This window comes from Tamandua tetradactyla, chromosome 22 (genome assembly GCF_023851605.1).
Source record: "Tamandua tetradactyla isolate mTamTet1 chromosome 22, mTamTet1.pri, whole genome shotgun sequence".
NCBI lineage: Eukaryota > Metazoa > Chordata > Mammalia > Pilosa > Myrmecophagidae > Tamandua > Tamandua tetradactyla.
This window is the reverse complement of record NC_135348.1, coordinates 27,632,405-27,776,583: the sequence shown is the minus strand read 5'-3', so window position 1 is coordinate 27,776,583 and position 144,179 is coordinate 27,632,405. Positions and strand designations below refer to the sequence as shown.

The window sequence follows — 144,179 nt, the reverse complement described above, 5'->3', positions numbered from 1 at the left end:
CCACCTAGTCCTCAGATTCTTGATAGAAAGTGTGACCTAGTGTTAGCATCTTTGGAGTTCAGGGGACTCAGATCCATTTGACAGTAGGAGTTTTATTGCAAGAATGAACAGGAAAGTAAAAAAAAATGGAAGGAACCATCCCAGCAGCCACACAGCTACGCCTCACCCCTGGAAGTCATGCCCCATGTACAGGGGTGGGAGGGGTTGGCTTAGAGAGATGTGCTGGCAGCCTCTGACAACAGTCTCTCTAACCCCTGGGGCAGGGCTTGGGCACCAAGTTCCTGATTATTGAGCCTCTTCTATGCCCCCCAGATAGTCAGTTCTTCAGACCATACTCAGGGTACAGCGTCCTTAAATACAAGCTATTCCCTGGGATACCCCAGCTCACCTGGGCCAGGACCACCCTCTTCCCAAATCTCCCCACCTTTCATTCAGCCCTGGCCATGGGTCACTCCAAGGGCAGAGGGTGAGCCTGATCCAGGTGAACTCCCAGGGGTGCAAATCCCCCCAGCAGCATGGTCAGTGCCAGAGCAGTCATGGGGACAGAGAGCCTGGGACATGACTCCCTCTTAAAGTATCTGGTTCTTTGTCCCCAACAAATTGTTGAAAAGCAATTGTTATTCCCTCCCTTCAGGGAGCGAAATAACAAAAATGCAAATCCCTATTTTTCCACTGACTGTCAGTAGACATTTCCTTTCATAGAGGTCCATTCTGGGAAGCGACCTCTGAGAAATGATAAAAAGTAGTAGGCTATAGCTTAAATATTTTAAAAGGAAGGAGTATGGCTAGCAATATCTAATATTTATAATGTACTTCCATAGGAACTCACTGAGTACACATTTCCTAATCTAATCCTCCCAATAGCCTTTGAGATGGTGTTAATCTTACTACTATTTTATATTTTAATAATTGGCTGAAAGTCATATGACTAGGAAGTGGTAGTGTTGGGATTCAAGCTCATTTTTAACTTTAAATCTTGAATTCTTAACCAGGGCTTTGTAATGGTCACAAACTCTCAAACACACATTTCATCCTATCTCTTAATGAACTTTTCTGTGCCCAGTAAAAGTTTCCATTCCTAGGTCCAAGAAACAACCCACATCTAACCTCTTTAGGTAGATACTGGGTCCTTCTACCACAAGCCTGCAGTGATGCCATGCTGTCTGGTGAAATCAAAGTGTTTTCTATGTGCAAGTGATAAATCATAAGGGTGAACCTTCTCTTAGCATGCTCTCTGAACACTTTAACCCAGATTTGTAGAAGCTTCTACAAGAAGGCTCTTGTTTCACTTTTTCCCAACTTCAGGCCTTTTATTTTTCCCTTGGGGAGAGAAGTGCTATAATATGACTTATTAGATAAAAGGAAGAGACCCAATATGTGCAGAAGCTTTAAGATATCAGGTTTCTGTGGCCTTAGGTAGTGGTGAAACATTTCCACAAATAAAAAAAAACAAGTCCTACAACCGGGTCTCTGACTCGATTTCTCCATAATGGTCTTGGACAGAAGCTCTGGAAAACAATACATAATGTCATCTCCCAAATGCTTATTCCCAGCCACTTGATACTTCATTTGCAGAAACACTGGCAAAAAACACACAGCTCTGCTAGGATAATGTCAAGGACCTCTCATCAGTAAGCCAACCCAGGGGCCTCAGTCAACAGAACTGAATGGAAGAAGTGCAGTAATTCTCTCAATTGTTCACTTTGGGGACATTTTCATTCAGATGCTTATGTGTGTTTCACATGATGGTTCTTACAGCCTCGGTGGGGAGCCGGGTCAGAAGGAGGACAGTTTCCCAAGCCAATAATCTCTTCCCAAGAAAGAAATCCAGGGATTTTTCCTCCTCGTCACAGAATCACAAGCACACTTATCCTTTACTTGTCTGTAATGCAGACAAACAAAAACAGAATTCATTGCCAGCAGACTTACCCTACAAGAAATGGCAAAGGAAGTTGGTCAGGCAGGGGATTATGCTGTATACCAGCAAATTGGCATTTCTTGTGCCAAGGAATGAAGACAGTTAGATATGGAATAAATGAAGGGAATATAAATGGAATAAATGAAAGGTATATACATTTTTTTAAATGTAATTGCTTCAAAAGATAATTGACTCTTTAAAGCAATAGTATGAACAGTGTATTGTGTGTTTATAATATAAGTAAATGTGAAATGGGGGAAGGATTACTGAAAGTTGTCTGGGTAAGAAGCTCCAGGAATCAATCTCCCCACCAAAACAACTATCAAACTGGAAGGAACTGTGCAAATCAACTATTTTGAAATTCTCGTGTCCAGTAGACATTTTGTAGCATCTAGGGAGGTGTGAGATGAAGAGGCTGGTAAATTGGAATAACTACCAGTGAGTTTCACCCACCCCACAGGGGCTACACTCTCCCTTCCCCCTGCTTCATGGCAGGCAGCAGTGGGGACTGGAGCTGGGGCTCGTAATGTAACTTAGTTACATTATTAGGGAGGGACATAAAGACATACTCATCCAAACTCCAGGGGGTGTGGTCTGTAATCAGATTCTTCAGATTGCAGAGAATGACCATTATTCCAATTGCACCTTGAGCAAAGTCAGCAAAGGAATTTTAGTGGTAGTAACGTTCCTCAAATCCAGAGAAAGCAGTTAAAAGGCTACACTAACTAGGTAAGTGCTGAATCAAGAAAATGCAGCCTCAAATGCATTAGAAGAAACCCCTGATACTCTTTCTGGTCCTTCTTCCATCCCCTCTGTGATGTGGGGTGGAGGCAACTTGTACTCCAATGGTGGGTTCCCAGTAATGAACAGTCTAAAGAAGAAATCCAGAAAATAATCCATTTACAATAGTGTAGTAGTTAGATTAAGTTATCAACTTGGCCAGGTGAAAGCACCTAGTTCTGTTGCTGTGGACATGAGCCAGTGGTATGTGAACCTCATCTGTTGTTCAGTACATCTGCAGTCAGCTAGGAGGCATGCCTGCTGCAATGAATGATGTTTGATTTAATTGGTTGGTGCTTAAATGAGAGAGCTCAACATAGCACAGCCCAAGCAGCTCAGCATAGCTCATCTCAGCACTCGCAGCTCAGCCCAGGTCTTTGGAGGTGCAGAAAAGAATCACCCTGGGGAAAGTTGTTGGAACCCAGAGGCTTGAAGAGAAGGCCAGCAGAGATCACCCTGTGCCTTCCCACAAAAGAAAGAACTTCAGTTGAAAGTTAGCTGTCTTTCCTCTGAAGAACTAATGAAATAAATCCCCTTTTATTAAAAGCCAGTCCATCTCTGATATGTTGCATTCTGGCAGCTAGCAAACTAGAACAAATAGCAACTAAAATAATCAAATATCTAACAATAAATCTAACCAAGGATGTAAGGAACATTTGCACAGAAAACTGTAAGACATTGCTAAAGGAAACTTAAAGAAAACCTAAATAAATGGAAGTACATTCTGTGTTCATGGATTGGAAGACTAAATACTGTTAAGATATCAATTCTGCTCAAGGTGATTTACAGATTTAATGCAATACCAATAAAAATTCCAACTTTCTTCTTCCCAGAAATGGAAAAGTCAATTAGCAAATTTATATAGAAGGGTAATGGGCCCTTAATAGTCAATTCCATCTTGCAAAAAAAAGATTGATATTGGAAGACTCACATTTCCTTATTTTAAAACTTATTGCAAAGTCACAGTAATCAAATCAGTATAGTACTGAGATAAGGACAGACATGTAGACCAGTGGAATCAAATTGAGATTTCAGAAATAAACTTTCACATCTACAGTCAACTAATCTTTACAAGGGTGCCAAATGCACACAACTGGGAAAGAAATGGTGCTGGGAAAATTGGATGTCCATATTTAAAATAGTGAAGTGTCCATGTTTAAAATAATGAACAGCTCATTAGATATTTAGATATTACCTCTTACCATATCTAAAAATCAACTCAAAAATGGATCAAAGACTTAACTATAAGAGACAGAATTTTAAAAGTCCTAGAACAAAACGTAGGGAAACATTGTCAGGACCTTGTGTTAAGCAATGGTTTCTTAGACTGAAATCACAAGCAACAATCATAAAAATAAAAAAAAATCATACTTAATCAAAACTAAAAAGCTTTGAGATTAAAGAACTTTATCATGAAAGTAAAAAAAACAACCTACTCCCTTCCAAATGGGAGAAATATTTGGAAACCACATATCTGATAAGTATTTAATATCCAGAATATATAAAGAAATCCTACAACACAAAAACAAAAAACCCAATTTAAAACTGAGCAAAAGATTTGAATAGACATTTCTTCAAAGAATATATACAAGATGTGCATAGTGAGGTATGGAATTTAGTTTATCTTCCAGAACAGCTAGTAAATAGCCAGGAATGGTACAGAACAACTCCTGGGGCTACATCAGTGACCAGACACACAGCATACACTATCCTGAAAAGGGTGGAACAGCTGAGATCCCACACAGAACTGTAAGTCCCCCAAGCCAGGAGAGGCCAGTGCCCCTCTCACAGGGGCACAGCAGGCTGGTTCCCTGAGGGGAAAGGAAGCAAACTTTACTAGTAGCAAGGAATTAGCTCAACCAAGTTTCACTGCAGAATTCATTAACAAAATTCTGACTACTGAAAGCAAGCTCTGAGCACAGATAAACTTGGAATAAGCACAAAAGGAACTAGGAGTTTTCACCCCAGCAGAAAGGGGGCAGAGTGGGTGGAGGAAAAAAGAGATTTTTTAAGTTGGACAGCATAAAATACTGGAAAAGGGTTAGACCCCAAGAAAAAAGGGACACATAGAGCCTGGAGATTCATGGAGGCATGTACCAACTAAAGTTTTTGATTGGCAAACCCGAGAAGCAGGGTCCAACTCTGAAAAGGCTTTTTTATTTTTTATTTTTAAATTTCTTAACAGCTCATTAGATAGAATTGGAAACACTCTTAGGTTCCAGCAGTGCCCCAGGCAAGGGTGGAACTAAGACATGTCTGAGAGACAAAGTAACTAGTCAGGTAAAAGAGGTTAATTCCCTAATGGGCATATCTTCCCCAAGAAGAGGGGGGTGGGGTACTGTTCAAGTGGAAGCCCTCCTTCAAGGAATTCAGGTACCAGGGGCTGGAAAACAGAAGCAATAAAAATCCACCTACTACTTCCACTCTGTCTCAACCACACCCCTGGCAGGGAGAGTCTGATGAAATTAAAGGCACCATATCACTTCAAGCTGGTGGGAAGCTGTGGGCAGACAAGCAGCTCATGCTGGGCAAGATAGGAAAAGCACAGAGTTTAGAGACTTCATAGGAAAGTCTGACAACCTGTTGAGTCACACCCTCAGGGAAAACCGATGCTGACTACTCTTTCCTCCTGAGATGTAGGCCTGTCTGGTCTGGAAAAATCTGACTGGGTTCTGTAGTATCTGAAGAGACTCCCCTAAAAATAAAAAAGGTTCCATATTAGAAGAGCAAGAAACAGAAAAACAAGAACTGAAAAATTTTGATCAAACAGAACCTATGCTACAGGTCTAGAATAAGGTGAACTGAATGTCAAGGAACAGATAGAAAACAAAGCCATCCAGCAAGAAAACCCTAGATCAAAGAGTGAAAACAACCTTCAGAATAAACTAATTAAGGAAATCAAATGCCTAGATACCAGCAAAAAATCATGAGTTATACTAGGAAAATTGAAGATATGGCCCAGTCAAAGAAACAAACCAACACTTCAAATGAGATACAGGAGTTGAAACAACTAATTCAGGTCAAAAGGCAAATCAATGAGTTGAGGGAAGATATAAAGAAGACAATGGACAAACATAAAAAAGAACTGGAAAGTTTGAAAAACCAACTGCAGAAGTTATAGGAATGAGAGGCACAATAGAAAAGATGAAAAAAAAACAATGAAAATCATCTACAACAATAGATTGGAAGAGGCAGAAGAAAGGAGGAGCAGACATCTGAAATCCTACACATAAAAGAATAGATAAGGGGCGGGCCGCGGTGGCTCAGCGGGCAAAGTGCTTGCCTGCTATGCCGGAGGACCTCGGTTCGATTCCCGGCCCCAGCCCATGTAACAAAAACGGAGAAACAGAATACAATAAAACAAGAAAATGTTTAAAGATGTTTCCCTTTCTTCCTTCCTTCCTTCCTTCTATCCTTCCTTCCTTCTCTCTGTCTTTCCTTTAAAAAAAAAAAAAAAAAAAAAAAAAAAGGATAGATAAGGAAAAGAATGGTAAAATATGATCAGGATCTCAGGGAATTAACAACAGCATGAAGTGCATGAATATATGTGCTGTGGGTGTCCCAGAAGGAGAAGAGAAGGGAAAAAGGAGGAGAAAGATTAATGGAAGAAATAATCACTGAAAATTTCCAATCTCTTTTGAAAGACATAAAATTACAGATCCAAGAAGTGCAGCATACCCCAAACAGAATAGATCCAAATAGATATTCTCCAAGGCACTTATTAATCAGATTGTCATATGCCAAAGACAAGGAGAGAATTTTGAAAGCAGCAAGAGGAAAGCAATCCACCATATACAAGGGAAGCTCAATAAGACTGTGGATTTCTCAGCAGAAACCATGGAGGTGAGAAGGCAGTGGTATGATATATTTAAGATTCTGAAAGAGAAAAACTGTCAACCAAGAATTCTATACTTAGCAAAACTGTCCTTCAAAAAAATGAGAGGGAGACCCATGTAGACATACCAAAGTTTCATCATGAAGTTTGCTCCATGCTGTTCTGGTAGTGGGCTCACAGCCATGAACATGGCACAACTGCAACTTCAAGAAGATTATGGTAGTTCCATCCACAAGGATTTATTTACCTAACATTATCAAAGATTCAATGAAAGACTCCAAAAATCATTCATAAATATTACCAAATTCACCATATTAGACATTTTTACATGAGGAAAGTCAAATTCACGCAACAGGATTACCATGATGAACTCTCACAGATTTTATCAGATTTCCCCAAATTGGATGATATTCATCCATTTTATGCTGATTTGATGAATATTCTCTATGACAAGGATCATTACAAATTAGCTCTAGGACAAATAAATATTGCCAAAAATTTAGTGAACAATGTTACTAAAGATTATGTATGGCTTATGAAATATGGAGATTCTCTCTACCACTGCAAACAGCTGATATGGACTGCCCTTGGGCAAGTGTGTATTATTATCAAGACACAGAAACAGAGTTTGGAATATTTGGAACAAGTGCATTAACATTTATTCCATTTGCTAACCATTGGTCCAAATGCAAAGACTCTGCTTTAATGTGGGTACCCAAATGTCAGAAAATTCAACTTCATCAATAAGGTGATAAGAGCAGATGTAGATGTGCAGCTGTATGCCTTTACAACTAAACCTTTGCTTGCTGGGCACATGGATTACAAGTATCTGCATTAGCAGGCTGTAGCTACTCCAGGGATTTTGGGTCATCCTTTGGAGGATAGGAATGCCATTGAAATGCAAGTCATCACAGCACTGGCCCACCTTCATGTTGCAATTTTGTATGTAATGGATTTGTCCGAACAAAGTGGATATGGATTGAATGAGCAGCTAGAACTCTTCCTAAATATTAGACCTCTCTTTATCAATAAGCCTCTTACATTTTTAGCAAATAAATGTGATGTGAAGAGAGTAGCTGAACTTTCTGAAGATGATCAGAAAATATTTAGAGATTTGCAGACTGAAGGATTTCCTGTGATAGAAACCAGCACCCTGACAGATGAAGGCACTATTAAAGTTAAAACAGAGGCTTGTGATAGGCTTTTGGCTCATTGAGTTGAAATCAAAATGAAAGGAAATAAAGTGAATGAAGTGCTGAACAGATCGTATTTAGCCCTACCAAACGAAAGAGATGATAAAGAAAGACCACCTTTCATCCAAAAGGAGTAGTAGCCCATAAGAAGAAAACGGAAACTGAGGAGCCTAAAAAAGAGACAAGAAAGAGATATTGAGCTGGAAATGGGAGATGATTACATTTTAGATCTTCAGAAGTACTGGAATGTAATAGATTCATTTGAAAAATATGATAAGATACCAGAGACCTGGGAAGGCCATATAATACAGTTGATTATATTGATCCTGATATCATGAAGAAATTGGAAGAGTTAGAAAAAGAAGAAGAGCTAAGAACAGCCACTGGAGAGTATGACAGTGAATCTGAAAGTAAAGATAAGGAAATTGTGGATCCAACAGTTGTCAAGGCAAATTAGAGAAAAAAGAAACTAAAAACTCTGCAGTTCAAAGAAAAGAATACCCAGGGAACCAGAATGCCTTGAACTGCTAAAAAGGTTCAGCAAAAGTTTTGGAGGATGAGATGCATAGTTTTGGTGTTGACATGGACGATGAAGACGATGCTCACTATGCAGTCTGGTACACATTTTGGAGTGTTACCGGGAAAAGAAAATGGGAAGAACCTGTTCCACCTTCTTGTATAATTCAGAGTCGTAGTTGTTCTCAAACCCCACATGATGTTTCTGGCCTTAGGGATGTCAAGATGGTGAAGAAAGCTAAGACTATGAAGAAGAATGTTCAACACAAGATGAACCACTTGGGGAAGAAAGGGGAGGCTGGTAGATACGTGATTGACACGAAGCCCGAACACTTACTCTCTGGGAAGAAGAAAGCTGGCAAAAAGGATAGAAGATGGCGTCCTTTTGAATTGAAATTGGCTGAACTGATTTTTTTGTTGTTCTTTGTTTTTTGGTATTGTTTGCTTTGGTTTGGTATGGTTTCATAAAGTTGGAATACTGATCCATAAACTGAAAATGCAATGACAATAAGTAATGCACTTGTTGCTTTGCTGGAAATCATGGTTAACTTAACTATATACTCTTTGTAGACAAATCATACCTATGAAGTAGTTCTTGCAAGAACTTGTTTATATTTCTACTGTGAATCGGTGGGATATTAGATCTATACATCCTCTTTCAATCACGTTCACCCCTGATATGGTAATATTACTTATAGGCCCACTAGTGAACTGCCTTCACATCTATCTATTCCATTGCAATAAAGTTCAACTTCATTAGCTAATTGTTCACCCATCTCAAGCTTCCATTTATCTCTAGGTCCCCTATATTTTGTATTATAAGCCTCTGATTTTACCTTTACCATGGTGTTAAAAATAGAGTCATACAGTATCTATCCTTTTGTGTCTGGTTTATTTCACTCAGCATTATGTCCTCAAGGCTCATCCATCTTGTCATGTGTTTCAGGATGTCATTTCATTTTACTGCTGCATAATACTCCATTGTATGTATATAACACATTTTGTTAATCCACTTGTCTGTTGATGGGCATTTAGATTGTTTCCATCTTTTACTGATTGAGAATAATGCTGCTATAAACATTGGTGTGCAAATGTCTGTTTGTGTCACTGCTTTCAGCTCTTCAGGGTATACACCAAGTAGTGCTGTTGATGGGTCATAGGGCAACCCGATATTTAGTTTCCTAATGAACTACCAAACTGACTTCCACAGCAGCTGCACTATTTTACATTCTCACCAGCAGTGCATAAGTGTCCCAATTTCTCCACACCATCTTCAACATTTGTAGTTTCCTGTTTGTTTAATAGTAGCCATTTTTATAGGTGTGAGGTGGTATCTCATTGTAGTCTTGATCTGCATTTCCCTTATAGCTAATGAAAATGAACCCCTCTTTACGTGCTTTTGAATCATCTGTATTTGCTCATCAGAAAAATACCTGTTCATATCTTTAGCCCATTTTATAATTGGATTGTTTGTTCTTTTTGTTGTTGAGTTGTATGATTTCTTTAAGTACACAGGATATTAAACCTTTTTCTGATGTTTGATTTCCAAATATTTTCTCCCATTGAATTGGCTGCCTCTTCACCTTTTTGACAGTCTTTTGAGGTGCAGAAGCATTTGATTTTGGGGAGTTCCCGTATATCTATTTTTCTTTTGTTGCTTGTGCTTTGGGTATAAAGTTTAGAAAGCTACCTCCTATTACTAGGTCTTGAAGGTATTTTTCTATATTTTATTCTAGAAGCTTTATGGTGCTAGTTCTTATATTTAGGTGTTTGGTCCACTTTGAGTTAATTTTTATATAGGGTGTAAGGTAAGGATCCTCTTTCATTCTTTTGGCTATTGTTATCCAGTTCTCCATGCCCATTTATTGAAAAGAGTATTTTGTCCCAGCTCAGTGGATTTGGGGGGCCTTGTAAAAAATCAGTTGGCTATAGATTTGGTGGTCTATTTTTGCACTCTTGAGTCAATTCCATTGGTCAGTGCTTCCTTCTTTGTGCCAATACCATGCTGTTTTGACCACTGGGGCTTTATAATAAGTTCTGAAGTCAGGAAGTATTAATCCTCCCACTTTGTTCTTCTTCTTTAGGATTCTTTTAGCTATTCTGGGTCTCTTTTCCTTCCAGATGAAATTGATAACTAGCTTGTCCAAGTCTTCAAAGTAGGTTGTTGGAATTTTGATTGACAGTACATTGAATTTGTAGATCAATTTGGGTAGAATTGACATCTTAACTATATTTACCCTTCCTATCCATGAGCAAGGAATGTCTTTCCACCTATTTAGATCTTCTTTGATTTCTTTTAGCAATATTATGTAGTTTTCTGTGTACAAGTCCTTTACACCCCTGGTTAAATTGATTCCTAAGTACTTGATTCTTTTAATTGCTATTTTGAATGGAATTTTTTCTTAACTGGCTCCTCAGTTAGGTCATTGCTTGTGTATAGAAATGATACTGATTTTTGCACATTAATTTTATATCCTGCCACCTTGCTAAATTTGTTTATTAGCTCAAGTAATTTTGTTATGGGGATTTCTTAGGATTTTCTAAGTACAGTATCATGTCATCTTCAAATAATGAAAGTTTTATGTATTCCTTTACAATTTGGATGTGTTTTATGTTTTTTTTTTCCTGCCTGGTTTCTCTAGCTAGAACTTCTAATACAATATTGAATAATATTGTGGTGGCAGAGGGCATCATTGTCTCATTCCTGATCTTAGGGAGAAAGCTTTATGTCCCTCTCCATTGAGTAGGATGCTGGCTATCAGTTTTTCATATATGCCCTTTATCATATTGAGGAAGTTACCTTTGATTCCTATCTTTTGAAATAGTTTTATCAGAAAAGGATGTCTAATTTCGTCAGATGCTTTTTCAGCATCAACAGAGATGATCATGTGATTTTTCCCTTTTGATTTGTTAATGTGCTGCATTACATAAATTGATTTTCTGGTGTTGAACCATCCTGGCATTCCTGACATAAACCCCATTTGGTTGCAGTGTATAATTCTTTTAATGTGTTGCTGGATTCAGTTTGCTAGTATTTTGTTGAGAATTTTTGCATCTATGTTATTAGGGAAATTTTGGTCTGTAGTTTTCCTTTCTTATAGCATCTTTACCCAGTTTTGGTATTGTGTTAGTTAGATTCAGTTGTCAACTTGGCCAGGTGAGCATACCTAGTCTTGCTGCTGCAGACATAAGCCAATGGTGCGTGAACCTCATCTGTTGCCAATTACATCTGCAGTCAGCTAGGAGGTGTGTCTGCTGCAATGAGTGACGTTTGACTTAATTGGCTGGTGCTTAAATGGGAGATTGCAATATAGTACTGCTAAGCAGCTCAGCATTCCTTATCTCAGCACTAGCAGCTCAGCCCAGGCCTTTGGAGATGCAGTAAGAAGTCACCCCGGGGAAAGTTGCTGGAACCCAGGGGCCTGGAGAGAAGACCAGCAGAGACCATCTTGTGCCTTCCACGTAAGAAAGAACCTCAGTGGAAAGTTAGCTGCCTTTCCTCTGAAGAACCAACAAAATAAATCCCCTTTTATTAAAAGCCAATCCATCTCTGGTGTGTTGCATTCCGGCAGCTAGCAAACTAGAAGAGGTATTAAAATGATAATAGCTTCATAAATTGAGTTAGATAGTGTGACTTTTTCTTTAAATTTTTTTGGAAAGTTTTGAGCAGGAAGGAAGAGGATAAAGACTGAGACAGTATACTTAGGAATGCCTAGAGTGAACAGTGATGGTGATTAAATGTATAAATATAAAGATGTTTTTCCATGAGGGAGAACAAATGAATCTCAATATTGCAAGGTGTTGAAAATAGATGGTATACTCTAGGCATTTCTGCCCCTATGAAGCTTATTCCTACAAAATGTAACCTAAGCCTACTTATAATTATGTCTAAGAATCACCCCATGGAACCGCTTTTGCTGCTCAGTTGTGGCCTCTCTCTCTCTAAGCCAACTTGGAATGTGAACTCATTACTCTCCCTGCTACATGGGACATGACTCCAAGGGGTGTAAATCTCCCCGGCCACATGGGACCGGACTCCTGGAGATGAACCAGGACCCAGCATTATGGGATTGAGAAAGCCTTCTTGACCGAAAGGAGAAAGAGAGAAATGAGGCAAAATAAAGTCTCAGTGGCTGGGAGATTTCAAACGGAGTTGTGAGGTTAGCCTGGAGGTTATTCTTATGCATTATATAGATATCCCTTTTTAGTTTATTGTGTATTGGAGTGGCTAGAGGGAAGTACCTGAAACTGTTGAACTATATTCCAGTAGCCTTGATTCTTGAAGATGATTATATGAAGAGATAACTTTTACAGTGTGATTGTTGATTGTGAAAACTTTGTGTCTGATGCTGTTTTTATCCAGGGTATGGGCAGATGAGTTAAAAAAATAAGGATATAAATAAATAAATAATAGAAGGAAATAAAGAGTAAAAATTGGGTAGATTGAAATACTGGTTGTCAATGAGAGGGAAAGATAAGATATGGGATGTATGAGTTCCCTCTTTTTACATTTCTTTTTCTGGAGTGATGCAGATTTTCTAAAAATGATTGTGGTAAAGAATACACTAATAAGTGATGATATTGTGAGCCATTGATTGTATAAAATGGTTGGAGTTATGTGTGTGGAGATTTCCCAATAAAAATAATATATACAAGTGGCCCAAGAGCAATGAAAAGATGTTCAACATCATTAGCTATTAGGGAAATGCATATCAAAACCACAATGAGATACTATTTCACATACTAGAATGGCTACTATTAAAAAATGGAAATTTCCAAGTGTTTGAAAAGATGTGAACAATTAGAAACACTTGTTCATTGTTGGTAGACATGTAAAACGGTACAGCTACTGCAGAAGACAGTTTGGTGGTTCCTTAGGAAGCTAACTATAGAATTACCACATGACCTTGCAATCCCACTTCTAGGTATATGCCCAAAAGAATAAAAACAGGGACTTGAACAGACATTTGCACACCAATGTTCATAACAATATTATTTATAATTGCCAAAAGATGGTTGCATCTCTCAGCTACTGAATGGATATACAAAATGTGGTATATACATAAAATGGAATATTATTCACCCTAAAAAGGGATGGAGTTCTGATACATGTAATAACATGCATGAACCTTGACAATATCATGTTGCATAAAATAAGTCAGACACAAAAGACAATTATTGTATGATTTCATTGATATGAAATAATCAGGACAACAGAATTCATTGCATCAGAAACAAGAATGTAGGTTACCAGGGACTGGGGAAAGGATAGGGAATGAGAGTTAATGTTTAAATTGTACAGAGTTTCTATTTGGGGGTGATTGAAAATTTTGGTGATGGATGATGGTGATGGTAGCACAACATATAAATGTAATTAATAGCACAGAATTAACCACTTGAATGTGGTTAAAGGGGGAAATTCTAGGTTGCTTCTGTTACTAGAATAAAGAAAATAGCAACATAGGACTGTATAGCACATACTGTGAACTCTAAGTTAAATTGTGGACTTTAATCAATAGTACAATTATAAAATGTGTTATCATCAGTTGTAAAAACTGTACCACACAAATGCAAGATTTTAATAATAGGATGGTATATTGGAACTCTGGTTTTATGAGTAATTCTCTAATTTTAAAAAAGTGAAATGGATGTCAACAATGGCATCAGAGAAAAGGGAGAAATTGAGAACATAATGTTTTTATAAAGTTCTTGACCTATATGTTTGGCAACATAATATTATTTAGAAATAGACTCAGATATTTAAGAATAGCATATTGTAAACCTTAGGGCAATCATTAGAAAGTATAAAAAATATGGCGTTAAACCCAGGGCCAGAGAAAGATGTATAAATAAACAAATAACAAATCAAACAACTAGAAAACAATTAGTAAGGTGGCAACTTTAATCCAATCATAACAAGAATCACTTTGAGGTGAAAGGTCTAAACACACCAGTTAAAAGGCAAAAATTATCAGAGTTAATTATAAAAATAAGTCCAAATATATACTGCCTATGAGAAACCCATTTCAATTATGAAGGTATAGATAGGTTTTAAAAAAGCATAGGAACATGGATGAAAGAAAGGTGGATTATACATTGATTTTAGAGAGGCTGACTTCATAATAAGAAATATTATCTTGGATAAAGATTATTTTTTTCTTTACTTATGTAAAAAGGTCAATTCTCCAGGAAAACTTAATAATCTTAAATGTGTGTGTACCCAACAAAAGAGCTTCAAAATACTTGAACAAAATCTGGTAGATCTTAAAGTAGAAATGGGAGAGTCCGCAATCACAGATGGAAATACCAACATTCTTCTCTCAGAAATTACAAGTAGACAAAAATCAGTGAATATATAGATGACTTGTACAGTCCCATCAACCGACTTGACCTGACTAACATTCATAGAACACTGACTGCACTCAACAGAAGTAGCAGAACGCACATTCTTTTTTAATACATATGAAATAGTCTCGGCCATAAAAATATCCTTAACCATGTAAAAGAATATATTTCTTTTATATATACAATGTGTATTCTCAAGCCATAACAGAATTAAACTATAAATCAATAACAGAAAGATATCTGGTAGACACCAAAATATTTGAAAATTAAACGACACATTTATGAATAATCCATGGGCTAAAGAATAAGCTTCCAGGGAATTTTCTTTTTCTGGAAAGGTTTTGGTTGGGGTTTGGCAAGTTATAATGGGTAGCAATGTCTAACTGAAGCTTGCATAAGAGTGACCTCCAGAGTAGCCTCTCAATTCTATTCGAACTCTCTGCCACTGATACTTTTTTAGTTACATTTATTTTCACCCTTTTGGTCAGGATGCAATTGTTGATCCCACAGTTCCAGGGCCAGACTCATCCCTGGGAGTCATCTCCCGAGCCTCCAGGGAGACTTTCACCCCTGGATGTCATGTCCTACATAGGGGGGAGGGCAATGATTCCACTTGCAGAGTTGGACTTGGAGAGAGGGAGGCCGCATCTGAGTAACAAAAGAGGCCCTCCAGAAGTAACTCCTAGGCATACCTATAGGTAGGCTAAGCTTTTCCACCACCTACAGAAGTTTCACAAGAGTAAGCCTCAAGATCAAGGGCATGGCCTATTGATTTGAGTGTCCCTAAAGTTTGACACAGTATCAAGGGATTCTCTGATGGTAAAGTTTAATATTTTGAAGTAAATGAAAACAAAAACGCAGCAAATTAGAATTTGTACGATACACTTAAAGCAGTACTTAGAGGGAAATTTATATTATTTAATGCCTGTAATAGAAAAGATCTAAAGAAAGATCTAAATTCAGTAACTTAAACTTCCATCTTAAGAAAATAAAGATAAGCAAATTAAAACTAAAGCAAGCAGGTGGAAGGAAATGACAAAGAGTACAGCAGAATTCAATGAGGTTGAAAACAGAGAAACAATATATAATAAAATCAATGAAACCAAAAATTGATTCATTGATCCGTTCATAAAACTGATTAGCTTTTGGCCAAGCCAATCAAGAAAAAGAGAGAAGATACAGTTTACCAATATCAGGAATGAAAGAAGGGATATAACTATTGATTCTATAGACATAAAAGGATAATAAGGGAAATACTATGAACAACTCTATGTCTATAAATTTAACAAATGGGATTAAATAGACAAATTCCTTGAAAGATCCAGCCACCAAAATTCCCTTAAGAAAAAATAGCTTATCTAAATGGTCCTCTATTTATTAAATAAATTGAATTTGAAATTTAAAAACTTCCAAGGAGAACCTCCTTGGCCCAGATGGTTTCAATGGTGAATTCTACAAGACATTTACAGAAGAAGTAATACAAATTCTACACAATATTTTCCAGAATTCAGAAGAGAAACTTTCCGCTTCATTTTACGAAGCTAGCATTACCCTACCATCCAAATCAGACTGTCCATTGCAAGAAAAGAAAACTATAGACCAATATACCTCATATCTTAGCTTTCCAGGGCTGCTTTAACATGTAACACAGACTAGTTTGCTTAAAGCACAGAAATTTGTTGTGTCACAGTTCTGGAGGCTAGAGGAGTGAGATCAAGGTATTGGCAGGGCCATGCTTCCTCTGATGTCTCTGAGGTTCTGATGGGGGCTTGTCAGCAATACATGAAGTTCCTTGGCTGTGGCATAACTCAATTTTGGCCTCTGTCACGTAGTCACCTCTGTCTATCTCCTACCGATTGTGTCCAAATTTCTTGCTCTTATAAGATGTTAGTTATAATGGATTGGGACTCACCTAATACAGGTTAGCATCATCTTAACAAATAACATCTTCAGAGAAACTATTTCCAAATAGGATCACATTCTTAGGACTTGGGATTAGGACTGGAACATCCAATGAGGGACCACAATTAATCCATAACACTTCATGAGCATAAATGCAAAAATCATCAGCAAAATAAAAGCAAGTTGAGCCAGCAATTTATAAAGAGGATAATACATCATGACCAGATGGGGCACATCCCAGTTCCTGGGAATGCAAGGCTGGTTTAACATTCAAAAATCAGTCATTACAAAGCATCATATTAACGAACTAAAATTTTTTTTAAAGAGCACTAGAAGCAGAAAATGTATTCAACAAAATTCTGTCCATTTATGACAAAACCAGAAAACTAGGAATAAAAGGGAACTTCCTTAACCTTACAACTAATATCATACTTCAGGGTAATATACTGAATTCTCTGCCTCCTAAGATGAGGAATAAAGAAAGAATTTCGACTCTTATTATTTCTATTCAACATCATACTGGAAATCATAGCCAGCACAATAAGGCAAGAAAAAGAAACAAAAGACTTACATATTTTAATAGAAAAAAATAAAACTGTAACTTATTGAAGACAACATAATTGTCTTTGTACACAATTCTAAAGATCTGCAAAAAACAAACAACAACAACAACAACAAAAACTGCTAGTGAATTTGGAAAGGTCAATATGGAAAAGTCAATCAAATTTCTAAATACCAATAATGAATAATTGGAATGTAATATTAACAAATCATTACTATTTACAATTGCACCAATAAAGTTAAGTACTTAGGTGGAAATGTAAAAAAATATGTGCCGAATCTGTATACTGAAAACTATACCAGTGAAAGACAGTAAAGAAAAACTAAATATATTTAGAGCTATTCTGTGTTCATGGACTGGAGGCAGCAATATGTTATAAAGTGCAATTCTGCTCAATTTTACCCACAGTGTCAATGCAATCTCAATCAAAATCTCAGTAAGGTTTTTTGAAGAGGATGACGAGCCAATTTCAAAATTTATATGGAAAGGCAAAGGACTTAGAATAGTGAAAACAATTCTAAAAAGAAAAAGTTGGAGGACTTATACTCTAGAATTTCATGACAGTATAAAGTTACAGATATTTCGCTAAAGAAGTTATTGATGGCAAAGAAGCATATAAAAATATGCTCAACATTATTTGTCATTAATGAAATGCAAATGGAACATAATATAATATCATTGATACCTATTACAGTTTCTAAAATTTTTTTAAAAATTTAAAAACTGACAATACCTAATGCTGGTAAGGATCCAGAGTGACAGGAACTCTCATTCATTACTGTTGGGCATACTACATTTGAAGATAGTTTAGAAGTTTCTTATGAAGCTAAACATATACTTAGTATGACTCAGAATTCCTATTTCTCACCATTTATCCAAATGAATTGAAAATGTATGATCACACAAAAACTCGAGCTTATAACAACATTATTTTCAATCACCCCGAACTGGAAACAACCAAGATGTCCCTCAACAGGGTGATGGGTACAAAGGACTATTACTCAACAATAAAAATGAATGAGCTTTGCTTGCCGGAGTCTGCCCATGCAAATAAAAAAAAAAAAGAAAGAGCTCAGTATCTCACACAGTAACAAGGATAAATCTTAAATGCATTCTGTAAGTGAAAGATGCCCTACGAAAAAGGTACATACCATATAATTACATTTCTATGACATTATGGAAAAGGCAAATCTAGAGAGATGGAAAACAGGTTAGTGGTTTCCAGGGGTTGGAGGAAAGAGGGAAGGTTTTCTACAAAGAAACTTATGAGTAATTTTAGTGTGATGGAACTGTTCTCTACATTACCAGGCTGGTGCATACTAGTTTCTGTGCACTTATAAAACTCCAGAAAACTGGACAACACAGAGTGAACTGGGAAAGAAAATCAACCAGAATGTTGGAGGAATCCCAAAAGGGAATGCAGAAAAAAAAATTCTCTGGGGACAGCAATTTTAAAAGAAGGTCAAAGAGTAGAAAAAACAAACACCCATAAATGTAGTGTCATGACTTCAAAAATGTTCACGTGTAACTCTTCTCTGCTTTTGACCACTCAGTGATTTCTGAATGACTCTAAGCTCCTGGAAAGGAAGCCCTGCGTTTGTCTCCCTCTGTAGGCCAGTGGATTACAATACAGTTTTTTTCGAATTTAAGTAATACACAGACCCTCTTTTTGAGGAGAAAAACTTCTCGTGGACTTCCAATACTGATGTCTTTTATCATCTTGTCTTAAAATGTGTAAACACACACATGTATAAATTTTATGCTTACGATTCTTATAAGCTATAAGACCATAAACACGATTATAAATTAGACACAAAGAAAACTGTATTTAATAGCATTAAACGGGTGAAACGAAATCACTGCTCATAATGTTATCATTCTCCTGAATTCTGTAGTCGAGTCTTTTGAGGCTACTCTTGGGACACGATTCTCCTGCCACGGCTCTTTCTTCAAGCGATGACACAAACTCCAATTCTACAGCATATCTTGATGGCAAATGGGACAGCTTGGAGAAACTGAGAACCGTTAACTTCCTGCATTAGCACCATCGTAATTACTACCACACCTCATTCTAGTCCCATTTGCACCTTTCCCGTGATAAATAAAATGCAGTTTAAGTTAAGCATGGTCCTCGTTCTCGGAGGAGCACAAGTGTGAACAGATCACAATGGTGAAGATGGGCACGCTTTGTCTCTGTTCAAGGGGAAATATCTCTGCCGAGGATTCTGAAGGCTCAGCTGTATTTGTCCTGGGCCTTTGCCTGCTTTAGAGACTTCTGACAGGAGGAAGATGCAAACACCACCCTCAGGTGGGATTTCAAAATCTTGCACCACTACACTGATCTGTTTTGAACTATTTGGAACTCCCTGAGGCCACAGTGATGCTTTCTACTGTGCTATCAAGACTGAAAAAAAAATCACTTAGTGGGCAGTTCAACCAGCAATTTAAATAGAAACTTTAAGAAATATTTTTGACACTTGTCTTAGTGGTACCTGCTATAACAAGGTACCACAGACTGGGTGGCTTAAAACACAGAAATTCATTGTCTCTCAGTTCTGGGAGGCTAGAAGTCTTAAATTAAGGTGTCAGTGGGAGCATGGCCCCTCTGAAATCTGCAAGGGAGAATCCTTCCTTTCCTCTTCTAACTTCTGCTGCTTGCCAGCAATCCTTAGCATTCCTTGACTGCAGCTGCTGCACTCCAATTTCCACCTCATTTATTACATGGCATTCTCCTCTTTCTCTGTCACTTCTCTTCATATAAGGATGCAAGTCACATCGGAGAAGGGGCCAACCTTACTCCCAGTATGAACTCATCTTAATTTAGCTAATTCCACCTGTAATGACCTTATTTCCAATAGGGCCACATTCTGAGATATTCGGAGCTAGGACTTCAACATATCTTTTGGGGAGACACAATTCAACCCTTAAGAGCTGATTCTTGATTCTTTTTTGTTTGTTTGTTTAATATTCTCATTGATAAAACTCAACATACAAACATATAAATGTTCTTAACATACAAATACTCCATACACGGTATGCAATCAATGGCTCACAATATCATTACATAATTGTATATTCATCACCATGATAATTTTTAGAACATTTGCATCACTCCAAAAAGACAGAAAAAAGAAAAACGAAAAAACTCATACATACCATACCCCTTACCCCTCCCTCTCATTGCCTGTTAGTATTTTCATCTACCCAATATATTTTAACCTCTGTCTCCCTTATTATTTGTTTATTTTTTATTTGCTTGTTTTTTATCCATATTTTTTACTCATCTGTGCAATCCTAGATAACAGTAGCATCAGACACAAGGTTTTCACAATCACACAGTCACATTGTAAAAGCTATATCATTATACAACCATCTTCAAGAATTAAAGCTACTGGAACACAGCTCTAAAGTTTCAGGTACTTCCTTCCAGCCACTCCAATGTACCATAAACTAAAAAAGGGATATCTATTTAATACATAAGAATAACCTCCAGGATAACCTCTTGACTGTTTGAAATCTCTCAGCTACTGATACTTTATTTTTTCTCATTTCTCTCTTCCCCCTTTTGGTCAAGAAGATTTTCTTAATCCCTTGATGCTGGGTCCCAGCTCATCCTGTCCCACATTGCCAGAGAGATTTACTCCCCTGAGAGTCATGTCCCACGTAGGGTCGGTGGGGAGGCAGTGAGCTCACTTGAGGTGTTGCTTAGAGGGAGAGAAAGGCCACATCTGAGCAACAAAAGTGGTTCTCTGGTGATGACTCTTAGGCCTAATTTTAAATAAGCTTGGCCTATCCTTTGCATTCCTGATTCTTTAGATTGCTTGTGATTTTGGAGAAATTTATGCCATAACTAGGAATAGTCAGTTAAGTGTTAATTCTGAATTATTGTAACACTTTACTATATTTCCTGTGGAAATAAAACTTGCCTTTGAGTTTTTACAATGCTGCAACCAGCTTTTGCAAGTTGGGGGCTGACCTCTGACTGTGTCAGAGAAAGATGGTGACTGGCATATTTGCTTCTGAGTGCTGGTTGCTTCTGGTTGGGGGACTCAAAAAGTCAAGAGATGCAAAGCTCTCCCTGCTCCCTCAGTGCCCTGCACATGGCCCCAGCACCACGCTTGAGGAATAAGACACAGAGGCCAAATCCTGGCTGCCCCACTTACCAGATGAATTGTCCTTGAGAAAATCACCAGCCTCTCTATCCTTACATTTTGGGGCCAATAAAGTAAATCTAACAGCATGAGGTTCAAAAATGAGGAGATTCAGCTAATGTGCTCAGAGAAAAGCCTGGCACAGAAAACAGACTCTGCAAATGTTAGCTGCTACCATTTCCACACTTAACACACTGCATTGGAAATACCCATTTCCTACTTTTACTTTAAACTTCACTGGCCTATGAGTTCGGGGACAGAGACCACAGCTTACTCCTCTCTGTATTCACCGTCCTGAGTACACAACACTCAACTGATGTATCTGGAACTGAAGAGAGGAACAAAATTGGAAAAGTGTTCAAATTAGAGCAAGGAGACACAACCAAGTGAGGGGATGAAGTGAGTAATTTTCACTTTGGGATGGAGGATAATGTCCGTGATGGCCTTAGAGTCAGACTCTGTACCGTAGTATTTTCATCCCAATGCATTTAACAAATTATTTCATAATGCTCCTTTGGATAACCTACTGGCAGTAATTCTGTAACTACGGGTTGTTTTCTCTGCTGTAAACAGACCTGAGTGCTAATAAGCAAACCAATTAAAGAAAAAATCTTCCCTGAGGCACCAGAAAGGTTTTTGATCTGAGTATTGGATATAACTCAATCCATAGCTACAGCTTTAGGTATGTACGATTTGAATACTTTAACATATGTATTTGTTACAGCTCAATACAAATTTTTTTTAAAAGTCCCGTGACCACCAATTCCATCTGGCATATGTTCGAAAGACCACCACTGCTAGCCTGCTTGGTATCTCCCAGCCTACTGCTCCCAAAGGCGTCCTCTACACATATAGCACAGAATCGCAGGAAACCTCCGTTCATATTTGAATGGGAAAGCCCTCAAGTGGTCTCTTTTATCGGAGTTGCAATGAACCCTAATGTGAAACCTTTTGTTAAAGGGTGCCCAAAATCAGCGTTCACACAATCCATCCACCAGAGGGAGCCAATCCAGTCGGGATAATAGGAGCAAACAGATTCAGCGGACCACCAATCAAGCCTTTTAGAGAAAGACATTAGCAAGTATCAATTTTCTGGTTCCCAGGAAGGCATGCGAACTTTTATGGGAGCCAGATTTAATTCAAGCCTTTATTTTCCCCCGCAGCAGTAGACATGTTGCAATAATAAGAGGCAAATTCTAATTAATGCTTGTAAGGATAGGGACATGAAATAAGGATAGCTCACATTTGAAAAATACAGACTATAAAGAATTTTCAGGTGGAGAGGCGAGTGCTGGCACTTTTTCTCCTTAGTATAAGAAATTCATTTAATGTCATTTAATCCATGCCTGTTGGAGAGAGAAAAAGTAGGTAGCATCGTATGGATGCTGGGCTACCACTAGCATATGTACAAATTATAAAAAGCCATGCTGCTGGGGTCTGGGGTAGGGCTTCACCAGCAGAGTGTGGGATGAACTTCGGGCCCCACTTTTCCCTAGAGAAGGCAGCTCTGTGCTGGGACAACTGCACACCCATTGTCCCTGCACATCTGTGTCAGCCCCGGATCTGGGCAGTGGTGGTTCCAAGGGGACGTTTGAGGATGTTTTTAATTCTCCCTCTCCTCAATTCTTTGATGAGAGCAAGGATATTTTCTCCTGTAAAATGGAGCTCCAAGACAAGTTGCCCCATACCAAAGAGAATGCCAGCCTTAAGTTCTTTCTACAGAGAAATTCCAGACCCACCACTGAAACTATGGAAATTAGCATTTTCCATCCTGTTTCTCTACTTCCAGTCTACCCTGATGGAAAAGTATTGTTCATATATTCCATGTTATCTTTTTCTTTGTAATTTCCCTCTTCTGATCGCTCCCTAGGCACTTTATTTTTGTGAAACTATCTTGGTAGATAGAAAAATGTTTTTCTCATTGGTTAAACATTTTTGTAGCGGGAAACTGAAACCAGGCATTTATTTAAACAACTTAAATGTGATCATTTCTCAGTCCTTACCTTATTTGAGTGGATACCACCACTTAACCCTGTTAATCACTCTGTCTTTTGGAAACAATTTCTTCACTTGGCTTCCAGAACACAGCTCTTTTGCTTCTCCTCCTTCCATGCTAGCTGCTCCATCTCAATTTTCTGCACTGATACCTCCTCTTTCTTGATACTCCCAAGCCATCCTCTGCTCTGCTTTATCTACAGCACTGCCTAGGCCATCTCACCTGGTCCATTGCTTCATGCACCATCTGTCACTCACAACTCCTAAGTTTATGTCTCCCCTTTTTTCCTGAACTCCAGACACATATTCAACTGACTACTCTTTATCTCCATTTGGATGTTGAAAAGCCATCTCAAACTTGACATGCCCCAAGTTAAACTCTTTTAATTTCCCCCCTGATCTGGTCTTTCCACCGTCTTCTCCACTTGAGCAAATGCTACATTCTTTTATCAGCTGCTCACGCTATAAACCTCGAAATCACGCTTGACTATCTGATTCTCTTGCTCCTTACCTCTGCAAGTGCTCTTGGCTCCAGATGTGAAGTATGCCCAGAATTTGACTACTTCATACTGTCTACAATTATTTACAGCTATCACTGGGGTCTAAGTCAGCATCATCTTTTGCCCAGATGATTATTCTGGTTTTCTAATTCACTTCTCTGATTCTGCTGTCCCTTTAGTCCTCCTCCACATTTCAAGGAGAGTCGATTTTCTCCCCAACAGCCAGAGTGCTCCTGTTAAAACCTCTCACACCACCTCTCCCAACTGAAACTCAAGGAAACTTTTGAGTCTGCAAGGTTTTACTTGATCTGCCCCGATATACAACTAGTAACACTCGAGCTTCACTGTCCCACTTGCTGTTCTCTGAGCATGCCACACGTGCTCCCACCATATGGTCTTTCTTCTTGCTAGTCTCTCTGTCTGCTGATGTCCTCCAGATGTCCTTGTGCTTGATCCCTCAACGTCCTTTTGTCTCTGTTCAAATGCCATCTCATTAGATAAGCCTTCCCTAACACATCACATTAAATAACACCCACACTCCTATCACTTTTCTTTCCCTTATTCCATATTATTACTCCTCATGGCACTTATCATTTGCATGTGTGTATATTCACATACATATATATTTGTGTATAAATATATAGCAAAAAACCTCTATTTGTGGATGTATATATATATGTATATTTGTATATGTATGTATATTTGTTTATTGCCTGTTTCCCTCACCAAGAATGTAAATTCTGTGATAGAAAGTATTTTGTTTCATTTACTGTTCACATCGCCAGTGCCTAGAACAATGTCTAACACATGTGTGACCAACAAATAGATTTGTTGAATGAATATTGAATGGATCTCAGCAGTTCCTGTATTGGCTAACCAATATGTAAAATAAAATGTGTTAAACTTCTATTTAAATTTTCCTGTGTTGTCCAAGCAGAATTCAGCACCTTGAAAGGTAGTTAAAGAAATACAATGTTTACCCTTGGAGCACAATGAAGACTATGAATGGTCGATGATGAAAGGTGGAAAGAAATCTGCCATCTTGCACTCGTGAGTAGATGGACTAAGGTAGTTGGGCAAAGGAGGACACTACAAAAATCACATCACTTAAGGCTTTGCTGACCTTGTGTTGAAGTACAACATTATATTTAGTATATGTATCTACTGATTGCTATCAAAGTCTTTTACATGGGATTTGTACACATATTATAGGCTTACCTAAATGAAAATAGTATGAACGTCATGGTTCACTGTTGCTGACACCAAAAAATCTAAGCTCATGTTGTATGAAGGAATATCCAATGGTGAAATCAGGAATATGTTTCTATTTATAACCTTATTTCCAAAGTTAATTGTTTATGCAAAGATCCCTGCCTTGATCTGAGCTATTAGCATATTACAATATATTTATTGAAATTGAATCCATGATTTAAATGACATATAATTTAAATATACTTGTAAAAACCAAAAAGTAAATTCATTGTAAAAAGGCTATACTTAAGGGCAAATTTTTACTTAAAAAAAAAAAGCACACTAATAGCTAACATGGGTGACAGTAGCCTAAGGAAGAATACAAATCTAAAATTTTTTTTTTATTAATTAAGAAAAATTAACTAGCACAACATTTAGAAATCATTCCATTCTACATATGCAATCAGTAATTCTTAATATCATCACATAGATATATGATCATCATTTCTTAGTACATTTGCATCTATTTAGAAAAAGAAATAGCAAGACAACAGAAAAACAAATAAAATAATAGAGAGAAAAAATAAAAATAAAAATTACAAAAAATATATAAAAAAACAAAAAAAAACTATAGCTCAGATGCAGCTTCATTCAGTGTTTTAACATAATTACATTACAATTAGGTAGTATTGTGCTGTCCATTTTTGAGTTTTTGTATCCAGTCCTGTTGCACAGTCTGTATCCCTTCAGCTCCAATTACCCATTATCTTACCCTGTTTCTAACTCCTGCTGGTCTCTGTTACCATCAAGAGTTATTCTCTAATGTCGGTTCACATCAGTGGGACCATACAGTATTTGTCCTTTAGTTTTTGGCTAGTTTCACTCAGCATAATGTTCTCTAGGTCCATCCATGTTATTACATGCTTCATAAGTTTATTCTGTCTTAAAGCTGCATAATATTCCATCGTATGTATATACCACAGTTTGTTTAGCCACTCGTCTGTTGATGGACATTTTGGCTGTTTCCATCTCTTTGCAACTGTAAATAATGCTGCTATAAACATTGGTGTGCAATGTTGCTAGGTATCTACTCAAAGGACTTAAGGGCAAAGACACAAATGGACATTTGCACACAAATCTAAAATTTCCCAATATATCTTTCCTTACATAGTTTAGTGTTTGATCTTGATCTTTAAAATGCACATGTACAGGTTAAAAATACAATCTGCATATCAATCCAATGGAATATTTTAATGTCTCTATATGTGGAGGTCATACACCTAGAGTGTGGACTTTGGGACAGGATTTCCTGGGTATGAATCCCAGCTCAGCCATTCCTAGCTGCGGGCTTCGGCCAAAGTACTGTGTCCAACTGTTTCTTGGTTTCCTTATAAAGTTGTGAGGAATAATGAGATGGTTCAGGTCAAGTACTTAGAGTAGTTTTGGACGCTGAGTAACCACTCAATAAATGTTAGCTATTGCTGCTGGCTATGCATAATGAAAATAAAGTTCCTCCATCCCATTCTCCCTTCGTAGCTAATGGGCTGAATCAATCTAATTTGAACTAGTTTGTCAAAAATATCCCAATAGTTTCATGTGAAATTACTCAACAGAAGAGGAGTGCTTAGCACCTTCTTTAGAGATGCCATTTTATCTCCAGGAATCCACTGATTACACACACTTCAGATGTCATAATTGGTGCTCAGAGCCCTTAGGGACGTTTCCTGGTTCGTTGCTCTGATGAATCTCTGTAGAAAACCCATAGCAAACACTGGCATCCAATGTGCTTCATTACTAATATTGATATTTTGAGATCATGACAAAGGGAGAATGCTGATTAATTTACTAATTCTCTTCATTTTATATTTTCTTCAGCTCTGTTCCCACTACACCCATTAACACACAGATGCACACACACACACACACATACACATACACTTATGTCTCACACATACACACACGCACACACACACATGCACTTATGTCTCACAGTCCCCTTTTAAAAAGTAGATGACTTATCCTATAACCATATCGACTCAGAGTTTATGCTTTTGGATACTGTTTTAGGGAAAGCTTTATTATAACAAAGATTTTTATCCTTACTTTAACCTCTTTTAGGTAGGCCCATTCTAACTCTATATAATTCTATGTTACATGGGAAAATAGTCTTATGCTGAATATGACATTGTAGAGTGTGTTAAGATTTAGGGTACTCATACACAATTCATTCAATCATATTATGGGGAGATAGGACAACCATGGATAATTTAAATCCATGGAAAATTCTCAACTCCAGTTGAAAGCAAATCATTTCTCCATTATAACTTTTTTTCAAAGGAATTAAGCATGCTAGTCATGACTTTACTGAGTTTTATCTCTTTTCATTGCCATGTCCATTAGGATAGGTACTTCCTGAGAAATGTCCTTGAAGGTAATCAAAAAGGAGGCCAAAGATTGAAGAACTAGGCTTACCCTAAGAAAAACTATAATTGCTCTTGAGAAATCAAAATAAAACCCAAATACACAATTCAGATCAAAAGGAGCCTTTGGTTTATAAACTCATTTATTAGGGATAACTAATAGAGGGATTAAGAGCACGGACCCCGCAGAAAGAGGGCCTGGAGTCCAATTCCAGCTCTACCACTTATGTTCTATCATTTGTTGAACCTCTCTCTATGCTGAAATTCCCTCATTTAAAAAATGGAAATGATATCAGTGTCTACCTTATAAGATTGTTGCCTGGCACATAGTAAACACTTTTTAGGTATGCGCTAGTCTTTCTAGGACTGAGAGAGGATGGATCAGGCAAAAGAGGGCATTTCTATACTTCCTGAACTGCTGGTGCATTAATTATATAGAGAGTTGCTGGAGAAGCAGCTTGGTTTACATGGTGGCCTTAAACTTGTGCCCTGAGGACCTCCAACTACAGGGAGCATAATTGCCTGAGGGTCTCAGTTGCTGCAGTTTGAAATCCTTTGCTAGGTCTGCACCAGGGCGTCACTTCCTACCAGCTACTCCCAGCCAGGCCATTCCTGGGGAGACACAGGACTCCTTTAATGATGGCTTTTGTCTTGAATATTCCTGGATGGCCTTGCCATATATTCTTTAGTCTTAATGGCAATCTAAGACCTTCCTTCCTGCCTTGTCTTCACTCAGTGTCAGACTTACATCATGGTCTGATGGCTCTCCTAGCCTTCCCCTGCTCCCTTCCTATCTTCTCTCACCTTTTCAATCCAGTTGTGGTGTCTGATTCTTGAAAGACGTGGACTAACACAAACAGACATTTATAGATTTCTTAGATACAACCTTAACTTGTACTGCAGCCTTGGCTCCCACCGTTTATCTACATGTACCTTCTATTCTCAGTTCCCAAATATGCCTCACGCTACCCCTCTCTGAGCTTCCCATCATGTCCTTCACTGCAAAAGCAATCATCATTTTTGCTATTGGATCTCACTTGTCATTGACTGTGCATCTCATATATTACCTTCTCTAAGCCTTGAAAGATCCTGTTAGCCAGATATACTCTCCTTTCTCTAAATCTGCAGCATCCTTACCTCTTAGCTCCTTTTTTAAGCTTATTAACAGCAATACCTATCTCATACTTTGAACCCTCCAAAGGGCTCAGCTAGTATAGAATAGGCACTCGATATTTGTCAAATGTAATTGGAAAATTAGGGTGGATGATTCCAGTCTGGTGAATTTAATTTTTAACATTCAGAAATTAGCAATTCAATTTTTATATCTGCTTCATCAAATTTGGCTAATATTTTTCCCCCAATGATTGACAATTTTAAATTCTAAAATAATTTTGGGTCTGTCTGTGTATATGAACATGGACTAGAGGTCGAGGGAAAAAGAATTCTTCCTCCTATAACAAAGCGTCCTTGATCTAAGCACTGTTTAGGTCAACATTCCGCCCTTGGGCTCTCTCCAGAAAAAGAGGAGTTCCTGTCACTCTAATGAACTTTCCTGCAGCGAGGTGGCTGCAAAGTGCCGTGCGAGAGCACCAACGAGCTCAGCATGCGGGGACTCTTGCTTTTCACACGTGCCCAATTGTTTGTGGTGGTGGTTGCTGCAGTTGACGTTTATCCAGCGGGTGTTATGGGCCAGGAGGTGCTTTTCCTGGACCATCTCGCTTAATCCTCACAACAGACTTATCCCCACATAACAGACAGGAAATCGAGGCTCAGCGAGGTTAGGTGACTCATCTCCAGGGCACGCCTGCCTGGTCAGTGACCAGATCCTTGACAGCTTTATCAGAGGCGTCCAAAATATCTGTGAAGTATATGAAATCAATTTCTTCCCCCAGCCTCATCCCAATGCTTTTTGAAGACTGAAGGCAGGCCCAGAGTTCAGTAGTTGTGCCAGCTCAGCAGCCTCAAGTAAAGGGTTGTGACTTTTTAACTTGGGTCTCTAACCATTTCCTGTTAGGGAAGCAGTACTCAGGTAAAACTTCCCAGGTGGAAAGCAGGAAGAGAACAGCTGTGGCAGGGATCAGAGCACACCTGCTTGTGTGGCTGCTCATTTATTAATAATTTAACAAGGACGATCACGTGGGCCAAACGCCACTCTTCCCTGCTCTCACTTCTCTCACTAACAGGCATGAAAATTGAACAAGCTGGACATGTCCAGCAAAGAGGGGGAGGAGAATTGCAGCACGTTCACTGGCATTTCTCTGGCAGATGACATAGGTAAGGAAGGGGCTGATGAATTTTAAACCGTGACATTCAGCAACTGCTCAGCAGTTTTAGAAAACCATAACTTTTATTGTTTTTATTATAATGGTAAAACATACTCATTGTGTACATCTTGAAAAGATATAGCTACCAAACCATTTTTAAGAGCTATTTTTTTTCCTTTTAAATTAAGCAAATATTTTATAGTTTCCTGTGGTTATAAGTGCTTTTAAAAATAAAGCAAGAGCATGTGAGGTATAGGTTTTTTTTTCTCTCTATTATCGTTTTAATTCTTATTCTGTTGTCTTTTTATTTCTTTTTCTAAATCGATGCAAATGTACTAAGAAATGATGAATATGCAACTATGTGATGATGTTAAGAATTACTGATTGTACATGTAGAATGGAATGATTTCTAAATGTCTTGTTAATTTTTTTAATTAATAAAAAAATGGTAAATAAATAAATAAATAAATAAAGCAAGAAATAAAATATATAAAATGCTTATTTCCCAAAAGTTCTGGAAACATGACTTCGAAATTGTTACTAAAACAATCTACAATGTTATTAGCATGTTTTGTTAGTTTATAGTCATTTTTTTCTTTATTTTGTGACATAATTTTATCATTTCTGAAAAATTAACTACAATATGCTGCAATTAGCTTTAAGGATTATTTCATAAAATGTCTGGTTTTTATGCAAGGACAAAGTTGGCTGACTTCTACATGAGAGAAGGGAAAAAAGGAGTGGAGTGGCTGTCAAATGTTGCTGGAAGGGACAACTGTTGCGGTCTATTCAACATCTCTGAGAAATTGACAGTGCTGAGTTCCTCTTATTGGGACCCACTTGAAACTTATAAGCACCCAGGTCTTGCTTTTTGTTTTTGGTGGTGGTGATGGTTTTGTATTCAAGTTCCCTTAGCACAGCTGTAGTAAGAAACCAGCAAGGCTGCTGCTAAGCTATGAGGGTTACTGAGTTTGAGAGCATGAATATTTAACAGCAATTGCTCTTTCACACAGCCACGCTTCTCCACTTTCTCTCTAAATGCTCAGATTCAAAAAGCCTCTTTCTAAAGTGCGGCCAGACAATTAGCACAAACCACCAGCCAGAGCTAAGCGTCCCCTCCTGGCACTGCGTAAACATGCTGAGGCTTTGGAAATCAAAGAGGAACATTTTCAGCCTGTATAGGGGAAGAAAGGTACAAGGTAGTGGGGCTATTAAAGAAATGGGTACCGCTGGCTTAGCATGCTCCCCCTAGGGTGTTTTAGAGAAGGACAGAGCTCCAGGAGGCAGCAAAGGGAACAAAGAGAAAGGCAAACCTACGTTTTTGAACTTCTAGAAGGGCCTGATGAGCCACGAGTGTGAGGGTGGGCAGTCTTATATGCTGCGGGCGGGCACGATTCATACAGAGTGCTTGTCTGCTCTGAATTTGACTCAGCACAGAATTTTTTCTCCATTGCAATGTGGGCTGTGCCTGAATTCAGAGATTATTAGTGCCTCTAGATAAAATGAGTCTTTCTGGAACCACCCTTTCTCCTCCATTCCATTGAGCCCCCTCAAATTTCCCCTCTACATCTCATCTGCTTGTGAAGGAAAAGCAGAATATGACCAAGAGAGCAGGAAATTTAAATTCAGTCTCCTGTTGGCAGTAGTTTTGAGGGCGGCTCTATCAGAGTTGGTTGCTTACCAAGTCTGACCACGTGGGCATAAATGCTGAGTAAGATGGGGGGCCAGGAAGATTAAGCCATAGTCCCTGATTTGTAGTGAGAGTGATGGCATCTGACTCAGGGGATCATTATTTCCAACAGCGACCTTCCTGTCCTTGGTTAGACTGAATCACAGAATCTTAGTGGACAGGGGGCCTCAAAGGATGGCCTACCACGGCCACCAGTGTGAGCTGAGACAATTACACATTTTGTGCCATTTCAGTATTTCAAAATGCCAAATGGAAACTGTTAACATGCTTTTGTCAAAACATACATTTCTTGGCTCTGGGAGAGAATTGTATCAATCTGATAAGCTAGCACTGCTTAGCTCCTGTTAATAACAGTCTCTTGGTCTTTGAAAAGTAAAAATAGAACAAATTATGAAACACATGCAGCTTGTTTAGTAAGCATCATGCATTCAAATCACGGGGTCCATCCGAGACGAAAGCATTAAAAGCAAGAAGAACGTATTTAAAAAGTATAGTTGATATTATGAAAAAGTTGAGTCCAATTTCTTACTTTTCCTCGTGTGTGTGTGTGTGTGTGTGTGTGTGTGTGTGTGTGTGAGAGTGAGTGTGTGTATGAAAAGGAGGCCCAGAGAGGTTTAGTGACTCATGTTAGTTCACTGAGTCAGTTAACAGGTAGAGCCAAACCGGGCAGGAAGGAAGCATTTCTTGAAATACTACCGTATTCTAGACACAGTGCTAGGTTATTTTTATATCTTATTTAACCTTCACAACATCATTATCCCCGTTTTACAGATGATAAAAGTGAGGCTCAGAAGATCTGAGTGACGTACTCAAGGACACTCCCCACAGAGCTGCAATTCAAATCTAAATCTTATATGGTTGCAGACACTTAACTGAGCACCCTTCTCATCTTACTATTTCACCTTGCTTAGGGAGTCTTAGAGAAAAACTATACGAATATTGAATCATAATGGTCTGTTGGTTCATACTTAGCTTTTCAATAGTTTATTGGAGCTGGGTACCAGAAAAAGTCTTGTTATCTTTATCAGCTCAAAAAAGTGTAAGTCCCTAATAGGTTTGCCTTGGTGATTACCAAAGAACACTGGGTTCTAGATGGTAGCCAAGTGTGGTATTTGTAGCAGCTAGAGATGGAGGCTCTTCATGCAAGGACAACTTTAGTTTTACTTCTGAATATATAATCAGGCCTTAAGTATTTGGGTAGTGATTCCAGTGTAACTGCGCCAGACATAGTCATGTCTCCTTTCATCCTGCCCCCACCTGCGCATGTTCCTTTTTTTTATTCAAAGGACACAAGGGAAAGGAGAAGAATTTGCTAACTCTGAGACAAGGTTTGTTTGGGGAGAGGACTGAAGGCATCAGTTAAACTGAAGCACTACAGTTTATCTTTGGGTTTCATTTATTTAGGTAATCTTGTTACTCATAAGTGTGGGACCATGAGAGCTGGCAGGACCAGTAGTTATTCAACTCACGAACCAGTTGTGTTCCATAAATTCATCTCAAATGGCCCCATAGAACACAGGTATAAATGATAATTAGGATCCCAGACCAGTCCTTGCTGTCTAACCCCATGGTTCCCAAACTCTCACAGGGACACCAGCAGGTGCCTCAACCTCTATCGGACACTGTGAGAATTACTAGCTAGAGATTGGTCACAGTTTCATATTAGATGATGCTACATTCCTTTCAATGACATCTTATTTTTTCCAAGGTGGGCTCTCTGGGGTTGTAAGTTCTTTGTGAAAATCAATATAACAGGAAATTAGGGCAACAGTTTCAGAAGGTGAAGAAGGTATGTGGTGCTCAACAGGCACACCCATCCCATAAGCCGTTGTGTTTAAGAGTGAAATAGGAGGATTACAGGGAAGAAGATGGAGTAGGGAACTCCAAGACTCAGTCCTTCCACCAAAACAATTATTGAACAGGCGGGAACTTTCTGGAACCACAGTTTTTGAGACACCAGAGGCCAAAAGAACACTGTAAAGCATCCAGGGAAGACTGGGGAGGAAGAGCCTGGTAAATTAAGGTCAAGAACTGTAAGTTGCTCTCTCCATCTGGTGGCTATTGGCACCCATCCTCCACCCTCGGGGCAGATCCCCACATGGGTCCCCTGGCTAGCTCTCTGGTGACAGAAAAGGACATAAGAATCCTCTTCCCCAAGAATAGGGGTAAGCATGGTCGATCACTGATTGGACTTTTGATTAGCAAATTTGGGTTGCTGGGTCCTAGCTCTGAGGGCAGCTACTGTTTTAACCTACCCCGGACAAGGGCTAGGCCTTCAAGAAGACACCCCATGTATGGTTAGGAAGTGGCAGCCATTGCTTCAACCCTGCCTGGACAGGGGCAGAGGCAGTGGAGATTTAAAGACACAGCGCTTCCTCAGGGCTGTGGGGAACAGTTAGCTGAAAGGTTGCATTTGCTGGGCAGGCCAGGGAAGCTCAGCTTTGGGAAGCCATTGGAGAACTTTTGGCACTCCTTTTGCTGCCCTCCCCACGGAACTTTGCAGTTGATCTGCGCCACCTACATGAATCCCTGGCCCTGTTTGGGCTGGGAAAGACCAATTAGGAGGTTCCCAATTCTGCTGGGTTTGATCATTTTGATCTCTCCTTTTTCCTGCCCCCCTAGCTTTGAAGCCACCACACTTTTCAGGTTCCTCTTTGTCTTTTCATCATTCCCATGTTCCTTTGGAAATCCTCAAATTTTTCCCAAAATTCCATCCTTGGCCTGCTTTTCTTCTTTCTCTCAGCACACTCTCTGGATGATATCATCCATCCCCCCCCCAATTCCATTTTTACAGTCCATGCTATATGCCGATGTCTCTAAAACAGAGGTTGCTAGTCCAAACACCTTCAAGAAGACACGCCATGTATGGTGAGGAAGAGGCAATAGCGTATGACCCTTCATTTCATCCAGTTTTCAAAAACAAACCTTATTGAAATTTCAATCCTTTTAAAGTTTACTGAATTTTTCATCACACATCTTTTTAACATACCAGATATTGCTCTTAATATGGTTTATTTCATGATGACATCTCAAGTTTAATTCTTTCAACAAGGACACATTTTTCCTACATGTGAAATAGATGGTGTTTTACTTTGCTAAGGCTGCCAGAATACAACACACCACAGATGGATCAGCTTTTCATAAGGGGATTTATACAGTTACAAATTTACAGTTCTTTGGAGGAAAAACAGCTGGTTTCCTCTGGCTTTCTCTGTCACATGGGAAGGTACAGGGTGACGTCTGCTGGCCTTTGCTCATGGCTTCTGGGTTCAAACGGCTTTCCCAGGGGCATTTCTTTTCTGCATCTCCAAATGCCTGGGTCTGAGCTCCTCTCTTCAGACTCCTCCTGTTAAATCTCACTCATTGCGGAAGGCACTCACTCTCCATAGTTGACCACAGGTGTAATCAGCCATAGATGAAAATCACATGGTGATTATTTAAGCCCACAGCAAGAGAACTAGGCACCGTCACCTGGCCAAGTGGACATCTGAGCCTAATTACTACAGATGGGAACAGTTTTCACTTCTCACCGCTACTTTTCTTGAAACACCCCGTCCTCTTGGGCTATGTTTCATTTTCTACTTTTAATAGAGATAACTGAATAAGAGTTAGTTTACTTTCCTCAACTCTCCTGTAAGAAAAACAGCAGGGCAATTGTGATGATAAAAGGTCAACCAACGCTGACTTCAGGACCAGGGATATAGTCAGGGTGGTGAGGGCGGTAGATCAGTGAATTCACATGTCCTGCTCGGAGGGCAGACCTGCTTCCCTGTTCCAGCCGAATGTTGCCACGGAGGAACAGAAACTCAAATAATCTAAGTTTTCAGGAGACACTGGAAATTTATAATCTTTGTGCAATTTCCTGACTTTTCCATGTTGAAAAACAAACAAGATGGATCCAAACAAAATACAAATGTGGGACAGATGTGACTGCAGAAGAAACTATTTTTGGACTTCTGCTTTGAATCTTTACCTCTTTTTATCTTGCTTTTGAGTTTCAGATTTGTAATCAAACTGTCCACTACACACCTAGCTATACCCCAGGTAGCTCAAACTCGTCATCTTTCCCGCTCACCCCAATTCATAATTTTAATGAGTGGCCTCATCATCCTCACAGGTACTGTTCTAGTTTGCTAGCTGCCGGAATGCAACACACCAGAGATGGATTGGCTTTTAATAAAAGGGGATTTATTTCATTAGTTCTTCAGAGGAAAGGCAGCTAACTTTCCACTGAGGTTCTTTCTTACATGGGAAGGCACAGGGTGGTCTCTGCTGGCCTTCTCTCCAGGCCTCTGCGTTTCAACAACTTTGCCCAGGATGATTCCTTTCTGCACCTCCAAAGACCTGGCTGAGCTGCGAGTGCTGAGATGAGCTATGCTGAGCTGCTTGGGCTGTGCTATGTTGAGCTCTCTCATTTAAGTACCAGCCACTTAAGTCAAAGGTCATTCATTGCAGCAGGCACACCTCCTAGCCGACTGCAGATGTAATCAGCAACAGATGAGGTTCACGTACCATTAGCTCATGTCCACAGCAACAGAACTAGGTACCTTCACCTGGCCAAGTTGACAACTGAAGCTAACTACCACAGGTACTTAAGCTAGAAATCCATGTGTCATTCTCTCATTGCCTCATCCTTCACTATCTACTCTAACACTGATTACTGTTGACCTTGAAAATGTTTTTGCAAATGAATCTGGCCTTATCCACCTTGATCACTACTTCCCTGGATCAGGTGTTCATAATTCCCCACATCAAGCACAGCATCAACCTTCCAAATGTTCTTCTATTTCAATTCTTATCCCTTCAAATTGACCCTCTACAATGACCATGTTACTCCTTCTCCCCTGTATAGAGCAATCAGTGTCTTACATGCCCTTCTGGATGAAGTCCTGTCCACTCAGCATGGCACTGGAGACCTCCCTTCTTTCCCTAGCCCTTCGGATGACTTCGATGTCATTTCCTGCCACGTGATTTGGGCTCTGTAGGAAACACTTAGCATTCTACGCACATACTGGCTATTTTATGCCTCAGACTTTGCTCATGCTGCCCCCTTTTCTTGGAACCACTTGCCCTCTTGGCCACTCAGGCATCACCTCCTCCAGGAAGTCTTCTTTGACCTTCCCAGGCCAAGTTAGGTTTCCTTTATCTTTCTTGAGCACTGGAACTTATCTCTACTGTATTTTTTCACACCGTATTGTACTTGTATATAAATGAGTCCTACCTAACATACTGTGAGCTAGTCGAGGACAGAGCCTTGGTTTAAGATGTCTGTACTTCTAGACCTGGCACAGTGTCGGGCATATAATATGTACTTAATGCATTTTTGCCAAAGGATTCTGACTGAATTTGCATGTGTATTGAGGTAGGGCCACTCAGGCAGGCCAACTTTACCTGAGAATTGACTTCTAAGATCAATGTTCCTAAATTGTTTCTACTTCTTCTTCTTCTTCTTTTTTTTTTTTTTTTGCATGGGCAGGCACCTGGAATCGAACCCAGGTCTCCGGCATGGCAGGCGAGAGTTCTGCCAATGAGCCACCGTTGCTCTTGTCTCTACTTTTATTGGCTTCTTTCCTCCCTCTACATCTGAGTCAGTTTAGTTCTAGTTTCAGAAAACATTTATTGAGCATATAATGGTATATGCCAGGTAGTAGATAGGGCCAGACTATATGAGGAGTTGGCACAGGATGGAATGGGGTGAAGGACTTGAACTTTGGAGTCAGAAGTGCCTGGATCTGAATATATTGGTTTTTGAGCGAGTTATTTAACATCCTTGAGTCTTAATTTCCTCTGCTGAAAAATGAGCATAAGAATGTTGTCGAATTGTTTTGAAGATTAAATGAATAATAAAGGAAGCTTCTTGCACTATCCTAGCATATAGTGAGAACTCAGAACATTTTAGTTCCTCTTCTGTCCCTGCATGGAGCCCCCGCAAAAGTTTCTTGAAAGGCTACAAGGTTTGTCGTCATCAGTTCTTGTGGTAATGGCAGCGTCAGGGAACGAGACGGCTGCATGCATCTGTGGACAGTTGGCTGCAGTCCCCCGATCGAGCAGATTTGGGGAGATGGGGGGAGGCGAATATGAGCAACTCTTTAAACAAGGCACGATTCCTTTTTGATAACAACAATAAAACTCCTCCTTTACCTCTTCATCCCGACCCTGATGTCCTTCCCACATCGCTGTTTTCCTTGATGCCCGAACCTCCTCCTTCACTCTGCTCTCTCAACTTCTTCTGAATTATATTCAAAGCTGCTTCTGCATCTGCTTTTGGCATCAGCCAATTAGCCCTCATTGTAAGGTTGTAATAAGCTTCCCAGAGAAGTGGCACAATTGTTGTGTGCTTTTATTCAGTGCTGCTTCCTACCACTATAAGGAAAATGTAACAGCAACCCCCCCCCCCCGTCCCCACGCTCTGCTAAAAGCAGCCTCAGTTTGAAAAGCTCTCAGAAGGCCATCTGCCGTCCCTCAGCCAAGCAGATCAGACACGAGGCCGTGTATTAGTTAGCACTACAAGTAAAAGTATCAAGGGTCTGTATTCCTTTTCATCTCATCCTCCATTATCATATGGGCTAAAGAAGGAAATAGACTTGTGGCTACCCAGCTGAGAGAAACACCGAGGCATAGCGTGAAGGTTGTGTCAGTGAAAAGGGAACAGGCCTGTCTTTTCTGATGGTGAATGAAGCCAGTGTTTGCAGCTGGCTCTGCACTCCCCAGTGGGTGGACCCACTGCTAATGGCTCTGCCGGGATACAATGGACATCTTGGAAGAACACTAAGCAGATGAGAGGCCTAGAGCAGAGGCACCGTTCAGCAAATATGCAAGGATGGGGCAAGTGTCTGCGCAGTGTGGGCCGGTCAGGGACAGTGGCAGCTCTCCCTAAGTCATCTCTATTCACACCCTCCAATGAATTTGGCCATGAAGATTAATTTCCAAGATTACTCCGTCATCCTTAGGGATGTCAAAAAGATCATCTCTGGTACGGGAGAAATGTTATTTTTAGTGGAATTGAACATGTGTCTTCATTTCTCCAGCAACGGCAGAAAGTTCCAGCAAATCTTAATTGGTATTTGGGATCCGTGTAAGTATAGATAATGACATTGACAGAGTGAAACTATCTACTCCTGTAAGCTGAAGATAATATGCACAGTGGCACTAGGAATACCTCCCCTGGCCCAGCCAAAGGCCTTGGAGACTTAGCATATGAGATTCAATAAGAAAAAGAAGATTAACTCTGCTTCTCAGCAGTTTCTGAGTGTGGAATGGCTCTGAGGTTATCTAAGTATTGCTAGAAATTATAAGTGCCCTTTCTGTGAAAAAAAAATCTTCAGTCAGAGGAACTCCACTTAAATGATCAAGGATAATGCAAAAAATAGCTTTAAGAAACAAACTTAAGAAACAGAGTATTAGGGCAGTAGCTAAATGTTTTCAGTAATCTAAAGTATTCTCTAATTTTCTCATCAAAGGATAAGAATTAATATTGTGACTCTCGCTTTAAAAGACAAAACCATCCATCAATTGCCTTGCATCAGCAATGTGTTTTTCTTCTTCATTAGATTAACAGCAAAGGAATGCGAGTCAGAGTTTTTGAATGTTAAAATTATACAAAATCCTTCTTAATTGTGCCATTTTTTTTCAAAGAAAAATCCAGAGCAGATCCTGAAAATCAAGGTTGACTTACTTACCTGAGCTCATGAGCAAATCTAATAAGGGGCTGAACTTTCCCAGGCTCACTTCCCAGCGAGAAGGGAGCAGGTGGCACCAACACAGCCTCCTGTCTCCTAATACGGGGAATAGCGTGTCCTTTTTCTATGGGGCACAGAGAGAAGTTAGTCCTAAAAGAACGGGACAGATTAGATGAACCATTTCTGCTGAGCTCCCCAATCTTGGAAATAAACATTTTAAATGATCCAAAAGCCTTTAAGTGACCCTATTTGAAATAATATGTATACCAGTAACAGAACCAGAGTTATTGTAAAAGCTATTCCCAAAAGACATGCTTTACCTTCAGAGACAGACTTTAGCATTTACTTTCAGTCCTCAATGTTGGAAATAAAAAGGACTCAGTGGCAGCCCACTTGAATGGTCCAGAAGAGTGAGCCTTCCCTGTCATCCTTCTGTTAGCATGACCAGGTCTTCCCTCCACCAGCCTTCTTGGGATACACAAAGCCACAGCAGTTGGCTCTTTCCAGCCCTTACCTGACTTTTTTCTCCATTTAGTCCTTGCTCCCTTGTTTCTCTATTTACACAGGTTTCATTGTCCACTTAATGACTTGGCTGCGAACATGTGTAGTTCTCAAATGGCTGGAAGCACGACATTAGTAAGAGCTGTTTGAAAAAAGCAAGTATTTTAATATACCTTTGTCTTTTCTTATCCGTCCTGAAATTGTTCATTATCTTTTTTTTCCCAGAAGATAAAGGGCTCTACTACCAGTTGGTTATCAATGTGAATATTTTGCTTTCACTTTCATTCTTGATTGCAAGAATCAGTGAATTTTTCCGAAGACATGGTAACGACCCAGAAAGTTCCATTTAGAAAAATATTTGGAAGATTTTTCGACAATGTTTCTCATCATCCCTACTATTTTGGAGTTTTAAATAGCTTGAGTTTTGTGCTATTATAACGTTCCTCAACTTATGCAGTGGAATCCCAACCCATCTGCTTTAAAGTAGTGTAAGAATAGAAAATCTGTAAATAAAATGTTAGTGATATAGAATTCGAAACACCCTTTAGTTGGCAGTTCTGTTGACCTTTACACGTTCAACTTCTTATTTAATGTCCCCCTGTGAAATATTTCATGAATATCAAGCACACATTTGCCCTCAAAGAGCCTTCCTTTCCAGGGATTTCTCAAAGAACACTTTTTTATGTTTTTTTTTTTTAATTAACACAAACAGTGATTCCTTTATTTATCCATTTCCATTTTGTAAGTTGATATTATCATTCTTTTGTAGTATGGAATCACCTGACTGTGAATTAGGCAAATTCATTTTTAAAAGCAAAGTGTGCATGCAATATTTCTGCCATGTTCCAGTGATTACATATTTCAATGATTACATCTTTAAGGATTCTTTTTTATCTGTCTCTTTTCAGGGAAGCAGAAAAACTAGAACAGGTGTTGGAGAGAAATGATTAATCAGTTGCAATTCTACCTTTCCTTTTGGTTCTCAATTCTGGTGACCATTAGAAAATCAGCTGGTTCTTTATAAATCCTTCAGAGGCTCTAAAACTGACCCATATCACAAATAAAATTAAGCGAGTTGCAAAATACAACATTGGTCACAAAATTGTATATTTGGAGAAATCCCACATTCTATTAACTAGTAAAGTAGTTTTTAGACGAATGATGATCATTGTGAATATTTATTGAGGACTTATTAGATGCCAGATACTATACCAAAGACTTCACATTTCTTATCTCATTTAATTCTCACAAAAATCATGTGGGTAGATATTATCACCCTGTTTTTCAGACCGAAAATTGGGACCCAGAAAGCTTACTTTAGTGGCCTGTACAAAGCAAAGCTGGAACTCCCAGCATAGGTCTCAGTGGTTTCAGAACCCCCAAATGACAAGCAGAGCGATAGAAACTGCTAGATAGATAGCATACCCACATCAGACGGAGCAGGTAGAAGCAATAAGGTGCCCACATTGCAGGTATTGAATAATAAAATATGGACCTCTAGTTATATTATGAGGTCAGTGTTTCAAAAATGTAATCATAGAATCAGAGGGCAAGAAGAGCCCCAGAGGCTCTCTAACAATATTGGAATACGCTCAGACAAGAAAGGTAGAATATGAAATTGTATCTGTGTTGTGATTACAACCATGTATAAGCAACTTATGTATGTGGAATAAGATGGGAAGAGAGCTTGAAAAATGTATTTATTAGTGTGAAGGGATTATGGGTTATTATATTTTCATGTTATATTTATGAGATAATTTTTTTCTTAAAGAACAAGATTAATCCTAGAGATTTTCTAATATACGGAAGGTATTAATCCTAACGTGGGTACTTATTTTAAGAAACATGTGGAAATACCAACATTTGAATTATGGACATCTATCAAAACACCACTATTGCTTTTTTGCATTTTTAGTGATGCATGAAAAAAGTTGTCTTAGAAAAATAGACTCTAGAAAGTGGCAGATTTAGTCACAGGACACACAAGAAGCAGAGAGTGGGGAGAGGGGGACAAGGCATAAATTGTAATTGCCATGCTCCAGCACAGTCGTATCTTATTCATTTTAATTTAATTTTTTTATTTCAAAAGTCTCACACTATAAGAAATTTGTAAGTACAATACAAATGACTTCCCCCCTCATAAATCACTTGAGAACAGGTTGTTGACCCCACGTATCATCCTGCTGCATAATTTAATGTATATTTCCTATAAACAAGGACACTCTCCTTTATAATCACAACACAATCAACAAAATCAGGAGAAGAGCATTGATACAGTATCATCACCCAATCATTAAAGCCCATAAACCAACTGTCTTGATTAAATAAATTCTTTATAGCAAAAGGATCCAGTTCAGAACTAATGATCACCTAGAGCTCCTGCGCCTGGTCTCCTCCTGCTTCACTCCTCCTGCTTCACTCATCCTGCTGCCATCCAATCTTTATAGAAAACCTGTCGCTCACCACCTAAGGGATCTATCATATCAAATTCCTGCCTTGTTTTCCATGCCCTCCCCAGCTCACTCATTCATTCCCTCTTTCATCTATTTATTCTTTCTGGCTCAAAACTCTAGATGTCCAACCTTATTTTCTGCTACTCCTAAACATGTATCATTCGACAGTTTATTTAATACATACTGCATCCCTCTTATATACCAGGTATCAGAGATACAGTGGGAGATTAGCCAAGCAGTGCCTACCTTCATGGAGTTTACAGTTGGGAGAACATCAAGTGTCATGGCAGGAAAATCTCTTCCCCATGACATAATATATTACATGCGTCCCTAATCTACTTCATATCGCTCCCTCCTTTCTCTACAGTTCTATTACATTTAGTGCCAACCTATTTTACAGTTGTTGTACCTATCGTGGGTTCTATGTGTCTCATCACCTAGATTGCAAACTCTCTGAGGGATTTCCATATTCTCTCAAGTCTCCAACACATTAGGAGTTCTAAACATAATTTCAGATATGGTTTATCCTTTGGTTTTTATAGGCTGCAGAGCACATATGTCCTCTTTTGAGTTCATATTTTAAAAATATCCGTATCTTTATAATTTGCAGTCTAAAGGAGGAAGAAATTATATTACATTTCTATCAATTAGAATATTAATTTTGATTGAGAGCTCTTTCACTTATTATGGCTGTTTTTATTGCCTGTTAATAGGAAGATTAACTGAAATTCCACTAGCATTGGAGAAGAGTACATTGTTTTGTATTTTTCATTCAGCAGTTTTATAGAATCAGAGAAATTACTTCAATAAATTCTTTGTTCTATTTATTATTAATGTGCAACAATTTACCCCAATTCTTAGTGGTTGTGGTGGTTTGAAGCTATTATGATGTACTCCAGAAAAGCCATGATTTAATCCTGAGCCAATCTTGTGGAGGCAGCCATTTCTTTTCATCCTAATTCAAGACGATAAGGAGAAAACTTTTGATTAGATTATCTCCACTGAGATGTGGTGCCCCCAATTGTGGGTGTGACCTTTTAATTAGATGGAGATGTGACTCCACCCATTCCAGGTGAGTCTTGATTAGTTTACTGGAGTCCTTTTAAAAGAGGAAGCATTTTGGAGAGAGTCAGAGCCAACAGAGAGAGCAGATGTAGATGCTTGGAGAATAATTGTTTTAGAGAACAGACACGGATGTTTGGAGATGCTTGGAGCCTAGCAGATGTTTCTGTGTCCCTTCCCATGAGATGTTAAGCAAGCTAGGACCTGGAGAAAGGTAAGGGAAGCCAAGAGATGAAAGCCAGCCCTGGAGAAGCAAAGTGAGGAACCCCCACAGGAACAGAGGCTGAAAGCAACGGAGCCCAGGAGCAAGGGACCAGCAGATGCCAGCCACGTGCCTTCCTAGCTGACAGAGGGGTTCCAGATCCATCAGCCTTCCTTGGATTAAGGTATCTTTTCCTGGTTGCCTTAGTTTGGACATTTTCATAGGCTTAGAAATGTAAACTTGTGACTTATTAAATTCCCTTTATAAAAGCCATTCTATTTCTGGTGTATTGGATTCCCGCAGCTTAACAAACTAATAGAGTGGTGTACAGCAACAACCATTGATTGTGTTCACTGTCGTGGTTCATGGGTTCAGAGTTGGCTGGGCTGTTCTCCCTCAGGCAGGGCAGGGGGAAGGTCTCTCAGACAGTTGGGGCAGACGTCCACTGGGGCTGCAGTCACCTGACGTTTGACTGGCTGGGCATCCAGGGTAATCCATTGACATGGCTAGAAGTAGATGCTGGCTATCAGCTGGGAGCTGAGCTGGGGCTGTCAATTGAAGCATCTCCTTGCAATCTCTTCAATATGGCAGTCTTGAGGTAGCTGGAGCTTTTCATGGTGGCTAATTTCTCTAGAGCAAGTGACCTAAGAGTCCTGCGTGGAAGTTGTATAGTCTCTAGGGACCTAGCCTTAGCTGTCACATAGCATCATTTCCATCACATTCTATGGGTGGGAATGTCCCAAGCCTGTTCAGATTCAAGAGGAAGGAACATATACCCCTCTTCTTTTTTTTTTTTTTTTTTTTTTTTAACATGGACAGGCACCGGGAATCGAACCCGGTCCTCGGGCTTGGCAGGCAAGCATTCTTACCTGCTGAGCCACCGTGGCCCGCCCATACCCCTCTTCTTGATGAAAGGGTGTCAAAAGAATTTGTGGCCCTCTTAAAAAATCATCACAGTTTATCCTCTGTGGATAAAAATTACTGATATTCCCTCAAATGCAAAATACATTTTTCCTCTCTTGAGAGCCCCAAAGTCTCATCTGCTATGAATCAGCCCAAGCTCGAGAACCAGGCTCTCAGCATGTGTACAGATAAGGAGGCGGCTTCTTGGTTCAGTTGTTCAGGAAAGAATCCTTTCCATCTGAAAACCAGCGAAATAAAGAGACAGAGTGTCTGTTCAGCATGTACCCAAGGTACAATAGTGATATGGGGACAGAATGAGGTCGGCGTTTTTCTTTAGCACAGAACCATAAACAAGAACAAGTTTGCTCCCAGCTACTGACTAGACTCATGCTATCTGAAAGGCAATGCATTCGAGTGGAAAGAGCATTAGACTCGGAAAAATCTCAGCGCCACCTCTGTGGTGAGATTTCACACAAGCTACTTTACTTCTCTGGGTCTCATTTTCTACACTTGATGAAAGAAGACTGATAAATCCCTTTGAGTACTCTTTCAGCTCAAAATTCAGTGATTCTTTCAAACGCCAAAATAATGCTACTTGGCTATGAACAATACAAACCACTGTGCATAAGTGTCATTGTACGAGTAGAAAATGTTACTAAATGAAGAGAAAAAATAAGGAATGAATAAGTAAAGAAGTCAAAGGTTGTGTTGTGAAACTAAAATTTCTTTTTAATCTATTTCTCCACAAGGGGTCACTAAAGCACTATCTCAAAGAGAATGGACGAGATTAAAAAATTTACTACTCCTAAATGGCTTTCGCGGTATATTTTAGTTTATTTATTATTATTATTATTATTATTTGCATGGGCAGGCACCGGGAATCGAACCCGGGTCTCGGGCATGGCACACAAGAACTCTGCCTGCTGAGCCCCCGTGGCCCTCCCTATTTTAGTTTATTTTTAATATCTCCCGACAGTTGCCAGAAACACATTAGGGTGAGGTGACATTATTTGTGACTCTAGGTGATGTTCCATGAGTGCCTAATGTCCCACAAGCATGAAGAGTCAGAATCTGAAAAAAAGTAAATTTTCTGCTTTGACTTTTCTACCGTCCCACTGGGATGTGGTAAGGGACAGGGAGATAACTTGATATAAAGTAATGTGAACTCTTTATGATGAAAATGTATTATGAAAATCCAAATTTTCTTCTCCAATGCAGTCTAGACATTTCTGCCTTTTGTAATATAGAAAAAGGAAGGATCTGGAGTGGGACATTCATTCATTCATTCCCCCAATATTTACAGAGAGGCATTCTGGACTGTGCTTGGCAATGGGGCTACAGTGATGAATGAGATGGATTTAATTAAGGAATCAGTTAACAGGGGGGTTTCTGATCAGATTCATTTGGAATTCCCTTTCCCTTAGGTTTTCTCATTTCGTCATCCCAGCAGATCCGTAGGGCAGGCACTGCAATTCCACTCCTATAGATGAACACTTGCAGGGCTGCAAAGGTTGGGAGCATTTTCAAGTAATGCCACGAGTGCACAGCAGAGCTGGGAGTTGGATGCAGGTGCTACTATTTCATCAAATCCAAAACTGAACCACAGAGATACCTGCATGGAAATTTTAGATGCTCAGTTGGGTATAGCCAATGTTGCTTGTTAAAAAAAAAAAAGCACATTACATTTTATTTTAATACAAAACTCTTTGGAAACAAAACTCCGAGTGGAATTAATGCCTTGAAACATAAAGATCTCTAGAGATCTCTGAAGAAAAATCTGTGAGTGAGAAGGATGGTGTTTTTTGTGTTGTTTTGTTTTTTTCAGATTGGACTCCACTATATCTCTTAAGGATATGTCAATGTTCATCCCAAATGAAAGCTATGTTGTATTTTCTTACAATTTGTCTCATGTCGTACATAAAGAAAACCTACTTCAAATGCCTACACCCATGATTCTGTCACAAAGGACTAGTTAGCCAGGAGTTCTGGGCTCTCTCCATAACTTGAGGAGCTTTTTCTTTTACTTGTTTAAGGGGACTTCAGCTGATTTAAACAAGTTGCCTTTGAAGCAAGTGCAGAATGCACAGAGGCCACTTGTGAAAAGAATATAGGCAACCCTCTATCCCTCAGAGCAAGTTTTTCTCTAACATTCTGCCTTTACTAGAGGAGAAAGGGAACCTGGTCAGATCTGTGTGTCAAGCCAGGGAAGCTTGATCTGCTTTTTCTGTGATGTATACTACTAAGGATCAAAGTAATCACTATTTTTAACTAATTGTTTTTATTTTAAAATTTATTATTATTATTATTATTGGCATGGGCAGGATCCTGAAATTGAACCCGGGTCTCCAGCATGGCAGGCGAGAATTCTGCCACTGAGCCACCATTGCACCTCCCTAACTGTTTTAAAACACAAACTAAAGTTAGTCTTGTTCTTACTTCTAATTGTTGCACAGTTTGGCTAAATGGCAAAAAAGTAAGGGGTGGAGAGAGACCTGCAAAATTACAAATTGATGTATACAATAAACATTAAATTATTACTATGTCAAATGAGTTCTATTGCTTCTTCTTCAATCTCCAGCTGGTTTAATCTCTTCCTTATTGATCATTAGGTATCTCACTAACACTTTCTGATACATTTTGTAGAATTGGATGAACAAATATAGACTGAGTCAGAACTGGAACCCAGGGTTTTTCATCTTCAAACCAAAGTTTGAAGTTTGCTGCACAGTTGATACATCAGAGCTTTCAAAGCAGTCATTTTCATACCAGCACTGCAATTTTTGCCTTATTTTCCTAATACCTGTACTTTCATTTAGTTAAAATCACTTTTGAATTACCTTATTCTAAGCAGTATTACCAGCAAATTGAGGGTAAACTGTTATTCATATTTTTAATTTTACATTAAAATAAATGTTAAACTATTTTTAAACATTTATCTTGTACAATCAGAGGTAGAAGCATCGATCTTTGGAAAATAATGGACTAGACAATACTTTAGTCCAGTGAAAAGTAAGTGCCAAGACTGCAAAGAACCATTCATAATTTTTGTCATAGAGTTCAAAGCGTGATTGTATGGAGACCCCAAAATCCTTCTGAATTTTTATTTGAGAAAACTAAAAATACAGCAGTAATTTCTTACACTTCCTTTTATCTATTGAACAAATGAATGAAAATGACTCTGATCAAATTATCCAACCACTGACCCTATGAGAAATTATAATATTGAAAAAGTATGTGAATAACTTTTGTTTGCCAAATAGCAGTGTGGTGGTTTGAAACAGTTGTGTACCCCAGCAAAGCCATGTTCCTTAACCCTAATTCAGAATTGCTGGGTGGGACTTTTGATTAGATTGTTTCCATGGAGATGTGTCCCCACCCATTCAAGGTGGGGTCACTTACTAGAGTCCTTTAAGAGGGAACCATCTTGGAAAAAGCTTGAGAATGCACACAGCCAGAGACCTTTGGAGATGCAGAAAGAAAACATCCCCGGGGAAGCTGGTTGAAGAAACTGGTAGAGAAAGCTAGCAGGCAATACCATATGCCTTTCCAGCTGACAGAGGTGTCCAGCAGCCAAACACCCGATCAGATGCCAGTCACATGCCTTCCCAGCTGAGAGAGGTGTACTGGAAAGCATCAGCCTTTCTTGAGTGAAGGTAACCTCTTGTTGGTGCCTTAATTTGGACATCTTCACAGTCTTAGAACTGTAAACTTGCAACTTATTAAATTCCTTTTATAAAAGGAATTTTCTGGTATTTTGCATTCCAGCTGCTTTAGCAAACTAAAACAAGCAGTATGGTACATTATTAAGTCTACTTCTGAACACAAATTTCAAGAAGGAGGATATATTCTTTACTCACAAAATTCAGGACAGTACTCATTCTCCAATGAATTCAATAACCTTTCAAGAGGAAAAATATAAGAAAAAAAAAGAAACTGAGTTCTTATTTAGGAATGAGATGAAAGACATTTTGCAAATTAATGAGCTTCAAGTATCAGGGAACACACCTGGTTTCACTTGAAAATTATCAAAATGCCTCCATTTAGCATATTTCACGTAAAAATATCAACAGTATGTTTATAACTCTCTAATTACTTAGAACAAGATACAAGTTTTTATGTGTACGATGACAGTATGTCAAACTGGTGCATCAAAATGATCTTCAAAGTTTCTGCTTTATTATTCATTATTTCTTTCCCATATAATATATTGAACTGTAACAGTAGTTTTCAATTTGAAGTTCCCCCATTCTCCATGAAAAAAATAATTTTGTGCTTTCATTTAGATTATCATAATAAAGCATAAATATGGGCATATTCTGGATCAAACTGGATTTTCATCTTAGAAAAAAATTTTTTCTGCAATTTCAGGTGGTTTCTATTTATACTTGTGTGTTTTTGTTTTCTTTATTCAGAAGAAGAGAACTTTTTATACCAAGTAACTTTTAAAATAATTCTTTAATTGAAAAATATAATGCAAATGTGGAACAATGTGTAAAGTAAATAATCGTTGAATGAATGTTTAATTCATTTCATAGCCAGTCTGCCAACCTTTTAACCCCCCCTCCTTTAAATTCTCTTGGATATGCTATCCTTTTTTGCCACTATTTTGTCATTTCAGTGATTTTTCTCTGTTCACTTAAGGCCATATCTGCCTATCAGCAACACTATCAAATATGCAACATTTTATATTAGTCTCTAAACTTATGATTATATCTTTGAATGTTACCTTTTTGAGATAATTTCTCTCAAGACTTCCTTTAAATTTTAAAGCACCAAGCAAAAATCATTTAAATTTGGAATTTATAATAGGTGAATGCCCTAAAATAACCATACCCTAGTGTGGTAGTTAGATTCAGTTGTCAACTTGGCCAGGTGAAGGCACCTAGTTCCGTTGCTGTGGACATTAGCCAATGGTAGGTGAATCTCATCTGTTGCTGATTACATCTGCAGTCGGCTAGGAGGCGTGCCTGCTGCAATGAATGATGTCTGATTTAATTGGCTGGTGCTTAAATGAGAGAGCTCAATGTAGCACAGCCCAAGCAGCTCAGCACACCTCATCTTAGCACTCGCAGCTCAGCCCAGCCCAGGCCTTTGGAGACGCAGAAAGGAATCATCCCGGGGAAAGTTGATGGAACCCAGAGGCCTGGAGAGAAGGCCAGCAGAGATCACCCTGTGCCTTCCCACATAAGAAAGAACCTCCGTGGAAAGTTAGTTGCCTTTCCTCTGAAGAACTAATGAAATAAATCACCTTTTATTAAAAGCCAATGGACAAGTTCCTAGAAAGGCATGAACAACCAACTTTGACTCAAGAAGAAATAGATGACCTCAACAAACCAATTACAAGTAAAGAAATTGAATCAGTCATTCAAAAGCTTCCCAAAAAGAAAAGTCCAGGACCAGACGGCTTCACATGTGAATTCTACCAAACATTCCAGAAAGAATTAGTATCAACTCTGCTCAAACTCTTCAAAAAAATTGAAGTGGAGGAAAAGCTACCTAATTCATTCTACGAAGCCAACATCATCCTCATACCAAAACCAGGCAAAGATATTACAAAAAAAGAAAACTACAGACCAATCTCTCTAATGAATATAGAGGCAAAAATCCTCAACAAAATTCTAGCAAATTGAATCCAGCAACACATTAAAAGAATTATACATCATGACCAAGTAGGATTCATCCCAGGTATGCAAGGATGGTTCAACATAAGAAAATCAATTAATGTAATACACCATATCAACAAATCAAAGCAGAAAAATCACATGATCATCTCAATTGATGCGGAGAAGGCATTTGACAAGATTCAACATCCTTTCCTGTTGAAAACACTTCAAAGGATAGGAATACAAGGGAACTTCCTTAAAATGATAGAGGGAATATATGAAAAACCCACAGCTAATATCATCCTCAATGGGGAAAAATTGAAAACTTTCCCCTAAGATCAGGAACAAGACAAGGATGTCCATTATCACCACTATTATTCAACATTGTGTTGGAGGTTCTAGCCAGAGCAATTAGACAAGAAAAAGAAATACAAGGCATCAAAATTGGAAAGGAAGAAGTAAAACTATCACTGTTTGCAGACGATATGATACTATACGTCGAAAACCCGGAAAAATCCACAACAAAACTACTAGAGCTAATAAATGAGTACAGCAAAGTAGCAGGTTACAAGATCAACATTCAAAAATCTGTAGTGTTTCTATACACTAGCAATGAACAAGCTGAGGGGGAAATCAAGAAACGAATTCCATTTACAATTGCAACTAAAAGAATAAAATACTTAGGAATAAATTTAACTAAAGAGACAAAAGACCTATACAAAGAACACTACAAAAAAAAAAAAAAAGCCAATCTGTCTCTGGTTTGTCACATTCCGGCAGTTAGCAAACTAGAACACCTAGTATCGTGATTTTCTTACATTTTAATTTGTTTATCACTCAAAGGTATACTCTTAACAACTGATTTAATTTTGCCTATTTAAAAATATTGACATCTATAAAATAAGCACACATGACATTTTGCACAGGAAGAGTGTTGTGACTAATCTTTCCTCAGAATAACAAGAAACACTATTAAAATGTTCAAAATATTTTTCAATCTTTCTCTTATAATCTTTCTGGGAAATTTTGCCAACAAATACATTTGACCTCAAGAGAATGGGAAACTCCCAGCCTTCTCTCTTTCCCCATCTTCTAACAACTCCAGTGACAAAGAAATAGCTAATGTGCTGGCAGTTACCAGATTGACCCATTGTACCAGTTCTTGCCAGTCATCAACACGCTAGGTTTGGAATTAGAAGGAGCTTGGCTGACTACCCATTCTGCCTCTTGCTTTCCATGTAACTTCTTGGAAGCTGTTTCCTCAAAGTGATTTTACTGACCCACCAAGAAATAAAACACCGCTAGCACTGTTTCATTCATCATAGCTTTACAGTGTGTTTTGAGATCTGTTTCTTGAATTTTTCTAAAATTTTTCTTGACTGTTACTATGTACTTACTATTTCACTTTGTCATATTCCACCAAAGTCCTTTTGGATTTATATTAGAATTGTCCTACATATATAGATTAATTCTGAAAAATTTGGCATCTTTCTTTACAATAACATAGAATGCCACTCTTGTGGTGGTCTACTTTTCTTCAGTAAAGAAGTACAAACTTTTTCATAGATTTTCTTTTATGTCTTCTATATGTTTTATAGTTTTAGCTTTTAGGTTTGTCAGTAATCCATTTTGAATTAGCACTTTTTCATAAGGTGTGTGGTTGTGGTTGATGTTCACTGTTTTCCCTTACTGATATCCAGTTGTTACAGTACTACTTGCTGAAAAAAGTCTCTCCTTTCCCTACTGGATTCTTTGAGTACACCATGAAAATCAGTTGACTTATAGACATGCAACTTTTATTTCTGGACTCTGTTCTGGACTCTATAAAACAGACATTTATCTATATGTCTACTTTTGCATTAATAGTACACTGATTTTTATTGCTTTAGCTTTATATTATGTCTTGAAATCAGGTACTGTAAATCCTCTAATTTCTGTTTCATATTTTTTGTCTATGCTAGATCCTTTACATGGCCATTTAGATTTTAGAATCAGCTCACCAATTTCTTCACAAAATCTGCTGGGATATCAATTGAGGTTGTGGTGGATTTCTAGACCAATTTGAGGAGAACCGACATTTAAAATATTGACCATAATTCTTAAGAGAAGTGCAATTCATGAGGCCAGGTTTACAATTTCCCAAGCTCTCTGCCTAGAGACAATTCTCGAATTTGATTTCTTAATAATTTGTTGAGGATATGTGTCTATCTTCACTTCTGTGTCTTGTAAGTTTTTGATTAATTTTGGTATCAGGGCTGGCCTCACAAAATGAAGTGGCAAGTGTTCCCGCCTGTTCTATTTTCTAGAAGTTTGTGTAAAATCAGTATGATTTCTTTAAATGTTGGGTAGAATTTGTCAGTGAAAACATCTGGACCTATGGTGTATTTTAGGGGAATGTTTTAGCTGCTAATGAAATTTTAAATATTGTCATGGTTAGGGACAGGTGTCAACTTGGCCAAGTTGTGGTACCTGTTCATCTGATTGGGCAAGCGCTGGCTTGTCTGTTGCAATGAGGACATTTCATAGGATTAGGTCATGATCACGTCAGCTACATCCACAGCTGATTCCATTTGTAATCAGCCAAAGGGGAGTGTCTTCTGCAATTAGTGATGCTAAATCCAATCATGGGAAGCCTTTTAAGGAGGACTCAGAGGAGACAGATTCCATTCCTGCTTTGGCTGGTGAGCCTCTCCTGTGGAGTTCATCCAGGCCATCCATTGGAGTCATCGGCTTCGCAGCCTGCCCTGTGAATTTTGGACTCTGCGTTCCTACGGTCACGTGAGACACTTTCATAAATTTTATATTTGCAAGTGTTCCCTGTTGATTCTGTTTCTCTAGAGAACCCTAACTAATACAAATATAGACACAAGATTATTTACATTATCTAGTCTTCTTGAGTAAGTGTTCCCCGAAGAGATTTATCCAATTCACCTAAATTATCAAATTTAATTGGCATAAGTTGCTCATAATATTCCCTTATTTGCCTTGTAATGTTTATAGGATCTATAGTAACGTCCTCTCTTTCTTTCCTGATATTAGTAATTTGTATCTTTTCTCCTTTTTTTTTCTGGATGTCTGCCTACAGTTTTAAATTTCATTGTTCTCTCAAAAGAACCACGTTAAGTTGGGGCAAGATGGTGGTGTAGGAAGGTGTGGAATTTAGTTAGTTCTCTAGAGCAATGAGGAAATAGACAAGAACTGGTTGGAACAACTGTTTGAGGGACATTTGTGACCAGACACACATTGTGCACCAGTCTGGAACAGCGGAAGGGTTGAGATCATAGCACAGAACTGCAGGGAAAGCTCCCAAACTCCAGAGGCTGGCGCCCCTCCCCCACTGCCAGCAAGCTATTGGAAATACTTCCCCTTGGGAGAAAGAAGGAGTCAAAAAGGAAGGTAGATCAACCAAACTCCAACTGCAGTTTTACTTAACAAATTTAGACTGCTGAATACAAGCTTCAAGCACAGTAACCCTGAGGTCTCTCTCGGTAGAAAAAAGAAGGGCTGACGAAGAAAACAAACAAACCATGGAGGCTTTTGGAGTCAAGTAAGCTCAGAATATTGGAAAAGGGCTGTCCAAAAAGAAAAAGGGCACATAGAGCCAGTACCAACTCTCTATCTCTCTGTCTCTGTCTCTCTCTCTGTCTCTGTCTTTCTCTCTCAGTGTTCTAAGCAGCTCATTAGAGAATCTCTCAGACATTTTCAATTGTCAATGCTGACACAAGCAAGGGTGGAGTTAAGATAGGTGTGAGAGACAAAGTAATAAGACAAATGGAGAGAGAATTCCCTAAAGGGCAAATCTTTCCTGAGAAAAGGGGGAGTGGGGCCCAGCTCAAGTGGTGGCCTTCCTTCAGAGAATTCAGACCCCAGGATCTGGAAATCAGAAACAGTCTAAGCTTCCCTTCTGCCTTAGCCTCTGTCTCAACCACGCCCCTGGCAGGGACAAGGGCTGCTGAGAATTAAAGGCACCACACCATTTTATGCTGGTGGGGAGCTGTGGGCTGCTAAGTGCCACCTGGCTGTGCAGGATAGGAAAAGCACAGTCAGACAACCTGCTGGGTCTCATCCTCAGGGAAGCGTGACACTGATTACACCCTTTCCCTGAGACCTTGGCTTGTCTTGCCTGGGAAAATCAATCATATCTTGGGAGACCATCCTCCAAAAAAGAAAAGGTTCTATATAAGCAGGGCAAGAACCAGGAAAACAAGAGCTGAAAAATTCTGATCAGTTAAAGAGAAGTTATGCTAGAGGTCTAGAAAATGATGGGCTGAATGCCAAAGAACAGATAGAGATAAGCCAACCAGGTAAGCATGAAAATGACCTCCAAAAAAAAAAAAAAACTAGTAAAGGAAATCAGATGCCTAGACACCAGCAAAATATTATAAATCATAATAGGAAGAACAGACATGACCTAGTCAAAGGAACAAACTAACATTTAAAATGAGATACAAGAGGTGAAACAAATAACTTAAAATGTTCAAATAAGCATGCTTAATAAATTAAAAAATCACATCAATGAGTTGAAGGATTTATGGCAAAAGAGATGAAAGATAAAAAGAAGACATCGGGCAACCATAAAGAAGAACTCAAAAGCCTGAGAAAACAAATGGTAGAGCCTGGAGGATGATAGGCACAACAGAAGAGAGCAGAAACACAACTGAGACTTATGACAGCAGATTTGAAGAGGCAGAAGAAAGAATTAGTGGGAGGACAGGCCATCTGAAATCCTACACACAAAAGAACAGATAGGGAAAAGCATGAAACAATATGAGCAGGGTCTCAGGGAATTGAATGACAACAGGAAGTGTATGGACACACGTTATAGATACCCAAGAAAGAGAAGAAATGGGTAGAAAGAATAATGGAAATAATCACTGAAAATTTCTCTTCTCCTATGAAAGGCATAAAATTACAGATCTAAGAAGCACAGCATACCCCAAACAGAACAGACTGGAATAGACCTACTCCAAGAAAGTAGTTGGACTGTCAAATATCAAAGACAAAGAATTCTAAAAGCAGCAAGAGACAAGTGGTTGAGTATATAGAAGGGATGCGTGATACGACTGTGCAGATTTCTCAGCAGAAAACATGGAGGTAAGAAGGCAGTGGCATGATATATTTGACACACTGAAAGAGAAAAACTGCCAACCAAGAATTCTATATCCAGCAAAACTGCTCTTCAAAAATGAGGGGGAATTTAAAATATTTTCAGACAAACAGGCACTGAGAAAGTTTGTGACCAGAGGCCTGCTCTACAAGAAATACTAAATGGAGCACTACAGGCAGATAGGAAAAGATAGGAGAAAGTGATTTTGAGAAGAGTATAGAAATGAAGACTATCAGTAAAGGTAAAAAGAGAAAAAAAAATAAGATATGATATATCAGAATAAAGTCAAGATGCCTGAAACAACATGGATGAACCTTGAAAACATTATGTTGAGTATAACTAACCAGAAACAAAAGGACAGATACTGTATCGTCTCACTAATATGAACTAACATTAACAGGTGAACTTTGAGAGTTAATGTCAAGTACAAAGATTACCAGGAAATAGAAAAGAGGGTAGAGATTGGGCATTTGATGCTGAAAGAGTACAGAATGTTCAACATGATTGACTGTAAAGATCCAGAAATGGACAGCACAATATTATCTGATGGTAGCACAATATTGTAAGCACACTGAACAAAGCTGAGTGTGAGTATGGTTGAAAAAAGAAGGCTAGGGGCATGTATGACACCAGAAGGAAAACTGGGTCAGTATAACTTAGCGAAACCTAGAGTGGACAATGATGGTCATTAAGTGTATGAATAGAAGAATGTTTTTACCTGAGGGAGAACAAATGCATGTCAATAGAGCAAAGTATTCAAAATGGGATGGTGTTCTCATTTGCAAGCTGCTGGAATGGCTTTTAGAAAGGGGAATTTATTAAGTTGCAAGTTTACAGTTCTAAAGCTGTGAAAATGTCCAAATAAAGTAAGGCTATAGAAATGTCCAATATAAGGCATCCAGGGAAAGATACCTTGGCTCAAGAAAGCCTATGATAGTCAGGGTTTCTATCTCAACTGGAAAGGCATGTGGTGAACACGGCGTCATCTGCTAGCTTTCTCTCCAGACTTTTTGTTTCATGAAGTTCCCCCAGGGGTGTTTCCCTTCTTCATCACCAAAGGTTTCTAGCAGCGTGGGCTCTCATGGTTCTCATGGCTCTCCTGCTTTTTCCAAAACATTTCCTTTTAAAGGATTCCAGTGAACTAACCCAGACCAAACTGAAATGGGTAGAGTCACAGCTTCCATTTAATCAAAGGTTAATCCCCACAATTTGGTGGGTCACATCTCCGTGGAGATAATCTAATCAAGTTTCCAACCTACAGTACTGTACACAGAAAAAACTACAACCAATGCAAACTAGGGTCTATAGTGATCAGTAGCATGGTATGCTTCTATCAAATGTAACAAAGACATACACCAAAGCTAAATATCAATAAGAAGGAGTTATAAGGGTAGGGTATGGGATTTTTGGAGGTATTGTTTCTCCTTTTTATTTTAATTAAAAAATTTATTTCTCAGTTTTCTTTTTCTTCACTTTCCTCTTTCTTTGCAGAAGAAATGGAAATGTTTTCATATAGATTGTGGTGGCGAATGAATATTATACTGGGAACCATTATACCAAGAACCACTGATTGCTTACTTACGATGGATTGTACATTGTGTGAATAAAACTGTTGAAAATAAACAGAAATATACAAGTGTTGAAGAAAATGTGGAGAGAAAGATGTACCAATTCACTATTGGTAGGAAAGGAGAATGGTGCAGCCCCTCTTGGAGGGCAGTGTGGTGATTCCACAGGAGGCTAACTATAGGGTTACCACATGAGCCTGCAGCTCCATTATTAGGTATACACTTGTAAGAACTGAAAGTAGGGATACGAATGGACATTTGCACACTGGTGTTTATGTTGGCAGTATTCACAATTGGCAATGGATGAAGGTGGCCAAAGTGTACATCAACTGAAGAATGGAAGGGGGAACTGTGGTCTATACATATAATAGAATATTGAGTGGCTGCGAGAAGGAGTGAAGTCGTGAGGCATGCAACTAGGTTAATGAACCCTGAAAACAGTATGTTGAGTGAAATATGCCAGAAACAAAAAGATAGATATTAAAATGCCTCACTAGTAAGGACTAACTATAGTGTGCAAATGCTGAGAATTGAATTTGAGAGCATACGTTATCAGGGGAAGGCCTTATTATAAAGTTTCCTAGATTGTAAGCTCTTGCAGCAGTCACAGCTATTCCTGAGTTGTAACAGTTATTTCTAAATTCTGAGACACTGAGCTCTTTCTTTACAATCTGGTCATTCCCTAGAACTTCGGGAATGTAGCTGTGTGACACCTGAGGCTTAGAGCTAGAGTTCTGCAGCTATGAAAGTCAGCATTACCCTATACAGCCTCTGTTAAAAAAAGTTGAAAAAGAGACCAGACTTCAATTAGAAATATGAATGAAGCTGATCTGGTTAGGACTAAGGTAAATTAGAATACAGGGTAAAGGACATTATTGACTGTATTTTAAAACTTCAAATTCTGTGTGAGACCAAAGGAAGAGATGTTTATTTGGTGCAAAATTTATATTTTCAGTAGCACACTATCTAATTTAACCTGTACAGTCAGTTTATTGAACACCGTAATTACATGGAAACTTGAAAAGGGAGTGAGATCTTGTTAGTTTGTACAAGTTAGTGTGATGCCCTGATACATCCCAGAATAATTTTGGGCAGAAGATAAGAAAATATTTGCAGAGTCCCCTTGAGGGACTGGGGAAAAATGTGGAAATATTAAACTTCCCTACCTGGGGAAGACTTGATATTCTCATAAGCATTAGGGACTACAAATTTAATAGGTCAAGCCTTCAATCTTGGGTTTGCCCTTATGAAACTTATTCCTGCAAAGGAGAAGTTAGGCCTACTTATAAGTAAGTATCACCCCAGAGAACCTCTTTTGTTGCTCAGATATGGCTTCTCTCTCTAAGCCAACTTGGTGTGTAAATTCACTGCCCTCCCCCACTACATGGGGCATAACTCCCAGGGATGAGCCTGGCCCTGGCATCATGGGATTGAAAAAGACTTCTTCTCCAAAAGGGGGAAGATAAATGAACAAAATAAAGCTTTGGAGGCTGAGAGATTTCAAACAGAGTCAAGAAATCATTCTGGAGGTTATTCTTATGCATTATATAGGTAACCCTTTTAGGTTTTTGGTGATCTGGAGTAGCTAGAGGGAAATGCCTGAAACTGTTGAACTGTAATCCAGTAATCTTGATTCTTGAAAATGAATGTATAACTATATAGTTTATGCTGTGACCATGTGATTGTGAAAACCTTGTGACTGACATTCCATTTATCCAGTGTGTGAACAGATGAGTAATAAAATAAAGAAAAAAATAAAGAAAGAATAGAGGGGCTGGGGGTATACGATGTTTTGGATGTTCTTTTTAATTTATTTTTATTCTTATTTTTACAGTTTTTGGAGTAATGAAAATGTTAAAACAATTGTGATGATGAAAGCACAACTATATGATGATACTGTGAGCCAATGATTGTATACTTTAGATGATTATATGGTATGTGATTATACCTCAGTACGATTGCATTAAAAAAAAAGAACCACCTCTTGGTTTCATTGATTGTCTCTATTATTTTACTGTTTTTCAATATCATTGATTATATGCTCTATATTATTTTCTCCCTTCTGTTGACTTTCAGTTTGCTCTTCTTTTCTAGTTTCTTAAGTTAAACCTTCCTGTTTCCTCACATACACATTTAATAGTAAACATTCCCTCTAAGCACTGTTTTTTTTTGCTGCATCTCACAATTTGAAATACTGTGTCTAAATTTTAATTTCATTAAAATATTTTATAATTTCTCATGACTTTCTCTTGTGACCCACGGTTTGATTAGAAGTATATAATTTGTAACTATTTGGGAGATTACAAATCTCTTTCTATTATTCATGCTAGTTTGATTACTCTGTGGACAGAGAATATATTTTGTATGATTTCAATTACTATAAATTTCTTGAGGCTTATTTTAGATGAAACAGAATATGTTCCACCTTGGCAAATATTCCATGTGCAGTGGAAAAGGAAATGCATTCTTCAGTTATTGGGTAGAGTATTCTATAAATGTCAATTAGGTCAAACTCATTGATAGGATTGTTCTGGTCTTCTATATTAATAATTCCCCAAACTCTCTGCATTTATCACCTGCAGGCCTTCAAAACCTACTATTACTTGTACCCTAATCCTAGAGATTATCATTCATACCCCATTAGTCTGGGGTATGACTTTGTCTTTGGAATTATTAAGAGATTCTCAGGTGATTCTAAGGTGCAGGCAAGTCTGAGACCCATGTTTTGCATGGTTACTGATTTTCTGTATACTTTTTTCTACAAATTACAGAGAGTGGAAGTGATGAACTCTCCAAGTATAGTTGTGGGCTAATTTATTTCTCATATTAGTTCTATCAAGTTTTGTTTCATGTTTTTTTAGCACTGTTGTTGGGATTTTGTGTCTTCTTGATTGACTCTTTTACTGTTATGTATTGTTATGTAATGTCCTCTTTTACCCTGATAATAGTCCTTATTCTGAAGTTCTACTTTGATATTATATAGTCACTCCATCTCTTGTTTTTTTTTTGTATAGATATGTACATAGCATATTTCTCTCCTTTAAATTTTGCACATATATGTATCTTCATATTTTAAGTGAGTTTCTTGTAGATGCAACGTATAGTTTGGTCTTGCTTTTTATACAGTCTAAAAACCTCTGCCTTTGATTTGGGCATTTAGATAATTCACATTTACTGTAATTACTTCTATGTTTTATTTAAATCTACCACCTTGCTAGTTGTTTCCTGGCAGATAAATACTAGACATGAAAATCTGTTCATAAGCTATATACATCTATTGCCAAAATATTTTCCAAAGTGATACTAATTTGCACATTGTACAAGAGTTTTTTCCCACATCCTCAACAAAAGTTAATCTATACCAGATTTGTTAATTTTGACAGTCTCACGGGTGTGAATTATCTCATTGTTTCAATGTGAATTAACTTGATAACTAATGAAGATAAACATCTAAAAATCTTTTTAGCTATTCCATTTTACTTTCCTGTGAGTTAGCTGATTATATTCTTTGTATATTTATATCTTGAGTTGTCTTTTTCTTACTGATTTGTCAAGATTATTTATAGTTTAAGAACTGTACTATTTCTTAGTTGTATAAATCACAAATATATCCTCCCAGCCTGTGGCTTGTTTTTAACAATCGATTAATGGTGCCTTCTTTATTGTTTATAAAGTTTTAAATTTTAAAATGATCAGATTTATTCATCTTTTCCTTAAGTGGGGCGCTTTGTGTCTGGATTATACTAGTCAACAGCAACTAGTAAGAGTTCTTTCCTATATCCTCATCAATATATTTCTTATCAGACGATCTAGGCACCCTCCTTTCCAGTTCTCTCTTTGTCTATTCTGTGTCAATACCCTATTTTAAAAAGTCGGTTTGAATAGTTTCTCTTGGTCTTTGGTGTTCTGCAATTTCACCACCATATGCCTAGGTATGGAATTCTTTATATTAATCCTGCTCCAGAATGAGTACTTCTTAAATCTGAGGATTCAAATATTCCACAGTCCTGGAAAATTCTTAGCTATTACTCTTTGAACACTACCTAACACATTCTCTCTAGTCTCTCTCTTTTTTTTTTTTTTTTTTGGCACTTCTATTAGATTCATGTTGGACCTTTCTCTTCTATTTTCCACTTATTTATCTCCTGCATGGCATTCTAGTAAATTTCCTCTAATCGTACTTGCAGCTAGACGTATAGTTCTCAAACCCTGAATGGAAGGTAAGCCTTAAAAGAATTAAGGCTACATGTTAGCAAACTGCCAGAAGCAAAAGATAAAAAAACGGGCAGGCATAAGGCTCGCCCCTACAGCTCAGGAGACTGTGTGCCAAAGCCAAAACAATAAAGTATTGCGGTGGATGTCTCAATTTTGTACTCAACGAACATTAAATAGAAACAGATGTTGCTGTGGGTCAAGTGCTAGCTATCTATGAAGTGTTAAGTAAGATCACCTGGGATTATCATCCCAAATTTGGCATAGAGTATTTCTTACTGCATATATGACTTTAAGACATTTATTTACTCCAAGTTTCAATTTCTTTGTGTGGGTTGCTCTGAGGATAAAACGGAATGCGAGCTAAAACACTATGCTAAAGTGCTATTAAGGTAGTCTCACCATTCTAAAACATCATTAATTCTAACGCGTACTACAGATTTGATAATAGCTTGGGAAGCGAAGGAGCATTCCACTAGACGGACACATTATGAGTTTTTCCGATTTCGGAAATAAAAACGACGCGAAAGTCTGCTTTTAGAACTGAGGAACCACAGTACCGCATTAGCGTTCTCTCTTCACAAATGCCCTTTTCTTGAATTTGAATGATATCTCCCTATTCCAGCCTTTGGTTGTACAGACCTCCTACGTGTCAGCAGTAAGTTTTATTCACAACCTGTCTCAATGCTCAAGCTCTGGCTGAGATGGAAAGCTTTCACGGGAACTGGTTTTCACACGCTGAACTCCGCCTCTGTACTTCATTGGCTGTTGCTCTCCCAGGACCCGCCCACTTCGTTTCCCCTATAATGACCTCAATCCTGATTGGATGCCATCGTTCTTTTGTTGTGGCGAAAGGTGGATCCGGGTGTTTTGAAATAGGATTGGGACGCCGGGCAGCAAATGCGCAGGCGTGCGTTCCTGCTTCGGGATTGGCGGGCGGCTGGGAGCGAGGCGGTGCGATTCTCCCTCTGCGCAGGCTCTGTGGACCGAGAAGGCTCAGCTGCCGGTGTCTTTTGGTCGGAGTTCCCAGGCCTGAGGTGTTGTCTCCCAACTCCCGTCCCCTCTCCCGGCGCCTCCAGCTGCAGGTGAGGAGGATCGGGCGGTCCTAGGCAGCGGAGCGTCTGGCCCAGGGAGACTGGAGTTGCGGCCCCAGTATCGCCGACGGCCTGGAGGGCGGGGCGGGGCGGGCTGGACGCGGCCCGGGAAGAGCGGCCTGGGCAGTTTGTGAGGAGGCTGGGGCCTGCCTCCCTGCAGAAGCCCTGCGCCACTTCTTTTCTCGTCTCTTCATCATGCCCGATAGATTCCTTTGGGCAAGAGCCACCCTCGGGTTCCCAAACCCTGCCGCCCCCTCCCCGCGCTTCTTGGTCGGAGACCGCCGTCCAGCCCTCTCCCGGGAATGGGGCCGTGGGAGGGACGTTCCTTTGGGGGGGATGAGACCTGGCTCGCCTGCACCTGCTGGTGTGTGCTAGGCCGGGGGCTGGGCTGTGGCGGGGGAGAGAACGTCCAGGCGGGAAGGAGGAGACTGGGCGGTAAGATGAGGACTGGTGGTTTCTTAGGGGCGTTGAAAGCGGCGCCCGGATTTGTTTCTCCGTCTGCTTCTCTTAAGGATTTTACCGAACAAGTTTGGGTGGGTAATGATTGGAAAGAAGGAAGAGAGGATGTTTCTGAAAAGGAAGGGCTTCTGTCTTACAATGTTATCAATCATATTAGTTCTGTGACATAACAATATTAAGAACAGGTGGTATGCCAGGTATTCCCAACACCGAGTCTCTTCTTGTGGACTCAAAGTTATGCCTCTTTAACTTTGTGCCTGTGCTCCTCACTGACTAAACTCAGTGTGTAGCTAGCCTCTCTCTGGAGATCTGTTTTCCGTTCAAATCCTCGTTTGGCCAAACAATTCCTTGATCTTACGGAATTTGAATCGGGATTTATCCATCCAGAATAAAGATAAAACATTGAATTTGAACTGATTTGAGTAAACCAGGTTGAAGTTGATGCAGCTTGAAGGGAATGAAATTTATCTTCATTGGTTTAGTAGTTAGTAGAAATAACGAAGGAATTTGACCGTCTAAGATTGCAAAATGTTTGGCAAATTTAGATGAGGGCCATATTAAAATGTCTTAGCATAAAAGTAAAAGCATTTAGTAAACTAATACACAAAGACGTTTTAGTAGTTCTACAAGTTCTGTAATAAGTGCATGACATGGTAGATCATAATTGAAAATCAGTTTTAGATGCAGGGAAGTTGGGTGGTTGAGATTGGATGGCTATCAGTAACAAGTCTCAGGATCTCAAATCACATTGACATAGTTGTGGTGAAATGCTGGGAAGAAACAAACTGGAACATTTACTGTAATCCTTGCTCTGTTGGAAATTAGTTTAGTGATATTGGATAATCCACCCATCTTTGACCTTGGTTTCTTTATGTAAGATAAGGCAGCTACACCAGATGATTTTTCCAAAATTCTTTTTTTGTGTATCAACACATTAAAGCCTCAAAACAACTCCATGTTATTATCCGTATCTTACAGATGAGGAAACTACTAAGATGTTAACCTTATTCAAGTTCCAGATCTTATAAAGGACAGAGCTAAGATTTGGATTCAGGCAGTTTATGTTCTAAATCATTGTGCTAAACTGTCTCTTGAAAAGATGGATCTTGTGATACTATTAGTAGAAATTGTAGAAGTATATTTGATAAGATAATAGTCTTTGGTCATGGTTAGGTGTGTGAGCACTGAAAGTATAATTAAATGAGTCTTGTGCCATTGCTTGCCATGCTTCTTGATCCTTATTCTCTGCATACTCTGATCTTCTTTGAATTAAATTATCAAAATAATTTTAGATTCCCTTCCACTGACCAAGACTAAATGAGAAAAGATACCAGAATTTACTGTGATTAAGGTCAGATTTCCATTTATGTGTAGAAATGGGAGAAGTTTAAAATGAATCCTATGAATACATTTAACATGAAATTGGATTCATGTGACAGTATTTTACAGTTGGAAAACTGAGTCTTGTATGAGTACATATTATTTTGTGGTAATTTAGTAATGTGGTACTGTTTTAGACTAGAAGTTGAAGAATTACTGGATTGTTCTTGTTTTGAAAGAAAATAAAATCCATTGCTAGACTACTTTGACACAGAGAGCTCAACAAACCTTTTGGTTCAGATGTATATAATAAATCAGCTATTACCCTAAAATCTACTGAAAGACTTAAAATACATACAATGAAATTTTGAGGCCAGTCAATTTAATCACATCACAAGAGAGAAATTGCTACTCTTTTTTTTTGTGGTGGAAAGGTGGTAGGGATGATCTGGGCACTTACTAATGAGCGATACCCATTTGTACAGGGCTGCTATCTACAGTTGGGCACGTTTTGCACTGTACAGCCCTTGGCGTGCTGTCTTTTACACAGACTATGATGTAAATGATTGTTCTCTGAGGTTGTGTGATATGTATTACAGGACAGTCCTGGTGATACTTGCTTTTGTGCTTCTGCCTCTATCTCAGTATTGAATGTGTTTTTGTAAGTAATTTTCCCTCTAATAAGGTTTTCCCCCCGGTTACCTATTTTTGTGCTGTCTTTAATTTTTTTTTAAATTTTATTCTTTTCACTTTTTCAGAGGAAGTCAAAACAATTGATAAGTGTATTTCTGTTTGAGTTATATGTAACCAAAGTTTCAGAACCTAGCCCTGTAACATTGTGTTTTATGGAAAACTTTTTGGTTTAATTTTAAAGATTAGACTGAAAAATAAGCAAAATAAATATATCACATCCCTATACTACATCTTCTTTCAAAATCAGAGGTATTAATTTAGTGTAATTATCTGCTTCTTTGTCTTGTATATCTTATAATGCTTTTTAGCTATTGTGAAAATTCTGCTTTAGCTTTTATGCTGGTTTGAAAGTATTATGTGCCCTAGAAAAAATGTGTTTTAATCCTATACCATTTTTATGGGAGCAACTGTTTCTTGTAATCCTGATTCAATACTGTGGTTTGGGAACTTTTGATTAGATTATCTCCATGGAGACAAGACACACCAGTTGTGGGTGTGACTTTTTGATTAGATGGTGATGTAACTGCCCATTTAGGGTGGGTCTTGATTAGTTTACTGGAGTCCTTTAGAAATTACAGAGCTGACAAACTTCAGCAGAGCTGGCACAGATACCAACACTTGGAGAACAGAGACATGGATGTTTGGAGATGCTTGAGGCCCAGCATATGTTGCTATGATATGTTAAGCAAGCCAGAACTTGGAGATAGCCTTGGGAAGCCAAGAGATGAAAAGCAAAGTGAGGAACCCACAGAGGAACAAAGGCTGAAAGCAATGGAACCCAGGAGCAAGGGACCAGCAGATGCCAGCCATGAGATTTCCCAGCTGACAGAGGTATTCCTGACCCATCGGCCTTCCTTGAATTAGAGTAACTATCTCTGGATGCCGTAGTTTGGACATTTTTATAGGCTTAGTACTGTAAACTTGTTACTTATTAAATTTCCCTTAAAAGCTGTTCTATTTCTGGTATATTGCATTTTGGGAGTTTGCAAATTAACACAGCTATGTCCTTTTTTAACTTTGAAACACTTTTTAGCAAAACTAGGTATACAGAAATATGTTTAGAAGGGGAAATGGCCAAGCTCTAATCTACTGTTGCTGAGTACTGCTGAGGTCACTTTAGCTGTTGTCAGTTACCTCTGTCATCTCTCCCAGCCATACTTTAGTCAGCTCATTGGTTCAAGCAGTGTGAAAAGTGAAGGAACTGGCACCTTGTTAGAAGTGTATGCCTGTCTCAGGAATTGTAAAGTTTTCTTTGCTAACAGTCTCTTTTTTTCTGACTAGAAAAAAATGGAGAGAAACAGTTGTTTTTTTTTTTTTTTTTTTTACATGGGCAGGCACTGGGAATCGAACCCAGGTCCTCTGGCATGGCAGGTGAGCATTCTTGCCTGCTGAGCCACCGTGGCCCGCCCGAGAAACAGTTTTTGAAGTGTGGTCTTCAAATACGAGAATAAGTTGGATAACTTAATGCCCTCAAAAAATTTTTTTTAATAATTTGTTTTATTTGGACTTATGTAAGTTCTTTGAAGTATAGAGACCCTTAGAACTAAAGCCATCTTGAAAAAAGGGGGTAGAGAGCACTCTCATGCTTGATAGCAGAAAGATTTGGAAAACTTGGAGTAGGTTTATTAAGCAATAAGTTAATTTTATACTGTTTGCAGTTGATTCTTTAATAATACTAAACAAAGGCTACTTAGTGTCTTTTTCTTTTTTAGGCTAATTAATGACATCTTACTTTGGTAGTGGTATATATACACATATACTATGCATTCTGTTTTCATATTCATGCTAGTATCTGAAGTGTAACACAAATTATATTAACTGAAGCTGTGAGGGAATATCCAATACTTAGATGACTCTTTTGTTTGCAATTCTAGTTTCTAATATGTGGACATTCTTGTTTGGTAGGTCTGGGGTTCACTCTTTAGCATATGCAGGCATAGAAATACCTTGTATATAGTAGGTGCCCAATAAATACTTGTTAAAAGAACACAGATTAAGAGAGGTCTAGATTGCTTTAGTGCAGTAGATTGGTTAACAGATTTGCTTTTGGTAACAACCTGGTGGCATTATTTAATAAATTTTTGAGCACATTGAATGAGTGTGAAGTCAATGTTATTATTAAAGCAAAACATTATTTCCCAGGAATTTTGTGCTCTGATGATTTGGAGTCTTTTATCCAAACAATAAAATGTTCATATTTATTTATTTACTTATTTACATATTGATTAATCTATTTTGGCTTTGGCTTAACCAAGGAATAACAAGTAGACATTTTTGTAGTGTTAAAGATAGTATTTTTCTTGGGAATTCTATGTATTTAAAAAAAAATTAACAATACATGTAAAACAATAGTTTAATAATGAAGAATATTTTGAAAGAAAATTGCCTTCATCTCTACCTTTGTCCCTTAATGAAAGAGCTGTTTTCACTTTTCTGTGTTTTCTTTATCTATATTTATGCGTGCTTTCATATAATTTATATCAGTGACTATACAATTTTGTAAACATTCTTCAATGCTATTATAGTCATAATTATTTTTAGTAGCCACTCCATTAGAAATTGCAATTATAAATCACCTGATTCTGAATGAACAGTTCAGTTTCCAAATCATTGAGTTGTGAATGAGATTGAAGTGAACATTTTTATATATATATTTTTTTTCTTAATTGTCCTTTGGCTAAATTTCCAAGAGTAACATTACTTAATGAAAGAAATTTAAATGTTTTATGAATCTTATTATTGTCCTGCTTTCCAAAAAAGACTATGCATTTAAAATTTGTGTTCAGTATTTGTGTTTTTCCGTAACATTGCTAGCATTGATAATTATTTTACTTTTTCAAAAACTAAATAATTTAATAGCTGTATAGTGGTATTTTATTTCATGATACATTGCTTTCATTACCAAGAAACTCAGTATTTTCTTGTTTCTAATGTACTTTCTTTTTGTAAAACTCTGTCCGTACACTTCCTTTGCCTGTTTACCCCTTGGGTATTTATTTTATCTGTAGTAATGGTACTGTGAGTGAATAGGGCCTTTTGGATCAAATATTTAACTAATTCATTTTCTTTTGAAAAAGTGTTTTTATTGCTATATGTACCTATGTTTCTAACTTTTTCTCATTGCAGACCATTCATCAAGAGTTTTGTATCTGAGGCCTAAAAGTTTTTACCCAAGATGATGAATGCCGACATGGATGGTATGTTTTCTTTTTGTATGTTTCTCATCTTCAGTATGGTTTTGCTTTATTAAGCAACGGAAAGAGCAGAGATGCAATAATTAGAAGATTTAGATCTTGTCTAACTTATTTACTTATTTTTATCCCATCTAGTTCTAGAAAGGCTCTAAGGCAGCTTCCGTGTTACTTAACTGAGTTACTGGCAGGTCATTTTACCTTCTTGCTGGTGTCATCAGCTGCAATGGAGGGGAATATAAATTTTTTCTTTACAGGGATCATAAGTCAAATAAGATAATGAGTATAAAACATTTTGCAGATTTTTAAGTGCTACAGTATACAAATAGTACCTCTGTTAGTTAATAGTCAATTGAACCTTTTTATTACAGCTGTTGATGCTGAAAATCAGGTGGAACTGGAGGAAAAAACACGACTTATTAATCAAGTGTTGGAACTCCAACATACACTTGAAGGTTAGCTTGCATTTTTTAGTTTTCTTGAATGACATACAGTAATTGAAACTGTAAGAATTTATGTGGCTAAGTTTGGTTTATATTAATTAATATACAGAATTTTTTAAACAATAAACTTCAAACTCCATTTCAGTATTTTTTTTTTCCTTCCTGACTATAAACTTGGCTCGTGGTTTTAAAGAACAGATATAGTTCAAAGTGTTCTTATGTGTCCCTCGTTAAGGTCTCTCTTATTTTCTTTTCAGTAGCTAACATAATGTTATTTAGTGTATGAGAGCCCCCTTTTAAGCCCTTTCATTATGTTACTGAAGTCACTTTAATAAAATCTATATTAAAATAAGAACAGTTAACCTCATAGAGATTAAAAGGAAATTAATCTGAGTCTTTCTTAAAATGAATACTACCATTGAAACATCTTTTGGTTTTTAAAGAAATTAAGAAGTTTCTTGGAGCCAGAGTGAGCAGATCATGCCACTCAGAACCCTCCAGTGGTTTCCTTTTTCACACAGTTAATAACAGCCCAAGTCCTTATTATTGGCCAACATCTGTGACTTCCCTATTACCTTTCAGAGTCATCACTCTCTGTCCTCCTACATTCCACCTCAGACCCCGACCTCCTTGCTGTTCCTGCAACATGCTAAGTGTGCCTTCGTAGTTGTTCCCTCTGCCTGAATCTTCTACCCTTAGTTATTTGCATATCTGCGAGGCTCATTCCCTTACTTTCTTATCAAAAAAGCCATCTTTGCCTATATTGTATTAAAAAGCACCCTTCTCTTCTGCTTCCTGTCACCCTTACCCTCCTTGCTTTTTCTCCAGACCGACTCATCACTGTGCACCAAATTCTATTTAATTTAATGCCTGCTCCTAACACACACTGCACATCCCCTTTTGTACATGTGCACACAGAGACACATTAATGTGTGTGTAAGCTTTGTGAAGGCAGGGCCTCCCTTTTCTTTGTTCACCATTGCATTCCCATCTTCCCAGCATCTAGATCAGTGCCTGGCTCTTAGAGGGCACCTTATATATTTTTAAGTGAATAGATATGGGTCATTTTTTTATTTGAGCATCATTTTAAATTTTAAATTATAAATATTTTTTGCTAGTATAAAAATATAAAATGAACAGTTGCTTAGAAGCTGGCTGCTTATGCAGTATATGAATTCAGTTATAATATTTACTATAAATATCTAAACTTTCATAGTAAAGACATTATATTATGTTGTTGGCAAGGCATTGAAGGAAGAGTTCATGCTTTAAAAAGTCTTTAAAAAAAGTTTAATGTGGAATATATTTCAACTTATGAAAATCTATTCTTAGGAATTATTATCTGCTGATTTTCACTGTTTAGCTTCTCTAAAGTAATCTGAATTTTAAAAAGAAAATTTAAATATCATGGCATCTATAAAAATTAATCCTAATAAGCATTTTGTAATATGGAGTCATTGCCATCATTTTGTTGTTAATGGGCTTTTTCTTAAAAATGTAGATCTCTCGGCAAGAGTAGATGCAGTTAAGGAGGAAAATCTGAAGCTAAAATCAGAAAACCAAGTTCTTGGACAATATATAGAAAACCTCATGTCAGCTTCTAGTGTTTTTCAAACAACTGACACAAAAAGCAAAAGAAAGTAAGGGGTTGATATCCATTCTGTTTTATGGAATTGCTGCTGATTTTTTCTTTAGAATTTGAGTAGATTCCAAAAGTTACAGTACCTTTGTTTGTGGCTTCATTGAATATTTATGAAGATAACGGCAGATCTAGGCAAAATTAAGAGCACTAAAAGCATAACTGGAGACTTCTATGAGTTTGTGTATTATCTTAGTCTATGAAAACCTACAAATGTATTGATTGTAGAGACTTTATAATTAGAATAGCATATATTTATGAAAACTTGAAAATGAGTGTTTTATCAAATGTTTGATTTATAAGTTTATTACTGTCTTTTATTATAGGCTTAGTAAAAGATGATATAAGAAAATAACTACCATGTTGTAAATAAGTGACCAAAATCATGTACTGAATGCACAGCTTTATGTACCCTGCCCACCATCTTGTGCCTCTTTTCCATTTGCCTCTTCCTACCCATTTCCCTTCCCCTAAGGAAAAACAGTTGATTCCACATTTGTAAAAGTAATTTAAATAGTTAATCATTTTTGAAAATAATCTGAACTCATTATTGAATTTAACCAAAATAAGACAGTTTCTCAGCTAGGGCCTGTCATTTGTTATATTTAGTAACAAGATAGGACTGTTAGTTTCCTCTTTGATAAATTGAAAATGGAGGCTATAAAAATAATGATTGTTCTTTGAAACTGTAAATATTATAATTGGGAAGATTTGTTGTTCAAAGCGTCCTTCTGCACAAAATGACCCATTTGGTTTCTGAAAAGATGAGCTCTGGTTGTGTGTGTGTGTGTGTGTTTAAATTAGAAAATCTTGGGAAACATAGAAATAGAACGGAAAAATTACTTGATAAACAGGAACCAATTCCAAATGTTTTCATTCCAGATTTGCGTCATCCCTGGCATAGATTAGGTCTTTTGGGGAAAATATATATATGAAAGTGGATTAAGTCTGACTAACCTTATGTAAGCCACATCTGGAAGAGAACAATTACACAGTTTGGTCTCTTGAGATTTACTTATGGTGCCCAGGAGATCAAGTTTGCAAAGACCCTTAAGAGTATACTAGTATCAGAATCATGAATAAAATGGTAGGGTTGTACATATATACTAATTGGTAATCTTTCTCAGTATTTTATCTCACTAGTTCTTGAATTTTCAATAAATCCCACTACTTGATTTGAAGAATTTGGGGCATCCTTTCACTAAAGAGTTTATAAAAATTCAGTTGTAGATTTCATTTGGTAAAGGAATTTATGAGAAATGATGTTAAAATGCTAGTTATAATAGCTAGAGAGATCCACTAATATAGCTTGTGGCTTTAGGTTTGGGCCACTTGTAATCATGAAATAATAACCTAATGTTTGTATTGGTGCAAGTAAAATTCAATAAATGACTTTAGCTGTATGAATATATAATAGTTATACTGCAAACATTTTGCATCCCTTTTGTGACCTGATTTACAAACATTTGAAAATTGTGTTGCGATTTTGCTTTGCTGTTTAATAAAAAGCTGTTTCAGAGATTGTGTTGTGTTTTGATTTGGTAGGTAACTGGGGATGTAATGGTATGCCCACTGGTTTTTCAGAGCCACAGGGTAAATAGTATATTTATGTTTTTGTTATTAACAACAAATATTATGGGATATTACACATTAATTTTAAAAACAAAAGCATCCTAAGAAAGGGAAAGGATCCAAGATCTCTTGAATAAAGGCAGTTGTATTTTAGGGGTTAAGCTAAGTTACTATAGCAAGAGACCCAATGTAAATAATATAAAATAATAGAAGTTTTTTTCACAACTAACGGTTCCTAGATGAGCATTGCAGCTGCAAGTTTGGTCTCATGTAGTCATTCAGTGACTCAGGTTGAGGATGACTGCCGTTTTCAACACCTGGCTTCCAAGTCACTCTAGTTATTGTCATTCTAATTTGCAGGAAAAGCCTGTGAACATGTGAAGTTTTTTGGGTTGGGCCTGCGTATATCTCATGTCTTCTCACATTCCGATGGTGCAAAGACTTACATGTAAGAGGAGCTCACAAATGTAGTCCCTGGCTGGGCAGCCATATTCCAGCAGCAGACTTCACTAATGTTGAGCTAGCCTCCCGCCCCCGTGAAGTACTGACCCTTAGCAAACATTCCAAGAAACTCACCATACCCATAACTTCCAGGAGTCCCCTTGCAAAAACAAAGCTGCCCCAGCCCACATGGCAGTCCTATGATTGTCCTTGCATCTACCCGCTGGCAGCTGGAATTCTCCAATAGCTACCCTTATCCAACTTCCACCCTTGGCGGTTACAGCCCTGGTAGCTACAATCTTGTGATAACTCCCCACTTAGCCTGCCAGTTTCTTGCTCCCAAGCTAGAAAATGAAAATCCACCACCTCCCTACCCCTGCCAACCATCCTATATAAGCTGTGGCCATCTTGGGTATCAGCCCACCTGTGCATAGCCTCACACTACAGCTTCTTATACACATTCTTTGAGTTTTGGTCTCTTTTCCCTCCTGATCAAGAAACCTATCAACTACTGTGGAAGAAGATAAATAAGTTTTGATTACAGCTAGCAGCCTCTGTCAATCAATTAAATCAAACATCATTCATTGCAGCAGGCATGCCTCCTAGCCAACTGCAGATGTGATTAGCAACAGATGAGGTTCACACACCATTGGCTCATGTCCACAGCAATAAATCTAGACACCCTCACCTGGCCAAATTGACACCTGAACCTAACTACCACAAAGTCCATTCATTGAATAGCTGTGGTATCTTATATTCTGATAACCTCTGAACTGATGTGCAATTTGCTCCCACTCTCATCCCTGCCCATATGTAATGGTGAAGTAGTGAGCACAGGATAACTACACTAAAACTCTCAATTTGTAAAATGAAAGGGAAAAACCCATTGATTCAAAGCACTTGTGGAATACTCCTTGGAAGGCCTTACAAATAGTCTCTCTGTAATATCGGAGAAGTTCCTTAATTAGACACCAATTGTAATATCAGGCAGAGACTCCCTTGTTTATTGTCTTCTATGTTTCCTTTACCTAGGAAGTTATTCCCTATCCATTTTCCCTATGGCTACATTTGCAGTGGAGGTTGGGGGAATGTTCTCTCCACAAGCGGTGTGAAAACTACCTATTGTTGGCATGAGTTTGGTGCTTATATTTCAAGGCCAACCTCAAATTACTTAGGCAGTACAATGCCCTTAAAACTCCTTGTGCTGGAACCCACAACCAAGCTCTTTACTAGATCAAATTCCCAAGTGACTGTCTTTTTCTTTCATCACAGGACCCTCTTTCTACCAAAAGCTACATGGGGACAGGGGGCTAAATGAAAATATGACTGCACTGAGTATGCTACGCCTAGACTTTTCTCCTAAGGTTGAGTCCCTTTGTTTGGCTTGATGATTGGCAAAGAAGTCTTAATGGGCTATTCCCACCACCTCCCACATATCCAAAATAAAAGTTTTCAACCTTTCTTTGCTAATTTCAAGGTACAGCTTTCCTAACTACTGTGATATTCATAATATCTGTACTTCCCCTATTTCCTTCCATTTGTCCTTAGAAATGGGTAAGTTCTCTACTGTGATGCTTTGCTAAAATTGCTGAGACCTTCAAGTAACAGCCAATTCGTTTAACATTCTGGCCTTTTCCCACTTCTACCCCTACAGCCATCAGCCTGGTAATTGACAAAATGTTGCCTGATATATACATCTGGTGAATGGACATGTAAGCCCATACCCACCTTTTTGTTATGACAGCATCTCACTTCAGGATATCAATTTCAAGTCAGAAACAGGCGTGTGTGTGCAGGAACAATGTCTAGTTTCCTAGCTTGAAGGCTGGTTGAATGGTGATTGGCAGGGGAAAGTCAGCTTACCTTCTCTCCCCATGGTTCCCCAGTGGAATTCCTTGAATACTGATGCTGCCATCCTGTCCATAATTTGTGTATTTCCTTTGTTTGAAGTGTACTTAATAGTACTTTTCTAAAAATCCAAAATCCCTTAACAGGAACTTTATAGGCCAGATGTTTCGAAGTTTGGAATATTTCACATATAATAAAATATGATTCATATACCAATACGGTTGGGACAGCACTTGTAATCAAATAGTTCAACATTTCTGCAGCAAAATATATGAATATTAAGTGGGATTAAGATTTTAAAAAGCCTGTCAGGTGAGGTCAGATTTGGCTGCCATATGAGTTTTGGTGCCAAACTGATGAAAAACCACCTTTTGATTTTCAGAGTTCTGGGATTTGGGAATTGTATCTGTAACAATAAACATTTTATAGACAGTAACCAAAATTATGTAGTTCTTAAACAGTTTTTAATCATACATCTCTATTTCTATCCATTAGTCTTTCCTTTGATTAGTCCCTTTTCCAAAAGAGTCAGAGGTGAATTACAGAATCCATAATTTTGTGATCCAAAGCAAAGCAAAACTGACCTTTATTCTTCAAAATGTAAAGCCTTATGTTCTCCAATTTTATTTTTCCCTATCCTGAGTTAAAACTCTGGTAGTCATCAACAGATAGTTCGTCAATGCTGATAACCAAAATTATTGCCAGCAAAGATCTAGAGATTATTTAAGACTACTTGTAATCATGGAAGAACAGAGGATGTTTTACAAGACAGGTTTAGGATCTGAGAGAATGACTTAATTGCCTTTTACTCTATCAGAGAAACAAATTAAAGTCAAACTCCAAAACAGTGTATTTCACTTATGAACAACTTTACTATAACAAAGACTTTGATTATGTTGGCCTTAGGATCTAATTTACCGGATAATGGTGGGGAGAGGAGTATCAAACAGTGATGCCAGAGCTAAAATAATACATTGTAATTGTATAATGTATTTATCCTGTTTTAAATTTTATACATTATGTAAGATATGTTTGACCTGTTATTAAAACCTGAAACTACCCCCAAATTTTACTAAGAATGTGTACTGTATTCATTTAACAAACACAAAATGCCTAATGTGTAGTAAGGTACTATATTAGGTGTTAAAAAGATCATTTTTCAGTTATCCCATTTTCTCTAGACTACCATTATTATTTCATGCATTTAGATTTCTAAAGTCAAACTTCAAAAGTATTTCCAAAGGCATTTTCTCTCCCATCAACCCCTCATCTCACTTGTCAGATTAGGGATGATTTTATTTCCTAAGTTCTTCATACTGTGGAAATGCATGGGAGCTATAATTTGGGAAACAAATGTTGAAATTTGGTAGTAATGCCATGTGTTAACAATTTATATACAAGATTTAAGTAGCAGCCTGATAATTCATCCCTAAATCCTGCTAAAGTTAAAACAGTCACAATTGAAAAGATAACCACAAAATACCTGTTCATAGATGCTTAGAGTATAATTTATGTTTTAACTACTATGAATAGTTTACTGATTACAAACCATTTTTGGACTAGTATTCTAAATTTCTCAGAACACTAAATCCATTGCTAGTCATTAATTTTAGTATATAGGCAGTTCTATCCTGTGTTTCTTCCAGTTGGGGGACTGATACCTCAGAAAGACTACTGTTTCTAATATATTTTTCTAGAGAAATTAAAAAATGGAAGTAGGGTTATCCTTAAAAAAAAAATCAAGAATAGGTAAGCTGCTTTAGCCTGATCAAATTAAAACTTCTAAAAAAAAAAGCCAATTAAAATAAAAATGCACTTATTTTCCGCCTTTATTAGAAAAGAGTAAAATTGAAGTCATTTTAAGCAATAAAGGCAGAAAGGAAAAACCAGTTGGTTATTAAGAATGACTCTATACCTTTAAGATAAATGGGGATATATGTATATCTCCCCAGGCTTTGTCTACTGCACAAATCTAGTACACCTTGTTTATTAGAGTTTAAGCTTTGGTTAAACCTATCAGCCATGGTACATCCATGGAGGGAGCAATTAACAATGACCTAGCAAAATTGGTTGCTCATATTTTACCACTGCAGTTCATGGAGTTTAACCTGATGTTCAAGTTAAAATGAATCTGCAACCAAGAAGGTAAAAAAAGCTTTAATAAGTCTTTAGAAAAAATGTTCACATACAAAACACTTGTCAGCCAAGATTTCCATAAAATCAAGAAAGGATTTACCTCCTGTAGTAGCGATTTACTTTCAGAAACATTTTCATCTAGAATTAAGTACGCCTAGTTCATTTGGAAGTTCTAAATACAAAGCAAGAGAGGGAACAAGAAAGAGTCCTTGCAAAATGTGTTCAATTCAGTTAGTATAAATAAATACAAAATTATGGTTAAATATGTATTGAGATTTTCCACCACCAATTTATGAAAGTTCAGAACACAGCAATGGAACAAAGCGCTCTTAATTTCATTTTCAACTTACTCTCTAAAATGAGTGAATAGCATTCCTAACTATATTTGGCTTCTTTTAGAAAAAGGAGAAACTAGAGACTCATTTTCCTTTTATATAAGATCTAAATGCATTATTGGGAAGGTGGTTGTCTGGGAACTTAGGTTTGCCCAAGAAAGGGGTGTATGTCATGAATGAATCCAGAATCTTACCCAACTAGGATATAGTTCTCCAGACAGAACAGCATTAAAGCAGTCCTCTGGTATAAAAGGTTTAAATCACCTTCCAAAGTGTCTAAATGTAAAAAGTTCTTAAATATTTCAAACAGAGCAAAATACCTCCATTTAAATTGGTTTTGTGATTTTCGGAACTGCTTTAAAAAGAGGAGCAGTAATAATAATTGCTCCTATCTAATTTAGAGGCAGCTTTGACGATAATAGATTTAAAATAAATTTGAATTTGTCAGGAAAAAAAAAGATAAATAAAAATACAAGGCATGATGACTGATAATAGCCATTAGAATCTCTTAATCAACTATCTGAAAGCCTCCCTAATAATTATTTATCTGTTAAAAAGGGTACAATTTAAAGAAGAAAAAAATGTTTAAATTTTATTTTCATCAGATGGTAGGTTTAAGTCCCACTTTGTGAATGGGGTAAGCCATTCTGGCAAAAAACAAGTATAAAAGCTTAAATCTGCACACTATTTTGTTTTGTTAAGCCTATTTTTTTTGTATTCAACTGTAAAATATGTTGCGCTATTAACCAGTGACTTGAACGACACTTAGATAGTTCTGTTTTGTTGACTTGTCTGTCAACAAAGCACCTCATAAAGGAACCTATAATTTATTTTGAATGAACAACTGACCATAACTATAATTTGACACAAAATAGGTAAATGTGGGTCACATACAACACTTTCAATTGTTGATAGAATCAAGCAACCATACAGAAACTTTATTGCATTTATCTCTGTACAACAGAACACTCTCATTTTTATTATGGAACCACCAATTATGTTGTAATATAGCCATGTAAATGTAAATTCCAATAATTGATTTTTCCAAAAGCAGTGAAACTGCGACATATTATTTTGCTATATACAAACCAAAAGTATCTCCAAACTACGAAAACTATGTAACTTCTAATGATAGTAATCTCTTAAATCTGACATGTAACTTGCTGTTTTTCTTTTATTCTAAACTCAAAGAGCAGATAACTTCCGAGTTAGGTATTGTGGTTTTTTTTCCCTCTGAGAAGAAAGACTAAAATAAACATCTGAAAGATAACAATGCTAGATATCAGAACAGGACATGGAGACTGAGTCAAGTTCAGTTGCAGCACACTGATTTTAGAATGCCAAATCTCTCTCTCAGCAATTAAAAATACTCGAATATAGTTTATTCTTTTCGTACTCTTCTTTTGCGTACTGACTTTACTGGCCCATCTCCGGATCCTGTGCTCTCATCTGCTTCTTTCATCTAGAAAAAAGAATTATGAAAAGGTTTATTTTAGCACAATGGGTAACTGGTAGTAGTAAATGTATTTCTTATCCTCCCAAATACATGTTCTAACAGTAAAATGCCGTCTTTCTTATGTTCCTTTCCTTCATGTAACTTACTATAAATGTGTATAAATTGATACGTTTTCATTTCCTCATCTTTCTGTGTGATTACGTTTTTAGAATAACCTTGCTATCAGCAAGGGATACTATGAAGAACTCAATTCAAGATTTTATGACTTGGAACTTAAGTTTATTGTAATTAATTAACGGTCACATAATATTTTCATTTTTAAAGTGGGATCATTAAGTACTGACCAGTCGTTGGCAATGTTTCTGTAAGTTATGAATTGTTGGGCAGGTGTTACAGAGCCCTTTTTAGAACATTGGGCACAAAGTAATTCCAGAAAAATTAAGACAGAGGAAAAGGGAAACATGACATTAATTTGGCCTTTTTCTTTTCCTTTTCTTATCCCTCCAGAATAAGTGGTTTATATATGTTACCTTTAATTCATGGAAACAAAATTACGTAATGAATGCACTATATGATATTATACAAATGAAAGTTATAATTATATTTCTTAAGGTTATAAGGTATACAGAATTGACTTATTTTTGCTCACTGACATATGTGTAAGAAGTTTTAAAAGTCTGGAAGGTGGAACTACGATCTTTTTTTATAGGTAAACAGAATGCTTTGTGAAACAAACTGTAACTAGAATACATAGTATAATATAATCAATAATACATAGTGATACATATATACAGATAAATTATTACGAGAGTAAAAGCTAAAACAATGACTGTTTCTGCTCTGGAACAAATTATTTCATTCAGCTCCCCCTAAACATGGATATTCATAGTAGATAATGAGCCCCAAAGACTCTTGAAAAACTCAGGGCAGTTAAGACCAGTAACCAGGTATATGTACTGAATAAGCTTTAGCAGACAATTAAATAACAACAATAACAACAAATGCATTTGGGAGATTTCTTTAAGTAGATAAAAGTAGTTTATTTCATCACATGCAATAGGCCAGGCAGAACTGTTCTATCCTACTCAATACTAAGTAATGAGACTGGTTAGCATGTTAACTATGTGCAGTAAGACTATGAATCTCTTAAAGGGCTGTAGCAAGAGAAATATAAAATTTAGAAAACAAGCTCTTGGTATAAACTGGGTTAAAAGAGTTTTGGTTCTGAATTATGCCCTAATGATATCTGATTCTATAATAACTGACTGAAAAAAAAGCATGTGGTAAGTTCTACTTTTATATCATGCTGCAAAAAGGGGTAAATGTATTAAGTTAATGGAGAAAAACTAGTTTATTAAAATTTGAGGAAAATACCCTATCAGACAGACGTAGATATCAACTATTCAATGAATGAAATATTTCAAACCAAGTCATTAAAATATCTCAATAAGAATATTTTTGCAACAAATATGAAGAAAATTATCTCATAATAATCAGGATTACCTTTTAAATGTTCAAATGGTGTGTTTGTTATAAATTTCACTAGAATATACTAATGATTAAGTAATTTTTTACGATTTGAGGCTTAGTGTTTAGATTTTGTAAACTACAGGTTTACTTTATATGTTAGGCATTAAATATATATAGTATTTTCTTGCCTTCTCTATGGATACATTTAAAAAGCAGAATGTCAGTATGAAAGCTGGGAGAAATTTGGAAAAAAATTATTTATAACCAGACTGCTGTTTTTATTGAAATGATATTTATGAATATTAGTCATACATAGAAACTAGTTTATTTTCTGTTAACGAGCTGCTTACCTCGTCCTCTGAGCCCGACTTATTTGACTTACTACCTTCTTCTTGCCCTTCTATGATTTCAATTTCTTCTTCACTCTTTTCCTCAGGTTCACCTTCCTTTTCTAGAGGATAGATTTTATTATTAAAGGCAAATATTCAAGAGTTAAAAGTTTGCCACTGAAAATTATTAAATAAAATAAGGATTTAAATTCCAATATTTTAAAATAATTCCTTAACTTAAAAATTTTAAATAATTTAAAATACTCCTTATCTTACCACATTTTATAATGAAACCATCATATTAGAGGTAAGAGACAGATTTAAATAATTCTCAGGTGTTCAATTGGTATGTAATATGAAAACCAAAGCATGTATCATCTTTCCTGCGTTCATGTCCTGGCAATACTTCCCTTGAGTTTTAGTGATCACTTAGTCTTCAAATGCAATTTATGCTTGTACTCTGTGTACAATGTCATATACTTTTTTAAATTTACTGACCCACCTTAGGATTCCATTTACCAAACCTCCAAACTTGTTACCATCATTACCAAAATATATTTAATGTGTCCCAGGAGCTATATAAAGAACTCTACCCCACCAAAAATGATGTGGTTGACGAAAGAGATGTTGACAAATCATGAAGTCTAGAGGTATCCCCATACCTATGATGTGAGACTACCTGGATATATGAAAGTGCTTTCTAAAAAAGACCGTTTGATAAATATTTTAATGGAAGCTATATATAAATGCCATCTAAATATGGTTAAAGCAAGATATCAATGTACTAAGCACTAAGAAGTAAGAACTTAGAACCTAAGGAATCTGTTGTTTTAGATGACCTGATACACACACATACACATATATGTGTATTTATGTATATAATGCATATATATTTTTATACATTTGTGTGTGTACATGTGTATACACACACAAACTTTTATTTTTGAGAAAGTCTGGTTTTTAAGTCAACTGCCTTACCAACTATTAAAATTAACGCTACAAGGGCTAAATCTGGAAGTTAGCTCGATACTCTGATTTACACCTAACAACTATCAACAGTTTTATTTCTGTCTATGTGTGCATAAGGAGGGCTCAATGGGGAGCCACTCCAAGGCCTCAGTTTTTCAGTTCTAACACCTTTAAGAATTTAATATAGGGTGGGAAAGGAACAAATGATTCAGCAATCCTTTCATAACATAAATGAAATTATTCTTTATGGAAAAACCTATAAGCCATTTGAAGACCTGGTGTTGATTGTGTTGCTGTAATCAAGTGCCTTAAACCTGTTACACTTCTACAGAGGCCATAATGTATACTTTCCATCTCATCTTCAACATTCTCAGAGGTAAGAAAAGTCCTTGGAAAAAGCTATGGTATATGGGATTCATAATTGGTAGAATCCAAAGCAACTGACCAATATTTAAATCTCTTATTTCCTAGAAGGTGGAAAACCATAAATTTAGGGTGGCTGCTCAGAGCATAATATCCAGTCAGGGACTATTAATCATCTTTGCCATAGACACTCGTTCATGAGGATTCAAATGGTGTAAATCTGATAATAAACAAGTGCAACAATTAGTGTTTACCGGATAATGTACTGTTTTTATGAGCTTTTCCCAAATTCCCATATAAATCACCATCACCCTCTCACCTTTTTCAAGAATTTCACCATCAGTTTGCTTTTTTTCTTCTTCTAAAGCTATTGGTTTCTCCAGGGCTCCTTTCTCTTCCTTTACTTCTTGCTCTAGTGCTCCCTTTGTTTGTGGTTTACATATGTCCGTTTTTTTATAGTCTGCCTCTTCATATTTTTTCTGTGGTAGTTTAACATAAGCTATCTTTACTAAGAATAAAGCACTGTTTTAAAAGTTTTTTTTTGTAATAACATATATACAGAGTGAACTGCAATGAAACATTAAGGAAATTTAGTGTATTACTTTTAAGAATCATTTGCTCAATTTACAGAACTTCTAAAACACTAAGATATTAAAAAAATTGCAGGAAATTATTTTTCTTTACCTTTACTTTTCTTGGCCAACAAAATGAAGTAATTAATGCTACTGGCAACGCTGCTGTCAAAAGGTAAATGAGCCAAAGCCATGGGCGTTCTCCAGCAGCTGCTAGTAACTGCTTCAATATACCAGGCTAGAGGAGAGATAAGCAGAAAAATGCAATTCAGATTTTTACAAACCTTCACTGGGAAACAGAGTTTATGAAAAGGCTTCTTTTACCTGGACACTTTTTAAAACATTTTTTATTGTAAAATGTAACATTTATGCAGAAAAGAGATACATTTCAAAGTATAGTTTAACAAGCAGTTATAGAGTAAATTTCAAAGTATGGTATGGGTTATAGTTCCACAATTTCAGGTATTTCATTATGGCTGTTCTAATACATTAGAGACTAGCAAGAAATATCAATATAGTAATTTGGTAGTCACAATCATTTGTTAAATCCTATCTTCTTTGTTGCAACTCCTCCCTCTCATTTGATCCTTCTCCCAATCTTCAGGGATATCTGGGCACTGACCATTCTAACGTCTTCATGGAGTGATGAACTTACATGCTTAAAAATGCTTTATTCTCCCAACTTTGTAAAGTCTAAACCTTTTAAATATTAGCATGCATCACTGAGTGAAACCTGATAAAAGATATGCTACTATTTAAATGGGAACAAACACCAGCAAGAATAATAACAACTTTCTTTTTTGGTAGATATGAAAACTACTTGTATGAATGTATTATCTGGTTCATTTAGAAGTTTTCAATTCTCCAATAACTCAGTCTGTACAGAACTTAATAAAGTCATACATCAGACTTATTGTGCTTTCTATTTTTAAAAAAAATTTTACTCCTGACTCCCAGCAGCGAGGAAACTGTATTCATTAAAATAAAATCCAAAACTCTCAAATGTTCTAGAAGTGTTTCAAACGAGACTCCCTCTGCCTTTACCTGTTTCTTTTGATGGTTTCTGTCAACATCCAAAGAAAGCAAGTGTAAGGTTTTTTTTTACAGTAATTCATTTTCAAGATACATTCTCCAAGATGCACTGACACAATATTTTAGCTTAACTTTTTCTAAGCAGTGTAAGATTTGAAAAAAATTCATAATATTAAAAATGTAAATTATCTGCACTCTTTTAAGTGTAAAGTAGTTAAAATGAATATAGTATTTAGATTACTGACACCACTTCAGCCTTATAGTAGCAAGGTGACAAAGATATTCAGCAGTCTTATTTATATAAATTACAAAAGGCATTAAATTCTCTTCAAGCTATCTTGATTTAATGAATAAAATGAGGTTTTATATGCATATATAGTTCATTATATAGTTTACAATCAAACTGTATTATAGTAAAGCTAAATGTTCTTTCTACATAAATCTATTTCAGTACATTTCCTTGATATTTAGTAATTGCTACATACTTACTTACCTTTGAAAAGGTACATTTGAATAACCTATAACCAGGATCAAGTCCTATTAGTCCTATACACATTTGCATTATTACCAATATGGTTAGTAACATACCTCGTTAGCATTTGCTACCATTATTTTTATGCCCCAACCATCCGCAGCCCACTGATCTGCTACTTCCTTTTCCGAACAGATAATAAAATTATCAAAGTAGATATCAGACGTCATAGACCAAAGTTCTAAACCAAGGGCACGGAAAGAAGTCAGAAGAAATGGATGATCGTCTTCAAAATAATCTGGATTAGGAATTTTTCGAGGACTCCAGATTCCCTGGAAGAAGAACACAATTGAAAGCATTTTCAAATGAAATAATTTTTAAATAAATTATCCAAGAAGAACTTGCTATTGAATGAAACTAGCAATACTAATTGGAGAAAATAGGGAAAACTTTAACATATTAATTAGGAATTCGCTAGAAATAAAATCCTGTTCCTTTTTCTATACACAACGTTCCTTACGAATAATACTTCCTTTAAAGCCTACAGAAAAAGTCAAAGTAACACATGCAAACAATTTAGTAACTGAATGTCAGTAATAAATAATATTTTAAGCAATTAAGATTTAGTATAGTTATTCAAAGCAAAATGTCATTAAAATTGCCTAAATCAGAGAGATCAACATAAGAAAAAATAAAGCCACTCCTTTTAACAGATGTCCTTGATAGGCATCACTAATCAATCATACTTCAAGGTCAGAGCAATGATTCAATATAGAAGTTCCATTATATCTTAAATGATTAAACTGGCAATCAAATCAAATAAATGCAGCAACCGGATCCATCTCTGAGTCACTCGGCTCCCCCGTGGCACTGCCACAGTGCTGGGCGCTACGCAGGTGCGAGGGGAGGGGGATGATCAGGACAGACATGGTTCCTGAATTAGGGAGTTTAATGAGGGAGATAAACATTACGCAAGTTATCAAAGTATTAGTAGCATCTTAATTTAGTATTTAGTAGTATTTTGTGATAAATGCTACGAAGATAAACTATAACGAGCAATCAAAATATATGTGTCTATATATAATAGATATGTTAGAAAATGTCAGTGAGAAAGTGGAAAGATAAAACTAGAGGTTAAGTGGTTAACACAGGAAATCCTAAGAAAGCTACATATCTTCAAAATTGTCTGACCATGTTATTAAAAAAATCTGAATTTTAATAATAACAAAAAATAAGCTCATTAATTAAACAGAAGTACTAACATTAAAATGTACAATGTGAGTCCTCTTCATCAGAATTCATGTCTTATAATTCTAATATAGAATCTTATTCCAAACTGCACCAACAGACTACTAGGAAAGAATACAATATGAAGTAATTTATCTTAAAGTTCTTAAGTTTATTCCCCCAGAAAATAACCTTTTATATATAAAATAGTTGGGGTCTATTTTCTTTGACTTCTTAAGATAGCTAAAATGCACTATTACAAATAAATTTCCAAATGTTAAAATATTGATAACCAGATACGTAACAGAAAATATCACAGCTTAAACTTCAAGATGGGCTTGGAACAAGTAATCATTACCTGGTAGTTAGGGTTATCAATCATTGGAGGCCTCCAGACGCCTTTATATTTCGGGTTATCTATCATGGGAGGTTTCCATTCACCACACCCAACCTGACATGCTGGATTAGGAACATGAGGCGCTTCCCATTCTCCATCCATGTCTTCATTCCTTATGATATGAGAGCAAAGCAAAATAGTGACGTCAAGTCTCTCTGTCAATCATATAAGTTAGTAACAAAAAGCTAATTAAGAAATGTTTGAAATTTACACTTGAAAAATGAAAACTGCTTACCAGTCAACGGGTTTTTCCGCACTAGGATTTGGGATAAATTTTGGTTCATTATCAAGCCAGCCATCAGGTTTAACAACACTTGAATCCTCTATTTGGGCAGGTTCACTTTCATCCCTGAAATACAGTATTTTATGTTAATTATTAATTATTTGAAAAGTTAATGCACATATTACGAAATCCAGAAGGTACCCAAAAGGTACTTTGTGCCCTTCTGCCTCTCTACCTCCTAGGTTCCTTGCACCTTCCATACGCTTAAATCTGCTAACACCTGCCAATTTTTTGTATATATTCCCTTGTTATGCATGGGTGCATTATGCATGGGGGCATTTCTGTAGATATTTTACACAAATGATAGCATTCTATTACATAATATTTTAGACCCTGCTTGTATCATTAAAAAATAATTCATTCACAAATATTCATCAATATCTGCTGTGTCAAGACTCTTTCAGAATCTCCATTATTAATACATACATAGCTGCTTCATTCTTAACTGCTGCCTTGTTTTCTACCTTGTGGATATGCCATAATTTATTTAAGCTATATTGTCTTGAGGGATATATTATGTTTTCCAAATTTTACTATTATGAATAGTGCTATAACAAATAGTGCTATAACAAATTTCCTTGAATATATGCCATTTCTCACCTGTGAAGATATATTTTTAAGAATAGCATATTTTAAATTTTGATGGTGTCTTCCAAATTATTTCTCTAAAGACTATCCTACACTTCCAGCCCTGCCAGCAGTGCACAAGAATACTTATTTCTTCTATTCCTGTTGTCAAACTTTTTGACTTTTGCCCATCTGATAGGTGAAACTGTTCTCTCTCCATAGTTTTAGAGTGCATTTCATAGCATAGGTGATACATGAGAACCATCTGTATGTTCTTTTTCATTTCCTTTATATTAACAAATTAGCCCTCTGTCAGCTATAGAAATTGAAATTATTTTGTTTCAGTTTCTCATTTGTTTTTGATATACTTGAATTTTTTCACTACATACAAATCATTTTCACGTGCAATACTTTCTTACATTTCACTTGGGTTTGTGTCACATTTAGAAAGTCCCTCCCTACTCCAATCTTCTTTTTTGAAGCTCTCTATATTTACTTCTGATAATTTTATATTTTCATTGTCAAAAATAACACTAACTTACATAGTAACTTCCAAAGTACATAAATATAATCACAGTGAGCACAAAAGAGAACTACTAATACAATTTCATCTTTATAGAAAAGCAGAAAATTTAAAAGAGAGGGTACTTTATGATTTTCCAACAAAATGTGAGTTATAAAATAAACAAATAATCAAGTCATTTATGAACAGACTTGTACTTGCCTCATATCAGTGTTTTCTTGAATCTCTGAGGAATCAGGAACCAGAAATTAAAATTTAGGGGAATATTTCCTTTAGCACTTTGTAAAATAAATTCTAACACATTTTACCAGTCTGGACAGGCTGCTATATGCTGTTGTTTCTCTCATACAAGGGCAGATAGATATTTTGCAGTTTTACTATTTGCTGGCAAACAAATATGAAGTAATTTTAGAAGCCCCTCATGGAGAGATGCAGTCCTGTCTTTTCATGTAGTGTCAATTCACAAAAATTATGCATTGATAGTGATTTTTACTAATTTTTTTAAAAGTAGATTACCCTGTCTATATTATATAAAATACAAGAATGCCATATACACTATTTGCCTGAAGGTGAAGACATTTTTACTACTAATCAGTATCCCTCTTGTTATACAAAAGAATTAACATTTTCGGTTATATTATAATCCAAGAGAACACACTATGCTTTGAAAAGGTAGTAATCCCAACGTTTACACACAAACAAGAAAAAAATTGGAATCTTCTGGCTTCAGTAACAGCAACCAGAGAGAGATGAAAGTAGGCTCAGCTAATAAAACAGTCCTTCTTTGAGTTAACATACCTATAGAAATGTTGCATAAAATATAATAAAACTTTGTCTAATATACTGTCATGCTCAATATAAAGAGCAGTACTTCCCCAGGTACCAGAAAGGAAGCTGGAACTCTTAGAATAAGCTTTACCCTGGGCTCAGACAATGGCAGTCCAAAGCAAAACGGTCCTTTAGGATGAAGGATTAAGTACAAGATGTAGTGCTGGGTCCTTGAAAGGCAAGAAGCTAAAAATGAGGCCCTGTCTAAAGCCAAACTATAAAAGAGCTATTCAGTCCGGGTACAGAAGACCACAAAAACTTTATCCACCAACCAAAACAGTGAGAAGAAAATTTGGTGTCTACCAAATGTTTTGGTTTGGACAGTGGGGTGGAGAAGCAGCCGTGAAAAGCTGAAAGCCTAGCAGCCAGCCAGGCAGTGGGGGTGGGAATGCCAATACTCAGCTGAGGACACATCCTGAGCTAAGAAATTCACATAAAACTGCTTCTTGGGACTCCAGCAAAGGGAAACATAAAATAATTTGGGCGGACACATCTAAAACCCAGTACAAATGGGATTCTCTTGCACAGACACACCATACAGTCACAAACAAAAACCAACCCTTGCTGAAGATGTGATCACAAACATTACAAACCATAAGAGGGGAACTACTTTATTAGGAGAGTCAGTAGGGTAAAGAGACGTGGAACTCTGAGCAAAATACAAAGGAACAATCAGACTATAAAAAGGATGTTTTAACATGATAAAAGAATTAATGAAAAGAAATAAAACAAATGATAGAACTGGATCTATGGGGAAAATCCAGCATATGTGTGAAAGAAAAATATAACTTGTAAATACTAAAATATTGTTGTTAATTAAAAAAAACCTCACCAAAATGAGTTAAGCAACAGAAAACTAATGAACCAAAGATTGGTATGAGAAAATAAAAATCTATATGACACAGTGCTCACATTGATAGCACAAATATTAAAATTGGAATGATACACAGAAGATTAGCATGGCCCCTGTGCAAGGATGACAAATTCATGAAGTATTCCATATATTTTGGTAGAAGAGAGCACTGCCTTTACAGTAATAACATTAAATATTAATGGATTAAACTCCACTATAAAAAAACATAGATTGGCAGAATGGATTAAAAAACAGAACCTATCTCTATATATGCTGCCTACAGGAGACTCACTTTAGACCCAAGGAAAAAAATTGGTTGAAAGTAAAAGGTTGAGAAAAGATATTCCATGCAAACAACAATCAGAAAGGAACAGGAGCAGCTATACTAATATCCAACAAATTAGACTTCAAATGCAAAACAAAAGAGACAAAGACAGACACTATGTGTTAATAAAAGGAACAATTCAACAAAAAGTCATAACAATCATGAATATTTATGCACCAAGCCAGAATGCTCCAAAATCATGAGGCAAACACTGACAACACTGAATAGAGAAGTAGACACCTCTACCATAATTGTTGGAGACTTTAATTCCCCACTGTCATCAATGGATAGAACATCTAGACAGAGGATCAAAAAAGAAAGAAAATTTGAATAATATGAAAAATGAACTAGACTTGACATTAGAACATTACACTGCATAATAGCAGGATACACTTTTTTCTCAAGTGTTCATGGGTCATTCTCAAGGATAGACCATATCTTGGGTCACAAAGCAAGTCTCAATAAATTTAAAAAGATTGAAATCATACAAAATACCTTCTTAGATATAATGAAATGAAGTTGGAAATCAGTAACAGGCAGAGGGCCAGAAAATTCACAAATATTTGGAGGCTAAACAACATATTCTTAAACAACAAGTGGGCCAAGGAAGAAATTAGAAGAGAAATCAGTAAATATCTCAAGGCAAATGTTAAGGAAAACAACATATCAAAATTTATGGGATGCAGCAAAGGCAGTGTTAAGAGGGAAATTTATTGCCTTAAATGCCTATATCAAAAAAGAAGAAAGAGCAAAAGTTGAGGAATTAATTGTTCACTTGAAGAACTAGAGAAAGACCAAAACAAATAAAAGGAAAGAATTAATGAAGATTAGAGCAGAAATAAATGAAATTGAGAACACGAAAACAATGAGAAAGTCAACAAAACCAGAAGTTGTTTCTTGGAGAAAATCAGTAAAATTGATAGACCCTTAGCTAGGTTGACAAAAAGAAAAAGAGATAGGATGCAAATAAATAAAATCAGAAATGGAAGAGGAGACATAACCTCTGACCCTGCAGAAATAAAGAAGGTAATGAGAAGATAATATGAGCAACTATATGCTAATAAAATAGACCATGCAGATAAAATGGACGACTTCCTAGAAAAGCATGAACAACCAAACTGACTTGAGAAGAAATAGATGACTTCAACAAACCAATCACAAGTAAAGAGATTGAATCAATTTTCAAAAAGCTCCCCAAAAAGAAAAGTCTATGACCAGATGCCTACACTTGTGAATTCTAACAAACATTCAAGAAAGAAATAGTACCATTTCTTCTCAAACTCTTGAAAAATACTGATGTGGAGGAAAAGCTACCTAACTGATTTTATGAAGCCAACATTACTCTAATACCAAAGCCAGACAAAAATACTACAAGAAAATTACAGACCAATCTATTTAATGAATACACATGTAAAAATCCTCAACAAAATACTTGCAAATCAAATCTAGCAGCACATTAAAAATATTATATGCCATAACAAGTGGGATTCATTCCAGGTATGCAAGGATGGTTCAACATAAGAAAATCAACTAATGTAACACACCATATCAACAAATCAAAATAGAAAAATCACATGATCATTTCGATTGATGCAGAAAAGGCATGTGACAAAATTCAACATTCTTTCTTGTTGAAAACACTTCAAAGCATAGGAATAGAAGAGAACTTCCTCAACATGATAAGTGGAATATATGAAAAACCCACAGCTAACATCATCCTCAATGGGGCAAGACTGAAAGCTTTCCTTCTAATATCAGGAACAAGACAAGAATGCCCAATGTCACCACTGTTATTCAACATTGTGCTGGAAGTTCTAACCATAGCAATTAGACAAGAAAAAGAAATAAAAGGTATCCAAATTGGAAAGGAAGAAGTAAAATTCTGTTTGCAAGTGACATGATATATATGTCGAAAATCCCCCCAAAAACTTACAGCAAAGCTGCTAGAGTTAATGAACAAAACAGCAAAATGGCAGAGTAGAAGATCAACACCCAAAAATCAGTAGGCTTTCTATATACTAGTGATGAGCAATCTGAGAAGGAAATCAAGAAAAAAATTCCATTTACAATAGCAACCAAAAGAAAAAAATATATATTTAGGAATAAATAACTAAGGATACAAGAAACCTATATGTAGAAAACTATAAGAAATTACTAAAAGAAATCATGGAAGACCCAAATAAATGGAAGGGCGCACCATGTTCATGGACTGAAAGGCTAAACACAATTAAGATGTCAATTCTACCTAAACTGATTTATAGATTCCACACAATACCTATTAAAATCCTAACAACTTACTTTGCAGAAATAGTAAAACCAATAACTAAATTTATTTGGAAGGGCCAGGTGCCCCAAATAACCAAAAATATCTTGAGAAAGCAGAATGAAGTGGGTGGTCTCACACTACCTGACTTTAAAGCATATCACAAAGCTATAGTGGTCAAAACAGCATGGTACTACATAAGATAGATATACTGACAAAGGGAATCAAATTGAGTGTCCAGAAAAAGACCCTCTCATCTATGGAGAACTGATCTTTGATAAAGGAATCAATCCAACCCATCTGGGACAGAGCAGCCTCTTCAACAAATGGTAGCTGGAGAACTGGATATCCGTATGCAAAAGAATGAAAGAGGATTAATATAATACATTATACAAAAATTAACTGAAAATGGGTCAAAGACCTAAACATTAGTGCTAACACCATAAAATTTTTAAAAAATGAAGGGAAATATCTTACAATTCTTGTAATAGGAGGTGATTTCCTAGACCTTACATCCAAAGCACGAGCACTGAAAAAAAGAATAAACAGGAACTCCTAAAAATTAAACACTTTTGTGCATCAAAGAACTGTGTCAGGAAAATAAAAAGGCAGTCTTTATAATGGGTGACAATATATGGAAACCGTATATCACATGAGGGTTTACTATCCAGGATATATAGAGATTCTTCAACTCAACAACAAAAAGACAGATAATCCAATTTAAAAATGGGGAAAAAACATGAACAGACACTTCTCAGAAGAGCAAATACAGATGGCTAAAAGGCACATGAAAAGATGCTCAACTTCACTGGCTATTAGGGAAATGCAAATCAAAACCACAATGAGATATTATCTCATACCTACAAGAATGGCCAATATAAAAAAACAAAAACAACAATTGCTGGAGAGGATGTGAAGAAAGAAGCACATTATCCACTGTTCATGGGAATATAAATGGTACAACTGCTCTGGAAAGCAGTTTGGTGTTTCCTCAGGAAGTATAGAACTGCCATGTTATCCAGAAATCTCATTGCTAGGTATATTCAGAGGAACTGAAGGCAAGGAACCAAATGGACATTTGAACATTGGTGTTTAGAGCAGCATAATTTATGAATGCCAAGGAAAGGAAACAGCCCAAATGTCCACCAACAGATGAGTGGCTAAACAAGCGGTGGAATATACACAGGACTGTTAGACAGCATAAAGTCATGAAGCATGTAACAATATGGATGAACCTTGAGGACATTATGCTGAGTGAAATTAGCCTCAAACAAAAGGACAAATACTATATGGTCTTACTAATATGAACTAACAATAAAGACTGAACTTTGAAAGTTGAAGTTAAGAACACAAGTTATCAGGAGATAGAAGGAGGGCTGAGATTGGACATTTGGTGCCAAAGGTATACAGATTGTTAACAGGACTGACTATAAAAATTCAGAAATGGACAGACAATACTGTCTGATTGTAGCACAATAATATAAGTATACCAAATAAAGGTGAATATGAGTATGATTGAGAAAGAATGGCTGGGGGCATGTATGAAACCAGAACGAAAGACAGAGGATAAAGACTGAGATGGTATAACTTAGGAATGCCTAGAGTGGGCAATGATAGCTGATTAAACGTAGAATAAAAAACGTTATTGTATGAGGGAGAACGAATGCCAAAATTGAAAGGTGTTGAAAGTGGATGGTAAAAAGGAAAAAGTATGATCAAAGCAAGCTAGGGTCTATAGTCAACAGTAACATTGTAATATGCTTCCACTGAATGTACAAAGGCATTGTACCAAAACTAAACGTCAGCAGGCAGGGCCATGGGGGAGGGGTACGGATTCTATGAGGAAGAAAAGGAAATATCTTCATATAGATTATAGTGGTGAAGGCATGTCTATTTACTTAGGTTGGATTGTATGATATGTGGATAAAACTGTTTAAAAATGAACAGAGAGAAACAAGTGCTAGAGAAAATGTGGAGAAAGAGACGTACCTATTTACTTTCAGTGGGGAAACTCAGAGGTGCAGCCCCTTGGAGGGCAGTGTGGTGGTTCCATAGGAGGCTACGGGTGGAGTTGGTATATGATCCTGAAACCTGGTTGCTCAGTATGCACACTGGTGCTTATGGCAGCTGTGCTCATGATTCTCAATCGAGGGAGGTGGCCTAAGGATATGACGACCGAGGGATGGAAGTGGGAACTATGGTGTATACATCCAAATGGACTTCTGAGCAGCCACAGATGGAATGAAGTTGTGAGGCATGCAACTAGGTGAATGACTCTTAAGGACTGTATGTTGAATGAAATATCAGGAACAAAAAGACAAATATTATCATGCCTCACTCATATGAACCAACTATAATATTAAAAATCTTGGTGAACTGAAGGCAAGAACATGGGTTATCAGGTTGGGGTCTATTGTAAAGGTTTCCAGATTGTAAGCTTTTAAAGCAGTCATATATATTCAGGAGTTGTAACTGATATTTCTAAATTCTGAGATACTGAGCTGTTTGTATATAACCTGGTCATTCCCAGAAACTTTGGGTATATATGTGACATCTGAGACATAGAGTCAGAGCTCTGAAGCTATGAAAGTCAGCAGTACCCCATATAAGAACTGTTTAAAAAACTGAAAAAGGGATCAGACTTCAACTACAGACATGAAGGAAGCTGATCTGGATAGGACTAAGGTAGAAGAGAATACAGCATAAAAGATGTTATCTTCCAAATTTTAAAACTTCAGCTTCTGTGTGAGACCAAAGGGAGAGATGTTTATTTGGTGCAAAATCTATATTTTGGGTAGTGTATTTCCTAGTTTAACTTGTATGGTCAGTTTAGTTGAACACCATAAGTACATGGAATCTTAAATAGGGCATGAGATTTTGTTGGTTTGTCTGGGTGAGTGTGATGTCCCGATATATCCCAGAGTAATTTGGGCAGTGAATAAAGAAGTATTTGCAAAGTCCCCATGGGGCACTGGGAAGAAAGGAGGAAATATTAAATTTCCTCATTTGGAGAATTTCTGGTATTCTCACAAGCAGTGGGGACCAAATCAATAGGCTGAGCCTTTGATTCTGGGGTTCGCCCCTATGAAGCTTATTCCTGCAAAAGATAGACTAAGCCTACTTAAAATTAAGCCTAAGAGTCACCCCAAGAGAACCTCTTTTGTTACTCAGATATGGCCTCTCTTTCTAAGGCAACTTGACAGATAAACTAACTGCCTTCCCCGCTATGTGAGACAGGACTCCCGGGGGTGTAAATCTCCCTGGCAATGTGGGACAGAACTCCCGGGATGAGCCAGGACCTGACATCATGGAATCAAGAAAGCCTTCTCGACCAAAAGGGGGAAGAGAGAAATGAGACAAAATAAAGTTTCAGTGGCTGAGAGATTTCAAGCAGAGTCAAGAGGTTATCCTGGAGGTTATTCTTATGCATTATATAGACATCCCTTTTTAGTTTATGGTATATTGGAGTGGCTAGAGGGAAGTATCAGAAATTGCGGAGCTGCATTCCAGTAGCTTTGATTCTTGAAGATGACTGTATAAAGATATATCTTTTACAATGTGATTGTGTGTTTGTGAAAACCTTGTGTCTGATGCTCCTTTTATCCAGGGTATGGATAAAAGTTGAAAAATATGGATAAAAAATAAATAAACAATAGGGGGGATAAGGGGTAAAATGAATTGGGTAGATGGAACTAGTGGTCAATGAAAGGGATGGGTAAGGGGTATGGAATGTATGAGTTTTTTTTTCTTTTTATTTCTTATTCTGTAGAGATGCAAATGTTCTAAAAAATGATCGTGGTGATGAATACACAACTATGTGGTGACATTTTGACCACTGAATGTATATCATGTATGGAGTGTATGTGTGTGAATATGTGTTAATTAAAATGTTTTTTTAAAAAGTATACAGCACAGGGCGGGCCGCGGTGGCTCAGCGGGCAAAGTGCTTGCCTGCTATGCCGGAGGACCTCGGTTCGATTCCCGGCCCCAGCCCATGTAACAAAAACGGAGAAACAGAATACAATAAAAACAAGAAAATGTTTAAAGATGTTTCCCTTTCTTCCTTCCTTCCTTCCTTCTATCCTTCCTTCCTTCTAAAAAAAAAAAAAAAAGTATACAGCACAGAGTGATAGAGAGAAAATATATAACAGGTAGATTAAGAGACAGGACAGAATAAGATTTACGATTTGTCAAAATAAGTTCCAGAAGGAAAGAAAAGAGGGGCTGCAAGAGAGGCAATATTCAAAAAGATGTTTGATAAGAGTTTTGCAGAACTCAGCTCATGAGTCCTGGGCCTGAAAAAGAAATATAAATACAGTGTGGAGTAAAGAAGAACAAATCTATACGTACACACACATCATTCCAAAAGTGAAGAATACTGGAGTAAATAAGAAAATCTTAATCTGTATCAAATAAAGACAGAATACAAAAGATGATGAAGAAACTGACGGTACACTTCCCACCAGCCACATTAAAAGCTTACACTAGACAAATGAATCATCAAAGTATTAAGGAATAAGTGATAAATGTAAAGTTCTAGATCTAGATATACTATCATATAACAGTCAAGAGCAAAACAAAGACAAATCCAAAAATAGAATATTATTACCCACAGTAATTCTTGTAAGCAACAATCTAAGGAGCTATTTGCCAGAGTACAACTAATGGAACAGCCTAAAACTACAGAAACCAAAACTGACAGAATATGGGAAACAGACTGGGGTAAGCTTAAACAGTTTTAAATAGGTCAATAGAACAGAATAGACAGTCCAGATATAGACCCATACCTTCTGGTGTGGTCAAGCACAGGGTCAATCTATGGAAAAAGAAGTCTATTTTAACAATAGTTACTGAAACTATTATCTATCAGTATGGGAAAACTAAACCTCAGTCCCTTATTTACTACACTGAAGATGGATCACAGAGTTATATATAAAAGTTAGAACCATGAGCTTCCAGAAGAAAACACAATATCCTCATGAACTCGGTGTAAGCCAAGGATTTCTTAGATACAACAGTAAAGGCAGTAATCATAAAAGAAAAGCCTGATAATTTTAACTATGTCAAAATTAATTTCTTTTCATCCAAAGTTGCCATTAGGAAGACGAATCTGCAGGCACAGACTGAAAAAATATTTTAATATACATATCTGACAAAGGACTCAAATCCAGAATATATAAAGAATTGCTATAAATCAACAACAACGAAAAAAGCTGCATTATTTCCTAGGTAACAAATCACCATAAACTTGGTGACTTATAACAACAGAATTTTCTTCTCTCACAGTTGTGGAGGACAGGAGTCCAAAATGAAGGAGGCAGCAGCGCAGCGCTCCCTGTAGAAGCACAGGGGAGATTTTATTCCTTGCCTATTCCAGCTTCTGGTGGCTCCAGGCATTTCTTGGCTTGTGGCTGTGTAACTCTATTTGCTGCTTCTGTCTTCAATGCTTTCTCCTCTTCTGTGTCTCCTCCTCTTCTATCTCTTACAAGGACATTTGCTATTTAGAGATTTAAGGTAAACCAGAATAATCTCATTCAATATCTTTAACTTAATTACATCTGCAAAGTCCCTTTTTCCAAATAAGGTCACATTCACAGGTTCCAGGATTAAGAGGTAGGCATATCTTTTTGAGAGATCCCATTCAACCCCATATGCACCCTAATTAAAATTACGTGGAAAAGATTCAATCATATACTTCTTGAAAGTTTATATAACAAATGGTCAATAAGAACATTAAGAGGAGCTCAACATCATTAATAACCAAGGAGTTGCACATTTTAATCACTATGAGATACCCACCAGAATTGCTGAAATCAACAACAGTAACAATACCAAGTGTTAGTGAAGATGCAGAACAACTGAAAAATTTATACCTTGCTGGTGGCAGTGTAAAATGATACAACCACTTTGGAAACCAGATGGCAGTTTCTGATAGAGTTAAATATTTGCCCTATGGCCAAGCATAGTGAATTTGAATTCAAGGGTTTTCAAGTGGACAAAAAAAATACTCGACTACTAGACAGCAGTAACACACGGCCAAATACTGGGAGGTACTGCAACGACAAGTCTATATGTGAGGGCCAGTCCCTCACAGGAAACCGCCCAGAGTCCAGCAGTGCAAGGGCGCCATCACAGTGGGAAGCAGGGCAAGGGGGAATTCCCAAACGCCTGGGAAGAGGAGGAAGGAAGTTGGGGGGGGGGATAGATTACAGGTCCAGGTGTTTTAATTCAGCACCCAAAGAGCACCTCCATGAGGGGTTGAAGTAGCTTGGGGCCTTTAAGTGCAGTGTCTGATGTCATCAACTACGAACAGGTGTGGATGGAGTTGGTTGGGCAAGTTTTTCAAAGTATGCAGAGCAGGTTTAATCTACATTCTAAAAATTGCTTATTTGGGCTATTTTTAAAACAGCTGCATGTGCAAGAATTTGTGCTTGGCACTGGGAGATTATTTTAACACACCCAGGCTGCTGTGAAGAAGTAAACAACATATAGGACCACTACAACAGAGTCCAACTTTGGCTCATTTTAGACAACAACAAGCAACTCTACTCCCAGGTATTTCTCCAAGAGAAAGGAAAATATATGTCTACAAAAAGACTTGTACCAGAATGTTCACAGCAGCTTTAATCATAATAGTCTTAATCCTCATCATAATAATCATAATATTCTTAAACTGTAAACAACGCAAATGTCCACTGCTGGTAGACAACACAAATTCTGGAAGTTTCAACACACTTTTTTCAATTTTTGATAAGTCAATCATGCAATGAATTCATAAAACTTTTGGAGATACAAAGAACATAAGCTTTTACTAATATATGTATATATACATACATTATATACATATATATAATCTCTTGCATGCAACAATTAAACACACATTGTTTGCTTTACAAACACATGGAAAACACAAAAACTGGTTAGGAACTAGGACATAATCATGTAATTTCAAGAAACTGGCATAAAACAGACTAATATCCATGACCACAAAGAAATTAGGTTATGAGACAATAATTGAAAGACAGAAAAACACTCCAAGGTTTCAAAAGTGAAAATACTGAGGGCGGGCCACGGTGGCTCAGCAGGTAAGAGTGCTTGCCTGCCATGCCCAAGGACCCGGGTTCGATTCCCGGTGCCTGCCCATGTAAAAAAAAAAAAAAAAAAAAGTGAAAATACTGAAACATTTCCAAATCAACTGTCAAAGAAGAAATTGTCATAAAAATGTAAAACATTTGTAAATAAATATGTTAAAAATACTTGACATTGGAACTTGTGAAATTCAGCAAAAGACTGTTCTTGAAAAGGAATATATGGTCTTAAATGCTTGCATTAGAAAAGGCTCAAAATTAAAGTAATAAGCCTTTCACTTAAGAAGCTAGACAAAGAATAGAATATCTCCATAGAATATCTAGCGAAAGCAATAATACAGAGAAGAAATTGAGAACAAAGATAAAAACAGAAGGAACTGAAGCTCAGGGTTGGTTCTTTTGATTAAACAAAATTGGAACTATAAAAAGATGAGTTATTTTGGATAAAGTATATATTAAAATGATAAAAGAATATGACAAGCATCACACCAATAAATATCAAAACTTAGAAAAATAGAAAATTTCTAAGAAAAATAAACTGTTATGGATTGAATTGTGTCCCCCCAATAGATATGTCTAAGTACCAATCCCCTGTCCTGTTGATAAAAATTCACTTGTAAATAGGAACTTTGAAGATCGTATTAGTTAAGGGGGGGCCAAATTGGATTAGAGTGGGCCCTAATTCAATATGACTGGACTCCTTAGAAGAAAAGGAAAAGTGGACACAAGTCTGTACACAGAGAGCTATGCGATGGAGGCAGAGATTTGAGTTTTGCTGTCACAAGCTAAGGAAAGCATGGATTGCTGGCCACTCATCAGAAGCCAGGGGGCAGATATGAAATGACTTCTCCTTTTGAGAGGAAGCATGGCACTGCCAACACCTTGATTTCAGACTTATAGTCCTCCTGAGCCATAAGACAATAAATTTCTATTGTTTAAGCCAACTAGTCTGTGGTACATTTTCCAGCAGCCTTAGCAAACTATGACAATTTATTAAATCTGACTCAAACAGAAATAGGATATGAATTTACCACCATTCAAGAAATTAAAATCCATAGTTAGAAGATTTCTCATAAAGAAAAGTCTGGCCTTGAAGGTCTTCGGGTGAATAATTCTAAATGGAATAAAAACATAAATGGAAAGAGCAAAACTTGAAAATTCTTTGAAAGATATGCAGGTAAACCTCAGATTTGGGAAGAATTTATTAAACAAGATATAAAAAGTGCTAACAATCAGAGATATATTATCAAATTGTATTACTCAAGATTAAGAACATCCGCTCACCATAAGATGCCACAGAAAGTAAAAATATAAGGCATAAATTGGAACACGTTTTTGCATGTTGCATGTAGTGCAACATAGAACCAACAAAAAAGTAAGACCTAGAATATATAATGAGAGTCTAGTAATCAATGAGGAACAAACAAACCAACCAACAATGAAAGAGCAAAAGACACGATTAAAGATTTCATAGAAGAGGAAATATCAACTGCAAATTAATGCATGAAAATATACTTTATATACTCATTATTAAACATAGAAATGAAAATTATAATTTAATGAAAGACAATTTACATCTACTGATTGGCAAAAATTTGTCTTGACAATGCCCAAATACTCAGGAGGGTGGGGCTCAATGGAAACTCATACGCCCTACTGGCAGAAGTCAAAAATTGACACAAATGATCTGAAAAACAATTTGGCATTGATTTGTTAAATTTTAATATTTATATTCTCCTATGACCCAGCAATTTAATTTTTAGATATATACATGTACACCAGAAAAGACATGCAGGAATGTTCATAGCAGCATTGTTCCTAAGAGTGCAAAAACTAGAAACAATCTTAAATATCCTTCCAAAGGAGCAGTATTATTCCTAATAGTACAAAACTAGAAACAATCTAAATACCCTCCCAAAGGAAAATGGATAGTGTTATATTTATACACTGAAACACTAACCAGCAATAAAAATGAATTCACTATAGCAACACATCAACAAATGAATGAATCTTAAAGAAATAATAAACACTCCAGCTAAAAACACCACACATCACTGTTAAAACAAAACTTAATAATATATAGCATTGTATGCATATATATATATATATGCTTATGCAATAAAACTAGTTTTAAAAAGTCAAGGGATGAATAATAACTGTACAATTCAGTATAGTGGTTACCTGTAGAGGTGACATATGGGAAGAGAATAAAGGAGAAGCACACAGATAGATTTAAGGACTAAATGAGGTTCTTAAGTGGGGCGGGTGATTTTTTTTTAATTTTATTTAATTTAATTTTTTTTTTACATGGGCAGGCCCCGGGAACTGAACTCGGGTCCTCTGGCAGGGCAGGCAAGCATTCTGCCACTGAGCCACCGTGGCCTGCCCTAAAACTTGGAGTCATCTTTGCTTTTTTTTTTTACATGGGCAGGCACTGGGAATCGAACCCGGGTCCTCGGGCATGGCAGGCAAGCATTCTTACCTGCTGAGCCACCGTGGCCCACCTGGGGTGGGTGATTTTATGTGTTCACTTAGCATTATGCTTTAGAACACACAGGTAAATTACATGTTATTTTACCAGTAACAAATATTTCATTATACAACTTTTTATATAAGTATTTGATACAGGGATTTGCAGTATATGATACCAACATGAATTACAAAACCAGCTACAAGCTGGCTTTTAAAAGTGTACTACTCATATAAGAAGAGACAGATCAATTAAAAACCAAAGAAACCAGAAACAAACTTTTGTATATAAAGAATGAGATGATGGTGAAGATAGCATTTTATGTAAAGAAAGGAAAAGATGGATTATTCAACGAATACTACTTTGTTAAGAGGTTAAGCATTTAGAAAAGGTTAGATCTCATATCATACTGAAAACCGGAATAATCTGCATTTCAGTAAAATTAAATATAAAAAGAATATTGGGTGGTGATGGTGGCTCAGTGGCAGAATTTTTGCCTGCCAAGCTGGAGACCCGGGTTTGATTCCCGGTGCCTGCCCATGTAAAAATAATAATAACAACAACAATAATAATAATATTAAATCTACTATAAGAAACAAAAGTATTTTCTAAGAATGAAACTAATGTTTGTTGGCTGAGCTCTAACTTTAGAAACTAAATAGGAAAACAGCACCAGATTTAACAACATAAAATGTAAATTTACGTATGATAAGGAAAACAAAACACCCTGTATATAAAATTAAGACAAATATATAACTTGAAAAGTATTGTACCATTTATGGCCCAAAATGGGTTAAATAATCTTAATTTGATATACTAATACAAAATCTATTTTATGCATATTTTTAAAGATTTTGATAAATCAAAACTAAAAGGACCAAACACAACAGGATGGAAAAACAAAGGGTATAAAAAGTAATTTAAAAAGAAATAGAGACATTGAACAAATACAAATTATTCCACTTCAGTACTAATCAAAGAAATGCATATTAAAACAGGGGACTAGGTTTCCTCTTCTGACCAAGATGGAGTAGCAAAGAATAAATTTACTCTTCCACCTTAAGCAACTAGAAAACCAGACAAAATACATGAAACAATAGTTCTCAGACTCTGGGCAACAGGCAATGCAGGACTGTGCTCACAGAGATAAGTCTAAATAAAAATGAAGTCCTCCATTACTTCAGCTTACTCTTTGGAGGCAGTTTCCAAACAGTAACTCCTTACTGAGTTGAGGAAACAGAGATCAGAGTTCAGAAAGATTAAGGTAGCTAAAATATATGGGAAACGATTTCAAGAGAGAGTTGTATACAGAGGTCTCCGGAGATCCACAAAAGAAGCTCTGTTCAGAACTAATCTAAGAGCTAATCTTCTCTGAGACCAGAGAAGAACTACAGGAAAACTGAAGGCTGAACACTTCCTGAAGCACAAAAGACAGGACTGGTTCGTACTTCCATCAGTCACAGAGAAAGGAACTTGTTACTATACAGTACATTAGATAGAGTCCTCACAAAGTTATCTTCTTAGTGATGGGGATAAATTAGTCCTAGACTAAATGCTGTTCTGGATCTACCTGTTATAACAGGGCTTAGAAGCAAACCTTGAAAGAATAAAATTAATTCCAAGTAACGTAACTACATAATATAACATAATCAAACATAATTTCAGGAAATACAACAAAACCTAGCAACCAGGAATGCAAGAGTCATAATGTCTGAATACAATAAAAAATCAAGAGGCATGCAAGGAAGTTGGAAAACAAGCCCATCAATCAAAGAAAACTGATCAACAGAATTACACCCTTAAATGACAGAGGTGATGGAATCAGCAGACCAGGACATCAAAACAGCTATATGTAAATATGCTCTATCTTCAAGAAGGTAGAAGAAACCACGGCCATGATAAGGAGAGAAACAGAAGATACATATAAAGAACAAAACAAAAAATAACCTTGGAGATTCCAGCGCTGAAAATCAATATCTAAAATGAAGAATTTGCTAAATGGGTAACAGTAGATTAGAAACTGGAAGAAAACATCAGTGAACTAGGGATAGAATAGTGAAAGGAATAGACACTTGACAAAAAGAAGTACAGAGGGGGTGCAAGGGTAGTTCAGTGGTAGAATTTTCGCCTGCTATGCGGGAGACCCGGGTTTGATTCCTGGTCCATGTACTTCTTAAAACAAACAAACAAGCAGAACCAACCAACCAATCACCCAACCAACAAATGGTGCAGAGACAACAGGATACTCAAATGGAAAAATAATGAAATGTGACCCTGCTGTACAGCATATTAAAAAAAAATAAAGTACAGAGAGAAAAGGAGGTGAAACAAACTAGCAGATCCTCAGTGACCTGTAGGATAATATAAATCTATCCATCCACCTAACATACATGTAAATAGAGTCCTAAAAAAAGAGAAGGGGAGAGACATAAATTTTTGAAGCATTAATAGCCAAGTACGACTCAAATTTGACACAAACTATAAACCTAGAGCTCCATGAAACTCAAAGAACCCAAAGCAAGGTAAACACAAAGAAAACCACAGCAAGGAGCAACAAAATAAAACTAGGAATTAAGCTGAAAAATAACTATCAACCTAGGATCTGAGAGTGAAAATATCCTTCAAAAATTAAGGCAAATTTCCAGGCAAAGTTGAAAATGCTCAACACCAGCAAATCTACATTACAATACTTTAAAGGCGCTTTTCAGACAGAAGAGATAATGACAACAGATGGAAATTTATATCTATCTAAAAGGAAAATACCAGCAATAATAAAAATGTGACTAAATAAAAGGACTTATTCCTCATTTTAAATTTAAAAGATTCCTGACTGTTTGAAGAAAAAAACTAGTATGTTGGGACATTTGTAGTATATGTAGAAGTAAGATGTATGCTAATAGTACAAAGGACAGAAGGGAAAAAGTACAAGACACTGCTAGGTTAAGTTAGACATGAATGGCATCATACTATTTGAGAGTAGACTGAAATAGGATAAAGGTGCATACTGTAACCCCCCCACAGCAACCACTAAAACAAAACCCAAAGAGGAAAAGCTAACAATGCAACTGAGAAGAAAAAAAATGGAATCCTAAAATAAAACCCATGAAGGAAACAGATTTAGCTGATACAAGCCTCTCTAATAAAATTCATTAACCAAAAGTGTGCTATCCACACTTAGGAATCGAAAAGATTGTACAGCAGGTATAGATGTATCATTTACAACGATGAAAAGACTATTTTACAGATATCAATTCTCTACATAGTCACAAATTCAAAATAAATCCATTCAAAATCTCATTAGGATGTTCTAGAATGAAAAGTCTAATAATTTCAGAAGGGAAGGAAAGATAAGGAAGGGGAACTTGCCTTAACAGAACAGAACACTGAATAATTTGTGTAACTGGCCATCCAAAAAAAAAAGTTTCCTATCTCATATCATACCCCAAATAAGTTATATAGGAAGGAAATATGTAAAAATCAAAACTGAAATACTTTTGCAAGAAAATATATTTTTATGACACTTGGTAGAAAGGATTTGTTAAATAAGACATAAACCACTACAACAAAAAGGATGATAAATCTGAGTACATTTAAATGAAAAACTACCGTTTAATGAAAAATACCATAGGTAGAATAAAAGCAGTACACTGCAAGAAGATATTTGTAACATTAATCATTATTCATCAGAACTTACTTGTAACAGTTTATAACTTTATAAATTAAGAGGCAAAATCACCAACAGAAAACAAGTTCATAAAAGGAAATGGAATTCACAGAAGAAACCTAAATAGCTAATGATCATATCAAAAGAGGCTTAACATTACCAATAATAAGGAAACCGAAAATTAAAATAATGATATATCAATGTACTATCATTAGAATGGCAAACAATTTCAACCCCAACAATACTTTAAGTGTAAAAATATAAAGTTATAGTAATTCTGGAGAGCAATTTGCCAGTATCTTACATGGCTAAATATATGTACATCCCACGAATCAGCAGTTTTAGTCCTAGGTACAGATCTAGAGAAATTCTTGCACACTCACACACACACACACATACATACACACACACACACACACACATATGAAGATATTCAAGCAATGCCCAGAAAAGCAAAAAATTGGAAATAATCTATATCTGTATAATAAGAGAATGGATATTTTTTATATCCATACAATATTTAATACATTAAATCTACATGCAACAATATAAATGTAAAAGTTTCAGAATTTGTACACTGTGATATTATTCATGTAAATATTTAAAGGTAATATAGATTATTTACAGAGACATAAAATGAGAAAACATAAATTTGAAGGAGACAACAAATTTATGTTAGTGGCTGCCTTTGGGGAAAAAAAGGTTATAGGGAAAGGATAAGGGAAGAAAGGGGTCTTATATTTTATCTGCAATGTTTTATTTCTTTTACTAAAAATATTCCTAATTAAATAGGGCAATATAATAACCGATTAATTTTGAAAGTGGTGGGGGTATGCTTCTGCATTTTTAAATTCCCTACTGACTAAATACATATAGGGAGGGAGACAGGAAGAGAGGGAAGAAGGGAGGGAAAATTACTCCATCACTTGACCACTAAACTAAAACCCTTTTTAAAAAATACCTGACTACAGGGAGAAAAAGAACTACCAAAATAGTTTATTTTAAAGCAACAAAAAAAAAGCAAAAAATATGAAAATTTTTAGGCGCCGAAACAGTACCTTGTAGAAAATCAACTGTTTGAATTAATAAGAACAACAACAAAAAAATTGCCAAAAGTCTGAAACCATGAAAAATCTACAAAGGGAAAACATAAATCAGAGGAAAAGTAGGAAAATAAAAATCACTGGGATTGAGGATACAAACAAAATTTAATTTAAAATGAGGGTATAACAAATATTTTAAAGAAAGTTGATGCTTTGCACCTGTATGATAGAATAAAGTTATAAAGCATGTAACAATCATGGATGGATCTTGAAGACATTATGCTGAGTGAAATTAGCCAGAAACAAATGGACAAATACTGTATGGTCCTACTGCTATGAACACACATTAATGAGTGAACTTGGAGAATTTCAGTTAAGAACACAGGTTATCAGGAGATAGAAATAGGGTAGAGATTGGGTAATTGGTGCTGAAGGGATACAGATTGTGCAACAGGACTGATTGTAAAAATTCAGAAATGGATAGCACAATACTACCTAACTGTAGCACAATAATGTAAGTACAATGAATGAAGCTGAATGTGAGAATGATAGAGGGAGAAGGGCTGGGAGCATGTAAGAAACCAAAAGGAAAGACAGACGATACAGACTGAGATGGTATAGTTTTAGGAATGCCTAGAGTGTACAATGATAGTGACTAAATGTACAAATTAAAAAACGTTTTTGCAGGAGGAAGGAAAAAGAAATGCCAGTATTGCAGGGTGTTGGAAACAGATGGTCATTCATATTTTAAAACTTCAACTTTTGTGTGACTAAAGGGAAAAACGTTTATTTGGTACAAAATTTATATTTTGACTAGTGCATTTCCTAATTTAACTTGTATGGTCAGTTTAATTGAACACCATCAGTACATGAATCCTTGAAGAGGGCATGAGATTTTATTGTTTTGTCCAGGTTAGTTGATGCCCTGATAAATCCCAGAGTGATTTGAATAGTGAATCAACAAGTACTTGCAAAGTCCTCTTGGGGGAATGGGGAGAAAGGGGGAAAAATTCAACTTCCCCATCTGGAAAATTCCTGATATTCTCACAAGCAGTGGGTACAACCAAATCAATACCAACCTTCAATCTTGGGGTTCGCCCTGATGAAACTTATCCCTGCAAATGACAGGCTAAGCTTACTTAAAATTATACCTAAGACTTCCCCCAGAGAACCTCTTTTGTTGCTCAGATGTGGCCTTTCTCCCTCTCAGCCAACACAGCAAACAAACTCACTGCCCTCCCCCATCTATGTGGAACATGACTCCCAGGAATTTAAACCTCCCTGGCAACATGAGAACCTGGGATGAGCTGGGACTCAGCATCAAGGGACTGAGAAAACCTTCTTGACCAAAGGGAGAAATGAGACAAAATAAAGTGACAGTGGCTGAGAGATTTCAAACGAAGTTGAGAGGTTATCCTGGAGGTTATTCTTATGCATTATAAAGATATCCCCTTTTAAGTTTATGGTGTATTAGAGTGGCTAGAGGGAAGTACCTGAAACTGTAGAGCTGTGTTCCAGTAGCCTTGATTCTTGAAGATGATTGTATAATAATATAGCTTTTTCAATTTGACTGTGTGATTGTGAATACCTTGTGTCTGATGCTCCTTTTATCAACGGTATGGACAGATGAGTAAAAAATATGGATAAAAAATAAACAAATAATTGCGGGAAGAAAGGTTAAAATAAACTGAATACATTGAAATACTAGTGGTCAATGAGAGGAAGGACTAAGGGGTGGCATATGTGAGTTTTTTCTCTTTTATTTCTTTTGCTGAAGAGATGAAAATGTTCAAAAAAATGATCATGGTGTTGAATACATAACTATGCAATGATATTGTGAGCAACTGATTGTACACCATGTACAGAATGTTTGTATGTCAAGAATGTCCATATGTTTATTTGATGTATACAATAAAAATATTTTTTAAAAATGAGGTATAAAAATATTTTAAAGAAAGTTGATGCTTTGTAGAAATACAAGCAAAACTGATAAAATACATTTCTATCAAACATAAAGAGGAAAGAAAAAGTGAATTAATAAAAATTAGAAATGTTAGTCACAATAAAAGGATAAAAAGCCTATTAAGATAGAAAGTTAGAGGAATATAATGTTGTTGGGACTCTGGGGAAACATCACTAAAAACGGCTACTGTGAAATAGCTATTCATTTTTTCTGGGAAAGAAATTTAGTTAACCAGAGCTTTAAATTCCATGAACCAACAGTACATAACCTTTCTTTTAAGGAAAATATTTCCAATCTTGTAGAACAGAAATAACACAAACACTGACCTTGTGAAAAATGGTTAAGGGAACTGGTTTTTTGAGGATATGGCCTACTTTAAGGACAGGAAATATTAACTGAAAAAAGACTGCAACTATATAAAATATGTATTCACATAGTGACAAGGATCTAGACAGGAACGAAGACTTCAATTGTCAGTATTTTAGATTCACAGAAATTTTTCTCCATGGTACTGAAAGCATAAAACAAAACAAAACAAAAAACACAAAGACACTTACTTATATACTAAAAAGGTGACAAATTTAAAGTATAATTAAAATGAAAATTAAAAGAGAGAAGATAAAAAGGTAGGGAAGCAAAAAGCAAAAACTAAGTAGTTCTAATGTTTAAAAGAATTACGTTTCATTGGTTACAAACTTGACTTATATGTTACATCTTATTCTGTAAATACACCAAACAATGCTTTGCTACGGAATTCTTTGCTTACCAGTCTTCTGGTTTAACGGCAGAAAGGTCAGGGATTTTGGCTCTTTCATCCCAATCATCAGGCTTCTTGTCATTGGGATCTTCGATTTCTTTGGGAGGATTGACTGGAGGAACCACATCTTCTAGAAGGCTTCCTTTGTTTACAACTATTTGGTCGATTAGCAACTCGAATGTGTCATCTGGATTCATCACTAAAGATCAATTTAAATGCACATTTCATCTTGAGAGACATTTTAAAGATACAGATAATAAAATTAACCTAGTCTTCAGGGGTAAAATTTTCTTCCAACCAGAAGAAGAAAAACAATCAATGTATTAAGTTGAAATACATGAAAAAGTATACTTCTTTCTAAAAGTCAAAGATAATTGTTTTTAAACTGTATGCTTTACAGTAAAATGCCACATTACTTCTCAAATAAAAATTTCCCAATAGTCTGGGACTCATACCACCAGTCATCTACATATTTTGAATAGTTGCAGAATATAACGTAATTTCCTTCAGCATTACATATGTATCTGTGTATGTGTATACACACTGTACATGCAACTTTCCTATGTTTGATATTGTTTAAATATACACACACACACAAACATATATTTAAACAATCTCAAACAGAAAAGTTGCAAGTATAGTACAAAGAATTTTTTTTCCTGAATTACTTGAGAGTAAATTACTGAATTTATGCATATGTCACCTGAATATTTTAGTACATATTTTCTCCAAACAAGGATATTTTACTTCATAACTGTAATCCAGGCCTCAAATTAGGAAATAAACATTAATACATTAACACTATTTTATCTTCAGAATCTGTTCAAATTTTGACAATTATTCAAATACAGTCTTTTATTTAAAAAAGGACCTAGTTCATAATCTATTGTATTTTGTTATAGTTTCTCTCCTGCCTCCTTTCCACATGCTGCCTTTTTAAACCATATGTATTTTATTAGAAAATTATCTGTAATGTGTCCATAATTTTAGTAGTAGAAGTCCATTAATAACCCCCCTGACAATTAATTAGGTCTTATTCTGAAGTCTACTCTTAGCCATTTATATTTCATTAGTGGTGTTACAATTCATTCCCTTATTTCTATCACTTTTAACCAGTCACTCCTTTAAATAAGCTGAATATAAATAAACCTACTAATTAAAACTTATTATCAGGGTTAATCCTTTCATAACTACACAGGAATCATGACAGCTTTGTGGATATAGAAGTGCAATGTGAATTAACAGAAGATAACATAAAACAAGAGTGCACATTCAGGAAGAACACATTTTAAAAACAATTTAAACAGCTTTGATGTAAGAAAGAACCACTATCTTTAAGGACATTCAAATCTACCATCAAAGAAAGTGATGAAATCCTCATTTCCTAGTCATCGTCTAAAGTAAGTTTTATTGATATTTCAAAATCACTGACTTATACATGTAGTGTAAAATATCTCAAGTATGATTTAAAATATTCAGGCTCACACTTATCAGTATGTCTGTTTCAAGGAAATTCTAGCCCTCTGAAAGTTCCCAGCCAAAAATTCCATAAAGGACCTCCTTATTCTTTGTAATAACAAAATAAACGTATCTCTCCTCTTTCTATAAATAAAGAGAGTCATGCAGTTAAATTTAGATCTTTGGAGAGAATGAGGAAGATGAAAAGAAGTGCTTGACATTTGCTTTCAATATGCTAAGGAAGGAGGACTTGTCAATGCATGTCAATACCATTCTGATTTAAGCATTTAAGTGGGCTACTAATTTTGAAAAAATAGCACTGAAGTAGTAATTCCAGATATTTCAGTCACAACACCACCATAAAGTTATATCAAAATGAAATAATGCAATTCATGTACAAATAATGAGAATGCACCGTCAATATTTTTTACCCTTTCTCCTTTCTTCACTATTCCCTCTTCTTCTACAGCTGAGATTATAAACCTACATTAATACAATAAAGGAAGACCAGCCAACACTGAGGTAGAGCTAAGAGTAAGATGTCAAATGCAAAAAAAAAAAAAAAAAAAAGAAAAACAATTTACTACCTGCTTCCTAATTAAAAACAGAGACTTCAGTTTCTCAAGAAAAATCCTGAAAAGAAAGCTTTCTGAAAATATTTTGCAACTGAAAACTGACTTTTTATACTGCAGTTAAGACAAAAAAGCATGTGACAAATAGGCATACATGAAGAAATCTTTGACAATAAAGTTTCTTTTTGAAAACTCTATTGAATATTTTAAATGAATCTACAATAAAAGGCATTGGATAGAGTCTTTTACGTTACCCTGTAAGTTTCATAAAACACCTACAGAACAATATTATAAGATACAATATTAAGGAAAGTTTAAACAAAGAAAAAATCATTCAACAATCACAGCACAATGATCAAAATTTCTGCATATAGTACTAAGAAAAGCAAATGTTTTAAGAGTCATACTTGAGTTTCAATTCCAGCCCTATCAGTTACTACTGTTTCACCTAGAGCAAAACGAGAGGCTACTGCTCACTCAAATGCCAGTAGTAAAGAAAGGACCTAGCATAGAGCATAAACGTAGATTATAACAGGTGTTTAATGAAAATTCTTTCTTTTTTCCTAGTTTTTTTTCTATTTGCTTGCATAATTTTCCCAGTGGCCATCATCATGCGCTTACAACTTGAATCTTGCTTTTTTTGCCCCCTCCATTTTAATATCATAAGCATTTCCCCATTATCATTTTAAATTTATTATATAGAAAATTCTCCAACTGTGATATTTAGGTAGTTTCAAATTTTCAGTATATTTTTACACAAGTCATATTTTTTCTTTGGGATCATTCCTTTGGATAAATTCCTACAATTGGGACTGTTGTTTCAAAGGTCGTCCAACTCATATGGCTTTTGATATATATTACCAATTTGCTTTCGACTAGGTATGTGCAAAGTCAAATTATATAAAAAATATCTTCTTTACTAGTTATAATTTATCATTATTTCTACTTTTTATGTTTCCCAAGACGTCGAGTATTATTTCACTATTATTTCAGATAAAATGATTTAGTCTCATAGCTGCTATTAAAAATAAGATAAAGCTGGGCACTGCCTTAGAAGACAAAACAAATTTTTCTGTAGGTGCAGCCTTTGGAAAAAAAAATAAAAATACTGTACCCTTGGACAGAGCTGAGATTTAGGTAAGGAAGCTGACAGATTATTTTAAAATATTTTTCTAGATTCTGCCATGCTGTGATTTAAAGTAATCGTGGGCAGACCAAAGCTGTATAACCACGTGCACTTGCTTGTGAACAGGAGAAACCACCCTGTATGACATCCCTGTTGAGGACTGAACCATGCCCCCCACAAAAGGCATATTCAGGTCCCAACCCCTGACCCTGTGGTGTGAACCGCCTGTAAACAGGACCTCTGGGGATGCTATTTGACTGAAATGCTTATATGCAAAGGAAGTGGGACACAAAAAGAAAAGCCACAGGAGAAACAAGAAGCCAAAAGTCAGTAGAACTGGAAGAGAAAGAGGATACCGTCATGTTCACTGCCACATGACAGAAAAGCCAAGGAACCCCAAAGGCTGCCGGCTAGACAGAAAATACTAACACTGGGAGGAAGCAAGCCTTCTAGCCCCAAATACCATTGAGTCAATAAATTCCTGTTATTAATCCAACTCATTATGGGGTATTTGTTTTAGCAGTTAGGAAACTACCAACCCCCCAAATCCATGTAAACTCCCCTCTACTGTAGTAAAGCTAAGTATGTTAATACATGGTTATTTAATGCTTTTCCTCCCAAAGTTTAAATAAGTACAATAACCATTATAAAGTGGGAACTAACAGTAATTACAAGTGCCTATTGAATAAAGTCTAAACTTTTTAGCTTGCCATTCAGGACCTACAACTCTTTATTTCCTAATGTCACAGTGCCTAAAATGTCTCTCCCCCTCTCCCATCATTTTCTACATTTTAACTATACTTCCAGACAAGTTCAAATACAATCTTCTTCACTAGGTTTTCTCTGAATCTCCAAGTTGGAAGTAATATTGCTTTTGAACTCATAAATGTACTTCAGTTGTATCTTTCATATGGCATTCTACTTTCTACTTGGTGCTATAATTACATATGCCTTATTTTCCCAAAAGTTAAGTTCCTTAAGGGTCAGATTCATGCTTGTTTCTCCTAAAGCACCTGCCATGAATATGTCAGTAACCAGCAGATATTTTTTGAATTCGTGAATGAAATTCAAAATTCAAATTTTTTGAATTTTTAAAAGGATATACCAAGGGTATAGAGATGAGTCTTCCTGTCTGTAAAGAATTTTTTAAGGTCTACATCTGGAGGTTTAGCATGTTTCTCTTCAAAAACTCCAGTTTTAGGATGTTTATGTCTGAAGATAAAATGAAGTTTATAATCTTCTCCACATTTATCTGGTCCAAACATAATGGTATAGGATGTTTTATCATAAAAGTTTTCCTTCAAAGAGAGATAAGTATTGGGATTAGTCAAGAATCACAGAGTATTTAATGAATTTCTCTATTCCAGTCACTGGATAGAGCTTACAAAATGTATTAAATTCTAACTCACCAAAAAATTGTTTGACAGAAGTGACAAAGGAGGTGGAAAAATTACAAATTTTGCCCCAAAAGTGTTAGACTTTTTAAAAAAGCACATGCCTCTGTCCATTTCTAAAGCTACCTAGTAACATCATAATAAGCATTAACCACTTTTTATATGTGTTATATTTTATTAAGAAAATCACTAGTGGAAAGTATGTATATAACAATAAAGTGAAAATGATCATCCATTATTAATATTCAAGAACACCAGAAGAGGACCCTTTTGATCACAGATTAAAGAGCGATTCAAACAGAAAACCACTCACAGGGATACATACTCTGTTCTACAACTAGTCATTCCCTTTTATTTGGCATGGCCTAGTGGTTAAGAATAGGGGGTCTGGATAAGATACCTGGGTTCAAATTTACAATTACAACTTTCATGAGTGGTATGCGACCCTGAACAAATAAATATCTTAACCTCTCTGTAACTCCATTTCATTATCTCTAAAGTATGGAGATTATAATAGTACCTACTTTATCAAGTTTTACAGAGGATTAACTGAGCTCATCAGATAAAAAGCTTAGAAAAATACTTGGCATTCACTTGAGGTGATCACCGCCTTACAATATCTAAAACAGGAGCTCCAACATATACTGCTAATAGTCTTTCCTTTACCTGATCCTAACAATAGCACATGAAGCTATGTCAATGTTTCATAGTCTACATCTTTACATAAACACACATTCTGACAAATATTTTCTTGAGGTCTCAAATTACCTTATTTCTGTTATATGCAGAAACCCTGGCAGAACCTCTTGTAGAAGAATATTATTAGAAATATTCCTGACCTTCAAACAGTCTTAATCAAATCTTGGACTTATAAAGCTACTCTATCACGGTATTTTTGTATTGGCTGCGTCTAAGTCTCCTGTGGTTTGCCAACCACTGAACTGTCCTCACTTTTTTTTTCATTTGGCTCTTTGGCCATTTCTTTTCACTGCTCTGCTATATTATCTTACTCTCTGAACAAACTTATGATAGTTACTTTGAAAAGGATGTAACTCTAATCTAATCTTTCAATGGCATTTATAAACTACATGTTGGTTTTAATTTACAGATGTGGTTAACTTTTTTATATTGCTAAAGATTACAAAACTGATGCCATCAACATAACACACTTTTACAAGAAACTTGAAGGCTGATTGTAAAAAACTATGTAAACCCATACTGGCAAAAAAATGACATTCAAAGATTTTTAAAATTTCACTTGAAAATAAAATTTTCAGTTTTATAGCTTACTCTTTAAAGCAATTATTAACTATAACAGTCTTTTTTAAATATTAAAATTTCATACCAGATTCAAATCATCAGTGTCTGCTAGGAGTTTAATGTATGCACCTCCACAATCAATACCATCTTGAAAATTTACTTCATATCTAAATGAAGAGAAAAAGAACCATACTGCTGATAAATAAAAATTGCTAAATGTTCTTTAAAATAGTGTTAATCTTAGTTCATTTATAAATGTTTCACATTACCAATAAGCTCACATAAATCATATCTACAACCTCTAGGAAATAAGTGGAAATGTTTTACTACTACTGCAGTCCAATGTACACCTTCAAAATATTAAAAATATAATTATAATCAAGTACGGAAAACTCAACCAATTTCTTGAAACATTTTTTTTCCCATTCAAACTGTTGAATTAAGAACAGGACCTTTAATGAAGATACTTTCACTAAAACTATACTAGGAAACTTCAAATTCAGATAAGGTAGGCATTATATATCATATTATTTTAAACTAAACAAACAAACAAACAGAAAACCCAAAGGCCATAGGGACCATAACTACAGCAACAGATTTATAATAAATTGCTAATGATTCCAGATAACAAATTCATGACCAATTTGTCTTTTAGTTTACCTACAACCTAAACCATTTTAAATAAGTTGTACATTCAATTAAATCATTCCAGCAAAGAGCTTTCATCATCTCAATAAGTAACCTGGTTAACAGATCTTAAAGTCAGGAGGTATAGCAAATATGTCATGACAGATAAGAGTGAACTGAAATCAAAGTTTTCTCATGGATTTACCACACAGTGTAATTCTCTAAAAGTTTCTTTTAAAAAAGAAATAGTCTAGCTTAGGCAATGAGGCACAGATCTATTGAGCAGCGTTTAGAAGAGATTGTTGGTTATCTGGTAAACTGCAGCAAAATCAATTGAGGAAACGGCTATCATAGTGAAAATCATCAAAAGTTACAATCTGGTTAAATGGATTAAAACAATAAGAGATGAAAACTAGAGAAGTAACAGGAACTAGTGTTAATTGTAAGAGAGGACTATAGTTTAAAATGTTTCTGAGGAAACCTTAGAGATAGGAAAGTAAAAAAAAATGGGTATGAAATTATAACAGTTTAAACCCAATTTGTGTGTGTGTATATATATATATATATTATTGCATTGAAAAAAGTGTGAAATAAAGTAAAATTTTAAGTGATTATCTCTGAGTTGCAGGATTATGGGTGACTTTTTCCCTACTTTCTACTATGCTTTATTTCTCAAGCAGTCTATAATAGTGGTTACAGTATGTACTTTGGAGCCAGGAAGACCTGAGATTTATCTTTGATTCTGCCACTTACTATAGTGACACCTACTAGAGTAGTGGCAAGTTATTTAAGCTCTATTTCCTCATCTATAAAATGGGGATATTGCCCAAACCTATACCTCAAAGGATTATGATGTTTAAAGAATAATAGGACAAATAAATAATCCAAATGTTACCTTTTGTTATGATCAGAAAAAGTTTGATTTTATTATCTTTTTTAAAATAAAAGATGGAATACTTATTTTCTTCAAAGTCTTATCAATATTCTTGTTTTAAGCAATAGATGACAAAGTAATTTTTCATGGAACATTGTCTTTGGAGACAATAAAGAAGGAGAAATGGCACACATTGTAAGACATTGTAAATATTCACTGTTTTTAGGAAGAATAAAATAAAAAGACATACAGCTTTACCAGAGATGATCTAAAGTCACAGGGTTCTGTGAAAAGGTAAGAACTAGAAATAACAACTTCATAATTTTGTAAATTTTCTCTATAAATGTGAATATAGCTTTGTTGTTCTACTATGCTTAGACTGAATCACTTGGTTTGTTTCTACTGCAAACTTTCAGAGTTTTCAAATCATTTTTCATTTGAACCTCAGATAAATAACTCATAATAGTTTAGAGGATTAGTGAAATGTGTATCAGATAGTTGATGTCAAGTCAGGGGAAAACTGAGAACCATGCAGAATATGCAACCACTAATTTCTCTAGAGTATCAATTCCCAAACTGTTCCATGAAACAGTAATTATTGTTGGAGAGAAAAGAAACTGCTGTGTTCAAATATGTTTTGGTAAAACAGCATTAAAGTTAAACACAGGCTTCTCAAGGTGGAACTTTATTAGTTTAATATACTTCTTATCTCTAATATTAGGATACTCTTAATTTCTAAAATGTATATGACCAAACGTACACAATTTGGAAAAAAGCAACTTAGGGTAATGCCATAAATCTAAAGTAATTATAGTGTTTAATATAAAATCTCTTGATTTTATTTAACCCATTTCCTTTCATAAATAAAAAGAGAAGACATTCACATGCCTCCTTTGCATTGTTTTCAGGCCTTTTAATGACAGCTGTTCAGTTATTCTTAGGCCTCCTTTTCTTTGGCGGCAGATTATCATTTCCCAATTCCTTTAATAATTTTTATATTTATTTTCCAACATTTACTTCCAACCTTGCAAGCCATCATTTGCTTATTTGCCTATCAGTGATTTATACCAAAAATATTAAACTTAATTCATTTTATTCTGGAGATGTTAAACTTTATATTAATTTCCTCAAATTATTTAAGCCATAAACAATCTAAATAGAAAGTGAAATTACATTAATTTGAGTCTCAACAGATTAATAAAATGAACTTCAAACTTTCAAGAAACAAAAAACGAAACCCTGAATAATGCTAAATGATACAAAGCTTAACTATTAGTCCTAATAAGTACTTATAATAATACTTTATTTAAGTAATGGTCATATTCTTTTTGATACTGCTTATATATTTGAAATTTACTGAAACAACTTAATGTAGACTAAGCCAAAGCATCTCCACTGAACAATTATGCCAAACCTGCCAAATACCATATTTTCAAAAATCTCTAAGATTCAAGATGGTATTTTAGTTATGCCATGTAGGAACATCTTTATCATGTTAACAAAAAACTGAAGGGCTTCTAGAGTGATATAGATTACAGTTAATTATCAATCTTTCCATATACCATAATTAACTTTAAACAGCACAAGTTTCTGAATAAGTTGTAAAGTATAACACTTTTGTATTTCCTTTTTGTTTGTTTTTAACTTGAATTTTATTGTTTGTTATTGTTTTTGTATTTAATTTGTACATTTGTTTTGGTTTTAGCACTTTGTGTGAAATAAGGTTGAGGAGTTTATGCCAGAATTTATGACAGTATACATTTAAACAAAATTGTTATAAAATTAGCTTATGTCAACACTCAAGTACGGAATCAGCGAAAATATGTGCTCTTTAAAAGAGTTCCATGCTTGATCTATAAAACATTTCCTTTTAAAAATAAATTTGCTGACTTTTAATCTTACCACGAATTTAATAGCAACAGTACAGTTCCACTCTGAATATATTGAGATTAATATCTTAAGAACAAATAATTTTAAAAAAAGAGTTAAGATTAAAATGGCAATTTTAGTAAGACTATGTAGCTAACAGCGGCCAAATTTTATATAATACAGCATATGTTATAAAATCACTATTTTATAATTTGCCTGTTTTCATTCAAAATTTTGGATATGAATGAAAAGGAAAATCTGGAATTTTTAAATATCTAAAAACAGTCTACATTCAGAAACTAAAATACAAAACTGAAACAAAATTCAGGAAAATAATTCAAAAACATAATAAAACTTACTGAATTATCAAAGGTTTATCTGCAAAAATAAAGGGCTTTGATAATATAGCTGATATTGCGTGATGCTTTGCTCTAGATTTCAACACTAGTCCTCTGTCACCAGATACTTGGTTTTCTTTCAATTCTTCTATTTCCCATCTTCCTAAAATGCAAAGACAGTAACACAAATTGAACTCCTATAGGAAACACTGATATAAGAATATTTAACAGCAATAGTGAACAATAATTTTCTCCATGAGTGATAATTTAGGAAAAATAAATCAATTTTTAAATCAGGAGATAACATATCTGCATCTATATGCATGCCTGATTTTTTTTCCCTGTCAGTAAAGGGTTTCATTTTCTTAGCTAAAAGTGTAGAAACTAATAAATAGCAAGAACTACAATATCTAATTGAGGCACTTCTAAACATGGTTTATTTTGGCTTCCTCTTAGAGGCTTTTTAGTTAATGGAATTGCAAAGCATGGTTTGTCTCATAGGGTCTATCAACATCATATTTTTAAATGGGTTATTTTATTTTAAAATTTCATGAGACAAAGGGCACCCTTAACCCAAATTGAGCAGTTTTTTTCAGTCTATTTATTTTGAAATATATGGTATTTATCAACTATTTTTCCTATTTTGCAAACATCATTGTAGAGGTGTAAATTTTATTTTGAAAACTGTATGTCCAATTCATACAAACGGCAAGTATCCCTTCCAGCTAAGTCAATGAGCTCTCGGAACTACTGGTCAAGAGAGGAGAAAAGCACTGGATTACTACTAAGCTATAACACAGCAATGCTGAGTCAGGCCCTCTCAGGGTTGGAATTTCTCATGTTTAAGAACAGGAAGCTCCTAAAATTAGATCATGAGCTGCATACAATGCAGGCTAGGTGGGCTACATGTAACCCAAATAAGGTGTGTTTGACTTGACTCCTTTACTCTTTTTAAGAACGGAAACTAACTAACATATTCATTTGTATGAAATCACCTAGTATGAAAATTACAGGTTTTGCCTATACCAAGAAAACTCAATTTGGCAAAAGCTGGCTATTTTCTAGTATTTAACCAGCTCAAAATATTTATTCAGGTACTTCTGAATCAACCAATAGTCTTTATAGTACTCCTCTACCCCCAGCCTCCCAAAAACAACATGTAAGAATCTGAATAACTTCATTAAGTCAGAGAAGAGTTGTTGGTTATTAGTGGAGGGTGGGGGGAGGCATCTATCATTATGCACACTTTGTTGGGCTTTTAAAAATGCATGTTTTCACTCAGACCTGGGCGGGAGCTGGAGGCGGCTCATGGCAGGAAGGGGTTCCTGTGAGCCAAGGAGGGATGTCGGCCTCTCCAGGCCTGGGCAGGAACACAAAAGGCCACGTCAGTCCGCTCTGGGTTAAGAAGAATCTTGGCCAATCATTAAAAGGAAATCAGCAAACATTATTTTTAAAGTTACCTCTTACTTTTGAGGATGTTGCCATTTATTTCAGGGAACAAGAATGGCAGAATCTAGAGGTGTAGCAGAAGGACCTTAACCAGCATGTAATGAAAACCAGTTGTGAGAGTGGTGTTTCTCTAGAAACCTAAAACCTTCAGATGGTTCCTAACCAGATAAATCCTGAAACCCAGAGGTGCTGTCTCCCCAAGAACATCATCCAGTTCCATCCTCCTATCCCATATTGTCGATACCCCTTTTCAACATGAAAATATTAGAATGGCCATAGCCCAAATATCCCTAAAGATTGGGAGAAGGATCAAAGAGAAGGAGGAATTATAATAGAAAAGTTAGGATTTAACAAATGAGCATGACTCCCTTGAATCATTATATTGATATTTCTTTTAGTCTCCAGTGTCTTGGAGGAGCTAGAAGGAAAAACCTGAAATTATGGAACTGTGACATACACCAAAATTTGAAATTTGTTCTTTAACTACTTGTTACAATACAACTTAAAATCTGTTGCTTTTTTTTGCATTTATATGTTAGATTTTACAATGAAAAATTGTTTAAAAAATAAAAATAAAAAATTAGAAGACTAGCAAAATAAGAATCGTATATTTGATTTCTATAAAATATAATAAAATTACTCTGTTCTTTTTCAGAGTGCAAAAGGAATTCATGCTTAATAAAAGAAAATAGATAAGACATTTAAAAAGAAAGTGACACGTACTCATAATTTCTCCCCAGAGATAACCACCATTACCATATTGATTAGATCCTTTGAGATTTGTTTAAATGATATGTATGTATATTTTTAAAAATCATATAATCTAAAAAAAAAATGCATGTCTTAAAGTTCCAGATTTCTCCCCCACCTCAATTTGGTTATACTATCCTTTTCTAAAAAGATGGGTTTATTTTGTTTTCTTTCTCCCACATAAATGTTGAATTGTATTATCACTATTATAATACCTGTGGTTTGACAAAAAGAAGTCTTTCTTCAAGAAGTTACAACTTTATCTGTGGATTTTCAGGATATTGGTAGCAAAGGGCTTTTAAAGCTATGTTGCCTTTTTTTTTTTTTGCAATTATTATACATATCTACCAGCTATGAAAAAGGTTCAACATTTTAATTTTAGAAAACTTGTGACAAGGTAATTATTCCTTGCTGACAAAAAGTTTCCCAACTTCAAACAATAACTTTCTACTAACCAGATCATTTACTTACTACACCCAAATTTTGGACAATTACAAGGTAATATAAATTATGCTGTAAATAAAATTTCAAAAAAAATTCATCTATCAATCTCCAAATAAAACCCAACTGGTTTTACAAAACATACTGAAAGTTGGTCATTTAAGAAATTCATATTTGTAACATAACATTTATACTTTTATTAATGACATCATCTGAAAAATGTAAATAATTTCCCCCTAAATGCAGTAAATGTTTCACGTCAGACTTGCTTACTCCTGAAAAACTAGCAATGAATTTTATTCAGGTGGTACTTGATAGAAGTAGTAATTACTGTGATTCCTAATTATTCTTGCAAAAAAAATGACATTTCTCTCAACTAACACACTAAGTATAGAACACTACTAATATCAATATCCAAAATATCACTTACAGAAATTTCCCACATTTTCAAACATGCTCTCAAGATACTAAAAAAAGCCAGCCAGAAACCACCCTTAAATTTAATATGCGAAAAAATTATTTACTTGGATATCTATGTATAATAAGATGACAGATTACGCTTGGGAGCTGAAAAGAGGTTTCTTTTTTTGTTTGTTTGATTTTTTTTGTTTATTTATTTATTTGTTTATGGCACATGCAGGCTCTAGGAATCAAACCAAGGTCTCTGGCATGGCAGGCGAGAATCCTGCCACTGAGCCACCACTGCACTGCCCTGTTTGGTTTTAATTTTAAGCTGAGGGGAAAACTCATTTAAAAGCTAGGAGCCATTTTTGTTAACAAGAAACACAGACTTAAGTTAGACCATTTATCTTAACTTAAGGGAAACTACATCAAATGAATTCTTCTAAAATACAAATGTAAAGTGAATATCTACCTACGTTCTTGGGAAAAAACTATAAAGTAACCTAAACACAGATCTTTTACACCAAGAACTCTTTTGAAAATGCATATTTCTGTGGGTATATTTTAAGCAGCATTATATCCCTTCACACTTGAGACTTCTTTGTGGGAAATTACCAGCTTCTCTAAACAAACTTAGATTGAATGTAGTGGTGCTTGCTCCATATGTGTATAGGTGTGTGTGTATAATATAGTATATAATATATAGTATATTTTCTGAGATATGAAATCACAGGGATTTGCCAGGATGGAGAAAAACATGCAAGCTTAGTCTTTATCTCATAATAAGAGAGAAACTATGAAGATGAACCAGGCGGCTGACATCCTACACACTATTATCTGTTTTGTTGTGGTTCTGATGTAGTGACTGCTAGGGTCTGTGGGTAAGGTCACATCCTTATAGGTATAGGATCCTATGAGAAAGAAGAAATTTCGTCTATCAGCCACCTGAGAAGAGGCAACTCTTGCTTCAGGAGATAACAATTGAAGAGGCTGGTTTTATATTAGAGGGTGGTAAAAAATTGTTTTGTCTTACTCCAGGGAAGTCATGTTAGGAAGAAAAGATAAACCTAATACAAAAATTCTTTTTGTAGCTAAGCCTGAAGATACTCTGTGAGTGACCCTATGATATTGAACGTAGGCCTGGAAAGGTAGGCTCCAAAAGTAACCACATATTTTGTAGCTCATAAATTATCCTTGTATTTATCTTTGATAGTTCCCAAACCATTAGGAGAATATTTTCATGAGTTATAACTTGATCTAAGTGTGCTCTTGCTTTAGATGAAACATGCAGTAGAGAACAGCAATCTGGAAGTAATAATTCAGGAAATGTAGGAGACCACTTGCAGTAGAGTGAAAAAATCAGCTGTGCAGTGTTAGAAAACCAGAGGGTGACATAGTGTGGACCGCCCAGAGATTTCCTCAAATGCCAGGGAGGAGACAAAAGACTGTACATTCAATGGTGAAGCAGGCTAAGACCTCAGGCCAAACAGAATTTAATGGAAATTATAATCTCATAAACTAGAATTCTAGGTCATACTGCTTATTTTTAATACTTAAATAAATATTTTACCATCATATATAGAAATTTCGGCATCTGTATCATCTTTCTTTGCCTTCGATAAGATCCACCTGTAAATAAAGTTGAAATCAAATGTATGTCATTAAAAACAAAACTGGCAATTTATAAACACACTCTATATTAGAAACACAAGAAAAGACTTCTTAACACATTCACTTTTCATTAAAAAATGAATTATTACTTAGAGACTAAATCAGTAAGCCTATATATATATTTCATCAAGGTGTTAAACCAAATTTGGAATCTACAGTTTCCTAGTCGTATGATCAAAGATAGCCATGCTAAGTCTCAGTTCACCTGTAAAATGGAGATAAAGATAGAACTTATCAACCTACTTAGGATGGTGTTGGACATAAAATGATCAATAAATATTAACTTTTATTATTTTTACAGATATTTAGGAAGGAACAGTAACTCAGATTTGTCAACAGTAATTAGATTGGTAATATCTGTCCTAGAAAATGAAGAAATGTTATAGATTTTCATCTTTCATTCAGAATTCATTTCTGTATTTTCTTATATTAATGAGCAACTACTCAAATTAAACATTTCTATCAATAACAAAAATGTTAAGGTATTGATTTACATTGTCAACAAATAAGATACTTTAAAATTTTTTATGGTTCTGTGGCACAGGGACTTTTCATAAGCCAATAAACCATAACTTCAGAAAAGCTAATCAAAACAAGAAAAACAATTTCTTGAATGAATACTCACCTAGCTAACCGTCCACTATCAAAGGTTTCTGTAAAATATACTTCTCCTTTAGGGTGAGGTGTCTTATATTTAAACTGGAAAATATATATAAAAAATTATTAATCTTCACAAATATTTGAGATAAATACTCTCACTGATTAAGAACCTAGTACACAATGTACATACAGGTAATACAGATATGAGGTGACCTGGTCTCTGAACTCAAAACTTTGTATCTTCGTGGTGGTAAGATACCCCAAAATATAATACAATGATAGCAAAAATACCATATGCCCAAATGGAAGATACACTGACTCCTAACACAGGAGGAGTGGGATGAATTAGAGAAGACTTATGACACATTTGACCTGGCCTTGAAAGGATTCTAATAAGTAATATTTGCAGATAAAAATCATTAGAGTCAAAAAAAGGTGGCATGATCGAAAGTATCTAAGATGAACTCCCAATTTCAACACTTACTACAAAACTACAGTAACCAAACACTGTGGTACTGGCATAAAGACAGTTTACACAAACCAATGCAACAGAATTAAGAGTCCAGAAATAATCCACACACTTATGGCTAACTGATCTTCGACAACAGTGCCAAGAGCACTCAACAAGGAAAGAACCGTCCCTTCAACAAATGATGTTCAAAAAACTGGATTTCCACATGCAAATGAATGACCACATCATAACAAAAATTACCTTGAAATGGATCAAGGACCTAAATGTAAAGAGCTAAAACCATGAAACTTTGGAAGATAACACAGGGGAAAATAACATAGGGCTTTGGCAATGGATTCTTATATATGATACTAAAAGCAGGAACAAGAAAAGAAATGAATAAATTGAACTTCATCAAAAATAAAATCTGATACATCAAAGAACCCTTATCAAGAAAGTAAAAAGACAATCCCCAGAATGGGAAAAAATATTTGAAAAATCATATATTTGATAAGGGTTTAATATCTGAATATATAAAGAATACCTACAACTCAACAACAATTAGACAACCCAATTAAAAATGCACGAAGGACTTGAATATATATTTCTCCAAAGATATAAAAATGACCAATAAGTACATGAAAAGATGCTCAGTATTCTTAGTCATTAGAGAAATACAAACCAAAACCATAACGAGATACCACTTCATAACCACAAGAATGGCTACTTTTTCAAGAAGGGAAATAAGTGTTGGGAAGGAGGCAGACAAATTAAAACCCTTGTACATTGTTGGTGGGAATGTAAAATGGTTGAGCTGCTGTGGGAAGTAATTTGGCAGTTCCTCAAAAAGCTAAATATAGAATTACCATTTGACCAGCAATTCCACTTCTAGGTTATACCCGAAGGAATAGGAAACAGGGGCTCAAACAGATATTCATACCCTGTTCACAGCGGAATTATTCACAATAGCCAAAATGTAGACACAATCAAGTGCCCATCAACAGATGAATGGATAAACAAAATGTGTATATACAATGGACTATCATTCAGCTATAAAAATGTAGTTCTGATACACGCTACAAACATGGATGAACCGTGAAAACAGTATGAAATATGCCAGACATATAAGGACAAAACTATATGATTCCACTAGAATGAAATATCTATAATAAGTATATTATCAGAAACAGAAGACTAGAGATTATTGGGGCTAAGACGAGGGGGGAATGGGGAATACTGCTTAAGGGATAATATTTGGGGAGGTGAAAAGTTGTTGGTAATAGTAGTGTAATATTGTAAATATGCTTAATGCCACTGAATTGTATACTTAAGATGGTTAAAATGATTAATTTTGTTACATATATGTTACCAGAAAAAGTATATGATGAAAAACTTAGTATGCATGCAGTTCAGTTTAAATGTAACTTTAAAGTTGCACTGCTAAGTTACTATAGGATGATGATACCTGAGATTAGGAACCCAGAGAAGAAAATGGTCCGATGGCAAAAAGAGATCATATTTTGGACCACAAATAAAACTTACAACTGCCATTTGGAAGCAGCTGCAACAACAAACTTTACTGAGTGCTTTTTATTTGCAAATCATTGTTACAAGTGTAATGTAAATGTTAGCTGCCACGGTGTGGTGGTGGTGGTGGGAGTGATTTCTGGGGTGGGGGGGAAGCTCCTTTAATCATCACAATACTTCCACGAGGACCATATCATTATCCTACTCTTTTTACATAGGATGAAGCTGTGGTAGAGAGGCAAAGCAACTTGCCCACTGTTAATACAATTAGATAATTTTAGGGCTTAGCTATGAACCCAGACTGTCTGGCTCCAAAGCTTATATACTTAACCACTACTTAAAAACCTGCACTACATAATACTGATCAACAAAGTAATTTAAAAGATAATGTATTGATAAACAATTTGAAATGATGATGAATGAATAAAATTTTGCCTTAAGGTAAATTAAGAGATCAATCTGGGTCCTTCTTGAATCATTCTTTTGTGGTTTTATCTGTATGATTATGAGTTTTTCCTTTCATCCTTTAGGAAAAGGATGCAGAAGTACTTTTTCTATTCTCATTGTCTCTGATAACAGGTGTTTTTCTGTTTCTTTAAGAGAAGAAACCAACAATTAAACAAAATTCCACATAATTGTTGATAAGGTCAATATTCAGCCACCAAAATTACCACTCTTTGTGAAGTTTACTTAATTACAACTATACTGCTCTCTATATTTTCATGGATTGGTAAAACAGGCAATGGCGCCACAAGAAGTTACCTTCATTTAGACCATTTCTAAAATCATCTGGACTCCTGTTGTGCCCTTTCCCTTTCTTTATACTTTATTTGTACTTTTTCAAGTCTAGATTATTTGTGCTCTACAATTAGAAGCATCAAAAATCATTCTTTTCCACTTCTTATCTTCTTCTGAAATTATCACCAAATAGAGTTAAGAGTGGTAAATGAGTGCCAATTTCTCTGAGGTTCCACCCTCCAAAGATCCTTATAGTAGTTATATTTAACTAACTCATTAGTACTTTTGAATACTTATTTTCTGTAGATCACAGAACTAGGTATTAAAAGAAGTATGTTCTTACTGAGCTTACAATTTAACGGGGGGAACAGAATATTTACCTGAAACACCCAAATAACACTTACAGTGGTAAATACAAAATTCTAAAAGGAAGTGAAGCAATGAAGTCTATAAACTGTACAATGTGCCATTGACCATTTAAACAATAACCAGCACAATACAATTAATTCTTTCTCACCATCAAAAGATTTCAGATCATTACATTATTATATATGAATATTCCTCAATAAGAAAGCTCTTATGGAATTTTCTAGGTGTACAAAACTCTCTATATTAATCGCCATCACAAAACATACATGTTAAAAAAACATACGTTAACAATGCAAACACATAAACACAGGTCATTCTTACTAAATGAACACCTCATTGTCACTTCCCTTTCTATTCATACTCCTTGTTAGCATTTTCTTTTCTCAGAGAATTAAGAATAAAGTCTACTTACTTTCCTTCTGGGAAAACTGAAAATTATATTACCCGTCCTTTTACCTGCAAAGGGCTACGAATGTCAAAAATAGGAATGAAAACTTTTCTCTTAGCTAAAGTACTCAGTTCTTTTTAACCAGTGACAATCTTCTATTCTGATAGTAAAAGCCTCCTGTGTACATGTTTGGTAATAAAACTGTGCTGTTAGGTACCATGCCTCAAAGTAAGAATTTCTAGTACATGGACACTCAAAAAATAAAGCAATAAGATAATTGAAAAATAGCAATGTTTTTCTATTTATTTAGAAAGCGAAAAAACTAGAATTGAAATAAATCTTAAGAGATAAGTCATTTCTATGTATCATATAAAGATTCTTAACACTTTTCTCAATAATCGTACCTCTGAGGAAAGTTCACCTTCATTAACCTTAGCCTCTTCTGAGTTTTCATCAAAGTCTTCCATCTCAACACTATCATCCATATGTTCAGCATTAACTGAGATGAGTAGAAGACCCAACCATAGCCAAAAGCCGTGAACATGCATACTGATTATCTGTGGAGTTAAAAGTAATCAGTGAAAATAAAACAAAGTTATGATAATTATATTTAAATGTACTTACAAAAAATAATTGATCCTAATACCTCCTTTATTCCAGTATGGTTTTAAAGCAAATCATTAGCAAGATTAAATTGAAATTATGCTTTGAACATCTGTTCCTATGAGATCTGAAGTTTATATGTTTTTGTTAAAAGCATAATTTCATAACCTTGTTCAGATAGCTGCAGCTTTCTTCCAAAAAGAAAGAATGAATGCAATGATTATTTTCCAAAAAGAAAGAATGCAAAAAGAATAAATGAATGCAATAATAATCACTTAGATAATAGTAATTATTAAGTTCAAAAAATTTGTGGAATTTGTACATTGTACATTTCACTATTATTATACACTCTAGGCACTCCTAGATTATACCATCTCGATCTTTAACATCTATCTTTCTTTCTGATTTCATTTATGTCCCCAACCCTCCTCCCTCTATCATTCTCACATGCAGCTTAATTCAGTGTTTTAACATAATTACATTACAGTTAGGTAGTATTGTGCTGTCCATTTCTGAGTTTTTGTATCCAATCCTGTTACACAGTCTGTATCCCTTCAGCTCCAATTACCCACTATCTTACTCTATTTCTATCTCCTGATGGTCTCTGTTACCAACGACATATTCCAAGTTTATTTACTAATGTTGGTTCATATCAGTGAGACCATACAGTATTTGTCCTTTAGTTTTTGGCTAGTCTCACTCAGCGTAATGTTCTCTAGGTCCATCCATGTTGTTACATACTTCATAAGTTTATTCTGTCTTAGAGCTGCATAATATTCCATCGTATGTATATTCCACAGTTTGTTTAGCCACTCATCTGTTGATGGACATTTTGGCTGTTTCCATCTCCTTGCAATTGTAAATAATGCTGCTATAAACATTGGTGTGCAAATGTCCGTTTGTGTTTTGCCCTTAAGTCCTCTGAGTAGATACCTAGCAATGGTATTGCTGGGTCATATGGCAATGTTAATTTTTTTTTAATTAATAAAAAAAAGTTAAAAAAAAATTTGTGGAACCCTTTCAAAGAAAGAAAGAAGTCTCATGGTTTCTAAATGCTGACTTAAATTATTTTTATTATGATGTTGTTTAAGTGTAGACAAACATACAAGGATAAATTTTATAATTATAAAACCAAAATACCTTTATATATAAATACTAACAAAACTAAAGAGAAAATTTTCAAGCTTAATGTGTTTTGATGAAATCAAATCAGTGCTAAAGGGAACTTCGAGTATATACTCCTCCATGTATATACTCATGTGTATACTCCTCCATGTAAAGAATGTGGGAGTCATAACTTCTATATTTACAATAAGAAAAAGCTGAAAAACTGAAAAGCAGCAACTCTTCTTAAAGCTGTTACAGAATTAAGGTCACAGAGCAAACCACTGCTCCAAAAATTGGCTAAATAGGCAGACAGAAAGAACAATACCTTATTTGGGGAAGAAACCTCTGCTGGAGCCAGACTTCAGTAGGAATATATAAAGAGTAACTGACATATACCTGGAGAGTAAGTGACAGATTGAGATATAAAAACTCCTAGAAGGGAAACTTTGGGGAAGATGGAAGAGTAGGGAGTGTCAGGACCTAGTCCTTCCATCAAAACAACTATTAAACAAGCAGGAACTGTCTGAAACAACCATTTGGAAAATCCAGAGACTAGAGGACACTGTACAGCATCCAGGGAACAGTAGGAGGAAGAGACTAATAAATTATGGAAAAGAACTGTAACTTGTGCTCTCCCTGTGGCAGCTACCAGTGCACATTCTTAAATCTAGCAGCAGGCTACCACAGGGTCAGTCTTTAGGTAGTTACATAAAATCAAATTCAATAGTACATTAAAAGATTTCAACACCATGATCAAGTAGTATTTGTTCCTGGTATGTAAGGTCAGTTCAATATAAGAAAAAAAATTACTGTACTATACCACATTAACAAATCAAAGGGGTAAAAAACATGATAATCTCAATCGATGAAAAAAATGGCATTTGACAAAATTCAGCACCCCTTCTTGATAAAAACACTTAGAATATTAGGAATTGGAGGAAACTTATTCAACACGATAAAGGACATACATGAAAATCCTATAGTTAACTTTTTTTTTTTTTTTTTTTTTTTTAGTTAACATCTTAATAGCGAAAGACTGAAATCTTATTCTTTAAGATCAGGAACAGGACAAGGATGCTCACTGTCACCACTGTTGTTCAACATTGCACTCGAAGTTCTTGCCAAAGCAATTAGACAAGAAAAGACAAACAAAAGGTAACCAAATTAGAAAGAAAGATGTAAAACTTTCCCCATTTGCAGATGATATGATCCTATTTACAGATCATCCTGAAAAATATACAAAAAAGCTCTTACAGCTAACAAATGAATTCAACAAAATAGCAGAGAAAAAGATCAATGTAGTGTTTCTATACATAAACAATGAATGACTGGAAGAAGAAATAAAGAAACACATTCCACTTGGAATGGCAATTAAAAGAGTCAAATATCTAGAATAAATTTACCATGAATGGAAAGGACTGGTATGCAGAAAAGCACAAAACACTGCTAAAGAAATTTTAAAAGATCTAAAAAAATATAAGAATATTCCACATTCATGAATTGGAAGACTAAATATTGTTAAGATGTCAATTCTACCCAAAGAAATTTACAGATTCAATGCAAACTCAATAAAAATTATAACAACTTTCTTTGCATAAATGGAAATGCCAATCATTAAATTTATATGGAACAGTAAAAAGCCCTGCATATTTAAAGTCATCTTGAAAAGAAAATTGAAGTTGGAGGGCGCACACTTCCAGATCCTAAAATTTATTCCAAAGCCACCATAATCAAAAGGCATTGTACCGGCACAGGGACAGATATATAGACCAACAGAATCAAACTGAGAGTTCAGAAATCAACCCTGATTTTTATGGCCAACTTATTTTTGAAAAAGTAGCAAAGATGACTCAATTGGGAAAGAAGAGATTTATCAACAAATGATATTGGGAAAAACTGCCATTTGCAATAAAAAGAAGGAAGACCACTATATCACACCATATACAAAAATAAACTCAAAATGGTTCAAAGACCTTAATTTAAACTAGAAATATAAAACTCCTCAAAGAACACATACAGAAGCACATTCATTACCTTGTGTTAGGTAATGGTTTCTTAGAATTTACACCCAAAGCACAAGAAACAAAAGAAAAAAAAAATAGATAAATAGAATTTCATCCAAATTAAAAACACTTGTTCCTCAAAGGACTTTATCATGAAGTAAAATGGCAACCTACACAATGGGAAAATATACTTGGAAACAACATATCCAATAAAGGACCTAATAATATCCAGTATATATATAAAGAAATCCTTCAATGTAACAACAAAAAGGCAAACAATCCAATTAAAAAATGGGCAAAAGTCTTGAACAGACACCTCTCCAAAGATACACAAATGGCCAGAAAGCACATGAAAAGGTGTTCAACATCATTAACCACCAAGGAAATGCAAATCAGAACCACAATGAGATACCATTTCACACCCATTAGAACGGCTGCTATTTTAAAAAAATGAGAATAAGAAGCACTGGAGAGGACATAGAGAAATAAGAACAATCATTCATTGCTGGTGACAATGCAAAATGGTGCAGCCATTCTGGAAGACAGTTTGGCAGTTCCTCAGGAAGCTAAGTATAGAACTACCATATGATTTGGCAATTCGACTACTAGGTATATACCCAAATAACTGAAAGTAGGGACCTGAACAGATATTTGCATGCTGGCTTATAGCAGCATTTTTTATATTTGCCAAAAGATGGAAACAACCCAAGTGTCCATCAACTGATGATATATAAACAAAGCGTGATATATATATATATATATATATATATATATATATATATATATATATACACACAATGAAACACTATTCAGCTGTAAAAAGGAATGGCATCCTGATACATGGAGATAACATGGATGACACCTTGAAGACATCATGCTAAGTAAAACAGGTCAGACACAAAAGAGCAAATACTGCATGATTTCAATATTTTGAAAAAATTAGAATACACAAACTCATAGGGTCAGAATCTAGAATACAGGTCACCAGTGTATGGGGTGGGGACTGGGAATGGGAAGTTAAGGCTTCAAATGTATAATGTTTCCATTCAGAATGAAGGAAATGTTTTGGTAATGGATGATGGTTTTAGAAGCAAACACTGTGAATGCAATTAACAGCACTGAAATATGTATCCGAATGTAGTTAAAAGGGGGAAATCTTAGATTGTATATATTATAACAGAATAAAATTTTCTAAAAAATCTTTGGAACAGTAGTTTCCTATACAAACAGTGAACCTAAGTCCCAACTGTGGACTTCTAATTAATAGAACAATTTTTTAAATGTGCTATCATCAGTTGTAGTAAATGTTTCACATCAAAGCAAGCTGTTGTGGTGGGGTGGTATATGAGAATCCTGTATTTTATGCATAATTATTCAGTAAACCCACATCTTCTTTAAACAAGGAAAAATAAAAAGAATTAGCTCCTATCTTACTGTTGGTGTGTTTAGACCATCAACATTTAAAATGACTACTTATATAACTGGGTTAATGCCTACCATATTTATAACTTTCAATTTGTTGCCTTGTTTTTGTTTCTTTCTTTTTTTTTGTCGTCCTTTCATTTTGCCTTCTCTTGCTTTGAGCATTTTATATGTTTCTGTTTCTTACCTTTTCTTAGCATATCAACTATACATTTTTAAAGAATACCTGGGAGCCTAGTCTTGGCCAAGAGGAGGCAAAGAGGTAGCGAAGGAGGGGTGCCTAAGGGAGGTAAGGATGGGGGAAAGGGAAAACCAAACATTTTGAAATATACCCAGAGTACTCTATCTTTTTAACTATATTTCTATATCCTAACTGAACTGGGGAAGAGAAATACCCCAATCCAAACCCTCTTTCCTCTCTGTCTCAGCTAAGCGATGAACAAAAAAATGAGAAGCACTTGTGTAGGTCACATGTCAGAGGTCCAGGCTCACAAAAATTCTGAGACCTAATCATAGGATTACAGAACACTTCCCACCCCCACCCCTCCCTATTCGTTACAGCACTTGAACAGGGCTCCCTTTCATTACAGGAGATTCCAGCTGAAAAGAACTGCAAGGCCCAGACCCTATCTAAAGAATCTCTAAGGAAACACAACAGGGGAGACAAAAATAAGAACACCAGAAGAAACTTGAGCCTCTGAAACATACAGCTACAGCAAACAGTAAACACAGTCTAACTCTTAATTAGGCAAACCTCATGCTATAGGTACATTTACCTCGGTTCCTTTTACTGTCACATCTGGCTCTCAAAAAATAACAAGGCATTCTAAAAAACAGACAAAAAACAAAAAAAAAATCACAGTCTGAAGAGACATGACAAAGAGCAATATTCAGAGACGTCAGAGATTTTGGAGCTATAAGACTGGGAATTTAAATAACTATGATTAATATGCTAAGGGCTCTAATGTAAAAAGTCGAAAACATGCGAGAACATACAGGTAATGTTAGCAAAGAGATGGCAATTCTAAGAAAGAATCAGAAGGGAATGTAAGAAATTAAAAAACAACAACACTGTAACAGAAATGAAGAATGTCTTTCATGGGCTCACGAGTAGGCTGGACATGACTGAGGAAATCATCAGTAAGCCTGAAGACATAGCAACAGAAATTTCCTAAACCAAAAAGCAAACAGAAAAAAGGCTGAAAAAATTAAAAAGAATATCTACTGTAGGAAGCTATAAAAAGTATAAGATATGTGTAATGAGGATACCAGAGGGAGAAGGAAGAGAAAAAGAAACAGAAGAAATATTTGAAGTAGTAAGGGCTGAAGATTTTCCAAAATTACTGACAGACACCAAACCACAGATCCAGGAAACTCAGAGAATACCTAGCAGGATGAACATTTTAAAATCTATATCTGGGAATATCATATTTAAACTGCAAAAAAGTATTGACAAAAATTGTTTTGGAAGAAGCCAGAGGAAAAAACACCTTACCTACAGAGGAACAAAGGTAAGCATTACATCAGACATCTTCAGAAATTCTGCAAGCAAGAAGATAGTATAACAAAAAAGTGCTGAAAGAAAAAAACATACCAGCCCAGAATTCTGTATTCCATCAAATTATCCTTAAGAAATGAAGGAGACTAAAAGCTGTCTCAGATAAAAATTAAGGGAATTTGTCACCAGTAGATTTGCCTTGCAAGAAGCTTTGAAAGAAATTCTTCAGAGAGAAGGAAAAAACAGAAGTGAGAAACCAGGATCTACATAAAAGAAAGGAGGAACATTTTGAAGAAATAAATTAAAAAGAAAATCTTTTATTTTTCTTATTCCTGAGTGTGCCAGCTTGAAAGGATGTATGTACACTGGAAGAGCCGTGCTTTAATCCTAATCCCATTTTGTAAAGGCAGCCACTTCTTCTCATCCCTATTCAGTACTGCATGTTGGAAACTTTCATTAGGTTATCTCCATGGAGATGTGACTCACTCAAGAGTGACTGTTACATTGGATTAGGTAGAGGCATGTCTCTATCCATTCTAGGTGGGTATTGACTACTTTACGGGAATCCCATAAAAGAGGAAATTTTAGAGAAAGCGGGAGATTCAGAGTCAGCAGAGAAGGATGACAGAATGCTGCAGAACCACAAAGCAGAGAGTCCACTGGCCGGTGACTTTTGGAGATGAAGAAGGAAAACATCCTGGTAGCTGGAGAGGAAGCGAGCAGATGATGCCATGTGCCCTTCCAGCCAAGAGAGAAATCCCGACTGTGTTTGCCATGTGCCTTTCCACTTGAGAGAGAAATCCTGAACTTCATCAGCCTCCCTGAATCAAGGTATCTTTACCTGGATGCCTTAGGTTGGTCATTTCTATAGACTTGCTTTAATTGGGACATTTCCACAGTCTAAAACCTGTTAACTTTTGCAATTTATTAAATTCCCCTTACTAAAAGCTGTTGAGTTTCTGATATATTGCATTTTAGCAGCTAGCAAGCTAAAATACGGAGGAGTGTCTAACAGATAACATTTTGTTCAAAATATAGCTTATGGATAAGTGAAAAGTAAGACTGCAATGCAATAAGGGAAAGGAGAGAGGAATTGGGAATACTTTGTTATAAGGTATCTATACTACCTGTGAAGTGGTATAGTATTATTTAAAATTGAACTTAGATTAGTTGTACTACAAACTCTACAGCAATCACTGAAGGAATTCTTTTAAAATGTAAGTTGATATGCTAAGAAAGATAAGAAACAGAAACATAAAAAATGTTCCAAGCAAGAGAAGGTAAAAAGAAAGGATGACAAAAAAACAAGGGAAACAAACTGAATGTTATAAATATGGTAGTAATAACCCAATTATATAAATAATCATTTTAAATGTTAACGGTCTAAACACACCAACAGTAAGATAGGAACTATCAGGCTGAATAAAAAATTACATTTTTATATGTTGGGAATATGTATATTGTTGGAGGGAATGGTGAAGCTCTTTGGAAAACAGTGCGGCAGTTCTTAAAATGTTAAGTAGAGTTACCATATGACTCAACAATTCCACTCCTATGTATCTGCTGAAGAAATGAAAATAGATGTTTGCACAAAAATTCATACATGCACATTCAAAGAAGCAATTTTTTTGGATCTTTTTAAAACTTTCTATTTTGAAATAATTTTAGATTTTCAGAACAGTCGTAAAATATTGCAGAAAATCCCCACACACTTTCACCCAGAGTTCCCTAATTTTAACATCTTATCCCACCTTCGGACATTTATCAAATCTAAGAAATAAATATTGGTCAAATATTATTAACTAAACTATTGGCTTTATTCAAATTTTACCAAATTTTCGACCAATGCCATTTTTCGTAATAGCTACAAAGTTGGAAACACCCAAATATCTATCAACTGATGAATGAGTACACAAAATGTAGACTATCCACCCAATGGAATGTTATTCAGCAAATAAAAAGGAATGAAGTACTAATACATGCTACAGCATGGGTGAACCTCAAAAACATTATGTTAAGTGAAATAAGCCAGTCACAAAAGACCACATATTATATGATCCCATTTATGCGAAACCTTCAGATTAGGAAATCCATAGAGTCAGAAAGGAGACTTGTGATTTCCTAGGGAAAGGTGAGGGAGAAAGGGCTGATAGGGACAAGGTTTCTTTTTTTGGGTAATTCTAAAATTGGAATATGTTGATGGTTGTTCAACTCTGTAAATATACTAAAAACCACTGAATTGCACACTTTAACTGGATAACCTTGATGGCATGTGAATTATGTATCAATGAAGATGCTTTAGAAAAAGAAACAGAGTATAAAAAGCATTTTTCCATATAGTTAGTTAAAATTATTAAAGCCCATTTTAATCAGATCCAACTTGACAGGAATGTGTGGATGAGTTAGTCTTGATTTCTTCTAAAGTGGCACTAGAAAAAACCTTAAAGTTTACTTTAAAAATGCATGTTTTTAAAGTATAAAAGAAAGGTGTAACTGGGATAGTAAATAAATTTAATGAAACCAAATTGGCACAATAACAAGAAGGTAGGGTTTTGTGCATGTGCAATTTTTCATTTACTGGCACAGAAATTAGTGCATTTGCAGATTATTTATTAATTGTTAATAATCCTAAAGTTTCAAAATAAGAACTTTTCATGATTTATACAATGATGTAGATGGAGTTTTAACATGCTATCACAACATCTGAGTTAAACAGAAATGAATTAAGACAATAATAGTAGTAATAATGAATATTAATACTTTAGGTCCATATCCTTTCCTTCAAAATGAGTGGTCATTTAGGTTCTCAGTAATTACTTTGTTGAAAGTATATATTCTAAGTACGATGATTGAGCTTTGGTCTACCAGGCTGCTAGGGAAGAATTAAAGAAAAGCAAGGCAGGGAATTCTCTGTCTGGAACTCCACTCCTACTTCAATCAGAGCAATCCAATTTTGTTTTCTATATTAGATTTCTTCCTAAATGCCCTTCAGAAATAGGTGACAACAGTTCAGGAGAAACGCTTTAGAAAACCCTGCCTTAAAAGTTGGTTTCTTTCTAAAGTTTTATGACTGTGATCGTACATTTGTATAAAGGAAAGAGCTAATCTAATTTCTGCAGCTCAGTGTGTGAATAGGTATTTCCAATGTACAAGGAAATAGGGAAAGATTTTTTAAAACTTGCTCAACCCATCTGTCACGGCAGCCAGCGGAGGGCAGTAGCAAGGGCCCCCGCCTCCAGGGCTGTGAGGGGAGCAGGGTGCACATGTGGGCGCTTCACCAAGCACACAGGATGCATGCGGGACAGCACCCAGGAGGTGTGCACTTCGCCCTGTGAGAGCAGCGAGCCACGGACCTGCTCGGGCTTCAGGGACAAGCGACCCTGGACTTCGTCAAGAAAAGGGTGGAGACACACATCCGTGCCAAGAGGAAGAGGAGATGAGCAACGTCCAGCCGCCAAAAGGAAAGAGGCTACATAATAAAAGCTTTACAGAAAAAAAAGTTGCTCTAAGTCACATGACTGGAAATGTGAATACGAGATTAGAAACCATAACTTTTCTTCAACATAGCATGCTACCTCTTATTTCCATTTTACCTTTACTACTTGACTATAGCTTACTGATTAAGCCATGGAAAGAAACCACAAAATTGGTACCAGAATGTATTTTCAAACATCTTGGAAATTTTCAAAATGTATATTATTATTAGCACTGAGGGATGAAGGTATCAATTCAGAAATGGCCATATCTATTTTACTATGGAAAAAATACTTTAAAAAACCCATAAATAGTTACAAACCTTCTGCAGACAATGCAGCTGTATAAAATAATGGTCTCCATTCAGAAAACTATACAGTCTGAAGTTGCTATTGCTATTTCTTTTTTTTCAATGTAATTTTACTGAGTTATCTTCACCCACCACACAATCCATCCAAAGTCTATAATTAATGGTTCAAAATATGCTATTTTTTTAAATCAGAAATATAGAGCTAATAGTTTCTGCTTAATTCTATACTACTTTATCACTATCGATGATGCATCATATGAAAATTTGAAAATTGGATTATGAAGCACACAGTATTCCTTGGAAGTCATGCCAATATATCATCAAGCTCCAAACAAAACCATGAGATTTAGCACATCTCATTTCTTAAAAATGAGATGATTTAGATAATGCACTGAAACCTTGAGAGACCTGATGACATAGTAACATTTAAAAAAACAAACAAACAATGGAAATAACAAGGTTATGCAATTTCAGTGCTTTAAGAATTTGTTTATATAGGTATAAGGTAGACTGTTTAGTGCTGATGCTATTCCCTTCCCACTTTACAAATGTATGAAAATGATAGCAAACCCAGTGTTCTAAGCTTGTTCGAATTTGTGGATTCCTTATTCTACAATGGTTGCTTAAATACTGAATTTCAGTTGTGACATCATAAGGAAGAAGGGAGAGACTGAAGAAATGCAACCATTTACCAACCATGTATCTTTGGTCTTGTGTATATTCTCTGCACTGCTTCTCGGCTGGTCATTAACAAATTCAAGTACAAGTAACTTTAGTCATAGTATAAGATACAATTCTCCCCAATCTTTGAAACCTGGATCAAACCTTGTAATCTGATCTACCTGAAAGAGTTCCACCAACATCACCTAAAACCCTCACCGAACCTCTACTTCCAGCCCCCAATCACAGATCATAAAGTAAATCATGTTTACTGGTATTGAAGTAGTTAATGCCCAACTGTACATAAAAGGGAGACAGAGCATTGAAAGAAAAGACAATCAATCACAGGATACCTAATATCTGTTGTAAACTAGGATACACTGCCAGTTGATCACCAAGGGGGATAAAACTAGACTATATATTTTTTGGTGCTAGGTGTGACCAGTGAGTGGGCCAATTACCAGCCCCTGACCATGTGTATGCCATTGCCAGCACTGGCCCATAAAAACTTCCCACGAGCAATTCTTCATAACCTTTCCCTTTCCAGTTTGAGGCAGACAATTTGGTGAGCTATGTTGGAAGATGGCAGAGTTACAAGGCAGAAGGGACTCTGGTCCTGAATCACCACTTAGAGGTGACCCACCAGTCATGAGGAACAGGAGAAATGCTAGTGTTAAGCTTCAGAGACTTTATTTTCTGTATGAGCAGCTGGCATTTCCTTAACTAATACATACTGTTAACTAAAACTGAATTTCTTTGAAATACCTCAAAAATAGAGCAAAAAGTGGGAAAAACATAAAAATGCAGAAGTATTGGGAAATGCAATGAATGAATGACAGAAAAAAGTTAAGGAAGGAGATGCAGATGTCACCAAGCAACTAATTAGGATGAGTTTGTTGTTGCAGCAGAATTGCAACAATTAATTTAGCAGAAGGGTTTTTAGGTAAAAAACCCTTAGGTTACCAGAAATAAACTGAGTTAGTTTTCATTCTCCTGTAAAAATCTACAAGATCCTTTGTGAGGGATGGGGGTGGGGGAGTACCTTTTCTAGAATTTAACTTGTAGGAAGATTTTCGGGATGAATCATTACATAATAGATGCCTTTAACTATAGTTTCACAAGAGACAGAAATAATTACATTGTTGCTTCTAACACTGGCCTTTTAAAGTTTAGGGCTCATTGTTAATACTTAAAACAGTAAAATTATTTCTGTAGGGAAAGGAGATAATGATCCAGAATGTTTTAAGCTTTGTGATCCAATTTAATACAGGGGAGTACATCATATTTTGAAATTCTCTTCTATGTCTATGAAGAAACGTTCATTTTAATTTTAGCTTTTTTTAATGGAATCTTGCTATAGGCATGCTACATTTTCATAACTTTATTCATAACTGACTTTAATAGAAAAGTAAACAGAAAAATTAGAAGAGTTTTGTGTTACCTTATCATGAAAAAAAAAAAGACAAATTTTCACCAAAATTGGAAGGCATTTTTCAAATTATCTGGCTATCTGGCACATCGAAAATTCATTTTGTAGGCTCAGGAATGAAGTGGATAGGTAGAAGTACAGCAGCCTTCTGTTAGATGTCGTGTTTAAATAATTAGCAAAACAGTCATGGCCCACATCTCAAAGAGCTTAGCATTTAGGATGGAAGCTAGATGTTAAACAAACAACCCAGGTATAATATGTAACTATAATAAGTTTAGTGACTAAAAAAGTAAAGAAAGTTGTCACCAACATTAAACGGGAAACAGTTTACATGGTGAGGAAGACGTTAGGAAAATCTCTTTAAGAAAGTAAGATTTAAAGTGAGATGTGAAGGATAGAAAGGATTGATTTCCCTAGGCCAAGGGAGAGAATGAAAGGGAGAGAGTGGAGCAAGAGTAATAACTGTTTTTGCGTACTTGTTGTGTTTCAAGCATATTAATTCCAATCTATAGAACGTCCTATGGTAGAGGTATTAGTATCTTATTTTACAGATAAGGAAAGGGAGACTCAGGGAGATAAGTAACTTAGCCAAGGCTACACAGCTACTAAGAAGAAGAGACAAGACTTAAAGTTGGGTCTAACTTCAAGCTTTACATTCCTCACATCAAGCCTCTAAATTTAGGAGGTTTAAGTACTTTATTCTCACTAAACAGCTAGTACATGCTTAAATATTTTCTTGCTATGTTTCATCCTTTAGACATACATTCCAATTTGTGTGGGTTTTGTATTTTCTGTTCATTTTAAAAATCTGCATCTAATTGTATTTTGTCATATAAGCTATATATTCTATCTATATAAATAATGCCTACGTTAACTGTTAATATTTCTAACTTCCTATGATAGACAAAAAAATGGTTTTCCAATTCTTGAATCCTGTGACTGTTACCTCACACAGAAAAAGGAACTTTGCTGATAGAAGTCAGATTGCTAATCACTAGGCCCAATGTAACAACACGGGCCCTTAAAAGTGGAAGATACTTGCATGCTATGAACTATATTTAACAGTAATATCTTAGCAGTCTTTTCATCAACAGTAACGTGTACCATGCCAATACTAGGGGTAAATAATTGGGGGGGGGGGGTAATAAGGGCTATAGGGCGTTTTGGGTTTTCATTTTTGTGTCTGTCATTTTTCTCTTTGGAGCAAGAAAATTGCCTAAAATTGTGATGATGATTATACAACTAAGTGAGGATAGTGTAAAATATTAATTGTATACTTCGGATTAAATATATGATATGTGAATATTTCTCAATAAAATCTGCAGATTCAAAAAAATCAAATCTTTAAAATGTAATGGTGAAACAAACCTATTTATAATTATGTCTAAGCATCGCCCTAGAGAACCTCTTTTGCTGCTCAGATGTGGCCTCTCTCTAAGCCAAACTTTGCAACTAAATTCACTACTCATGCCCCAACATGGGACATGACTCTCAGAGGTATAAATCTCCCTGGCAATGTGGGATTGAGAATGCCTTCTTAACCAAAAGGGGGAAAAGAAATGAAACAATATACAGTTTCCACAGTTAAAACATTTCAAATAGAGTTGAGAGGTCATTCTGGACGTTACTCTCATGCAAGCTTCAGCCAGATATTACAAATTGCCATGGTATACCATGCCCAACCAACAGTATTCCTAAAAACCCTAAAGAATACCCTGGGCTCTATCCAAGAGGCTGAAAATTTTTTACTTAGTAAGTTTATTTTTTCAGAAACTTAAGGCCTCCAGATTGTTCCTATACCAGACAAGCCCTGAAACCCAGAGGTACCAGTCTCTCCAAGAACATCAACCTGGTTCATTCCCCTACCTGTGTAAGAGCGACACCCTTTCCAGCACACAGTTAAAATGTCCTTGCCCAGATATCCCTGAAGACTGAGAGAAAGATTAAATGAGAGAGAAGAGGTAGAACTGAAAAATTAGGATTTAGCAAGTGATTATGATTACTGAATCATTACATGGATGTTCCTTTTTAGTTTCCAGTGTAATGGAATAGCCAGAAGGAAATACCTGAAATTACTAAACTATAATCCAGAAGCCTTGATTTTTTTTGCATGGGCAGGCACTGGGAATCGAACCACGTTGTCCTGCATGGCAGGCAGGAATTCTGTCACTGCCACCATCGCCCGCCCCAGAAGCCTTGATCTTTGATAATGATTCTTGAACTATATAACTTTTATCGTGTCACTGTGTGACTGTAAAACCCTTGCAACAGACACACTCCCTTTATCCAGTGTATGGGAAGATGAGTAATAAAATAAAGACATGCTTGAAAAGAAAATAGGTCAGGAGTATGGGGAAAATAACCCTACATAAACTATGGACAGTAGTTAGAGCACTACTCTAATTATCTTTCAATCAATTGCAACAAATATAACTACTGTAAAAAATAACTACACACAAAAAAAGTGACATCAATGGTATCAAATTTCCCACAACAATGCAAGTGTTGGTGATGGGGTGGTGCATGGGGAGCCCAAATTTTATGCGTGATTGATTTGTAAACCCGCAACTTCTCTAATAAAAAATTTTTTTTAAGTTGAAAAGAAAGGCAGAATGGTCAGTCCAGAGAAATACGACAGAAGAGGCAAGGAGATTTGAAGAATAAGAGAGACTTCCCCTACCAATGCAGGCCTTGATGATGGAGAAAGAACCATAAACCAAGGAATGTGGGTAGCTTCTAAAAGCTGAGAACTGCCCTCAGCTGCTAGTCAACAGAGAAACAGGAACCTCAGACCCATAATTGTAAGAAACTAAAGTCTGTCAACAACCTGAGTGAGCAAGAAAGCAGATCCTCTCCCCCTAGAGCTTCTAGTAAGGAATGCTGCCCCGTTAGACCCCAGATAGACTCGACCTACAGAACTGTGAAATAATAAAACTGTGTTGCTTTAAATTGCTACATTCATGATGATTTTATTCTGGCATCAATAGAAAACTAACTTAATTCTGATTTGTTTCCATATCTTTGAACTGTTCCTACCATCAAGTCTTAGTCGATAAATGCAAAGGCATTTTTCAATAATTCAACTGCCTGAACTTGATGACCATGTACTGCCTCCTTCTTGGAATCCACTCTCCTCCCCTGGTTTCCACACTACTATTTCTGATTCTTGATTCTCTTCCTTTTCTCTGCCTGTTCCCAGTCTTCTTTACAGGCACTTTCTCTAATCAGTTTGAAATGTTGCTGTTTGTTAGGATTCTGTCTCAAGGATCCCTTCTTTTCTTATATTACACATTCTCCCTGGTTGACTAATTATACTTCTTGCTTCTACCTTAAAGCTAGCTAAGGACTCCCAAATCTCATCTACAACTCAGGGGTTAGTTTTTAGCGATCCATTTTGAAGGCTGTCTCAAAGCCTCTATTAATTTGAGCTTTTCTTTCCTTCCCAAACATGCGTCTCTGTTCCCATTAACACCCCCTCATCAACCAAATCAGCCAGTTACTCCGTAATCATCTTAAGACAGTTTTCTTATTCATCTCTTAACATCACTGGTAACTAAATCCACTAGGGTATTTCCTGAATGTCATCTTCTTTCTATCCCCATGGAATAGCCTTAATTTAGGAACCATCATTTCTGAAAAAGATTAGTGAAATCTCATTCTGGTCTTGCCAATCCCCTAATCATCCTGTGTCTTCTGGTTAGCATGATTTTTCTAAAAACACAAATTTTAATTTACCACTCATTTATAAAAATGATCAATAACTCTGTGTACTTATCAGTGTACATTCTACCCTTTCTAAGCTTCATGATTTTTTTCACTAACACTCACCTATTTAATACATTCACGCTTTTACATATGCTATTTCTTCTAACAGAAACGCCTTCCTGCTTTTATTGAGTTTAATGGTAGACTTCAGGACTTAACCAACATTGATATGCCTCAGGAGTGGTTTTGAAAATCACCTATATTGAAAGTTTTAACTATATTTAGTTAAACTAAAACTTTCACTAAATTAAAACTTTCTAGTGGTTTCAGTTACTGAACTAGAGAATAACATAATAAAAGGTACACTGCGGCAGTGCAACGGTGACTCAAGGGCAGAATTCTCGCCTGCTATGCCAGAGACCTGGGTTCAATTTCCAGAGCCTGCCCATGAAAAAGAAGAAAAAAGTACACTGAATATGGCACCAATACACCAAGATTCTAGTTTTATTATTAAAAGGGCAAGTGATTAAAACTCTGGGGCTTTTTTCTCACTTATCAAATGAAAGGTTGAACTAGTTGATCCCCCCAAAAGTTAACAATTCGAGTTTTCTAATTAAGAACCCTAAAACGTGTTAGGTACCGAAAGGAGGCAGTAAGGCTAATTTAAAGTACTGACTTCTAGAGACCCATCAACCTACTTTACATCATTCACACACAAATAATTAACCTTATCAACTAGATAAATAAGATGAAGATACAGAATATCTTATTCTAAGGATTTGGGGAGAAGGTCTAAATGTGATTGGAAGATCAAACTGGTTAGAAGTGAAGGCAAAACTAAACTGAAATGAAGTCAAATTTACAATTAGCAAAAGGAGGGCTGCCTAGCGAGCTTAAATGGCCTATACACAGCGATGTAAAAATGTAAAAGCAAGCAAAACCATAAAACTACAATCAAGACTTCGCTGGTTCTTCTGCATCAAAAAGTTTCCATATAAATTAACCTTCTATTTCTGGCTTTTTCCAACGGCCATTCGATTTATTCTTTTCTCTCTCTCCATCCTGAGCTTTGATGCCATTTGCTTTTAAATCCCAAGCAACTGCCTCCTCGTTGCTTGGGACAGATACTATAAATAAGATCTGCTAAAGTGTCTGAATGATTGTAAACAGGCTCTAAGCGATAATGAGTCCCTAGTAATTAGGGTTTCATTGGATTCAACTCAATCCTCTCGCTCCCTCCCGGAGCGGCGCACCCTGGGCTCCAGGCGGCTCACCCAGCTGTGAAGGTTGGGTGCCTTCGCCTTTACAGAAGGGGGAATTGCGTAAGCTGAGCCTCTGTTGTTATTGTGTGCGATTTTGCGGGGAGGAGCCGGTGGAGTGAGCAGCCCTCGGACGCCCCCAGGGTCCCCCCTCCCCCGAGACCCCCAGAGAGCGCGCACCCAGGAGCTCGGAACGGGACTGAAATGGTAACCGCTGGAATAACGGCCTCGATTCCCTGCGGCCCCTCCGCCCGCAGGGGGCGGCCGCGCTGCCGAGGGCCCCCGGCCTTCCCCGGCCTTCCCCGCCCGGCGCCCGCGCCCGCCGGGACGCAGCAGGTGACATGACGGTTCTGGACGCCCCAACCGACCCGAGGTGGCGGCAACTCCCATCCTCGCATCCACGAGGCCGGGAGCGTCCACCCAAGGGCCTCGTTCGCTGCCGCCTCTAAGCCGAGCCCCCGGAACTCTAGGGCCACCCCCTCACCGGCCCCAACCTGGGTAGCCTTTCGGGTGGCCAAAGAAGTGGGTGCGGCCCGGGAGACCTCACCCGGGGGGAAGCGGCGACGACTCCGACTCCTCACGCCATCCCGGGCGCAGAGGGCTACGGAAGGGGGGCCCCCGGGGCACGCACCTGTCCTGCGGGCCTGTTTTCAGCAGTGGCAGCTCAGATGTCCGAGTCGCTGCCACTTGGTCCCGGCGTCTCGCCAAACCGACCCGCCCGCGGCCGCCCGGGAGCGACTGCTAACCGCGCATGCGCGTGCGGCTGCCGGCGGGGAGGAGGCGGCGGGACGCTGGGGCCACGCGCACCTGCACCGAGGGGCTCAACCGCCGCGGAGGGGCGCCGCGCAGTGCCCGGCGTGAGCGCTGGCGCGGCCGCCGCAGGGGGCGCCCACCCGGCTTGTGGCCGCGCCGCCTCCCCTCGTCTCGGTCGTCGTAACGTGGACCGGGCTTCAGGGTTGCCAAGGAGGGATTCGTCCTTACTGGACCAAAGACTTTCCTCCCCGGAACGTCCGCTTTCCCTACAGCAGGACAATTGTACCTTCTACTGCAAAATTACTGCATCCTGAATTTGTGTATATTTTTGAACAGCGTCCAATATTGGTGCAATCTATAAAAGCCTTAGGCTTTTCCGAGAGTTTGACATGTTAGGAGATAAAGTCGTTGTGGTCAGTAGGGACGCTTCTCATTTCCTATCTCTACGTAAAAATGTCATATATAATTAACATAATGAGTATATAAATAGTAATCGACACAATTATATAATGCATCAATCATATAAATGTTTTTTTTTTCTTTCTGACAGTGCTGTTAAGGATTGCTTACATTGGGTTTTGCATTCATTATCTCTTTTAATCTTCACAGCCCAGGTGAGGAAACTGAACATACCTTGTCTGAGCTTACACAGCCAATGAATGGTGAAAACAAGGTTCAAATCTAGATCTGTCTCGTACAGCTGGTAGTTTTAACCAGTAGGCTAAAAAGGCAGCATAAGCAGTGTTAAACCACAGGCTTCTTTGCCCATAGATGTAGGATTATGCAGCTTTTACTACTACTATTATAGTGAACTTTAAATTTGGTATAATCACGATTTAAATTTTACTGCAACTAAAACATTTAATTGATGAGTCCAAGACCTCGTTTAAAGAGTCTCAGATTAAGGAATAGACAGCTTTTATGTAAACTATATGCCAAAAAATCACTAATCATTTTCACATTGTTCAATAATAAATTCATAATTCCTAGACTGTTAATGCCATCATTCCCTCCC

At 36.3% G+C, this 144,179-nt stretch overlaps 3 protein-coding genes, 1 non-coding gene and 1 pseudogene across 6 annotated transcripts; 3 read left to right on the top strand and 2 right to left on the bottom strand.

The window, feature by feature from the left end:
• The first annotated feature begins 6,722 nt into the window (after positions 1–6,722).
• On the top strand, positions 6,723–8,710 carry LOC143666126 (GTP-binding protein 4 pseudogene; annotated as a pseudogene).
• Positions 8,711–39,455: 30,745 nt separating this feature from the next.
• On the bottom strand, positions 39,456–65,274 carry LOC143666125 (uncharacterized). The gene is made up of 3 exons (XM_077139600.1): positions 65,253–65,274; positions 61,195–62,152; positions 39,456–39,584 (listed from the first exon to the last, which is right to left on the bottom strand). The coding sequence occupies exons 1-2, from the start codon at positions 65,272–65,274 to the stop codon at positions 61,365–61,367; spliced, it is 810 nt and encodes a 269-aa protein (XP_076995715.1). The 3' UTR covers positions 39,456–39,584; positions 61,195–61,364.
• SCOC (short coiled-coil protein) lies at positions 61,460–70,910 on the top strand. Its single transcript, XM_077139980.1, has 4 exons — positions 61,460–61,637; positions 67,245–67,315; positions 67,681–67,764; positions 69,254–70,910. The coding sequence occupies exons 2-4, from the start codon at positions 67,294–67,296 to the stop codon at positions 69,394–69,396; spliced, it is 249 nt and encodes an 82-aa protein (XP_076996095.1). The 5' UTR covers positions 61,460–61,637; positions 67,245–67,293; the 3' UTR covers positions 69,397–70,910.
• A 5,708-nt stretch (positions 70,911–76,618) lies between these two features.
• CLGN (calmegin) lies at positions 76,619–143,186 on the bottom strand. Of its 3 annotated transcripts, none has more exons than XM_077139978.1 (15): positions 143,043–143,186; positions 125,346–125,498; positions 121,494–121,567; positions 120,768–120,826; positions 116,177–116,318; positions 112,533–112,614; positions 110,899–111,091; positions 106,647–106,836; positions 84,246–84,359; positions 83,972–84,122; positions 82,503–82,718; positions 80,995–81,120; positions 80,630–80,789; positions 79,000–79,100; positions 76,619–77,185 (listed from the first exon to the last, which is right to left on the bottom strand). In XM_077139978.1, exons 2-15 carry the CDS (start codon positions 125,487–125,489, stop codon positions 77,105–77,107), a joined length of 1,833 nt encoding a protein of 610 aa, XP_076996093.1. In that variant the 5' UTR covers positions 125,490–125,498; positions 143,043–143,186; the 3' UTR covers positions 76,619–77,104. The 3 variants fall into 3 exon arrangements, with proteins under 3 accessions (XP_076996093.1, XP_076996094.1, XP_076996092.1); XM_077139979.1 differs by lacking the exon at positions 143,043–143,186 and adding an exon at positions 142,906–143,003; XM_077139977.1 differs by lacking the exon at positions 143,043–143,186 and adding an exon at positions 142,427–142,554.
• Positions 87,116–87,218, top strand: LOC143666408 (U6 spliceosomal RNA). Its single transcript, XR_013167608.1, has one exon. It is a non-coding gene; the product is annotated as a U6 spliceosomal RNA (small nuclear RNA).
• Positions 143,187–144,179: the final 993 nt, after the last annotated feature.

Coding starts and splice junctions, on each gene's coding strand:
- LOC143666125 (XM_077139600.1), bottom strand. CDS start 65,274: ATGGCTGGGAGAGATGACAGAG. Junction 62,153..65,252: donor GGCTGGGAGAGATGACAGAG/GTAACTGACAAC, acceptor AAAATCCTTAAG/AGAAGCAGACGGAGAAACAA.
- SCOC (XM_077139980.1), top strand. CDS start 67,294: ATGATGAATGCCGACATGGATG. Junction 67,316..67,680: donor GATGAATGCCGACATGGATG/GTATGTTTTCTT, acceptor TTTTTATTACAG/CTGTTGATGCTGAAAATCAG. Junction 67,765..69,253: donor ACTCCAACATACACTTGAAG/GTTAGCTTGCAT, acceptor TTAAAAATGTAG/ATCTCTCGGCAAGAGTAGAT.
- CLGN (XM_077139978.1), bottom strand. CDS start 125,489: ATGCATGTTCACGGCTTTTGGCTATGGTTGGGTCTTCTACTCATCTCA. Junction 120,827..121,493: donor GATAGTGGACGGTTAGCTAG/GTGAGTATTCAT, acceptor CTTTATTTACAG/GTGGATCTTATCGAAGGCAA. Junction 80,790..80,994: donor GTTGGCCAAGAAAAGTAAAG/GTAAAGAAAAAT, acceptor AAACTACCACAG/AAAAAATATGAAGAGGCAGA.